This window comes from Barbus barbus, assembly GCF_936440315.1.
Source record: "Barbus barbus genome assembly, chromosome: 10".
In the NCBI taxonomy this organism is placed as follows: domain Eukaryota; kingdom Metazoa; phylum Chordata; class Actinopteri; order Cypriniformes; family Cyprinidae; genus Barbus; species Barbus barbus.
In genome coordinates this window covers 7,593,669-7,734,440 of record NC_136738.1, presented here as the reverse complement: position 1 = coordinate 7,734,440, position 140,772 = coordinate 7,593,669, and the positions used below count along the sequence as shown (strand labels likewise).

The following is a 140,772-nucleotide window of genomic DNA, read 5'->3' as shown; positions in this document are numbered from 1 at the left end:
AATTTTCACATACTTTTAAAAATTCACCATTTAGTTGATCCTGACAAGCGCTCATCGTCAGTTGTAAACATGACGACTTTCTTCTTTCGCAAGTTGGTTTGGCGCAATGGCATTTTTGTTTTGGAATCACTTCGAAACTCCTGAAGTGTTTCCAGATAAGTGTGCCATATGCATCCGACGTTCCGTGGACGTGACGTATGAGGGTGAGACTAATACTCGGTAAGCACAGACTTTCCAAGGCCCACCAAAACTGAATATTACACTGGTGGCAGGGCAAAAGGTTTGGAAATAATAATAAAAGAATAATAAAAGATAATAATGTCTTATTGAGAAACAAAACCAAAAATCAGAAGATAGAAAATCAAGAACAAAAACTGCAGCAAGTATACACAATAACAGGGCCAGACTGGAATATAGAGCAGCAACTCAGTAACTGTCTCTATGGCACAAGACCAACCCACAAAACACAAGAGGAAAAACAACAAAATATAAAGGGAGGAAAGTACACGAGGGCCAGGTGAGCACAGTTAAGGAAACGAGGACAAGACTAGGGCTAAACAAGTGGGTGTGACCAAGGGAAACAAGGAGGTGGGATCACAGGAACACATGGCAGACACAAACAAAGACAAAGCAATGTGTTAAGACTCAAGACAAACAAAGAAACCTTAAACATTCCAAAGATTCCAAGATGGCGCCAGTGTACCTGGCTTGGCTTTACCTCGTCTCTCGTTTGTCTCAGTTTGGTGTACCTGTGGTACCTGTTCATCTGATGTCTGTGCTGTTCGTTTTATGCATGATTTTGCACTGGTTCCATGCAGCCTCAGTGCTCACCTACGATCGCCAAGCTTTGCTTAATATCAAAAGTTGAATGGGAGTGTACCGTGGATTGTGCCCTGTCCAGCATCCTCATTCTCATTCCTCGTTCAACCAACCAGCTGAAGTGTGCTCACCGGTTACCATGCTGTGTTCCTCCCGTAAGGAAGTGCCGCAGGAAGAGAGGTAATCGTGGTGATGTTTGTGTGAGAATCAGAAGGGCAATTGCATCTTCCATACAGTCTTCGATGGAATTTCCTCTGGATAGTGTAAGCTTGGAGGGTCTTCACTTGTCACAACATTCATGGGATTATAGATATGGGTTTTTGATCTCCCGGTTTTCCCAGATTTTCACTCCTCTATTTTCTCTGCTCCTCCACGTCTACGGATTCGTCAAAGAGGAGTGAACTGTTCAAATCTCTGCCAGCTGGACTTTGTTCAACATCTGAATCTGGACTTGTCAACACATCCTCCTTTGAATATGGCCTTAGTGAACACGTATGCAATAAAACTTTCATTCTACTTTTTTACGCGTTGGGATCTGGACATTTTGTTTTTGACTGAGACTTGGGTCGGTGCTGGTGACTTGTCAGTTTTTGAAGAACTTTGTCCACCGAACTGCTGTTTTATTAGTACCCCAAGATCTGCTGGTAGGAGTGGTGGGGTTGCAATGGTTTTTAAACAATCACTTAAAATTCAATCAGTTCCTGTTCTGACTTTTTCATCGTTTGAAGTACAGTGTGTGGCATTTCAGTCTACTTCATCCACGCTGTTCTGTGCTATCATCTATAGGCCACCTAATTTTGGAAGTACTTTTACAAGTGAGTTTTCTGAATTTTTAACTTCTATGGTTCCGTTGTATGATCATATGTTGCTACTGGGTGATTTTAATATACATCTTTGCTGCCCGGGGTGTCTTTGGTTGCTGAGTTTTGTAATATCTTGGACTCGTTTGGTTTTTCTCAACATATAAATCAAGCGACTGATGTTCTTGGTCACACACTTGACCTTATTATGTCATATGGTTCTTTTGTAGTTGATGTTGTCATTGATGTTTCCTTCTCCGATCACAAACCCATTGTTTTTAAGGTTCCTGCTGTGAGCTCTGCTACTGTGAATAAGCCTGTTGGTTTTTATTCTCATTTTATAAACTCACTGACTGTTTCTCAGTTCAGTGAAGATTATCTAGCTAATGCTGTTGAAACATCTATCTTGCATGCTGCAAAGGTGTCCGATGGGCCTGACGATTTGATTTCTCTTCTTTTACACAGTTTGTTCTAATATCTTTGATTCGATTGCTCCTTTTAAAATGAAACAACCAAAGATAAAATCTTATTACTGGTTAGATGACAACCCTCGCTCTCTTAGACAGGCGTGCCCTAAAGCAGAGAGGAGATGGAAGCATGATCGTCTGTGTCTCTTGAGATTTTTAAAGAGTGTCTGGTTAAGTTTCAGAGCGCTGCTAAGTCAGCTAGATCAATATATTTTTCAGAATTGATTACTGCACACTGGGGCTAGGTGATAATTCGATAACGATAATCCTCGATAAAACGATATGAAGAGTTCGATAAATGTTCGATATAATGTTAATGCTCCAAATGCGGAACGAAACAACGTGACTCATTTGAATCGCGCCACACGGATATGTATTATGTATATCTCAATGTATTTACTCGGTCACGCGAACACTAAACAGCGCTGTGAGATCCAGCGTGAAGCGCTTGAATTCAGCGATGAACACAAATGACTCGTGATTTAAACTAGTTTATAGCCAAACAGGAGAAGCACTGTGTGCAACGAGACAGTCAGAAGGCTTTTCAATCTACACATCGCCGTCATTTACCATGGATTTACTGTAGCAACACTCACTGCACCATGGTATTGTGGCAGAAATGTGGGATATTCACATTGAATTTTATTACAGGAGTAATAGTATATAATTATAGTATGTATTTGTGATGAAGCTATAGAATGTGTGCATTTAAACAGAATGTTTTTAGACTACTGTTTTTCATACAAACAGGCTACCTAAAAAACAGTAATATTTTTACCATGGTATTGAGGTGCTATATGTGTGGTTTTATCATGATTTAAATGTATACTACTATGGGAGATCATAAGCTTAATTAAAAAAATTATTAATTAAATTTAACCATAAAAACTGAGGTTGGTACAATTTTTACAGATGTTACTGATTTTAAAAATGAACAAAAAATTACCTCTGCATCCTAACTCAAGCTACTATCAAATGTGCATTTCTAAGAGACAAAAAAAGTGATTTATTATTATTATTATTATTATTAATATTATCAGGCAACCCAAACCTGTGTCTTGATTTGAAACAATATCACTCATTAGAACATGCAGAAACTAAGAAATACATTTTTCTATTTAGATATTTATTTTAAGGAAAATTAGCAAATGGAGCAAAATTCTGGCTTTAAACTTGAAAGAAATAAAGATTTGACATTTATCGTGATAATTATCGATATCGACTGATATGAAAAAAACTATCGTGATAATGTTTTTGGCCATATCACCCAGCCCTACTGCACACTGTCATAGACCTAGTGTTTTATTCTCCACAATAAATTCAGTAATTAATCCGAATTCCCAGTTTTCTAGGGAGCCGTCAGCAGGGCTCTGTGATAAATGTTTAAATTTTTTGTTGATAAAGTGAGTGCCATTCGTTTATCTTTTACTTCACATCTCTCAGACCTTTGAACTCGCCTACTAGTCGCAGCATTTATCGTCTAGTTATAATTACCGTCTAGTTTTGAAGCACTGAAAAAAACTGTTCAAAGCAGCCCCATTGAAGTCAATGGACGCTAGGCTTCAACAGGGAAATACACTGTGACTCTACGGGAATGTATGAGAAGGAAATCAAGTCAGCCGATCTGCGATATGTAGCTGATTCTGAACTAACTCGTCTTCGAGATGAACGTGTTCTAATGCATTTTTAGTCAATAAAATGTTAAAACAATAGTACATATTTGACCATTAATTTTTTGACATTACAGGGGAAGCCGAGCTTCCCTTGCAGTCTTAAAGAAATCCCCACTGCTTTACATGCTAATGAGCTCTGCTCACCCTGCCCCTCTCTTCTGTGGAAGAGCAAAGGCGATTCGCAAATAATCATAAAAAATATAAAGTGTGAGACTTACTTCTTCTGGAGGTGCAGCTGGATCATGAACAATGGGTACTGCTCCATCCTTGAGTTTTAACTTTTTAACTAAACCTGCCTTGAATTGTCCCTCATTCAGAAAACAGTCTGGAGCAAAATGATTTGCGCAGCCAGACATAAACAAATTTAGTGAAAGTGAAGTGATGTGTGGCCAAGTATGGTGACCCATACTCGGAATTTGTGCTCTGCATTAACCCATCCAACGTGCACACACAGTAGTGAACATACACCCGGAGCAGTGGGTAGCCATATTGCTGCGGCACCTGAGGAGCAATTGAGGGTTCGGTTCTTGCTCAAGGGTCTCACCTCATGGTATTGAAGGTGGAAGAGAGCGCTGGTTATTCACTCCAAAATCAAAATGGCTTGATAATTGAGACTGTTTAGGTTTTTGGGGGATTAAAAAGGGGCTTTTTATCGTTTTAATTTTTTTATCATTGTAGGGTGGTTGTGTCCACACACTGCCAAGACACATTTATAAACAAATGAAGATATTTGGCATCCAATGTCTCCTTTAAAATTAAAATATTATAATCTTAATTCAAGTGATGAAGGATTTCGAAAGTCTGACAGTAATCTACTGTAAGGTTAACCCTGTCTGTTTTACATCTTTGAAAGTGATTAACAGTTGAAAACATTAGGAATTTAGAAAAGTAATCAAAAAGTACATTAGTTACATTGCTTTAATAAAGTCATTGAAAAGTTACACTACTTATTACAATAACTTGTAATCTGTAACCTATTACATTTCCAAAGTAACCTTCCCAACACTGACGATTGTTCAGCTCATATCTCAAATATTCTGGGACCGCTTCTTTTTAACTTATATATGCGCCCTCTGGGGGATATTATCAGGAACCACAATGTTTCTTTTCATTTATATCCTAATGATACACAGTTGTACCTCCCGCTTAAAGCTGGTGATTCCATTCAACCATTGCTGGAATGTATCTCAGATATTTAAAAAAAAATTATAAAATAACTTTCTCCAACTCCGTGAGAACAAAACAGAAATTATTGTGAAAAAGAAGCTGGGCAATCATTTCCCTTCCATTTCCTCAGGAATCTGGGCATTATCATAGACTCAGAATTATGTTTATCCAAACAAATCAATTATGTCGTTAGGAACAGGTTTTATCAACTACGGGTCATCTCCAAGCTTAAATTGTTTGTCTTTTCAAGATTTGGAGAAGGTTATTCATGCTTTTATTACCTCACTTTTAGATTACTGTAATTCACTACACTCAGGTTTTCCTCAGTCATTAGCCCCTTTCACACAGTAATACCAGTAAATTGTTTCCACGTCTCCAGTTGGTACAAAATGCAGCTGCAAGGCTGCTGACTGGGGCTTAATCCAAATTTAGCTTCGCTTCACTGGTTTCTGGTCCATTTTAGAGTTCAGTTTAAGATTCTGTTGTTTGTTTTTAAAGCTCTTAACAATCAAGCTCCATCTTTTCTTAAAGATCTTCATATCCCTTTGTCATCTACCAGACTTTTAAGATCCGTTGACAGGGCTCTTTTATCTGTCCCTCATGCACGTTTGAAAACTAAGGGTGACAGAGCCTTTTCAGTCACTGCCCCCGTCTATGGAACCAATTGCCTCTAGACTGCTGCCTTGCACCTTCCATTACCATTTTTATATCGAGGTTGAAAACGTATCTTTTCTCCTTAGCATTTTAATTTCACTTTATTGTTGTTTTATTGTCTGTCTTGTTTGCTTCTTTTGTGTTTTTCTTTTTCTCTTTTAATTTTTATTTTACATTGTTAAGCACTTAGCACATAGCTTTGCTATATGTTTAAATGTGCTAGATAAATATTTGCTTGCTTACACAGACAAAGCTGCCAGGGCAGAGCCCTGACACATTTTCTTGTGAGCATGCGTACACGCTGTTGCGCAACTTCACTCAATTACAGATACCGAACTTTATAAACACTTTTAATGTTCTTGGTCCTCGCTCCTCTTGCTCTCCCCCTCCCTTCTGCTCATACAACGGTCCACAGATTTTTCAGCCTTTTTCAAGTCTTAGGTGCAACCCGTCAAAGCAAACTAACTTGTTTTCTAATGTGAGGGCAGTCAGCAACAGCTGGCTTACATTGAGCACACAGACTAAAGCGAGATACATTAGAGTAGTTCAGAAGAAGTGGTTTTTAACAGCTTTGGACAACATGCATCTTCTGATTTGGAGAAGAAATGTTTTTGACTTATTCTTCGGTCTGTTTTTGATTGATCTCAAATGCAACAGCATAACAGGTAAGTTGCATTTCTTTATTTACTATATGCTAACTTAACTATGTATTATTTGAGTTTAGGATTTTGGGGTTTAATGATTTTAGAGTTAGTGAGTGATAACATAATATCATCTTTTCAGTAAGATTAAATCAAATTAATTTTGGTCATTTGTGTTTAACAAAACACAAATCAACCTTGATTCAGTTTTGAATCACAGCTCACTTATTTTCCAGAAGATATTTGTTTACTCACTTTTTTTCCTTTTGTGTATTTTGCAGGTGTTAAGATTATTGGTCATGATACATCAGTCAAAAAAGGAGGAAATATCACTTTGTTTTGTCATCTGACTGAGACAGAGGAGAATTTAACTCATATTGTCTGGCAGAAACAGACAAGAGAAAACCCTAAACAGGAAACCTTCTTAATCATTGACAAAGATGGTAAAACTGAACACAAAAATGATTTCAAGGTCAAATTTATTGGGAATATTAAAGAGAAGAATGGATCGGTTCAGCTGCTGGGAATGACACTGCTGGATGATGGGATCTATACTTGTATCTTCATATTTCCTAGTGGACAAAATCAGATGAACATCAATGTCATTGTACTTGGTAAGACTGTGAATGCTATTCTCTGATTTAAAGCTGCTTTAAAAGATGAACTTGCTTTGTAAATGCTTAAAGGATTCACCCAAAAATGACAGATTTGTCATTTACCCACCCATGTTCCAGCTCTGTGCAACTAAATTTCTTTTGCTGAACAAAGAAGACATTGTTTAACAGCACATAATGGACAGAATTTTCCGTTTTAAACGATTCATCATTATATTTCCTCTTACAGGCATGGTGTGTTTAAAGTAAAACTTGTGAACGTGAAATGGTAGTGCTTGTATGCACAATAAAAATAACATAATTATTTTCAATTTTGTTTTCAAACGGTCAATGTATTTGACATAAAAATTTAAATTGGAAAAACAAAAACTTAAAAAAACTTAAGTATTTCATTTTTATATACTGCAATTTATGAAAAATTATGAAATTATTTATTGTGACCCATACTCGGAATTCGTGCTCTGCATTTAACCCATCCAAAGTGCACACCACAGCAGTGAACACACACACACACACACACATACCGTGAACACACCAGGAGCAGTGGGCAGCCATTTATGCTCGGCAATTTATGCTTGCTCAAGGGCACCTCAGTCATGGTATTGAGGGTGGAGAGAGCGCTGTACATTCACTCCCCCCACCTACAATCCCTGGCGGCACGAGACTCGAATCCGCAACCTTTTGATTACGAGTCCGACTCTCTAACCATTAGGCCACGACTTCCCCATGTTTAAAACTCTACTTTTAGTAATAATCCAAACCAAAGCTGAAGTATTTCATCATGTTCACGTTGTTGACAATTCATCTATTGTCATTTTTTATTTCAAATGTAGTTCCTCCGGTGGGAAATGTTTCAAGGAAGACACATGTTTCAGGTCATGTCAGCATTATTTTGGCATCGTGTGTCGCTTTCAATGGCTGGCCTGCAGCAGAAATATTTTGGAGATTAGGAGCTCTGAATGACTCACTGAGGACAGAAACCAGCTACTCAGAGCACACAGATGGAAGCGTCACGGCTGTGTCCCACATACTTGGTGCACCATCTAAAGATTTAAATCAGAAGAAGATCCAGTGTGTGGTAAAACACAGCACACTGACAAAGGAGCTAGAACTTGACTACGTAATAAATATCCACTGTAAGTAACATATGCATTAACACTTTCAAACAAATTCAAACAAGTCATAAACTAGCTTAGTGCAAAAAGAATACAATGGCTACTGGAAAGGCTGAGTTGTGCTGGGCCTCTGTTTCTGGAATCTGTTGGTTGGTGGAGCTGGAATGCAATGGAAATTTCCTCCCTCTAGAAGAAGAAAGTTAAATTTGTCCTAGTCTACATAATGGTGGAAAATGACCAGATGTGAAACTTGATCGGCACAGATTCCCTCCTGTAAATGAAGCATGCCTAGATTCAAAACTACATGAACTATGTTTATGGTAAGTCACATATTATTACTATTAAAGTATTATTATTATTATATTTTGCAACTTAGATCCTCCAGAATTGGTGGTGATATCTCCTGATGATCCAACACAGACTCAAGAATATCTTTGTTCAGTGGATTGTAACCCAACACCAACCAGCTACCTCTGGGTCAAGTAATGAAATCATGTGCTTTTTAGTTTTTAATTCCTACACATTTCAGACACATTTAGATTTGTATGGCAGAGTTGCTTGTTAATTTTTAGGCATAGCTGTTTTGTTGTTGTACATATTTAATTTATAATATTATAATTATTTTTTTTACTCAGTTTGGATGATGGAAACTGATATGTAATAAGTGTAAGTGTAATATTTGGGAATATTGTATTACTCAAGACTTGGGAACATTTGGATTCAGAAACCAAGAAGTGTGGAATCGGACACGTAAAACAAGTAGGCTATAAACTATAAAAAGTATAAAATATAATATAAAATAAGATGACTAATTAATTATCATTATTCATCATTAAGTGTTATGTTATGCTGTTTAACGTTTTCAAGTTTGTGTTTTGCTTTTCTGTTTTACATTATCACTTGTATATGTGACCCTGGACCACAAAACCAGTCATAAGGGTACATTTTTTTAAATTAAGATTTATACTCAAAATCTGAAACAAAATCTGAAAGCTGAATACTGAATACTAAGCTTTCCGTTGATCGTCTCAGGCTACGCATGTAACCATGGTTCACTGAAGGGGACGAGACACTGTGTTAAAACGCTAGGGGAACGCCTGTGTTTGAGTGCTCGAAACACGGGCAGCATCTCTAGGCAGTTGATGTGCCACGTGAGATGGCGACCACTCCACAGACAGTGGGCAGAGTGGCCATCCATGACCGCTCCCCAACCGGTAAGGGATGCGTCCGTCGCTAGCATTACGCAGCGACAAGGAGCTCCCAGCACCTGGCCCTGAGACAAGAACCAAGGGTGTCTCCACATGTCTAAGGCACGTAGGCATCGCCGCGTGACTTTGATCATGCGAAGTGGGTTTTCCCTCGGGGAGAACCCCTTGGTTCTGAGCCACCACTGTAGGGGTCTCATGTGCAGCAGGCCAATAGGTATCACGTTGGACACAGCTGCCATCAGACCCAGCAGTTTCTGAAACTGATTGACAGTGAGTGACTGGCCTTCTCTCACTCTCTTGACTGACGTGAGGATCGACTCGATATGATCAGGGGACATGCGTGCCTGCATCGTGGTCGAATCCCACACCACGCCTAGATAAGTGGTTCTCTTATCTAGACAGACTTACCACATCAAGTTTACATTTACATTTACATTTATTCATTTAGCTGACGCTTTTATCCAAAGCGACTTACAATTGCTATATATGTCAGAGGTCGCACGCCTCTGGAGCAACTAGGGGTTAAGTGTCTTGCTCAGGGACACATTGGTGTCTCACAGTGGATTCGAACCCGGGTCTCTCACACCAAAGGCATGTGTCTTATCCACTGCGCCATCACCACCCAACTCAAGTCTGTCCTCCCCCCCTCACTTGACCCCTTCCAGTTTGCATATAGGTCCAACCGCTCGACCGATGATGCCATCGCCACTGCCCTCCACCCAGCCCTCACACATCTGGACAAAAAAGACTCATATGTCAGGATGCTGTTCATAGACTTCAGTTCAGCATTCAACACAATCATCCCTCAACAGCTCACACACAAACTGGTCCAGCTGGGGCTCAACACCTCTCTGTGCAACTGGCTGTTGGACTTCCTGACCAGGAGACCTCAAGCAGTACGGGTTGGCAGTAACACATCCAGCACCATTATACTGAACACTGGGGCCCCCCAAGGATGTGTGCTGAGCCCCCTCCTCTTCACTCTGCTGACCCACGACTGCACACCGTCACACAACTCTAACCTGATCATTAAGTTTGCGGATGACACGACTGTGGTGGGTCTCATTAGCAACAGAGATGAGACAAACTACAGGAGCGAGGTGAGCCGCCTGGCCGGGTGGTGCAGTGACAACAATCTCTCTTTGAATGTGGAGAAGACGAAGGAGATTGTTGTTGACTTCAGGAGAGTACACACTCAGCATGCCCCTCTGACCATCAACGGTGCGACTGTGGAGAGAGTGAGCAGCACCAAATTCCTGGGTGTGCACATCACAGAGGACCTCTCCTGGACTAACAACACTGTAGCACTGGCCAAGAAAGCACAGCAGCGTCTCTACTTCCTCCGCAAACTCAGAAGAGCCAGAGCCCCGACCCCCATCATGTGCACCTTCTACAGAGGCACCATCGAGAGCATCCTAACCAGCTGCATCACTGTGTGGTATGGCGCTTGCAACGCATCCTGCCGCAAGTCACTTCAGCGAATAGTGAGAGCAGCTGAGAAGATCATTGGTGTCTCTCTCCCCTCCCTCCAGGACATTTACAGCACCCGTCTCACCCGCAAAGCCCTCCGCATTGCAGGTGATCCCACCCACCGACACACAGCTTCTTCAGTCTGCTGCCATCAGGGAGGAGACTGCGGAGTCTCCAGGTGAGGACCAGCAGACTGAAGGACAGCTTCATACATCAGGCTGTCAGGAAGCTGAACTCCCTCCCGTCCCTGACCCCCCTCCCCTCTTTTTACCCCATACAACACTGAACTCTGACACTATGAGACCCCCCCCCCCCCCCCCCCCCCTCCGGCTCCCCACACCCCCAGGACCAGCCACCCCCACCTACTTACAAACTGTGACCAGACCTCTCACTTGTGCAGCATTGGACTGATCACTACCTCATCCAGCATTGACTGCAAACTACCTCCTCGGATAGTCTCATAAAAAGACTGCTCTCTTGTCAATTTAACAGACTGACAAGCTCTTTTTGCACTACACACATATCTGCACAGTTTTTGTTTTATTTAACTGGTTTGCACTCTATCTATTCTGCCATGTGCCTTATGTCACTTTATCTATCTTTTTTATTTTTCTACAATGTCCTCAGACTGACAAGCTCTTTTTGCACTACACATATATCTGCACAGTTTTGGTTTATTTAACTGGTTTGCACTATCTGCCATGCGCCTTATGCCACTTTATCTATTTCTTTATTTTTATTTTTTTTCTACAATGTCCTTACTTATATAGCTATAGAGTTGTATGTACATACGTTTAAACTGTATTATCTGTATTTGAACGTGTTTAATGTTAACTGTTTACACCAAGGGTCTGAGGGTAACGCAATTTCAATTCTCTGTATGTATGTGCTGTACATGTGGAAGAATTGACAATAAAGCAGACTTGACAACTTGAAAACTCTGTACTGGAGATAGCACACTTTTCTTGGCTTTAAGTCTCAACCCCAGCTCTTTCATGTGTGCGAGAACGACATCTCAATGTCGAATCTCCAGTTGCTACTATTGAGCTAGAATCAATCGTTGATATAGTTGAGTATGCCCTGGCATCGCAGAAGAGCCAGAGCAGCATCCACACAGTTCGTAAAAGTGCGGGGTGAGAGTGCTAGGCCAAAGGGAAGAACCCGATATTGGTAAGCTTTGCCCCCAAAAGCAAACCTCAGGAAGTTCCTGTGAGTGGGAAGTATGGAGACATGGAAGTATGCGTCCTTTAGATCGATCAAGACAAACCAGTACTCGGACCTGATTTGAGACACGACCTGCTTGATAGTGAGCATCTTGAACTTCAGTCGCATGGCTGAGCTGTTCAGTTGAATCAGATCTAAAATGGGACGCAACCCTCCATCCTTCTTTGGAACTATGAAGTACCGGCTGTAGAACCCAGACTCCCTTTCGTGAGGAGGGACCACCTCGATGGCCTCCTACCTCAAGAGAGTGTCTAGTTCCTGTTCCATAACCAGAGCCTGCTCAGGGCGCACCAGCGTGGGAATCACCCCGTTGAATGGCGGCAGCGGGGTGCCGAACTGAATGGGATAGCCTTTTTATACAGTGTGCAGCACCCATTGGCACACATTTGGCAGTAGTTTTCACGCTGCCAAATAGTCTACTAAGGGAACCAGTCCCTCGAGATTGGCTGCTGGTGTACTCAGAGCTGCTAGCTCAGTGCCCTGAAGCGGAGGACCAGCAGGAGATGGCCGAACTAGCTGCTCTAGAGGCCCCTGAAGGGGCGGCGAGCTCCTCAGCTCCGCTACGTTTCCAGGCGGAAATAACTGAGGGAAGCGCTCACTGGAGAACGCTGCGCCCTGGAACTCTGGCAGGGTTAGCAGACTGATCTCCTGAGAGCACTGAGGAAAGATGGACACCGTGTAATGCGGTGTAATCCGCTCTTCCCCAGAGGGGCCTGCCCTCATAAGCCCTGGACCACGCCTGTCAGGGCTTCTTGGTCGAGGACTTCTTAGACTGAAGTATGGTCCATAGATCTGGCTTAGCCTTAGAAGTCCCCGGTAACACTTTATAATAACGTCCAGTTATAAGTAATTTATAAGTGATTAGTTAAATATTAACTAATCATTTACAAAACATTCATAAGCAATTAATAAGTGATATGCTAACAGTTTGTGTATGTTTTGTTAATTCATTTAAAAGTCATTTACAAGTAATTAGCTAATGATGAACTAATCATTTACAAAACATGACTATGCATTCATAGATGATTAATAATTGATATGTTAATATTTTTATCTATGTTTTGTAGAATAAGTTTTGAGTCATTTACAAGTGATTAGATGATGATGAACTAATCATTTACAAAACATAACTATATATTCACAAATTATTAAGTATATGCTAACAATTTATAAATATGTCATAAGTTATCTTTAAATATAGCATCATGAAATAATCAAACAGATCCTTAATGGTTAATAGTTAATAGTTAATATATTATTAATCACTTATAAATCATTGAAATGTCAACATTGTACTATTATCTCAATAAACATTATAAATCATTTACAAAGCTTTCTGCATCCCCTAATCTAAAGTGTAAACTACTCATCAGTTGTAAATTTTTTACAAACTTTATGGTTTCCAGTCGTGTGTGCGTAAATATATATATATATATATATATATATATATATATATATATATATATATATATATATATATATATATATATATATATATATATTCACAAACAACCTGTAACCTGGAAGGTTTGTAAAACATTTACAACTGATGAGTAGTTTACACTTTAGATTAGGGGATGCAGAAAGCTTTGTAAATGATTCCCCCATCTCCATGATAATCTCATGGAGATGGGGGAAGAACGGCAGGCTCCAACGTGGAGGTGGCGACTTAACACGCAGAAAATGCTCTTTGAGTTTTATTCTTCTGCGGTTCAGCCTGTTTCTCGGTGGGCCAATCGATGTTTAAATTGGCCACAGCGTGAGTAACCACCTCCACGAGCTCCTCATATTGGGGCAACTGAGGGTGTGACTCCTCATCGACACTTTCCACATCAACCTCCTTGGAGGAAGATAGGCGACGTGTCGAGCCGGCTCCCCGGGGGAAAGAAACCTCAGAGTATGCTTCTGACCCCAGAGAGCGGCCGCTGGATCTAGCAGGTGAGGAAGAAGATAGGGACTCGCCCATTTCCATTCCCTCTGCTAGATCCATCTGCGAACCCCACGAGTGCAGTCGCCAACCAGCACCGCGGGGAACGCTGGCGAAGGGTCCCTCGCAAAAAAGAGAGCCTTCCGGGAGCGAAGAGCACGCAGTGAGAGGCTCCCTCGAGAGCCGACCACACACAGACTGTGAGTATGTCCCGCACTGATGTAACGTTTGCAAGGGGGAACACACAATCTGTAATGTGATCTGCTGTCGCCCAAGTGCTTAGTCTTCTCAGCACTCTTTGACATTATGGAGCTTATAGTGTGCTTGTGTAAGGACAGACAACACTAAATAAGACATGAAATGACAGACACACACACAGAGTGGTGGTTGCTGAATGACAAAAAACTGACGCTGGTTCCACCGCACGTGCTTTTATGATTCCCGGTTGGTGACGTCACCCGCCTATGACGTCTCGCCCATCCATTGGACAGATTACACACGTGATTCAGAGCGCGTTCACACTGGAGGCGTTCCCCTAGCGTTTCGACGCAGCTCGAGTTCCTGGAAGGGAAACTATAATAGGACACTATAATTGGAAAATATTTGAATATCTGGAATCTAAGGGTGCAAAAAAAAAAACTAAATATTGAGAAAATTACCTTCAAAGTTGTCCAAATGAAGACCTTAGCAATGCATATTACTAATCAAAAATTAAGTTTTATTATATTTATGGTAGGAAATGTACAAAATGTCTTCATGGAACATGATCTTTACATAAATGGCCCCTCCTCCTCAGACTTGATGCACATGCAGGTTGCCAAAAAAGAGAGCCTTCCGGGAGCGAAGAGCACGCAGTGAGAGGCTCCCTCGAGAGCCGACCACACACAGACTGTGAGTATGTCCCGCACTGATGTAACGTTTGCAAGGGGGAACACACAATCTGTAATGTGATCTGCTGTCGCCCAAGTGCTTAGTCTTCTCAGCACTCTTTGACATTATGGAGCTTATAGTGTGCTTGTGTAAGGACAGACAACACTAAATAAGACATGAAATGACAGACACACACACAGAGTGGTGGTTGCTGAATGACAAAAAACTGACGCTGGTTCCACCGCACGTGCTTTTATGCTTCCCGGTTGGTGACGTCACCCGCCTATGACGTCTCGCCCATCCATTGGACAGATTACACACGTGATTCAGAGCGCGTTCACACTGGAGGCGTTCCCCTAGCGTTTCGACGCAGCTCGAGTTCCTGGAAGGGAAACTATAATAGGACACTATAATTGGAAAATATTTGAATATCTGGAATCTAAGGGTGCAAAAAAAAAAAACTAAATATTGAGAAAATTACCTTCAAAGTTGTCCAAATGAAGTCCTTAGCAATGCATATTACTAATCAAAAATTAAGTTTTATTATATTTATGGTAGGAAATGTACAAAATGTCTTCATGGAACATGATCTTTACTTAAATGGCCCCTCCTCCTCAGACTTGATGCACATGCAGGTTGCCAAATTAACAACACCAACAGACACAAGACCACATGACGATGAATGAAATTAAATACACAGTTTTTTCTCCAACTGGCAACCTGGGGTGCCGAAATACATTTGGGTAAACTGGCAGTGGGCAGGTTTCACAAACCATAACAAACAGACATTCCGGGCCGGAATGCACATTTTCAAAGGTGAATAATTGACTGTAGCATTGTTTTTCAGATAAACAAGTATGTTAACCTAGCATATTTCTTAAATATCTGCAAACATATTATGGTATTTTATGCTTTAGTACAGTCAAAATCCTACATACAGCACCTTTAATATCCAAAGGATTTTTGGCATAAAAGAAAAATCTATAATTTTGACCCATACAATGTATTTACAAATATACCAATGCTACTTATAACTGGTTTTGTGCTCCAGGGTCACATATGTCCATGTATATTATATTTATCACATGTCGGATTCACTAGTCTCCCTAATGTGTCTTTATTAACAGAGTGAATGGAAGTACTCCTCGTTCTGACAGCAACAAGCTTTTCATCCCAAAATCATCCTCTGATTTTAATGGTGTATACATCTGTACGGCATCAAACCAGTATGGAAGTGCTTCAGGTGTCCTCTATGTAAATAACACTGGTGAGTCACTTAATCTTTATATTTTAAAATTATTTTCAATTGTTTTTATGCAGAGTTTATAGTGGTAAATGTTTGTAAAAGGGGTGTTTCTTTAGCTGCTTCTATGACGGAAACCATCATAAAGTAAAATGTGAGGATTAAGGCCTGATCAGACAGAGAACAATAGCTATAAAAATAACTTTAATGATATTAGCATCCACTCCAACACACAATAACTTTCTGTTTATTATAAGTGTGTGCTACAGTTATTTCATCTGATGCTTTAAATACTCAAGCTGACAGTTCAATACTTGAACATCTTGTTATCATGGAAGATGTAAGCAGACTGCTCTCCACTCTTGTTCTGTGTTTTGTAGGATCCACTGATGACTGTTGGCTTCTTCTTGGTTTGGTCTTCAGCTGTGCCGTCCTGTGGATTTCTCTGGCCTACATATTGAGCAGTGGTGGAAAAAATGCTTCATGTTCCACACTCAAGTAAAATTACAGTAAAAGTAAACACTTAATTAGGCATCATCATGTGTAAACTCATGGTAAATGTCAGTCACAGACTGAGGTGCCGAGCAGTGCTGGGGAAGTTTACTTTAATATTTATCCATTTAGCAAAGTTTTTATCCAAAGTGACTTACAAAAGAGAATATATATATATATATATATATATATATATATATATATATATATATTTATATATATATATTCATGGTACACAGGGCCAGGTGTACTATATTAGGAAACCAGCTAGAGAAGACTAGAGAAGAATGTATTTTTTGTTAGAGTAAGTGTGTAGGTGCTTTCGAAAAAGCTGTGTCTTCAGCTGCTTCTTGAAGGATGTGATGGTCTTAGCAGTTCAGGTGTATTCAGGTTCTCTTTGGCTAATTGAAGACCAGACATGCTGCCACATTCTGGATCATCTGCAGAGGTTTAGTCACCCTGGTTGGAAGACCTAGACTTGAAATGACAAAATTGCAAGTTGTGCTGCATATTTCTGACACTAGACCACAAAATTTGTATTTGTAGCAATAGCCAACAATACATTGTATGGGTCAAAATTATCGATTTTTCTTTTATGCCAAAAATCATCAGGACATTAAGTAAAGATCATATTCCATGGAGATATTTTGTAAAATTCCTTCTGTAAATATACCAAAACTTAATTTTTGATTAGTAATGTGCATTGCCAAGAACTTCAGTTGGACATCTTTATAGGCACCCTCAGATTCCAGATTTTCAAATAATTGTATCTCGGACAAATATTGTCCTATTGTCATTTGACAAAAAATTGACCCTTATGACTGGTTTTGTGCTGCAAATGTGAACCTGCACGATCAGGATGTTGTGATGCGGGTAGAAATGCAGAAGCTAATCATCAAACACTATGCTTAGGTTCCCAGCTGTCCTGGTTGGTGTTGTTATGGTCACTGCGATTGACCGCGATTACTGACAGCGATTACCAGAATCTGTTTTTTGCATGATTGGACTTGTAGATGAGCTGTAGAAATATAATTGACTGGAATTTCAGAATGGTTTGCAAGCTGAATATCTATAACCAGTTTAGAATGTTACCAATGAATGGGACACTGTCTTATTCAAAGGCTGTTGGCTTTAATTAGATTTCCCCAAGAAACAAGCAAGAATTAACTCATGAATGGACCATCCACCATGATTTCTGTTCTGTCTGACAACAAAGCACTTGAACAGGACTGGTGAATTCAAGCTTCAAAAATAGGAAATTTCTGATTAATACCATGGATAAACAGGGCCTGAGATGCAAGCCTCTTCTAGTCTGCATAAATGACTTGTTGAGCTTCTATTGGTGGAAAGTTCTGTAGTGCTTTATTAAAACACCATTTCTACACAACAAACAAGCATCCAAAACTAGATCAGTTTGATTCATAACAGCGATCCACATTTCTATAATTGCTGATTTATCGAGCAATTACATTTTTATTTAAAAACCTGGAAAATACAATCAATTTCAGCGCTGCATTGTCAGTTCAAATAGTAATATCTGGAGGGGCTCATTTGAGCGTGATGTTTATTGATTACTGTGATGTTCATGTATCGAAGTCAAGTGTAAATTATATGTTTTCTGATTATTTGTTTGGACCTAAGTACGTCAAAAAATAAGCTTAACGAATATGAACTTTACCTACTGATTGCACTGCATTATTTCATTCTGTACGTTTTCTTTCCTTTGTATTGATTTTAAATTAAACTTTGTCTTTTTCATTCCAGTAATTTTAAAAGACTTTTACATTTCTGTTTTTCTTTGCCTTTTTCCTTGCCTATGTAAAACACCTATCACTGCGCATTGTGCACTATATAAATAAACCTGTCTTGTCTTGATGAAAAAGTACAAAAATGGTTTGATTGGTGACCTCCAAAAGAATGGCAGACTGTTGTGCTCTGAACTATTTTATTTGCCAGTGATGTTGAGATCTAAACTTAAATTTGCATTGTCTGCATAAGTAGGCCTAGTTTTCTAACTGCTGTTGCTCCAGAGTTATTCTCTATTCACGCTTGCCAGAGAAAAAGTGGATAAGAATAAGTGTTATCATAAACAAGAGATCATGTAGGGCAATCAAACCATCTGCAGGGCTTCAGTTTCATAGTTGATTTTGAGGACAACCCAGGAAAAACAATGTACTGAACTGTACAAATAAATCACAACAGGAAGTGTCCAACACAAACACAAAAAAAAGCCCACAGTGCTCAACCAGTGAACCGTGGGAAGTGTGTGCCGTGGAACTGACCTTCCAACCTAAATACATTTATTCAATAGTTTAAGTACTGTATGTGTAGTACCAATTTTAACATCTTGTCACAGGTATAATTATAAAATTATAAAAAGTTTCATGTTTCTTGCCATAATAAGCCATTGGCTAAAGACTTTTTAGATCTTATTGAGTTATTTAATTTAACACAATGTGTGGATAGCCCCACACACCAGCATGGACATGTGTTAAATTTGGTTTTATCATGTGGTCTACCTGTCTCTAATGTTGAAGTATGTGTTGCCTCTTTTTCTGACCACATGCCTGTTTTATTTTAAATATGTCTCTCTCGCAACCCCAAACCGAATGTCCCAACACGTCATTGTCGGACAATTAGCCCTGTAACTGCTGAGTTTAATAGCATCGATGGGGATTATTCAGTGTCTTCCTGAGGTCTTAATACTGATGATTTAACCTCCTTGTTTTACTCGACCTGTCAGAATAGTTTGGATACAGTTGCTCCAGTCAGGACTGTCCAATTTAGACCTGAAGTTCAACCATGGCTGAATGATGTCACTCGTGCTGTCAGAATTGAGTGCCGGAGAGCTGAACACCAGTGGAAGAATGATAAGGTTGCAAATTTCTCTAAACATCTTAATAGACAGTTTGCATAAATATCAAAAAACTGTTAGACCTGAAAACTACCATACCATAAGCCTCGTGTTCTGTTCAGCACTATATTAATGCTGTTTTGAATATTCCCCAATCTACCTGCCTCCAGTCCTCAGCCGTGATGTGTGAAAACCTTTTACATTTTGTTATTGACAAGATCGAGGCTGTTAGAGCAAACATTTATTTTCTTTCCGCTGATCCATCCATTTCTACTGTGTGTCCTGCTGTCTTTGATCAGTTTGAGTTTGTATCCTTTGCCTCTTTGCGAGAGAGTATTGGTAAAATGAAGCCATCTTCCTGTAGCCTGGACATTATCCCTCCTCAAATGTAAAAAAAGGCTTTTGAAACTATTGGATCCAAAATTCAATCTATTTTAAATAGCAGTCTTGCCTTGGGAGTGGTACCTTGGTCGTTTAAACATGCAATCGTGGAACCAGTGATTAAAAAACATAACTTGGATTCATTGGTTCTTGAACATTTTAGGCCCATTTCAAAACTTCCGTTTCTCTCCAAGATACTGGAGAAAGTTGTATTCACACAACTGTACTCATTTTTAAATTGACATGGTCTCCATGAGGCATTTCAGTCTGGTTTTAAATCCCTACACAGAGACAGCCCTATTGAAAGTTTTTAATGATCTGTTTATTGCCACTGACTTGGGTGACTATGATGTTCTTATGCTCCTAGATCTCACGGTTGCATTTGACACTTTAGACCATAACATCTTGATCTCTCGTATGGAGCGTTGTGTCGGCATTAAGGGTACTGTGTTGGAGTGGTTTCAATCATATTTGTCTGGCAGAAGCTTTTCTGTTCGCCTTTATGTCCTCTTCTGCATGTCTCTCGTATGGGGTCCCCAGGGCTCCATTTTGGGGCCTATTCTATTTTCTTTATATATGCTTCCTCTAGGATCCATTTTCAGGAAGTACAATATTTTTTCACTGTTATGCAGTGTAATGATATGATATACAATTATATCTGCCATTGAAACAAAAACATCCAAACTCTATAGCGCCACTTTTGTGTTGCCTTGAGGAAATTAAAGCCTGGATGGCAGTAAATCTTTTCAAATTAAATGAGGATAAGACGGAAGTTATATATTGTTTACTCCAGGGGGTGCCTGTGGGTCTCCTGACCTGGATTTATGTGTTTTAAAACCATTTGTGAAGCCCTCTGTAAAAAACTTGTGTGTTGTAGTGGGTAATGATTTTAAAATGGATAAACAGATTCATTTGGTAATTAAATCTAGTTTTTTCCAGTTGAGGCAACTTTCTAAGATTAAATCCTCTCTGTCTTTTAAAGATTTTGAAAGAATTATACATGTTTTTATTTCATCCCATCTTGACTACTGTAATGGACTTTATGTAGGCATTAGTCAGGCCTCCCTCACCAGACTGCAGATGGTTCAGAATGGAACATGAGGAACGGAACATATACTTTGGCTTTCTGTTAATTTTTTAATTGATTTTAAGATTTTAATCTTAGTTTTTAAATCATTAAATGGTCTGGCACCGACATATCTCTCAGAACAAATGCAGTCATATGCTCCGTCGAGGGGATTTAGGTCCGCTGACTGTTTATTGTTAGTTGTCCCGCGTGTAAGGTTGAAGAGCAGGGGTGACCGTGTGTTTGCAGTGGCGGGCCCTAGAATCTGCCTTTACATATTAGAAAGCCCCAAACACTTACTCTTTTTAAGTCTAGCTTAAAAACCTACTTTCATAGTCTGGCGTTTAACAGTGTGAGAGCTGCTATTTTAATTTACTTTTTTATTGTATGTTACTTTATAATATTTCATAATATTTGTTTTTTTACTTTATTGTATTTGTGATATTGTCTTATTCATGCTTGTTCAGCACTTTGGCAAATACTTGTTTGTTTCTAAAAAAGCTTTATAAATAAACTTTGACTTTGACTTTTCCACAGGTGCATGTACAATAATTGTTCACGATTAACTGAGCAAGTATGAAAAACATTGTTTTAACCCTTTCCAATTTGGATTTGACAAAATCCTGAATCTAAAAGTAGCCTGAAATTGGTTTACTCCCAAACCCAAAGCATAACAAATCCATGTAGTCATGAAAAAAGTATATCTTTTAGTGAGATGATGACAATATGGAAAATAGGGGCTTGGATGTATGGTAGAAATTCCCCTACAGCCCCAAATTAAGTTAAACCGCTCTTGATTGGTTCTTCATATGTGCAATTCATTTCATATGTATCCATTATTGAAACACACTTACTAACTCAAGTGTTGGGGACATTTAATACTCAAAAGCATACAAATGTTAGTCATGATTAATAACTAATCCTTCACAGATTTTTTGCCTACACTAGGCTAGGCTGTAACTGTAGCCATTTGGTCTCTGCTGTCTTTTTTATTTCTCTGTGGGTTCTAAGAGTCAGATTCACATCCCCCAGTCGTCCTTTTTCCCAGCTCCACCCTGGCAGTCCCTCGGGTATTCAGCATGGCTCCGTTATGGTTTCGTCTGCTGCCGGTTTTTTTCCCCCATCCTTCCTTTGATGTTTGTTGTTCACTTTATAGTGCGAGGCGCCAACCGGGAGGGGAATGTAATGTCAGGTTTACACTTTTGTGGACATTGATGTTTTCTTATGTTTCCTTTGTTATTTCACATCCTCTAATGATCATGCCCTTGTTTGTTTCCTTTGTTACACATAATTTAGACCTTATCTCATTAAGTTCCCTATAGCTTGCCCTGTAAAGCCCAGTTGTTTTCAGTTCGGTTCTTATTACTTACAGTGCCTTGCGAAAGTATTTCTACCCCTTCATTTTTTCATGTTTTTTTTTTTTTAATGTTGCTGCCTTATGTTAAACTACTTTAAATTATTTTTTCCCCACATCAATCTACACTCCATACACCATTTTGACAAAGCAAAAACAGAATTGTCACAATTTTGTAAATTTATTAAAAATAAAAAACTGAAAAAAGTACACTGCATAAGTATCCATACCTTTAACTAAATACTTAGCTTAAGCACCTTTTTTTCAGCCTCAAGTTTTTTCGTTTGTATAATTATTTTGGTTTTGTATAATTCTTAATTACGTGCTGTTATTGTCATTAAGACTATATGAAGAATTTCAACTTTGTTGAGCACACCCTAAACGTAGTCCAATCTCAGCTAAATTTGGTTTGTTTCCATTTCTCATTAAGGAGAGTTGACTGGGAGGGTGGGAGCAGAATATTTCAAAAGTCCAAAAATAAGGGCCACCCTACTCCACATATAGTCATGGATCTCAACTAGATTGACCATCAGGTTCTTGGTCACCAGTCTAACCAAAGCCCTTCTCCATCGATTACTCAGTTTGGCCTGGAGGCAGCTCTAGGAAGATTCCTGGTTGTTTCATACTTCTTCCATTAAGGGTAACAGAGACTACATGCTTCTGTGACCCTTCAATGAAGCAGAATTTTTTTCTGAACTCTTCCCCAGATCTGTGGCTTGAGGTAAACCTGTTTCTGAGCTCTACAGGCCGTTCTTTTGACCTCAGGGCTTGGTTTTGATATGCATTATCAGCTGTTAGACCTTTTATTAAGACATGTGCCTTTCCAAATCATGTCCATTCAATGGAATTTGCCACAGGTTAACTTCACTCAAAGTGTGGTAACATCTGCAAGCAATATGAATGCTCCTGAGCTAAATTTCAACTGTCCCAGATAAGGGTATGAGTACTTATGCAATGGAATGTGATGATATTATATGATAGCAATATCATAGGTTAGATTATGGGTAACATATTCTAACGATGTCACATGGAGATATATTTGTCAAATATTATTATTTCCAAATAGGTTCATAACAATTCAATGATGTATCAACTTACAAGAGATGCTTTTACTGTGTGCATTCAAGATTTGTTTTGGGCCAGTCACTCAACAAACATGCAATACTGCAGTGCTGAAAAATTCAAGTCACATAACTCTTAATAAACGAACTTTAGCTGACCTTGCACCACGATTACAGTTCTGCTATAAAAATAAAACACATCTGGGCATTCATCTGGGTATTCATGAAAAATCTTAGTGCAAAGAGTTCTAAGAAAAGTCTTAGAAATGTGGGTGTTTGCTCTTAAAATTAAATAAAAGATCCTATGTGATTCAGAAAGCATCTTAAGTCTTTAAAGAGGTCTTAAGGTCCAAAATTGTTAGGAGTATGGACGAGGACTTTTAAGAGGCTTAAGAGTTTCTTTAGCAGTGGAAAAAATGGACAAAACTTGAAGAGGGAGAAGAAATGTGTTGCATACAATGCATGACAGTGAATTAAGACGCTAGATCATGCAGGGATCATGTTTGTGAACGATCTTAGAAGCTAACATTTCCAACACAGTGCAAAAATGCCATAGCGCCAGAAATGGAAGTAATCACTACATTAACTACATTGAATTTGGCAACTAGAAAAATGCAATGCAGCAGTGATGATTTGGGTCTGTCACAGTGATCACACAAACAAATACAGCACTTTCAGAACCTTATTGTGTCAGTGTTCATTTCCTATAAAATATGTTAAGTACGACAGCATGGTAAATACAAAATAAACAATATGCAGCTATATAATGTGTGTGTTTCTGAGTGAGTGTGGTAAAACAGGGCAAATTACACCTGTAATTGCAAAGTGAAGGCTTATAATAGACCCTACACTTAAAAGCACTCTTAAAAATTTGCGTTACACATTAAGCTTTTCTTGGTGCATTCAATGTTTTATATGCAACCTCTGTCATGCTAATTCAGATTAGCACAGGCCTCCATAGTCCAGGTGTTAGTAATCTGTACTTAATCTGTGTTTCAGAAAGCCATTTTAAACCATGATTAACTATTCTTTATTAAGGCCTACTCCTGGCTTAATTTAAACCCTGTCTGGGAAACCACCCCTGTAAATTTAACCCATCTTAACTATTTCCGAATAACTGCAGGGAACACACTCAAGCAAAGTGTTCTTGGCCTGAGATTGAAATGTTCCAAAATCAAGAGGCGACTGTGGGAGCTGTAATGAGCAATAGGCACATTGTTCTCACATTTCCAGGAAGATGAGGTCAAGCTAGCAGAGCTAGCCAAAGATCAGAGCAAGAGAGGGCTCCTCATGAGAAAACCAGAAATAAAGAGTCATTGCCGTCCAACTTGCCTCTAAAAAGTCAGGTTCCAGTTTATTATCCTCAATCTCATCGACAGTCTGAAAGCTCTTCCCTTTCAAAGGTGATTTTAGTTTTGGGAAAAGCCAGAAGTCGCAGGGTGCCAAATCTGGGCCGAGTCACCTGAGTGATTTGATGAACATATAAACAATAAATTGATAATGATGAACTGTTCATAAATATGCTGAAAATTCAAAGCCTTTTGCATTTTTGCTTTGCATTCTTGTGACTAAACAGCGGCCTTTTCTACACCCAAATCATCTCACTTTCCATGTCCATGTAAATCTGTGCAAATGTGTTTGATTCTGTGAGTTTTTGTAAATATGCTCTATTTGTTTCTGTTAAAAACTAGTCATAATAAAATAATTGCAAATTATCTGTTTTTCTGCTTTGAAATTAGAATAAAACAGTAATGTTATCAACATTTGTAATTGTTTTAATAATTAATTAGTATATTAAGTTTAAAAAAAAATCACAAAGTTTTTTTACCCACGCATGCACAATGTTGTATTTAAAGCGGTATCAAGTGGTGAAGTATCTCCTAAAATCTGCATACACGCTGTATAACTAGAAAGTGAAGTAGGTACAGGAACATTTGTTAATGCTACACCACTGCTCAAACTGAAAATGAAAACTGTATGCCTAACTAATGGATCAAACTAACATCAGGGCTGCGTTCAGCCCAGAAAAAAACAGCGCAAAACGTTTATTAAACGGAAACGGTGATGCGTTGAACACCCTGTTCTGATGACGTAAGTGTTGCAACTACAGGAGCTGAGAAGATCATTCTTTGTGTTCTTTTTTAATCATTTTCGGAGCCTGATGAAATCGGTATAAATACGTGTTTAATAGCCTACTGCAAAATACGCTCGATGTTACAGACACTGCCGTCCAGAATAAAAAAGAACATCCTAATCCAGTGAAGGGATTTGTGGATTATTTATTCAATTATTGTGATGCAATATTTGCCTTGCATTTCATGATGAAAATAAATTTCAGGTGAAGGACAATCTACTTCTTACCTCCAAAACTGTGTTATGATCTATATGACCTATATGATCTATATTATTTTTATTGTGAATATTAGGCTCATCATTATTGCTGATCATTATTGCTGATATTGCGATATTGTAATATTTACCATTATATAATCAGATAAGCATAGAAAAGTTTATGAACGTGTCACTCCACAATACAACAGTAAAATATATGTATAGTATTTGTATGCTATATTAATCAGTGTCTAGCACACCTTAGGAAAGGATATGGACCAGAAGACATTGCAATTACTACATATTTAGACAGACTTAAAGAAGTTCCAGATCTATACTTGTGCTCTTATTATTTCAGTTATTTTGCCTTTAATGTAAATAAACGTGCAAAAAATATACTTGCTCTTGTGAATTTATTTAGATGTTAATTACATTTACTTACAAATTCATCATCATCATGATATGTTACTATAAAACTCTTACGACACATATGCCTTCTAATATCTTCAATTGTTGTGTATACCGAGCTGCAGCGGACACATATTAAATGACTTCACTTGGACCCATTGTGCGAGCTGTCTCTTTAATACCACGTGGCTTATATATATATATTAAAACGTATCTCAAACCCCGTTGCACACTGTTTCCAGGAAATATGTGAGCAAAACGTTGGGCACCGGTGTGAGCCTGAACGTGCCCCAGGTTACCTTTAGCCTAGTCTCGCGTAGCCTGACCATAGATGTCTGCTTTCATTGGCCAAGGCCCGCCCATGAGGCCGTTTGACCGACATGTGAAGTGACGTGACATACTGCCAAGTATGGTGACCCATACTCGGAATTCGTGCTCTGCATTTAACCCATCCAACGTGCACACACACAGCAGTAAACACACACACCGTGAACACACACCCGGAGCAGTGGGTAGCCATTTATGCTGCGGCGCCCGGGGAGCAGTTGGGGGTTCGGTGCCTTGCTCAAGGGCACCTCAGTCGTGGTATTGAGGGTGGAGAGAGCGCTGGACATTCACTCCCCCCACCTACAATCCCTGCCGGCCCGAGACTCGAGCCCGACTCTCTAACCATTAGGCCACGACTTCCCCTAAAACAATGTCAAACAACCAATCGTAGTTTGTTTCGTTTAGCATCACGTTTCGCGTCAACTTGCTGCTGGCTTCTTTTGAGTCCCCTCAAATGTTTACACACCCCTAACTAATTTTTTCTGACTTCTGTAAAAAATAATAATAATAAATACAGGATGTGAAATTTGTAATCACCACCATGTTGTTCTTTTCAATTACAGTGTGCATAAAAGCGGCATCCTGCATTGTCAGTTTCTTTTTATGAATATTACCAATTTTAAGTTCTTCATTTTTTTTTTATTATTAATTGTATTAATTAACAAAAGTGCTTAAATCAAGAAAACATGAGATTCATTCAGCCTCAATTCTGTGAGTTTATGATGTCATTAATACATTATTAATGTGCTTAATGTGTTTGATTTTTCATATTTAAAATAAAAACAGGTTTATATTACATTAATGTAAACAAAGGGTGTTTATTTATAGTTTATATTGGCCATTGGCCACTTTCTGTAAACATTTGCGTTTAAAAAGTGTGTTTATTATCTCTAGAGCAGTGCTTCCCAAACCTGTCCTGGAGGCCCCCCTGTCCTGCACATTTTGTATGTCACCCAATTCATGTCTTGCAGCCTGTACTATCGAGCTGATGAGTTGAATCAGGTGTTAGATAAGGGAGACATACAGAATGCGCAGGACTATAGTTCTCCAGGACAGCTTTGGGAAGCACTGCTCTAGGAAAAGGTCTCACCAGAAAAACTTTTAGAATTTTTGTCAAATTTGGAGTTTTATTTATTTATTTAAGTGCTGTAAGAGTTTGGTTAATGCTTGTTTTTTTGGTTTTTGTTTTTTTTTATTAAACAAATAACATTCACAGGGGATACACTACAGTCAAAGCACAATCAGAATAAACAATCAGAATACAAAACAGTAATTACCTGAACAAAAGTAGTAACAAAGAAAAGAAATATAAGAAAAAGGAAATAAATAAATGAATAAACTAAAATGAAAAATTACACATAAAATGTCCACTTCAAGAAATACTCGAGGTAATCCTTACAACAAAGTAATTATTTTTTCCATCAATACAGTTGTTTTAACAGCTTTCTTATTAAGTGATGAGCAGAGGGATTCATAAAATAATTTCAAATCAATACAAAAAATCCTAAAATTGGGCATACAGTCAGTAACTTTAGATTTATGAAGATGAAATAGGCCACAAAGATTGAAGAATTTTAACATATCATCCAGCTCCTTTGATCCTGATTGGTTAATGCTTGTCATTAAAAATCGCACCATGCTGTTTCTTTCTTCTTCTTTTGTTCAATGGTTGTTTACATGTAATAATCCCCCCCCCCCCCCCCCCCCCCGTTTAATATTCAGTCCTTGAGAATATGACTTATATTTTTAGTTTGATGCTAATTATATATTAATTCATGTATTTTTATTAAAGAAATACATTATAGAAAATGCCAATCCATGTGTGAGATGATAATATAAAATGTAATAAGTATATATAATATAATGAATTAAACATTACCTTGTCATAGTGTTTTATAATTTATACAAATAACTGTTATATATGCCAATAAAATAACCATATTAGAATAATATATTACCTTATTTATTACTTATATTAGCGCTTTATATATAGGTATATATATATATATATATATATATATATATATATATATATATATATAAGGATATATTATAATGTTGTGCGCTATCTGTCAGGCCCACTGAAGGCTGGTCTATCTGGTTATCTTCAGAGAGCAAGTTACTATGGTTACTTACCCCGATAGTAACCTCCGATTTTGGAACCGAAAGCTGAGGTTATCCGCTCGTTTATCCTCAAACTTACCCAGTAATGTCACATAACCTGCTTTCTGGAATACACCCCTGATGTCCTGGAAAGATAGATTATTTATTTACAATTTTACAATAAAATGTATAAAGGATATACTTGATTCGAATGCATGGAAAGTCTCCAAGACGGTTGAATAATGAACAGAAATAAACCTGTTAATGTTTAATAAAAATAAACCGCGGCACGTGACAGTCTTCTGCAGTGACTTTTATTGTGAAAGGCGTTTCTTCGGTTGCTGTGTTGTTCACGTGATGTTGTTGTAGAGATATCAGGATGGTATTTTGAGTTTATGCGTCAATTTGTCAAAACGTTAGCTCCATACAGGTGCTAGCTGGCTAAACGCCTAATAGTTAATAAGATAAATTTGCTCTATCACTGTTATTATGGACGAATCTAACCGAGCCTCTTCTTATCTGGACGAGCCACCAAACAGTCGGCTGTTTCTCGTTACCAGTAAATCCATCACAGAGGAGATTATAAGGGACCGTTTCATAGCTTTTGGGGAGATTCAGGACATATGGGTGGTGAAAGACAAGCAGACGAAAGAGTCGAAAGGAGTGTCGTTTGTGAAATTCGCCAAATCCTCGCAAGCCTGCACTGCGATGGAAGAGATGCACGGGAGATCCCTGACTGAAGGAACCAAGCCTATAAAGGTAACGTTATTTTAATGCAACGCTGTGATCACAGTATTAGTTCTCAGCTCAGTGCTGGAGGTAACCTAAGCGTTTCTTGCTTGTCTAGGTCTTCATCGCTCAGTCCAGATCTTCTGGCAGTCACAGAGATGTGGAGGACGAGGAGCTCACCAGAATATTTGTCATGATCCCCAAATCCTTCACCGAGGAAGATTTAAAAGAGACATTTAAGGTGTTTTCTGATGGAAAAGCATGCGAATATGTAAACGTAAAATGTTTCCTCTAAAATGAAAAGGAAATACATTTTGTATAAAGGGGACGAAATGTATTTCTTGGACCAATATATGAATTGCTTTCCCCACAATAATACAATGTACTTGTATTAAAACGGCTAATATATGTAAATACAGTCTGGAGGTATTTGAGGCATTTTCTGATGGACAGTTTGAAAGCATGTTTTAAAAGGCCAATGTATAAAAACTTTACCCCAAAATTAAAAGGAAATAAATCGAGAAAATGTAAATATGCAATAATAACAGTAATGTAATATAAATAAAATAGCTCATTCACAATTTGAATGTTGAGGAAGCGGAGCTCACAGAACTTTCCCAAAATCCTTCACTAAGGAAGATTTTATTTGTTTTTTTTAACTTGTAGATATTTTCTGAGGAACAGCTTGAAAACACATTACATTTCACCCCAAAATCATATATTGCAAAATGCAAAGAAATGTGTTTGTAGCACCAATTTTTGCATTAATAGGCCTATAATTTAATAGAATCAGTAACTGGAGAGACAATTTGATTATCGTGTCATGAAATAACGCATGGTCCTAAAAACAGGTTAAGCCAGTGTTTCCCAATCCCAGACCCTTAAGGTGTGTTAACTGAGAGAGATATGCAAAATATGCAGGGGTGGAGCGAGGACTGGAATTGGGAACCGCTGGGTTAAGCAAAACATAATTTATTATTCAGTCTTTCATTTGACTTTTAGGTGATCTATGACCCTGATGTTTTTTGACAGGTTCTCTCTCTTTGCTGTCTTTTCCACAGGCATATGGCGATATAGAGTATGCTATTATTATAAGGAATAAGACCACAGGTGAAAGTAAAGGTCTGGGTTACGTCAGATTCCATAAACCTTCACAAGCCGCCAAAGCCATAGAAAAGTGTGACAAAAGTAAGTGTGTCATTTTCCTTACTTTTATTATTATTGTTGTTGTTTTCATGTGTATTTATTAGTATTATGAAGTTGTCTGTCTCTGCAGCTTTTAGAGCTATTTTAGCTGAGCCCAGAACCAAAAATGCATCAGCAGACAATGACTATTTTAGCAACCCCAGAACGGAGCACTCTAGTAATGATCCAGGCTCTAACTCATACACATTTGGTAAGTATCAAGCCACTTCAAGTTTGGTTTCGATCCATGCTTTTGTTTGAAAATGACAGTGCAGTTTTTGGATGCTTGAGGGTTTAGCTTGATCATGGCGTGGTTTCCTGCAGCACACGAGTCCAGCAGCTACACCACGGAGGACACGTGGAGCTCTGACATTATCACCCGGTGCCTGCTGGTGTCGTCACGGGTCGCGGTCACACAGGAGCAGATCTACGGTCTGTTTGACCTGATCCCGGGGATGGACTTCTGTGAGATGCAGAGAGATCAATACGGCTTCAGCAAAGGTTATACACCACACACTCCTCTATAAATGTTATCTCTCTATGCACAACCTTACTAAACTATTTTAAAGGTTTTTTTCCCAAAATTACAATTTTATCATTGTTTATGACGCATATGAATTATACCGTTGAAAAATTTGGGCTCAGTTTTGTTTAAAATGAATTAATATTCTTACTCGGTGGGGATGCATTAACGGTAAAGACGTTTGCAGTCTTTCAAAATATTACTGGCACAAATAGATGCTTTTTTGCACTTTCTAATCTAAGCAACCCTCTATAGTGACCCATTGGCAAAAGATTTCACATTAGCTAGTAAATCTTTTTATTTTACTCAGCAGCATTTTTTCATCTACATGCAAATATATCTATAGTTATATATTATATTTATTTTTTATATCATATATTGTAACCCTTGTGCTGTGCTGTGCTGAAAATCTTACTTAATTTGGTTTTCCTTGAAAGTGCTATATTATCTTGGATTCTGTTGGATTGAATCTTTTTTGGTTTTGTATTTCTTTTTGGAACTGATTGGTTGTAGCCCTCGTAGATCTGAGCTTATGTACGTCAAATTTCGAGTGAAACAAGAAAAACAAAATCATTATTTGTGGATTATTTTGCCAGTTTTCACAAAATAAACGAGGTGCATAAACTTGATCAATGAGGTCTACAATTAAATAGTTCAAAATATATATACAAAAACCTGTGCTATTTGTAAGAAAACAAGTTGACGATAAGATTGAACCCAAGATTTGTGATAATAAAGCATAATGAAAGTTTAACAATCCGTGTTCAAAAGCCTGGTCATTTTTGCTCATAGAACATCGAAACAAATATTTGGTAATAATATAGCATAATGAAAGATTTACAAGTAATTTTTAGTAGACTAGTCATTTTTGACCAGGAACACCTGAAATCTAATTTTTTGGGGTATTTTTTTTTATTATACCCCATGTGAGCAAAATAGTTTTTAGTACAGTGTGATAACATTAACAAGCAGTTTTGTGAAAAAAGATATTGTCTTCATGTCAAAATGACTGGAACTCAACATGAGGCTTAAGAAGATATTTTACATCTTGTTTTACTGCATTTTTCACACTTTCCCGTACTAGCTGCCGCAGGATGCTTTGTTTTCGGCGGGACAGTCACGACACTGCATACCCTCTATTGAGCGACTCGATCCACGCCCTGATTAATGAACATTCTCTGCTTTCAAGCACTCATTCAGAGTCTTCCAGCATAAAAAAAAAAAATGCGGTCAGAGGACATAACACGCAGCCAAAATGCACACATTTTTTTCCTTGGCCTCTAACTCAATCACTGGCAGCTGAAATCTAACAATTTAGTCAGTGGCTAATGACAGACATTTAGTCGCCTGGTGTAACATTTGATCACATATGTGAGTGATTTACTCCCAAAGTAGTGGGTTGTAAAAATACTCCTGAAAAAATGTATAAGCATATTAGAATGATTTCTGAAGGATGACACTGAAGACTGGAGTAATGATGCTGAAAATTCAGCTTTGCATCACAGTAATAAATTCTATTTTAAAATATATTTAAATAGAATTCAGTTATTTTAATTTGTAATAATATTTCACAATATTAGTTTTTTTTTCTGTCTATTTGATCAAATGCAGCCTTGGTGAGCATAAGAGAATTCTTTCAAAAGCATTAAAATCTTACTGACCCCAAACTTTTAAGCTGATGTGATTATATTATATATAGTATATATTGAAGCTAAGTTTGTACCTCAAACAAAGCCATCATATGACTTCAGAATGACTTCAGGCAGATGAAAGGGAGTCTTTTAAATGGCATGATCAAAAGCAGTAAATGAGTAAACTTTTAAAATGTTTGCTCAATGGTTTCCTTCGTTTGACAGTATGTGTGTGCTCTACAGGTCAGGTGGTTGTGCGGTATAATAACCTGGGCTCTGCGGTTTATGCTAAAGAGAAGCTGAATGGGTTTGAGTATCCACCTGGTAACCGTCTCTCGGTATCTTACATAGACGATGGGGAGGACAGGACGAGGTACAGTCTGCTTTACATTCAACTCGTTCTGTCTCAAAATTATGTTTGTTCTTCTGGAGATGAGAAAGTACATGCTGCTTCATTAAAAACAGCATTTTGATGCCACAGATCCTCAGTTAGCATTCACTTGTTATAATTATCTTTGATGAATTCATCATTTACTTAACCTGCTTCTTCTGTTGCATAAGGGGTTATGGGGAATATAGCCAAAAACGTCCAGAGGAAATAGTACACCTTCTGAGCACCTTTAGGTTGATGTTTTTAACATACTTTCATTTGGATTGAAGTATTATAGTGTTAGGGACTGTTATAGCTCAGAAGTATTAAATACTTCAGGTTTTGTGTGTTGTGTTTTCTGTGTTCAGTCCCGTGGGGAAGATGGCGATGCAGCTTGTGGCCGCTCAGATGATGTCTATGGTGTGGAACGGCCCTTCTGGTCCACAGCTAATGAAGACTAGCGCGGTGAGTAATGTGTTCATACAATGAGAAATTTCTCAAGACTTCTTAATCATTTTTGCCATGTCTCTAAATTAGTCATTTGTGCAGAAATTCTACTTTAGTTTTCCATGGGAGACAGAAAGTCGTACAGTTTTTGAAATAAGAAGAATTTTCATTGTTGGGTCAACTACTCTTTTATCAGCCATAGTTATCGCATTACAATTTTTCTACATGCTGTTCTAGTTACACGATCATCAGTGAAAACTCTTATTATATGTCAAACATACACTTCCTTTCAAACATTTGGGGTGAGTACTTTTTATTTTAAACAAAGTAATTATTTTATTCAGCAAGGATGTAAATTGATTAAAAATTGTTACAGTAAAGACTATCACCATCACAGGAATTAATTACATTTTAAGATATATTAAAATAAGTTTTCTCAAAAATATTAAGCTCTACAACACTGATAATGAGAAATGTTTTTTGAGCAGCAGATCAGTATATTAGAATGATTTCTGGAGGATCATGTGACACTGAAGACTGGAGTAATGCTGAAAAATCACAGCAATAAATTACGTTTTACAGTATATTCAAATAGAAAACAGTAACTTTAAATTGTAATAATATTTCACAATATTACTGTTTGTATTGCTTTTTTTTTTTGCAGGATGCAAAAAAAATTTTTTGCAAGGTACTGCAAATAAATGCAGTCTTAGTGAGCATAAGAGATTTCATTCAAAAAATTTATAAAAATCTTACTAACCCCAAACTTTCGAATGGTGGTGTACAGTTGCCTGCTTATTGCTAAAAAAAATCCTTTTTATAATACAAAGTTAGAGTTTCCCCCAAAATTTTGTCATAATTTACTTGACCTCATCTGTCCTTTTTTCTTCTTCTATGGTATACATTTTTAACACATTTTAGCTATTAATATGCTTATTTTGTGGGGGGTGATTGTCCAAACAAATGTTTTAAAATAAGAATGTCCCTCAACATAATACCCTGGGACAGTGATGACACGGTTTCCTGCAACATGATAACGTAGTGATACATTAAACAACATTGTTGCTTTACACTCCTTTTGGATTGATTTTTGTTTGTCATGCTTCTTTGCTTTTAAAAAGCACAGTAAATGTGCTTGTCTTCCATTTACATGGTCTGAGAGACATGATGTTGTTGAAGATCAGAAGTCATCAAACTGTTTATTGACAAGTGTTTATTGTGTCCTGTTCCTGTAGGGCTATACCGCGCCTCCTGTACCTCAGAAAGCACGTGTGCAGACAGATGTAACGCTGCCTCCTCTAAAGAAACTGGTGGCGTATGACAGCGTGGTGAAGGAGAGGCTGTTTGTCATCTTCAACCCCTCACCTCTGCCTGTGGATGTGCTGGAGGACGTGTTCTGGTGTGTGTGTGTCTTCATGATTGATTTACACACTGCTGCTGATAGTGTTGTAGTGTATTGTGTCTGAGTGACCGTCTGACTGAACTACTAACATTAACACATTTTATAGACTGGGTGATGAGATAGGTGTTGACACACAGGTCAAAAAGGTTTGAAATAATTATTTTTATTTTTTTTATGTTTCAGTCAAATTTTTTTGTTCTTAATGTCTCTTATTGAGGTTACATTTATTTTAACAAAATACAGTAAAATTGTGAAATATTACCATTGAACGTTTTTTTTGTTAATATATTTTAGAATGTAATTTATTCCTGTCATCAAAGCTGAATTTTCAGCATCATTACTCCAGTCCTCAGTGTCACATGATCCTTTAGAAATCATTCTAATATGCTGATGATTCTCTCTTTCTTGAAACTTACTTACCTTAATTTATTGAATCATAGTATATCATGGTTTCCACAAAAAAATTGAAAACAGCAAAAACTGTTTTCAACCTTGACATTGATTAGGAATTATTTCCTGTGACACTGAAAACTGGAGTACTGATGCTGAAAATTCAGCTTAGATCACAGGAATAAATTTAATTTGACAAGATATTTAAATAGAAAACAGTTTTAAATGGTACTGTATTGCTGATTTAACTGTATTCTCAAATAAAATGCCTTGGTGAGTATAAGAGATTTCTGTCAGAAACCTAAAAAAAAGATCATTAGGCTACTCCAAACTGTTGACCAGTTGTGTATTTGAAATTAATTTTTTAAATATAAAATTAGAGTACGTATCACAATTCTTCCTTGTCTCAAATCTGCAGTATTTTTTGAAGAGTTGATATAATCGCTAAGTTTGATTCATTTCTTGAACCAATTGAAAGCAATTCATTTGTGTCATTGCTCACAATGGTTTACAAACAGTTCAGACTTATTTTCTGTAATATTTAAGTGTGTGTGTCCATACAGTCGTTTCGGTTCCCTGATGGAGGTTTACTTGGTTCCCGGCCGGAATGTGGGATATATAAAGTATGCAGACCGGAAACCTGCTCACGATGCCATAGCACTGCTGCACGGTAAAGTGATTAACGGCATCAAGATGAAGGTCATGCTGGCAGACCCACCCAAAGAGGAATCACACAAACGCCAGAGAACTTACTGACCTTTGACCTTACGACAGACACAGGTAAGTAAGCTCAGTAGGTAAGGCAGACAAACTGTTGACATATTTGTAAATCCACTACAACATTGTTATTTCTGCTACGAGTACAAGAATAAAGAAAATCCCAAAACAAGGTGAAAGTCATTACAGAATCTTTTATACTCTAGATAATGTGTGATCCTGGACCACAAAACCAGTCATAAGGGTCAATTTTTCGACCTAATTTATTACTAATCAAAAATTAAGTTATAGTAGGAAAATTACAAAATATCTTCATGGAACATCATCTTTATTTAATGTCCCAATGATTTTTTGGCATAAAAGAAAAATCAATCATTTTGACCCATACTATGTAATTTTGGCTATTGCTACAAATATATATATATATGCAACTAAATATATATAGATGTATGATATAGTGTCGCAATTCTGAGAAAAAGAATAGTGAGTTTATATCTTGCAATTCTGACTTTATTTAATCACATTTGTGACTTTATTTCTCAGACTTGCGAGTTAAAATCTTGCAATACTGACTTTATAACTCAAAACTGCAAGCTTATATCTAAATTTGCAATTGCGATTAAAAAAAAAAAAAAGTCTGAATTGTGAGAGAAAGTCGAAATGACTTTTTTTATTTTTAATTCCGTGGTGGAAACGGGCTTCCATAGAAAACCAAAACTTATTTTCCTAATGCATATTAACTTACTGTGAAGGGTTCAGTCGGAATATATTTATCATTCATATATATTTTAGACATCCTAATCTTTTATAAAAATCTCATAAATTCCTCTTCTTCTGATATACTCACACTTGACGTTTATGCTTCAGTTAAGTTGCATTCAGATGAAAAATATTTGAAAAAAGACCCATACTTTCTTATGCGAATAGCCGTTTTAAGGTGTGATCACATTTACCATTATACAGGGAAATTTCACAGGCAAAAATTAGTCATTTCAATAGGAATCCACACAAGGCACATCTGAGTCAAATAATTTCATATCAGATTCAGCACGTTTACTGAGTTTATAAGTGACCTGTCAGTAAGTGCTGCTTCATGCTACTGTTGACAGTGGACAATGAAACCATTGTTTAAACTAGGGTTTTTTTGGGGGGGGGGTTTATCTCGTCAAAGTTTCTCTAATGTAGCTCCACCATTATTCTGAAATATGATAGAATACAGTAGTTAAGTTGGTTGCAAATTCCTTTTCATACCAACTTTTGGTTGTGAGACCTAAATGGACCCATCAATCAAAAGAATTTTCAGCGGTTACTCAAGATTGTGGACTTATATAACTGTGACTATGCTGTGTTTGTTCTTACAGAGGTTTAGATGACATGACGCATGACCCCGACATGACAGGACGGCTATTTATGATGACACGACCTCATAGCGACGGACACTGACTGCCATACTGCCGTTTCAGTTCTTTAATAACAAATAAAGTGTTTTTACGTTCTCTCTTTTTTCTTTCTTGTTTTCTGTTAGCCAACTGCCAGCAATTGAGCCACTTGAACACTTAATATTTTCATCTTATATAATTCTGTTGACAAATTGTAGGGACTTCTTTTGTGTTCCGCATAGTCATATATGTTTGGAACGACAAAAGGTTGAGTGAATGATGACAGAATCGTCACATGTGAACTATCCCAGTTAACAAAGGTGACAGACAAAGCTTCGGAAGAGTTTGAGCTCATGCATGGCCTCTGTATGTATCTGATGTGTATGGAATTGGCAAATAAAAAGAGTTTGACAAATGAAGCTGTCTTACATAGCCTGTTTATTTCTTATTGATAGTAAATTACTGGTGCTCTGTCAGCGTTCTAAGTGAGAGGATAGTTTAAACTGTCATGGAGTGTATTTATGTGTAGTATCTTATACAGGTACCTGCTCTTTCCATGCTCTCCTCAGACAGGCTATGTTTGCATGGGCTGCCTAATTTAAAGAAGTGGGACCCACTTTCTTCTTCCGGTTCTGACGTCATCAGGGATGTCAACAACAACATCGTCAGAAATTTGCTCGATGTGCACGGCATTGGTCTGGGCTGAGACATGAGGCTGGATCAAGGAGACCAAAGTGGTGATCAGACACAAGGGGGGAAAAATGACTACTAGTACTACTGATAAATGGATGCTTACTGAAAGAAACTCTTTAAGCTCAGTTTATTTGAATAAAATGTTCAAAAAATATTAAGAATACATTTTGCGTATAATGAGGTATCAACATGTCTTAAAGTTCTGAATTCATATTTATATTCTTGATCAGGCTTGTTGGCAAACCTAGGAGTATGAAATCCTATTAAACAGTCTGCCTATCAGTATTAATTAAAGTATTAATTTCTTAAAAAAAAACCTCTTGCTGACCCCATACTATTGAGCAGTATCCAGGCTGAACAACACCATATAGAATACAAGCAGAGAAAAGACTGAGCTGACAGAAAAATGAAATAACATTAAAAACTTGCCATCACCACGGCCATATCCTACATTATAGGGTGATTCCACCTCATCCTTAAAAACAAAAAATATTATGATGCTTTACAAATGACAAAATTGAGGTGTTATAATGCTGTAAATTTTATTTAAGTCCAAACAGAAAGAACATTTAAATGCAAGAATAATTGACACCTGGTTTACCAGTTCTACAGCATATAGAACAGTCTGACTTAACCGGTCAGTTTCAGATGACAGCTCAATACTACAGAAATTAAGAACAGAGTATACATTGCCATGAAAAAAAGAAAGAGTATGAACATGACTGAGAACAGACATTCTTGACAGACCTATTCACTGGCCTGAACAATTTGTCCTAAAGACTGAACATGAATGCGTGTGCCAACATTCAGCACTAGCAACATGTGGCAACACCCCTACAAAAATGAGAAACAAAATTATAAGGAAAAAACCTTTGCCCCTCCAAAACTACGAGAGCTTTCTTTTTAGCCTCAAGTTTCAAAAACTGGGCATTAACTGTCTTACACAACCTTACTACCAGAAGTCTTTGTTTTTTTTGGCTGCAAATTATGATGCACAAGGGTTTTAAAACCTTCCTGTTCAACAACACTTAGCGGGTGTATAGACCATGAATGACAAAGTTAACAATAGCTTCATCCATGCTGTGCTGTGAGAGACCCTCTTGGTTTCCCACAACTTAATTTGCTTTGATGAGGGGCCTTCATCTGATGATGATCTTTTCAGTGCAGTTGAAGTGAGCTGGGTATATCTCTCCGTATTTCTCTAGAATTGACAAGTACCTTCAAGAAACAGACAGACACATGACATAGAAAAGTAAATCAACTACCAGAATTACGTTATGGTTCCTTAAAAATAAACATGCACCCAGAGGTGATTTAGATTATGGTCGTCTTATGGTGCACTGATGGTAAATTAAGTTGATTTATTTTCCAATGAAAATGAGAGCTAGCTAACCTTACAAATGTATCTAGTTAGTAAGTTAACTAGCGTTCACTAATTAATGTTGGCAAACACATGTGCTGCACTATAGTTAATGTGATAGCAAAATGTGCACCTGTATGGTAACATTACTGACAAACAGAGAAAATAGACTATTATTACTGAAAGCATTGAATTGGCTCATGACAAGAAAGAGATAACAATAAAACATGCAATTTACCTGTACGTGCTTTCTGAAATGCGACGGCGAATTCTTGAAAGCCAGCACTTCGTGTTTTTTAGGTTGACACAATTCGTAGTGTCAGTCACTTTTTGATATTTTTATCTGTTGGTATTTGATAGAATCCATGATGCCATGTGTCTAAACAAGATGTCCAGGACCTCCAGCAGAAATATACAGCAGTATATTTCATTGTACACATGGGGTACTTTTTATCCCTGTGTTCACCAAACCCATCTTGAGTGTTTGCTGCTAAAAAGCTACATTTTTTGTTTCATCTGACCACAGAAGCCAGTCCCGTTTGAAGTTCCAGTCGTGTCTGACAACTGAATATGCTGGAGACTGTTTTTTGGTGAAAGAATTTTATTTTCTTGATTTTTTTCTTGAAGCCCTCCCAAACAACAAGTGGTGATGTAGGTGCTGTTTGATCATTTTTTAAAGATTTTCTAACCCCGAGACCTTTTTCTGCAATTCTCCAGCTTTTATCCTTGAAGAGTCTTTAGCCACTCAAACTCTTCTTCTCACCATGCATTAGGACGATATAGACACACGTTCTATTCCAGGCAGATTCATATAATTTTCTGTTGATTGGAATATCTTAATTATTGCATTGATGGTGGAAATGGGAATTTTCACTGCTCTAGCTCTTTTCTTAAAGCCACTTTCTAATTTGTGAAGCTCAGTTATCTTTTGATGCACATCAGAAATATATTCTTAGTTTTTTCTCATTGTGATGGGTGATTAATTTGGAATTTGACCTTTGTTTTGTTTTCCCTCCTATTTGTATTTCTGTGAAACAGGAAGCAATGGCTGGATAATTTCATGTTCATAATCACGCTGGTGTGCTCAAAATTGTCAATATGAATGGGAATATATTTCAGATATATTTTACTATATCTGAATGTCCAACATGTATTTGAGAAAGAAACATTTATTTCATAATGATATTTCCCCCCATTTTAAATTCTTATCCTCCAATGAAAGCTTAGATTTTTGTGATTTTTTTCAAATAAAAGATCAAAAGGATTAACAATGCACATTTATTTTCACAGCCTTCTTTGATCGTATTTACCAAGGGTACCAACAATTCTGATCACGTGTGTATATGCACACGCATACTACCGTGAATTACATAAGAATGTGTTTACACAAATTAATTTACAAAAGACAACTATGGAGTACGTGATTACAGAAGATTTAAAAGTGCATATTTTTGTTAAAACTAGTTATTTAAATAGTCTTTTATGTGTGGGACTGCTGTTCTAGGATGAACTTCTGATAATCTATGTTTGTAATTCCTGTCGTGGATGTTTTGGTTGCACTTTATTTTACAGTGTCCTTGTTAAAAGTATAACTGTACAATTAACTACTGAGTAATATTAGCAATATGTACTTGCTATAGGATTAGGGCTTTGATTTAGAGTTAGTTGCAAGCAGTTATACATTATTTACTGTTATTACACCATAGTGCACGTAACGTAAAAAGGACACTGTAAAATAAAGTGTTACCGAGTTTTCTCTATTTAAACAAACAGTCTGTTTCTAGTATCCACACAAGTCATGCAAAAATTACCGGACTTACATCGTCATCACACCAGTTAAAAATAAATATAATGTTGCTCATACGGTTAGTAACCATTTTATCATAATGTTTTATGTTAACACGTATAATGTATATGTTTTAGGTATACTTTAGAAATTGTGTTAATTGTAACGTTTATTCCAATGCAAAGTCTTGCCCCACACAGGCTTCCATTGTAAATGAATGAACACTCGTGTTTGTTTGTTCACAAATGTTTGTTTTCTCACAAACTGAGGTTTACATTATTTTCTTTAATAATCATCAGCATTTTTTACATTTTGTACTGAAGCATTTCTGTAAAGTGAGGATGTGTCCTTCCTTGTTAAGTCCTCCTGAGGCTTCAAGGCTAGAGTCCTTCTCAGCATTAAACGCTAGAATGAGACTATCTAGTAAGTGCAGGGGCGCCATAATGGGCGAGAAGTTTGAACGATTCCAAAGGTCCAGCGAGGGAAAGGGTGCCCGGAACGTGATCTTTACCGAGGGGTGCACCTCTATGCCTACTAAGGATCCTTCACATTGAGACGTCCTTTGATGGAGCTTGATGACATGGCAGCGTAAAAATGCAGCCTTATAAGGAAGCATCCTTTCATTTTGGAAGCACCCATTGTCTGGTCACCCTTATGGAACCTCTCCTTGTGCCTGTAAATGATCCTCAAGTGATTTTACTTTCATCAACGTCTTACCGGTTCCATTCCAAGTCTCCAACAACCTCTTATACTCACCTTCATGTCTCCAGCGATCTCCTCTACTCACCTCTGAGTCTCTAGAAATCTCCTACTCTCCTTTAAGTCTCCAGCAATCTCCTATATTCTCCTTTAAGTCTCGAGCGATCTCCTGTACTCACATCTGAGCCTCCAGCGATCTACTATATTCACTGCTGAGTCTCCAGTGATCTCTTACACTCACCTTTAATTCTCCAGTGATCTCCTGTACTCAACTGCTGAGTCTCCAGCGATCTCCTATACTCTCCTTCAAGTCTCCAATGATCTCCTTTACTCATCTTCAAGTCTCCAGCGATCTCATATCTCACATCTGAGTCTCCAGTGATCTCCTATACTCTCCTTCAAGTTTCCAACGATCTCCTATACTTTCATTTTAGTCTCCAGCGATCTCCTATACTTTCCTTCAAGCCTTCAGCGATCTCCTACACTCTCCTTCAAGTCTCCAGCGACTCCTCCTGTACTCACTGCTGAGTCTCTAGCGATCTCCTGTACTCACTGCTGAGTCTCCAGCGATCTCTTGTACTCACCACTGAGTCTCCAGCGATCTCCTGTACTCACTGCTGAGTCTCCAGTGATCTCTTGTACTCACCACTGAGTCTCCAGCGATCTCCTGTACTCACTGCTGAGTCTCCAGTGATCACTTCTACTCACCGCTGAGTCTCCAGTGATCTCCTGTACTCACCGCTGAGTCTCCAGTGATCACTTCTACTCACTGCTGAGTCTCCAGCGATCTCCTGTACTCACCGCTGAGTCTCCAGTGATCACTTCTACTCACTGCTGAGTCTCCAGCGATCTCCTGTACTCACCGCTGAGTCTCCAGTGATCACTTCTACTCACTGCTGAGTCTCCAGCGATCTCCTGTACTCACCGCTGAGTCTCCAGTGATCACTTCTACTCACTGCTGAGTCTCCAGCGATCTCCTGTACTCACCGCTGAGTCTCCAGTGATCACTTCTACTCACTGCTGAGTCTCCAGCGATCTCCTGTACTCACCGCTGAGTCTCCAGTGATCACTTCTACTCACTGCTGAGTCTCCAGTGATCACTTCTACTCACTGCTGAGTCTCCAGCGATCTCCTGTACTCACCGCTGAGTCTCCAGTGATCACTTCTACTCACTGCTGAGTCTCCAGCGATCTCCTGTACTCACCGCTGAGTCTCCAGCGATCTCCTGTACTCACCGCTGAGTCTCAGTGATCTCTGTCTCTCTTCTACTCACTACTGCACTGGACTGTTTATTTGAGCTCTTCACAGTCAGTTTGGTTTACCTGCCTCAGTTTTTATCAGCTTATTTACTTCCCTGTTCATCCCACCATCCTGCACACCTGCTGTGTTGTGTTTTCTTATCTAATTTATTTATCTGCTGTGCCTTCCAATGTACAAATTACGATATTTGCATATATCAAGCTAAATACATTTTGGGTTCAACTAAACTATTTTGTTGCAATGCTTTCAGTAAAAGAGTTTGTTATCGCTGGTGAACATTTAGTATATGAGAAGCTAAACAGCCACACTCTCAACATAAAAAAACACAAAGGTTTGTGCCTATTAATATTAATTAGTGCTGTCAAACGATTAATCGCATCCAAAATAAAAGTTTTTGTTTAAAGGTTCAATTGATTCGGACTTCCAAAACTTCATCACTATTCAAATCAGCGTGAGATGATCTTGATATGATGATTGTTTTGCTTGGTAGGGTTGAATGATGCTGCAACCAATTGTAGATTTTCTTTTATAAAAGCACAGTGACTTGTCATAGCTTATTATTGTTCTTTTGTTGGTTTTGATTGCTTCTATTGTCCTCATTTGTAAGTTACTTTGGATAAAAGTATCTGCTAAATGTAAATGTTTGGCTAGTGAGTTTTAGTATGTACAAACCTGAATACAACTAGCATAACATAGTTGTAGACTGCAATAAACACTAATTAGACAACTTATATATTTTATATTTACACATAAACCTGGTCACAGCAGTTAGGCCATTTTCTGGGCTTTCCATTTCAAACATCCATAAGGTGACAAGAACTACGCATGTTTCAGTAATAATAAAGATGCCAGACATTTTGAATCATTGATATTTTATTATGTTTCTCCTCAGAGGGTCAGTCAGGTAGGAATGAGAAATATTTTTTCATAGGTCAGATGTGTGAGAGATACACTGACATTTCTCTGTTTACCTGCTCTGTCTCACTGGTAGAATTGGATCTTGTCGTCCACACAGTCGAACAACTGATCCCCGAGCTCCTGGCCTTGTATCTCCCCCCTAAGCATGACCTCGATCTCCTCAAGACACTGAGACTCCAGGTATCTCGTATAGTCTCCTGTAGAGAGACTCCAGTATCCTGACACACACACAGGGTTGTTAAAGGAATATTGCAGATTCAGCATAAGTTAAGCCCAGTGAGAGCACTTGTGGCATAATATTTGATAACTACAAAAATAATTTCCAATTATTCCCCCTTTTTTGCAAAAATATGGGTTACAGCCAGGCACTTACAATGAAAGTGAAAATGGTCAATCCATTATTGTTAAAATACTCACTGTTTCAACAATATAGACATGAGATGTAATCGATATGCATGTAAACATGCAAAAACATTCTTATTATAAAACGGTTCGTTCCAGTCCTCACTTCTGATTGGTCATCAGTTGTGTTTTATTCACAATAAAGCATATGACCATTTCACAGAGGCTCTTATACGGAGCCATACAGCAACAGATCTGAGTGAGTAAAAGTACAGGGAATGTACACGTCCCTTGTGGGAGCAAAACTGAAAGTCAACCTGTTTTATTTCATAATGTGATTTATGTCAGTGGGAAATGAGACATTCAAACAAGCAAGGGGATAACGTCCAGTGGAACTTTATGGAGGTAACAAAAAGTTGACCCAAAAAATAAAGTCATTGCAGCAACATCTGCATTTTGTAAATCCTGCAGTGATCTTTACTGTCCAGCAGGTGGAGGCATTCTGATGGTTACAAAATGGTTAAAAACAGATCAAATGTGCTGTATTGTTGTTGTATTGTATTGTCTTGTTATTACTATTTTGGATTAAAATTTAATGATGATATTAGATTACAAATCACTCAAATTAGATTAAAATGTTATCATGTGTAATGAGTGTATATTAAACAACTTTGGCTATTCAAAATAGCTTATTATACTACCATATTGCTTGTAATAGTTTCACAGACTCCAGTATGAATCACTGCATTAGCTGAAGACCGCAGTGATGCAATTAATTTGCCAAGATGAACTGAACAAGAGAGCTCATACAGTAACCACAATGCAATTAATTTGAGATTCCATTTATTGACTTTTTGATTTGGTTGCACTGCTGAAAATTAACGTGTTATTACACACAAATGGACACAAAATAAAACATGGTATTTATTTCTGAAACTATAGTCGAGACCATGCACACTGTTGTTTGAAACTGAAATTGCATCCTGTTTCATATATCTTACTATTTTTAAAAATGTTGCATTGCACTGCAACATATGCAGGAAAATAATATTCAGCTCAAAGATGGCCACACATATTTATTTTAATCATTTATTAAGTTCAAATAGGCTATTCAGTTTCAGGTCTTATTAGATGTTTATAATAAGTTTATAACGCTTTGTTAACTTATTAACAGATTATTATTAAGGTCATTATTATTCATAACGTATTAAAATAAAATAAACTTTTTTTTTTTTTAAATAGACCCATTTAATCCCACTGGTCACAATAGTGACCGTAAAGAAGGTTTTCGTTTATAAAGCTCTAAAAATGTTACTGACTGGTGTTTTAGTACATTTTCTGCAAATATAGAAAAAAGGGTCTCAATTAAAATATGTGCAGTTTCACATGTTTAGTGCAAATTGTCACATGACCAGAGCAGTTTACTTCCTGTGTTAACCATGAGATGATGATGGCTGCATCAAAGCTCCAAAACAAAAGGCTAATGTATGTTAACATAAAGATATGACAAAGATTTTTGGTACACATTATGTTTAAGGTGTCTAGTATTAATATATGAATTCACAGTTATTTAGTTTTTTTGAGTGTGGACATGAGTAAACAAGTTGATGGCAACAATAGTGACCGGTGGGATAATAATTATTATTTTTTTTGTATCTTAGTATACCTATTCAGTTTTGTATAAGGGTTTTTAGTAACCATAATGTGATGAAACAGTTTAAAATGGGTTAATAACTGAGCTGTTATATATAAAAATTTATACACATTATCCCATCGTATAGGCTATAGGCCTATCCCAACTAATAAACACACTTTTCCATAAAATAAAAAAAAAAATATATATATATATAGGGGTTACTAATGACACGTCATTTTAATATTTTCATGTCTGAGAAAATGTGGTTAAATGTGTTAGCTTTTCGGTTTGCAGTCATTTGTAAAGAGATTCAAAATGGCAAATAAAATAAGGTCTGATTGTGCATTTATATTATAGAACAAACCAATCGAAATTCTAATCATTTCATATAAGAAACTCATACGGGCTCTCTTTTGGGCTCTCTCGCTCTCTCTCTCTCTCACACACACACACACACACATGTTGGTTTTTGTGGTTTATGGGGACTCTCCATAGGCGTAATGGTTTTTATACTGAACAAACTGTGTGTGCTATTGCCCTACACCAACCCTACACCTAAACTTAACCCTCACAGGAGACTTTGTGCATTTTTAGATTTTCAAAAAAACACCATTTAGTATGTTTTTTAAGCCTTTTGAATTACGGGGACATAGGCAGTGTCCTCATAAACCACCTTCATATTGTAATACCTCTGTCATACCCATGTCATTATACAAATGTGTGTCCTCATAAACCACATAAATATGCACACACACACACACACACACACACAGTGGTGTATTGTAACGAAGTAATAATACTTCGTTACAGTACTTAAGTATTTTTTGGGAGTATCTGTAGCCTACTTGAGTTTTTATATTTCAGCCAACTTTTACTTTTACTCCACTAGTGCTGCATGCTATTTCAGATGCAGATTCCAGAAATGTTTTCTTATGTTGGAATGAAGGAAAGTACCGGATGAAGTGCTTCTTATTCTTACCCGAAAATACAAAATGGAAGAAAGAGTTACAACTGAACACAATCTTGCTACTAAAGCTGTATGAATATTTATATATATATATATATATTTGCTTCTTTTCCATTTTGCATTTACTTGTACTTTTACTTTCAATACTTAAGCACATTTAAATATCATATACTTTAAGACTTTTACTCAAGTAATATTCTAAACGAAGACTTCAACTTAAACCAAAGTCATTTTTTGGTAAGATACCTGTACTTTTACTTGAGTATGGCTTTTGGGTACTTTATACACCACTGCACACACACACACACACACACACAGGATGCCTTCTTATGCTTTTAAAGGTTCATCCAAGGAGTTAACAAATTTGACTAAGTAAGTTTACAGTTTATTTAATGCTATACTATGGGAAACGGTGATCATCATTATCATGTCTGTTCCCTTTCTCCCTCAAACACACAGGCACACACACAGGATGTCATAACTATATAGGCCTATAGTTTTAGGATTCATCAGTGTGGATTATAGTTTTATTATATTAATAAATTACACTTTTTAGTAGTTTTTAATGTCAACTCTGACTCTTTCCTACCTATTATTATATGGCTTTAGTGCTTTCATGGAATAGGAGCTGGTATACATATTCAAGGGCGTGCAAAGATGGGTAGTATTTTGATCGTATGTAGTGGGCCGATCTGGGCCAAAATGCCAGGGCCGATTTTTGTCCCAGTCCAGCCCTGGGGCTCCATCAGAAAGTCCAAGCTCCTTGTTTTGCGTCTCACCAGCTTCAAGTTTTTCGGGAAGAGATCCAGTCCGGACTTTACCGCAGACCTCAGTCACCGTTACCGCAGCATCCGTCTAAACTGCCTTCAAATCCAGCCGTACACAGCACTTTTCATCACTTTCTTCACCTAACACACCAAACCTTGACATTCACCTGCTATATATCATTGATTATCTCCGGGGACCGACGGTATATGAACCCTTTAACCGCGACTAACAGCTTCGCTAATTCTCAGCATCGGGTTTCTGCGCCAAGAAATGATGTGGACACCCAACCGCTGGTACGTACCGCTTCCGTTTCGTGCTTTTTATGTTTTATTTTTCACCCTCAAACGGCTAATTTCCTTCGTTAACGAGAGATCCGTCACCGGTGTCCTTTGGATATTGATAAGCTGATTAAAATGGATGAATGGCAGCCACGCAAGTCTCCTCTAGAGTTATTCCACAGATTATTACTGTGTAACACAAATATACACGAAGCATTATGAAATATTTTGAGCCTCATATGCTGTGTTTCCTCAAGAACCGGAGCTCATTGATCCGAAACACAAAACCCTTGTTTATCTGATCGTGCTGCACTGAAATGCTGATAAACACCTGTCTGCTTGAGTTTGAACGATCAGGCTTTAGTGCAGGAGAACAGCGGGCTGGTAATGATACCTGATCAGGTGAGATGATGATGATGATGGGCGTCTGGGGGAAACCGGACCCTGCCGCCTTTTTTGGGGGATCAGAAAACAAAGGTCAGTCGGTGACATTGCGGTGTGTTGTCTTATGGCGGAACTAGTATTTCCTTAAATTAAGTTGTTGTAATAAAACTGACGTTTTGAGCAATTGTTAAGTTATTTCTAAGATGGCTGCTTTGACTGTATAGTCAGTATGGTTTGGTGAGTCCTCTAGTTTAACTCTGTGACCCACAGTACAGCCAAAACTCAACACACCTGCTCTTTTAGTCTCTGTTTGTTTATTCGGTAATTAGTACTTGTGTCCTGATATTTAAAAACTGTAATCATCACCCTCATGGATTTCCAAACCAGAATGTTTCTGTGCAACACAAAAGAAGACATTTAGTATAATGTCCAGGCTGCTCTACACATACATGGGTGCTGTCAGGCTCCAAAAATATCATAAAAGCACAATTAAACAGTTAATTAAGCACGTTAAACAGTATTTAATCTTCCCTTTCTTGTATTTTACATGCAGTGTCATTTTATTATTTATATACTATTGTAGTGCTCATATTTTGAATTAGCTCTTATTTTTATATTTTCATTTTAAATTTTGTATTTTGATGTGCTTTCTCATATTTCTATTTTCCTTCAGTTTTAGTTAATTAATTTGAGTACTTATTTTGTTTTATTATTTATTTTTAGTACTTATGTTAGTTCACAAGACAATGTTTATAATTTTCACTTTTTTTTTTCATATTTACATTTTATTTTAGCTTTATTTCAGTTACCGAAAATTATTTTTATATAATAGTTCATCTCGGTTTGATAAGTGTAAAACTTTGTGTGGTCAGGTTACGTTGTTAGTTGATAATATAAACTCTGTAATTTACTTTCTTTAAATCTTTTATTTCATAAGTGCATTATGTTCATATAATTATGTAATTAAGACTCATTTTGGACCTCACAGCTATAGTCATTGAGGAAACAGTGTTCCTCAGTCATCTGCACTAGTAGAGAGAGTTGTGCTGCTAGACAATTAAAAGACCCTCTAACGGTTGTAATCTGACCCAGTGGTTGATTCTGCCAATTACAGACTCCTTTAATTATGCAGGATAAGGAATGTTATCGCCATGGACACAGTCTGTGTGGCCAGTCACTACAAGAGTTTATTGGGTCAGAAGCACCTGTAATGGTGACGGTGCAAAGTGTGGAGAGCTGTAATTCTAATCTTTTGGATGATTTCAGGAATCATTTATAATCAATCAGTGCAGGATAAATTATGCACCAAAGATGCCATTCAGTGACTTCTTCCTTATGTTTAGTTTAATATTGTACCTGGTATAGTTTTATAGTTTTGCTTCATAACTTTCTCTCTTTCTCATCTAACCTTACAGTGTTTATCTTATAAATACACATTTCTTGTACATGTAAATCCATGGTATTTGGAAATAAATATGATTCTGATTCTGGAATACAAAAGAGGATATTTTGAAAAATGTGTGTATAATTAAAGTCAATGGGGTCCATTGAATTAGAACACACTGACTTAAAAAAAGGAACACTTTTTAGAAATATTTTCTTCTGTGTTCAACAATATTTTGAAACATTTGTATATGTTTATTTGACTTTTAGTGTAAGTTTTAGTATTTTTATGTGCTTTTGTCTTTTTAGTTTTAATACATTTTTATTTAAGTGTTAGTTGTATTAATTTTAGTACTTCAACTTAGACTTTGAATTGAAGTTAGTACAAGAGAGTAAACGACGTGCGATCACATTTAGCATTTTGTATGGAAATGTTCATGGGTGAAATTTTGTTTGTGTCAAGTTGGTCACGCCAGATCACTGGACTGTTTAATAGAAAGCTGCTTGGTTTGAAAGTTACTTCTGTGCGACCTGGGCTTCATTATGTTGTTGACAACAGACAGTGGACCTTTTTTTGTCTATGAATTTCACAAAAATTTCAGAATTGCAATTTTTGGCTAATGTAACTATTCATTCAGGGTTCGAACAAAACATTTTTGGGTCAACTTTGCCTTATGGTTAGGGGGTTTCGACACTCGCCTACACCTATATTAGCAATAATAACAGAAAGTGTTGTCTTAGCAAGCAGCACTAATTAGTGTGCTGTGTCGTGCATGTTTTTGAGCTGAGCAGCAGTGGTTTTTGTAAGTGGGCTACAGTATACTCTGGCCATCCCACACTCAATGTTGAGGTGGGGGTGTTCCACTTAAAAGAACAAAAGCTATATCCTGATCAATAAAGTAATGAGTTTTATCTCCGGTGCGCTGTGTGCTCGTCTGTGTGTGTGTGTCATGTGCTGCCTTGCTCTAATCCAGAGTTTTCATAGAAGCGCTTGATTCTTGCTGTATCTTGGTTGGTGTCTTTCACGGGACATTATCCTGCTTTACAGAGGGCTGGACTGAGCCGGGTTCAGCAGGTTGATTAGTGTGTCCATCTGTTCACTGTCTGCCTTTGTGTTTACTGGAGTTTTTACATGCTCTGCTGTGAACTCCTCAGACAGGTTGAAGCAGTACGATAAGAAAAGCTCTGCACTCTCTGCCCATTTGTTGTTTATTGGGAAAATATGGAAAGCAAAAAAAGATTTGTTTCACAGCAAATGCTGTTTGTTACTGTATTATTCTAGTATCCAGTGTCAAAACTTTCTTTTGCGTATCATATTTTGGGAAGTAGGTACGAAAGATGAAATATGAAAGATGGATTTCATGATGCGGGTTACACTGTCTGTGGTGCTTAAAATAATTAAAAACTCAAAAAATGATGCTCTGTAATTACAATTCTTTTTTTTTGTCAAATGGGGTTAGTAGGAATGGATCTGTTGACCTCTATTGTTCCTAATAACCCTGCTAAACTCAGAACCCAATGAACCTCAAATAAAACAGCATTAACTTCATTGTGTTCAGAACTTGTTCTTTTAATTAATGAACTTCACCCAATTTTTTGGGCATGTAAACTGGGCATGCTGAGCAATTAAAAAAAAAACTAAATTATGCAGTACAACAGATTACTGTATAGGTCTATAAATGAGAAGTCTCACTCGCTTGCTGCTTTGACATACATTTTTTTAGCATTAATTTCTTTTTACCAACTTTTTTCCCTTTCAATTTTGTTTATTTTCTTTTTTTTTTACCAACTTGTAATGTTTTTTTAGTCGAAGAAATTAGAACCTCATAATTTAGTTTTTCAAAATAATTTCCCATTGCCATCATCCATGGTAGGATGGTCCTTCCTGTTTAATCTGTTTCTGTTTGTTAATCTGCTCCTCAAGAGAACAACATCTAAACATTAGGTATAAAATGCCACCTGAAGCGTTTCCTAATCTGTCCCTGCCATGGGATTCAGTAGGCAACTTGATAAAGGGCACAACTGTTTCATTGCCAGCAGATGCAGATGAAGCAGCAGGAGATCGGTGGTCCTGCTGCACCTCTGGTGGTAGAGATTTTACACACCTCTCATGGGAATTTACCTCACAAATCTGTGCTCTTTGTGTAACAAACCGGATAAAATCCTGCTACTGATCCAAACAAGCAAGAACCTTTCCATTTCTTCTATCCTCATTTTCACAGAGGCTTAGTTGTGTGAAACAATTCCTAACAGTGTGCACCAGTTTCACAGGGTTAACTAGATTTTTATATTTTACATTTTGTTTTAAATGTCTTTTATTTATTATGTCTTTCATTCTGCCTGAAGCGTGTGTTGGAGAGGCTTGCTGAGCAGATCAGTGAATCCAAAGGCCTCCCAACTCATAATTATAGGAGATTATAAGAAAGTGAAAGCAATAATGTTCCACTAGAGAAGCCAAAACATAGACTGCATATATTCTCATGCATCCTTGTGGGACCCCACTGGGCCAGTGCATTTAATCTCATTCAGACATACAGAAATGAACGTGCTGAGCGAGATGCCAGTGAAACCACATCAGTACAAAAAACCTGCTACCACTTTACAGACTGATGTCGTGCGTTTTTGAGAGAACAACTGCATTCCCAAAAGAGAACCAGGTTGGATACAACATGATAAATCTTTCATCTGGCCTGGGACGAACACTCTTGAGCTCCAGGAATGACAAATGTATCTTAAAGGAGAAGTTCCCTTCCAGAATGAAAACTTCCTGATAATTTACTCACCCCCACGTCATCCAATATATTCATGTTTTTCTTTCTTCAGTCGCAAAGAAGTTAGGGTTTTTAAGGAAAACATTCCAGGATTTTTCTCCATAGTGGACTTTAACAGGGACCAGTGAGTTGAAGGTCCAAATTGCAGTTTCAATGCAACTTCAAAGTGCTCTACGCAATCCCAACCGAGGAATAAGGGTCTTTTAGCCAAATTATCAGTCATTTTCTAAAAAAAATCACGGACGCACATGGCAGAGCTAGTGCAAGTTGAGCATTTGTGAGCAATTAATTTTTTTAAAAAAATGACCAATGGTTTCGCTAGAAAAGTCCTTTATTTCTCGACTGGGAACACGTAGATACCTTTGAAGCTGCACTGAAACAGTAATTTGGACCTTCAACCCGTTGATCCCCATTGAAGTCCACTGAGAAAAAAACTGGAAGGTTTTCCTCAAAAAACTTAATTTCTTTGCAGCCGATGAAAGAAAGACATGAACATCTTGGATGACATGGGGATAAGTAAATAATCAGGAAAGGGAGGGAGATTGCTATATAGAGGGCTGCAGGCATTACATATTTTTGTAGGCCAAAATCTGACATTTTTATTTTTGTAGGCCAAAAACATTAGCATTTTAGCACTTCCGGTTCGATCAAGTCAATTTTTTTTCAAGTTTTTTTTTTTTGTATAATTAAATGCCTGAAATGAAGTCATGTGGCCATAGTGTACTTCATTTATAACCTATGTTTAGCTTTTTACTTTTTAGGCTACAAAAATGCTGAAGCTGCGGCTGAAATCGGTCACTTGTTTCACAGAAACATTGTTCACAAAACATATTAGACCAATTTTAATTCTACACAGAATGCCATATTATGTAGTGATATAGATAAGATTAGGAGAAGAAATTGTTAAACAAACAGCACTGATGAGTAGATAACATGATGCCATTCACCAGTATATTACACACTTTTCAAACTACACATCCTCAGCATAATTATGCTCACCGTTTTGCTTTAGTAAGTTTCATATTGAATCTATTAGACTGTATCTGTCATAAGCTATCAAATGCGGCTTTATCGAGCTCAATCGGGCTGATATAAATGAAATGCTATTTAAGAAAGGGGGCGGAGCTGCTCGATACATCCTGCGCTGTCTTCCTGTTTCATTTTAAAATTATGTCACCACATAGAATAAAGCTGTGCGTTTCAAGGCACTTAAGTGGACATTAAGTCACATGACAGCTATTTGTGAGAAACAGAATGAAATTTCTGTCAGAGCTATTACGCAGAGCATTATGAAGTTTTTTGGGCCTCTTTTATGACACTATTTTTCATATTTGGAGCTTGTGTGACTATATGAAGACAGAATTTTAATTTTAGGGTGAACTAACCCTTTAAACAACTTTGGAGGACCCCTAGCTCCTCAAGCAGTCAGCTATGTACAAACTGAAGATGGGAATCATAGCTGCCATGGGGGCTGTTATGAGAATCTAAAAAAAACAATTTTCAGCTAATGACCCTTAGAGGAACACAGAGCTCTCTACTGTTTGAGAACAGACTTCCTAACTGACAGGAAACCACGTGAGGCTGAGATGGCATACGCCAGCGCTGGAACTTCTTTATCTCTTGACATAAATGACTGCACCTCGGTTGACCCCTCTGTAAAGCTTGTGAAGTTTGCAGATGACACAATGCTGATTTGGACTCATAAGCTACGGTGACTAATCTGCTTGCAGACAGGAGGTGGAACAGCTGGTGAGCTAAAGCAAACATAACAGCCTGGAACTGATCAAAAGATGGTGGAGATAATAGACTTTAGAAGGTGCTTAAACTCACAGCTCCCTTCAACATCATCAACTTCTGTGGAAGTTCTTAGGAAACATTTCTTAGGAACACAAGTGGAAGGCACAATTAAAGAGGGCATAACACACAGTTTCACCCAATCTCATGTTAATCTTGAGTACTTATAGAGTAGTACTGCATCCTTCATATCTCCAAAAAGTTTTTAGTTTTATCATATTTATGAAAGAAAGATACAGCTTTACAATTCTCTCTGAAAAAAGCAGAGCTCCTGGAGGCAGAGAGCTAAAGAGCGACGAGCACTTGAGCACCGACTGAAAACAAAACACAGACATTTGAGTTCTGAATCATGACTGGGATCTTTTATAGCTGAGACTGCTCCCTCTTTCAGTATCAAACGATGTGCAAATCCAGCGTCGAACTCGGCCTTGTTTATAAAACGTTCGTTAACAAGCACACTTGTGAAACTCGATTGCTGCCCCGGAAAAACATACTGCATCCAGTGTTCACGTAATGCTGGGTTCTTTTGGGAAGCTGAACAACGTTATATTTCCCTCACAACCAAAAACACACTTCTTTAGAGACATTCTTCCCGAGCGAGTCCTGTGCAGCAGTGCAGCCGAATGAAGCGCGTTGATGGGCGGCTGCGCTCTTGCTCTAGCGCTGGCCGATGTGTGCACGGGCGCATCATTTACGTCAGCAAGAGCCATCATTGAAAAGAACTTTCCGAAACTTGTACGAACCTGGAAGTAAGATTTTTGGCACAGAAATACTCTGGCATACTTCCAAATCGGTTTTTGAAACTTTGGCCATGCTTAGCATGATAATCCAACTCTTTAACAGTGTAAACAACTCCGAATGCATGAAACAGCATTGTACCCCCCCTTTAAGAAATAATTGACCAAAAATGAAAATGTACTCACCCGCATGTCATTGCAATGACTATGACATTCTTTTATCTGAGGAACACAAAAGATGTTTACCAGAATTATCATACTGTTGTTTCCCATATGGTTGAAAGTACAAAGTGTCCTCAAACTGACAGATTTGTGAGGTAAGTTCCCATGAGAGGTGTGTAAAATCTCTACCACCAGAGGTGCAGCAGGACCACCGATCTCCTGCTGCTTCATCTGCATCTGCTAGCAATGAAACAGTTGTGCCCTTTATCAAGTTGCCTACTAAATTTATTCTAAATTTAAATGGTTAGTTCACCCAAAAATGAAAATGAGTTTTACTCACCCTTGAGGCATCCTAGGGGCATATTCAGACGAATCCAATCGGAGTTATATTAAAAATTGTCCTGGCCTTCGGCACCAATAGCCTCTTGACACATAGCGCAACTGCGCTCACGGCGACCCAAGTTCGATTCCCGTCTTGAGGTCCTTTGCCGCTCCCGCTCCCTGTAGATAAATAAATAGTCCTAGCTATTCCAAGCGTTATCATTGCAGTGGGTGGGTGTTTCTCTTTAACAGTCCAAAACACGTTAAATGAATAAAGGCCTCCTGTAGCGAATCCATGCATTCTTGTAAGAAAAATATCCATATTTCAAACGTAATAGACACTTGTTTTCTCTCACTTAGTTGACCCTGATAAGCGTTCAGCGTCACAGTTGTAAACACGAAGGCTTTCTTCTTTCGTGAGGGGTTTTGGCGCCACGGCATCTTTGTTTCCCGACGGACCGAAAATAAACGCGACACTCGCGTCTCCAGGAAATCCGGTTTAATTCAACCAGTCACATTACGACTTCGACATTCCTGAAGTGTTTCCAGAAAAGTGTGCCATATGCATCAGACGTTTAGCCAGCGTTCCGTGGGTGTGACGTCTGAGGCTGAGACTAGTAAGGTAGTTGTTAAGATTAGGTATATGGTCATAGAATAGCCTTTGGTCATGCAGAATAAGGCATTAATATGTGCTTTATGAGTACTAATAAACAACTAATATGCTAGGAATATATATGCTATAAGCAACTTGTTAATAGTGAGAATTGGTCCCCATGCTAAGGAGTTAACAAATATATTATTTTCATTTGCTAGTTGTTTATTAGCATGCATGTTACTAGCATAATAGCTGTTTATTAGTATTTATAAAGCACATATTAATGCCTTATTCTGCATAACCATTTTCTAGATCCCTTAACCGACCCAATACCTAAACTTAACAACTACAACAACTACCTTACTAGCAGTAAGCAGCAAATTAGAAGTTTATTGATGCATTGCACCATTGTTTTTGAATCTATTTCGTCAAATCAAGTTTTTCAGTCTGCACACAATCATTACATTTGCATAAAAGTCGTTGCATCTGTACCTTTTTGTATAATGTTGAAATAATGTTGGGATTCATCTTGGAGCTACTGGTTTTGATTTATGGTGTAGAATATTAATTAAAGAAGTTTAAATCCCATGGAAAAATTGCTGAAGAAGTACAGTCATTGTTGCACTTTATTGCATAATTATTTTTCCAGACCTTGGGAGATGATTTCTTGATTTGACAAATTCCTTATTGTTTCAAACTACTGAAGCCGTTTTGATTTAAAATATGCACATAAAATCTGTTTTTTATTTATTTTATTCCGTTGAACTGGAAATAGAAGATTGTGACTGGCAAGCGTATTGGGTCCTGTACTGTTGATTGTCGCCAGCGCTGACTCACAGTGACATTTATGAGGTCTTAAATGACTGGAACTCGCAGTGAAGCTGATCTATGCACCGTATGGGGGCACGTGGGCCCCTCACAGACTTCACACCAAATGTGACCTAGTCATTATGTGGAGGTTTGCTCAGTACAATAATCTAGCAGACACGGTTGAGTACAGCAGAATTCTCTAAAGGTCTTCATCAGTCTTCATTGTTGCTGAGGGATAGTTTACGGAAAACCCGTAGGCTAACATGTGCGATAAATGAAAGAATGAACCTATTTCCGTTAGCAGTGTCAGTCAGATGGGGGAAGGTTTTCCCGTTATTCCAAGCTGGGAGGATTGTGCTGAGTCAAGGGAAATCTATATCAGATACTCTGAAAGGCTTTATAAATGGTACTGATGCATTGAATGAAAAAGAGAATATTAAGACATTTTCATTTTTGGAATGGGTTGGAGATTGAGTAATTCTAGTAATTATTCCAATCAAAAATGTATACCAGTCCATTTATTTAAACATAAAATGTGTTTCATATCCATAAAGTAGGTTTATCATTAGATGTCACCCTTAAAAATGTGATTGCTGGACAAAAGGGATCTAATTTTACTTTAATGGCTCAGGATATGTTCTCTACGTGATTATGGGACTATAATATATTTATAAGATAAACTTTATTTTATTTGAATGAAATAAGTAGCCTGTATAGTCTGACACTTCTGCTTCTTTCAGAGACAAATGCAGTAAATTCACAGTAAACACCGTAAATGCAACAAACATAACTCCGAACATCATGTAGGGGATGTACTGGAAATTCGTCCCTGTGGGATTGAAAATGACAACAATAGTATTCATGACACTTTCAGTTCAAAGCTACCACTTGCTTTTACGTGTTTAAATTTATTCAGAACTAGTTCCTGTCCGATTCGCAAATTAATGTTGTGTGAGTTTATTCATTTTAGCAGATCAGTCCAAACCACTCAATCTCAAAGACTCATCAGTCACAAATGGCTCACAGTCGGAGCTCTCATTGAATTAACATCTGACTCCCTCAGTAAACTGTCATTACCTTCGATCATATCCGATCTGAAACCAAGAGCCATTACTGTGTAATGTTGTAAAGGATTGTGAAATTTAAATCCATCTCATTACAGACTGAGAAACGAGTGGAAATTAAACGCTTCTGCATGGCGTAGCTGATAAAAACCAAACTCACGAAGCAGCTCCTGAGGAGTGACCGAAGATGAAATGCTTCTGGAGTGCTTGCTGAGAGAAGCTCCTGAGGAGGATTTCATTTCAAAAGGCCCTGAAATCATAATCATTACTGCAGAACCTGGTTGGGCCGCAGGAATACTAACAGCGAATCTCACAGGATACGCTCCTGAATTACACCATTCCTAATTCACAATACAGTCCTGGGACATTAATATTTAACGTTTACTGTAAATCCAGTGTGAGCTACTTGTGGTACTCTTGGTAACTTATATTTAGATAAGTCACCAAATATTGAGGGTTTATCTTGGGTTAATTTCATAAAGACATGTTATAGACTTTTAATGGCTTCTGTTTAGTGATTAATTACCATTTTTGTTGCACTGTTGCATTAATTATAGGTTAGATGGCTGTCTGCTTGTGGAGAGGGGCTGTATCAGATGTAATTGAATACTTGTATGTTTAAGAAGGAGCTTTGTGTTGGATCAGTTGTATGGACAGGTCAGTTGGGCCTGTTTCTAAAAAAAACTATGTAAATGCCACATCCTCTTTCTAAAAAAGTACATGTAGAGGGCTGAGAGATCTTTTCCCCTTTTTATAAATGTAAGTGTGTGTGCAGTGTTGCAGGGTGGTGGGATCTGTGTGGTGGTGCTGAGCTCAGTTACTGTAGGGTCTGATAGGCTTGACTGTTTTGTCCCGGGCCTCAGGTAACGCATTGCAATGAGACACTATCACCTAAACACTTTCAAGCATTTATTTTAAACATTCATGAATAAAATACATGGACCTCAATCATATGGAAGCAGATAACTAACCGCAATAATTACTTCTGTAAGTTGTGTTGAATTTGGTGCTTGATTATGAATTAAACAAGTTTGCTTAGTGGTAAGTTTAGACTTAGGGCCAGTTTTACTAAACGGCAAATTAGCACGAGAACGCAATTCCAAAAGAGCGCCGATGGGCATGGAAATTTCTGCGGGTGATTTACTAACAACGCACAAATTAAAGAACGCAGACGCAAGATCTCATTTACATATCGACAAACGCAATATACCAAGTGCAGCGCAAATTAGCGTAGTTGCAAATAAAGAATAAAGAAACGAAGAAGCCACAGTATGTTGAAAAGAACCAGAGGCCAAATCTAGCCTGAAAATAAGCTTTTTAAAGCTATTTGAGCATTAGAAACAACATTCATGGGACAGTTCATTCCAGATTTTGTTGCTGATTTGAAATATGTAATTTAATTGCGAGTTCAGCGAGCAGTTTTTGAGATTTCAGGATTCCCCCATTCATTTAGATAGGACTTGGACTTGTTTGAGCTGCCTGGAGGATCTGCAAATATGGCCGCCGAGTGAACAGACTTTCCTTGAAAGGGACTTTGCTCACACCTATGGGGCAATGTAAGCCAGCCACAGCAGAAGCCAGGGCGATAGCATCTACTATCCAACGAGTCTCTGCTTCTGCTGCTTTTGAGCAGGCTCCAAAGCATACAAAGAGCTGCTCTGACTGTCTGAACAGATCAGAGTACTCAACGTACACCCTGAGTGTCCTAACGGGGTCACAGTTGGGACCCTGTTCACTATCCGTCAAGGGGACTGCTAACGGTAATGACCTGGGCTCTGAACGGAGTTGAGAGCTCCTTAGGTACATAACCGCATCTCAGTTTGAGAACGACTTTACAGTCGTTGGGCCCAAACTCCAGACGTGCTAACAGAGAGTGCTTGCAAGTCACCAACCCGTTTGACCGATGCTAAGGCCAACAAGAGGGCGGTCTTGACTCTTGAGTGACATGGGCTGTAGGTCAGCCGTTTGAAGCGGTTAGGTTAGGAACCAGAGTGTTTACCTGTTCAGCGTGATGTGATGTTTAATGTCCTCAACAACATCTGTAGTCCCATTTCATTTTTACTTTACCGAAGGAAAACCAGTCTCCTCTCAGCTTATATCGAAATCCTCCAACATTCTTCTTTACAAATCCTCATTTTGTGCCTCTAATTCATGGCCGGCATTTTGTTTTGCTGTCTCTCCTCCGTGCTTCCGTGTTCATCACTAATCACCGCCGTGTGCGCGACGCCTACATCCTATGTCATCCGCCCGGAGCGGCTTGCACATATGACAGTCAGTGGAAGTGAGAAAAAAAGTACTGTGTTGTTTATTTACATTTTTCTGGTTATCAAACGAAGGCAAGAACAATAAAAATGAAACAAATAAATTTTTTTTGCCAATAAATGGGATTTTCTAGTCAAATTGATGTAAGAAATATTGTGTGATTATTCCTTAAAAAATAAGGTTTTATTATTTTTTCAACAGTAGTAGTAGCCCAGCTGTATTACTTACATTCTACTGAATGATAGTAATATATTAATAATTAATAATAGTAATATATTTCTGCCACAATGTCTTCAAGTTAAACCAAACTTTTATTTTGACGGGTTGCCGTGCATACACATGACATGTGTATGCACGCATAAAATGCTCATTGATATAAATGCTCATTGATAGACTCTCAGTGCAGTTCTGGGGATGTTGTTCATGTAATTATGATATAATTTAGTGAGAAGGCAGACACTGAAATCACCGCGAGCGTCACGCACGCTTCAGTATGTGTGTAGTAAACAGCATCTGAGCCACACAAATATGCATACAGATGCATATTTTTTTATTTTTTTTTCAGGGTGTAAGACGTCTAGCCAATGGAAAACAGTGGTGAAGAAATGACACACTTCAAATATTTATTTCTGTAAGTGTACCAGATACCTAGTAAATTATAAATAATAAATGGACCACTTCTCTTTTTTCTCTTCCACTTTCCATACTACTGCCTACAGTATTCATCTTTTTTCTTCCTCTTTGTGTTTTTGTGTGGCTTTACCCTGTGAAGAGGATCTAAGTATTTTGTGCTTTGCTAATGTACAGTGACAGAGCTGGAGCTTTGTATGAGAGACTTCTTCATTTGTCATCGGCTGCTGGAAAGATGACATTGTTCTGGGATAATGCGCATTGTGTCCTTGTTTAGCATAATCTACTTCATAAAAAACATTCCTGCTGGCCTCCATCGCTCACTTCTCTTCTGATTCACAGTGGAATATTCCAGTGGTGCAGGCTGGTCCTCTCTGAGATAATGGTGCATTCTGGCCTTAGATCTAGTGTTTGCTGCTTTGACCTGCTTGACCTGCATATGCTACTCAGATCCAGAGCAACTAAATAGCACCAAAGTGTCAAATATTTGCTTTTTTATCTATTTTATTTAACATTTTTTAATAAAAAATGTTTGTTCATTATATTGACCGTTTTTTTTATTGGAATCAAAATTTGTACAGATGTGTGGTTAATCTAAAGTCTTGATGTTTCACATTTTAAATGGAGATAGTTGTTTACATTTTAATAGTTGAAATAAAAGTTTTGCACTGTTGATGATGAATAAACAAGCAAAACTGACATCACTGTGCTTTGAGTGAAAGAGATATACTTTGATATTATTTTGCTGGTTATTTAAAAAAAATCCAAAATTGTGAATAGCATTATGATTTTATTGACTTTTTTATTTGTTCATATAGTTCCCTGAACACCATACCTGTAGGCCCGTTTTTGTGCACTTCTCACGGCTCACGAGAACGAGACATTGATTCATTCGGTTCTTTCAAGCTATTTATTTCAGTGAAACAGTTTAAATCAAAAATCGAAACTCATTGACCAAGTGATGTTTAATTTTGTGACGCTCAGTGTCATTGTTTCTCCAATGGTGCATTTTGATTGTGCCACTGTCTATTTTGTGCTGACAACGTGGATAAATGTGGCATGACGGATCATTCAGTTCAGGCAGCACATGAACTGATCATCTTTTTGATCCTAGTTACAGCACAAAATAAACATGAATGAACATCAGAAGGCATATTAAAAGAAACAGAAACTTACTGAAATGAATCATGTCTCATGTAAACTCTCAATCAATGTCAAGACAAAGACATCAATATAACAGCATGTAAACAATGTTGCATTTCATAATGTCCATAAACTCATTAGTCAGCTAAAAAAGCAGTATTTTAAATAATTTTGTACTATATTAAATATTTTATGTATTTTTACTTAACGTGTCTTCATTATTTAATGTAGCCTATGTTTGAATAAAAACAAGTGATAGTTAATTTGCAAAAACAGATAACTCAGTTATTCAAAAGTCCAATTAATATCAATCAAACTGCATTTGGGTTGTTTTGATTAAATAATAATAGCTAAAAAAATACAGCTAACTAACACAATAAAACAAAAAAAAAACAAGCAAACATGAAAACACAATAAAAAAAAAAACATGATTTATGAAAATGAATAAAAACAGAGTTATCTGTTTTTGCAAATAAACTCTTCAAGTTTTTATTCATTTGTTTGCCAAGTGTATGTCATGTTTTGACTATAAAGAATAGTTTAAACCCACAATTAACTGGCCGGTTTCTACAGCTTTTACTCAGGAGCAAGAATCTGCCTTTAAACTTGAAAGAAATAAAGATTGTGACATTTATCATGATAATTATCGATGTTGACTGAACAATTTTATTGTGATCATTCCCAACCTTAGAACAATTTTGTTTTTGTGGTCACAATATATATTTTGTCTTCTGCATGTCATGTGTTGGACCTTGTGTATTTGAGAGCAAATAGATATCAATATTGATGCATTGTTTGTAAATCATAAATATAACTTTTTCACCTTCACTCTCAATCTTGAAGTGTAAGGTCTGACCGATACCGATTATTACAGATCAAGTAGACAAATAACCGATATTTTGAACCAGTATATATTTCTATATGTAAAAATGATAATTAATGTCAAAATTAAGAATAACAAAGGCTCTGACAAAAACGTTCTTTAAATGCTTTTAAATTATTTTATTGGGAAATCGGTTTCGAAAATGACTGATACAATAAGCATAAAAATGCTTAATATCTTTGCGGATAATCGGCCAGGCCGATAACATTCAACCCCTATAGAGGTGTTAGAGCTGAGAAGGTGAGTTAGGGTAAAAATAAACACTGAGACCTGCTTCATTAACTGCAGACAACCTTACTGGACCGTCTCCAGAGAGTCTGCTGCTGCTATTATATCAGCTGTGTTTCACACGTTCACGCTGACTGTGTGTGTTTGTGCGTCGCTGATGGAGAATTTTTTTCCTCACTTGTGTAATCTGTGACAAGACCTAAAAGCAGAGAGAAAAACAGATCAATAAACGAGTTTGTGCTTTCAATTCGGTATATCAGTCAACTCATTGAGATGTTAGTTGAGCTCAGTGCAGGTTTCATTTATCAGAGTGTGAAGCTGTTGTGGAGGGAAAATGGCGAATACGTTGCTGATGGAAACATTAGCACATCACGTGGCGATTCGAGCTTCTGATGCGTGTTTCCCTGCGTCTCCCCCGGGCTCCCACTGCTTGTTTAATGTGCTGGAGGAAGGGTGGAAGCCCTTCAATTATAGATGTGTGTGTTCATGCAGTGTTTGTGTTTTCTCCAGAGTGCTTGCTAAGCATGTTTGTGTTGGGAAGGCCAGTACAGATGTATCCTGTTATCTCACTTGTAACTGTGCCCACTCTTGAAACAGCTTTTCTTAAACTGTCTCACACATCTGTAGCGCCGGACCATCAGGATGAGTGTGTGTGTGTGTTCCTTTGGGTCTAATTAAGCTGGTCAGAGTCTCTTCATACTGCATGACTAATCAATACTGCTGCAGGAAGACACATGCAGAGACTGTAACACATACAGTAGGACACACATTCACATTCATGGTTACACTGTACTCACAGGGTGTCCAAAACAACATACATTTGAACAGTGCATTTCATGTATAGCACACACAAGCTTAGGGTTGCCAGTTCCAATTACAACAACTGAAACACTTCTTCCAGGAGCACTTGACTAACTATCCTTGTAACAAGAAGTATGCTTCATTGTATGTACACTTGTTGGGTACTTCAAATTCTAAATACATATTTAAGTAAAAAAAAAACTGTACTTACAGATAATATCAATGAAATAAAAGGCCACCTAAGTGTACTTAAAGACAGCACACTTTCAGGACCGTTTCTTAAAATATTTATGTAAACTTTTAAGTAATAATGTCAAATTAAAAGTTTTACTTGAAATTAAATGTTAAATTGATGTATTTTAATAACTTTTGTTGTGCTTTAAGGTACACTTATTTTGATGTGTTGACTAACACACTAAAGCACATGTAAAGTACTTGATTATAATTTTAATTATAGTGTGTTATTCAGAATGAAATTTAAAGTTAATTTACTTTAATTGCACTAAATTGCAACTTCATCATTACAAATGTGTAATTAATTACATTTAAATACATGACATACAAATCTCAGTAGAAATTATATTTTAGTTTACCGTAAATGTTTGTCAGTAGATCTGGCAGCACACTTTAACCAAAAGTGTGCCAACAAATCTCAAACAACTGCATTTAATATACATTTTAAGTGTAATACCTTTTCATTTCATTTTAACATTCAATTAAGTGTCCAAAATCATTACATTCAGTATGTTCTTAAAGTATGTTATTTCTGTAATGGGAATAATTAGTGTTCAGAGAAAATGCTTTGCACTTATATTCTGTCATTGGAATTTGGTCTGTTAAGAACACTCATATTTTTATTTATAAGTCACTTTGAACTACAGTATCTGATAAAATATTATTTCTGGCACATATTATTGCTTTTTAGAGATGACGCTATACTTTTATATTATGTTGCATCTTAATACTGAGTTTTACAGTTTGTCAATGAATTAAAAAAAACGTATAAATCTGTCTGGAACTCATGAATTAGTTGTTTATTATGCCACAATTTGTGTTTCATGGGATTTAAATGAGTGTAAACTGTTTTTTCAAGTGGATGTGTCAGTTAAAGATACAATTTGAAACAAAGTTTTGTTGTAATAAATTTAGATTTTTTAAAAAAGGGGAAAAAAAGAAAGAACATTCTACTAAACTATCATTTTTTGTTTTGTTTAGTATGTAGATTGGGCCCTGTTAAATCTATTTCATTTTAAATACATTTTACGATTGCATATTATAATTGTAGCTAAATAGAAATGTTAATTTTGACGGCAAATTTTGATTTAGTTTTAGTCATAGTCTTTTGACTAAAATACCATTTAGTTTTAGTCATATTTTAGTCATTTGAATTATTTTTCGTTTTAGTCTAGTTTTAGTCGACTAAATATCATCAGATCTTAGTCGACTAAATCTACAGTAAATTTAATCTGCTAAAATCTAATGGGTTTAGTTACAGTGCATTTATTAAGCATTTCTCAAAAATTTCCAAACTCATTATATAGGTTTGAAATTAAGGTTTTATCATGATAGACATCGATTTAACTAACATCAATGCCACAGACAATAGCAACTTAATTAGACTACTATCCTTTTAAAACCGAATGCTCAGCTGCAATGGATGCAATGTACTGATACACATTCTCTCTACTGTTTACGTGCACTTAAGATGTAATTGACTGTGTTTATGTGAATGCTCGTCAAAACGGACAATTCAACATCATTTTATGTGTAATTCTCTGTTCATGTGATGCGAGAGAGTACTCGCGTGCTGTGAAATGCCTTTCTGTGTGTGTGTGTGCTTCAGTGTCTGCAGTCAGAAAACCAGACCGAATCGAGTTCTCTCTTGCGTCGTCAGATTTAACCATATGTCTGCTCTTCTCTTACTCTCACATATTGACATTTTTTAATGTTTTATGAGACGTGCAGCAAGTGTTTTATAGCTTATGTCCTGCCGGTTCATATGCATGCATCTAACCTAACTATGCACTACAGGTCTCTAGGTCTTCAACCTAGAATTAAACGAGACGGCCTTCGTAGGACGGGAGGAAAAGGAAACAGGATGTATCACGTTGATTTGCCAACACATTTAGAGCATCCTTGCACTCTCACACTACTTAAATGAAGAAAAATTATTTCTAAATTTGGAAAAATAATGCTTTTACTTGTTTTATTTTGCTCAATGTTTGAGGAGCTGCAGCATTACAGACATCTGTTAGAGAAAAAAAGGAGGAGGATATTAAGAACAAAGTTTATCCGTTTTTACTGGAGGCATTTTAAGTTAAGTTGAAAATCTGCCAGCGCTGGCATTTTTCAAATTAACGACGGTTGTTTACGGCGACGCAAAGAACTGTAGGTTATCTGTAGCAGCGAAGGATACACCTGATGCATCCGCCGAATTCCTGTGAAAGAAGGACACATTCGAAGGTCACATTCGGAGTGTCCTACTTGCTTTTCTGAAACAGCCTCGATAACGTATGCACCCTTCGAATGAGACCTCCGGAGGACGCATCCTTCTAAATGAGGCACAGCTAAAGTTACATTAAATGTTTTCAATATTTACCTCATATTTCGTAATCATTCCATCAGTGATTGCAACATTAAGTCTTTAGTGAACTGAAACAGTGACCACAGAGCCAGTATGCAAACTGAACCGTGAGAAATTTGAAATCTTTACACTGCTAATGAACTCTATGACCTCTGTATCATCATGTTTCTAATTCTCACAATTTGTGTTTCAGGTGAAGGTGCTCAATAGTTTGGCTGCACAAGGATTCACTGGTCATGCTTTGCTTTGGAGGGACAACTAGAGACGCTAAATAAGAAAGGACGAGAGAGTCGAGAGAAGAAGTTAGACAGCAGCCGTTATCATGTCTCGCCATCAAAGCCGAGCCACCAGCCTGGAGGAGAAGGGAGCCACGCCCATCCACAAGAGCTCCACCCCCTCACACAAGATCTCCACCCCCACTCACAAGAGTGCATCCTCTTCTTCTTCATCTCAGAGAGACAGTCGACAGGTAAGACCCGACAGAGTTTGTGCTACATTGACTGTGAACATTTTCAGAGTCGTTCAAGAAATAATTTTCAGGTTATTTTCGTCCATGTGGATTAACAAAAAAAAAAAAACAAAGAGTTATAAGCTATGAAATCAAACCAACCAGCTCCAAGATGAATCAAGACATAAGCACTTTCAAGTGAGAGTTATCTATTCATCTAGGCAATGAAAATAGTTTGGTTCACATTGTTTTATACTATAGTGATTAATAATAAAATTCACAGAAAAAAAATCAGTATATATACAATATTTTGTGTGTGTGTGTGTGTGTGTGTGTGTGTGTGTGTGTGTATATATATATATATATATATATATATACACACACACACACAGTCATGGCCAAAAATATCGGCACCCTTGCAGTTCTGTCAGAAAATGCAGCCCTTCTCTCAGAAAATTGTTGCAGTTGCAAATGTTTTGGTAATCACATGCTTATTTTTTTGTTTGCATTGGAACAACACAAAAAAACTGAGAAGAAAAGTCAAATCTGATACAATTCCACACAGAACCCAAAAAATGCACTGGAAAAAATTATTGGCACCCTTAACTTTATATTTGGTAGCACCCCCTTAAAAAAAAAAACTGAAATCAATCGGAAGACATGACGTCTGGTGGAAACTCAGCTTTCTGACACTGGCCACTACGTTACGCCCCAAAATTATTTGGTAATCATCAGATTTCATGATATCGTTCACACAGTCAATCCAGTGCCAGAAGCACATCTTTGAACCTCCACCATGTTTGACTGTAGGAACAGTGTTCTTTTCTTTGAAGGCCTCATTTCTTTTTCTGTAAACAGTGCTATGATGTCCTTTAGCAAAAAGCTCTACTTTTGTCTCATCTGTCCACAGTACGTTCTCCCAGAAGGATTGTGGTTTTGTCACATACGTTTTGTCAAACTCCAGTCTTTTTTATGCCTTTGTGTCAGCAGTGGTGTCCTCCTGGGTCTTCTTCTTCTTCTTTATTTTATTTATTAAGCACTTTTACACAATTTGTCATTGAACAAAGTGCTGTACAAACACAAGCAATCATAACAACATACATCATTAACACCACATAAGATAACAATAAAATAAAATAAACCCCTCAGTTTGATAAACCTACAAAAGCAACTACTATACCCCATTAAATGCTAGAGCTAAGAGGTATTCTTTAAGCTTATATTTAAAAACAGTGAATGTGCGTTCCAATCTAATAGAAAGGGGTAGATCATTCCAGAGTTTTGGAGCTATCGCTACAAAAGCTCGATCTCCACTTCTCCGCTTTGTTCTTGGAGTCGTTAAAACCAGCTGGTCAGCTGACCTCAAGGACCGTTTTGGTTCGTATTTCTTAATAAGATTTACCAGATACAATGGCGCCATACCATGCAATGATTTATGAACAAAAATTAAAATTTTTAAATTTATTCTGTAGTCAATTGGTAGCTAATTTAAAGAGCTCAATACTGGGGTAATGTGGTCTCTCTTACGAGTACCCGTCAAAAGTCTCGCAGCGGAGTTTTGAACTAATTGTAAGCGATTAATCAGTGTTTTATTTATGACAATATATAACGCATTGCAATAATCCAGTCTTGTAAATATAAATGCATGAATGAGCTTATCGAGATCACGAGTGGACAGAAATGATTTCACTTTCGCTATTAATTTCAAATGATAGAAACAAGACTTAACGACAGAATAAATCTGTCTCTCAAACCTAAGATCACTGTCGAAAAGAACACCTAGATTTCGGACTAATGGCTTACAAAAAAAGCATTTTTAGTGCACAAGATATTGGTTTTGGTACAAAAAGTTATGCTAAAATAAAATATTAATCTCTCACATAAAAATATTTTATTTGATTTTAAACGACAAAAGAATTTTGATTAAGATATACATCATTAAATTCAAAAAGTCTGGCTGTGCTTAATGGGTACTTTTCTGTACCCTTTAAGCACAGCCCTTTTCCCATTAAGCTCACATCATGTTTTATTAAAAATTCTTATTTATTTTAAAAAACCTTTTTTAAAGAATAATTGAAAAATGTTTTATTTGAAGGTACAAAGTCAATAAAAAAGCACTAAACACTAAAATCAAGCAACAGGGCATTCAATTTGATCAGTTATATATTCATAGTCATTTAAGGACACTGCAACATCAAGACTAGTCCACGTTCAGCTAAATAACACATATTCAAAAATTAAATAAAACACAACAATAAAACAATGCGCACATTTCTGTGTGAGTTTGTTGTGATCGGAAGGAATTGAAAGTCTGCTAGTGTGTGATCCTCAGTCGTTTAGTGTATGATGGCCAGTTTTCCTTTGTGACTATTTACAAAGTGGTTAAGTATATGATGCCTGGTGTTTTAAAAATCTGCTCACATTTGAATAGTTGTGTAGTGTATTCCAGCCTTTAGTTGCTTTTTTCCTGGACATATACGACAGGTTTCTGATGGACGACATGCCTCTTTCATCTTTGGGCATAAACTACAGTTAAGTCTCGATTTTGTCATCTTAAAGCTGTTAAAATAAGTTATTACACATTTTAGAAAAATTTACTTTAAATGTTAACTGATGGTTTGTCAGACTTTGTTTCCCTGTGTCTTCCACGTGCTCCCTGTGTTTCCTTATGCCTTTATTTGGTTTTGTTCCTTTTTCTGTCCCCGTTTTCGTTGATTAGTTTATTAGTCCCCAGCCCTGTGTTATTAATTATCTAGTCAAGTCTCCCCTTCATAACCCCTGTGCTTCCCTGCCTCTATGTCCGGTCTTATCGTCATTCCATGTTCCAACTCGCCCCCAAGTGTCCGCGCTTTCAGAACGGCCCCAAGTATCTGCGCTTCCAGGGCACCCCCAAGTGTCCATGCTGCCCGAGCACCCCCAAGAGTTCCCACTTCCCGAGCGCCCCCAAGTGTCTGCGCTTCAAGAGCACCCCCAACTACCAGATCGAGCCCCTACTTCCCCCAAGGATTTTTTTTTGGGGGGGGGCTCCTGCCGAAGAGGCTGAGGTGGGGGCTGGGGCCGGCGTCTCAGAGGCGGACCCACCATGGCCACCCAAGCTCCCTGCTCCGCCATGGCAGCCCAAGCTCCTGGATCTGCCATGGCCTCCCGAGTCCCCTGTCCCGCCATGGCTCCCGGAACGGGCGCCGCTCTGGAGGCCGGTAGCCCTGACCCCTGGAGGCCTCCAGAGCGCCCACCCCCCCTCCCCGTTGGATGGGATATGGCGCGAGGACGCGCCTTCTGGAGGGGGGCGTGATGTCAGACCTTGTTTCCCTATGTCTTGTGTTTCTGCGTGCTCCCTGTGTTTCCTTATGCCCTTATTTGGCTTTGTTCCTGTTCTTGACCCCGTTTTGGTTGATTAGTTTATTAGTCCCCAGCCCTGTGTTATTAATTATCTAGTTAAGTCTCCCCTTCATAAGCCCTGTGTTTCCCTGCCTCTGTGTCCGGTCTTATCGTCATTCCATGTTCCTCTGTGTCTCCAGTGATCCATGAGTTTGGTAAATAAAGATCTGATGTAATTCAAGCAGTTCCTAGCCTCTGCTTTTCCCTTCTCCAGAGTGTGTCGTGACATAGTTATTATTTTAAGTCTGTTTATGACGTATTTAAATAGATGGTTAATGTGGAAGAGCTTAAAGAGAGCACACTGAGCTTAATTGGAGCAGTAACAATTTTTAATACATTTCATGCAATATTTATTTAAATGACAAGATTTTGCTGAATAAATAATCTAGTTCATGTATTAAGTTCATACATATTTTAATATGAACAACTATTATTAACAATATCTATGAAATTATACTTTTTCTTACTGATGTCACACTGAAGCTGTGTGATTTTCATAGTAGTGCACCCTTTAAGCTCATCTTAAAATAATATGAAATCTTTAAAAATCACAGCAGTGTAAAACCACAGACCAGCAATAAACTGTCAATTTATAATATTATGGATGTAAAAGTACAAGCCAGTATTGCCTGTGAAGTAATATATTAGCATAGCACACAAGCTAGTCAGCTAACTGTGTTCTGTAGCATCTGCACTGTGTTGCTAAAACTATCTTTTGGATCTAATGTAATTATTTCCCACATACAAGTTCCAGGTTATAATATGCAAAAGTCTAAACATTAATCTCTTAATTTTACAGTAAGTAGTGTACAAACGCACATTTATGGGGCTCCTCTTTCTAGACAGCTTTCAAAATGGCCGCCAGACAGTGTGCACACATGGAGACCCGTATCTCAGCGTGCAATGATCTGATTGACTTGAAATTATATAGTAACAAACATATCAATTGGTTAAAACATCAAGTAGGATAATAAATTATTTTTTTTCTTTTTATAATCTGAGCTCAAAAATGAAAGTGTGCTTAATGGGTATGTTTACCCTAAATTATATTAATATAAATATAGACATGTAAATATTTTCAAAATATATACTGTATTTACGTGTATTTATGTATACATAATAAATATACACAGAACACAAACATATATTATGCAAAAAAAAAACTTATTTTGGATGTGATTAATCACGATTAATTGTTTGACAGCACTAATATATATATATATATATATATATATATATATATATATGTATGATGTGTGTGTGTGTGTGTGTGTGTGTGTGTCTGACTATAAGACCACATTGTTGTTTTTTCTGCTTATATTTTGGTTGACAACTATTAGCATGTTGTGTGCTTACAATTGTACTTTTAAAATGTATTAATATTTATTTATATTTAATTATATATTTATATATAATAATATTTTAAATACAGTATTATATAGAGACCTGATTACTGCTTTGACAGTGTTTCTTGGGTTGGTGCTCTTTTCATTTCCTTGCTAACAAATTCTTTGATTGAGGATATTTCTAGCTGTGATTTTTAATGTCTTATTATTTAATTGGACTTTACAAGATTTTGGATAAAAATGCAAAACAAGTTTTAAATGCAAAGTAATGAGTGTGTTTGGCTCAAAAAACAAAAAAAAACTTTCTTTGTGACGGACAGAATATCAAATGGAATGTTTACTGTTGCATAATGTGTTATATTTCACATACCATTTAAAAATGTGTAATATTTGTATTTGGTGTGCAGTATGCTGTAAGCAGTAGGTTAGTACACCATTCAGTTTCAGGACCATGTGATGGTGCAGAGACAGAGAGATGGTCACATTCCTCTCAACTGACCTGGTTGATCAAAGCAAGGCATAATAATAAAGTCTGATCCACAGCCAATTACAGCTAAGACCTGTTCACTTAGGCAGGAAGGGACTGCTGGACATGTGCAACAACCACCCACAGTTGTTACAGGACGGCTAAATCAATAAAATTACTGCAATAGATTGATGTTCAATAAAGTGGGAGCTTATTCAAATGACACCGCACTCTCCATAAACTGTACAAGCGATACTGAAGAAATTACATATTTTTGTATAGATTTTGTGGTTTCCGTATAGACATATAGGTTGTATAGACTTTGTGGTATGTATACACTTCAATGAAGTGAAGTGTATACATACATTTTATATACATCTTGTATACATACACATTGTTTTAATTAAAAGTTTTATTCCTAAAGAAATGAAGAGTACTTGCATACTGATATGTTTATGATGATGATGGTGATGATGTCTTGTTAGTAGCCTAATAAGAGCTAGCCAACATCTTGAAATTACATAACTAGCTGAACAATACACAATTTATTCTATCTTACTCCCCTTATACCCAGTGTTTTCACTAACAGAATAAAGTATTTAATAATTTGTTTTGCATTAAATAAAAAGAGTTGTGGCTACAAAACATAACACAGCTAATGTGAGAGTGGTTCACCCACATTGACCGATCAGTACAGATGAATACTGATTAATACACTTCAGCAAGAGGGCAAATTAACCTCACCTCTCTGCCAGCTGTTACCATGGTGACAGTGGGAGCAGAATGTTAGTTGTCATTAATGTAAACTAATTAGCGATGCTTGCTAAGGCAGCTGTCGACATTCTGATTCATACTTCAAGTTCTCAAGTAACGTTGAGGCATATTTTTCTAAGTGTACTTTATGTTAATAAAAATCTGTGTATAAATCAATGTACTAACATGTAAATTGTCACATGTCTGTGAGTTTCTGTTTTTGCCTGTCTTGTTAAGTTCATTGTCACCACCTGTTGTTTCATTAATTATCCCATTAGCCCCTGGGTTTATAAATCCTGAGTTTTCCCCATTTCAGTGGCCAGTTATTGTCTATGTTACATGTTTTTGAGTAGACTGTTATTAAAGACTGTTATTTTGGATTATCTTTGCCTGATCTCGTCTTCCTCCTTGGAGCTCCGTAACAGAATAACTGGCCTAAACAGTTTGAGCGGCATTTTTCCCTTTTTGTTTTGTTTAAACTTTTCCGTGGACCTTCCCCCCAGAAAACTTCTCTGCCTGGAGCAGGGAGATCGCCCGCTGGAAGCTCACACCCCGGACTTCATTCAGCTTGCGTGCCTCACTCACTATCCGGACCGCTCGCTCTGTGTTTTTTATTACATCAGCCTGAGCGAGCGTTCCAGGCACGTGTTCAAAGGCACGCGTTCCAGCGGGCGGTCCTAAAGAGGATTTTGCCGTCTCTGTGGGGTGGGTGCTGGTACACAACGACTCGATGTTCACCGTTGGCCCTGTGGATGATGATTTCGCCACCAGCCCCACTCCACACCTGCCAGAGACCAGCCCACCACCAGCGAAAGATGTGACGGAGGTGTCGCACGAGCCCACCGCAGACCGAGGAGTTCGGCGCGCCGGGATGGAGGAACTTGGACCGAGGACAAGGTCGGAAGTTGCCATCGCCCCGAAGCCTACTACTCCGCAATTGTCTGACCAGGTGTGTGAGCCGGCTACACCGCTGAGCACTGAGGGAGTTTTATTGGAGTTCGGGGATATGGAGGATTGCCCCGCCCACACTCCTACCTCTATGAGTGAGTACGAACTGGCCTCTGGTGGATATTATGAGGAACTAAAGGACATTTTTTTCGGAGGACCTGATTTACTTTTTTGGAGAGGTGAACCCTAAGCTCCCTGTTCTTCCCAATACTCCTGTGTCTCCACTGGTCCCGTCCAGCCCTGAATCTCCTGTGTCTCAGCTGGTCCCGTCCAGCCCTGAATCTCTTGTGTTTCCTGAATCCCCGCCCAGCCTCCCTCTTCCGCCTCCTCACTCAACCAGTCCTTCAGCCCCACCATCGCTGATGTCCTTCAGCCACTCTGCACGTCCCACTGGTCAACTGGATATGCCGAGTGTCTTCGGACCATCAGCTCAATCCTACACAGAGGATCCCCTGTCTCCACCTCAGACCTCTGCGCCCCCTGCTCCACCTCGGTCCGTCGACACTTCGGCTCCACCTTTGCTCCTCCCTCCCTTGGCTCCACCGGAAACCATCGGGCTCCCTCGTCCATCTGGCTCTGCCTTGGTCAGTTGTCGACCTGCCTGCACCTACTACTTCGGCCTGCTCCTCCTTCCCTCCGACTCCGCCTTTGTCCTCTGTCCCACCGGCTCAGCCTCTGACCTCTGAATTTCTGGTTCCTCCTCGGACGCTCGTCGCCGCGGCTCCTCCTCGGTCTCCAGGACCATCGGCTGAGCATGGACTCATCAGCTCTTTGCCTCAATTTGGGTCTCCATCTGCGAGGGCTGCATCTCTGTCGGTCGTCCCCAGGGTGTTCACGACTGTCAAGACGTCATTCCCACCTTGGCTCCTCCCGCCTTCGACTCCACCCTGGGGCCTCGTCCTGGTTGGTCTCTGGCTCAACACATGGCTCCTCCTGCTCCTGGCTTCCCCTTGGCTCCTTCCACCTTCCACTCCCCCATGGACTTTTATTTTGTTCTGTGTTTGGTCTGCCCTCTCTCCTGCTCCACTCCCTCCTCCAGAGCCCCCACCCTCCCTCCTTAGTTTGAACTCTTTACGGCGTGAGGACACGCCTTCCCGGGAGGGGGCGATATGTCACATGTCTGTGAGTTTCTGTTTTTGCCTGTGTCTTAAGTTAATCGTCACCACCTGTTGTTTCATTAATTATCCCATTAGCCCCTGGGTTTATAAGTCCTGAGATTTCCCCATTTCAGTGGCCAGTTATTGTCTGTTACACATTTTTGAGTAGACTGTTATTAAAGACTTATTTTGGATTATCTTTGCCTGATCTCATCTTCCTCCTTGGAGCTCCGTAACATAAATTTACTTTTTCAATACTTCTTGAGACTAAATTGGCCCACTTTTTAGGTGTAATGGTAGTAAATTACAGTTTTCAGCTATATTTCTTTTGTATTGCAACTATACTGTGAACTACACTACAAGTGAACTTACAGGTAGACTATCTACTTCAATAGTATTTCTATGTTGCAAATTTTAATTTGGTCACAATTAATATAAACGGCAGCATATGTACAGTTAAATCGGATGGTAATGTAGCAATAATTTTACAGCATAGTAGCATGCAAGCAGAGACATAATAAACAAAGTCACTAATATTCCAATAACTGTAGAGTTTGTGCAAATCTTTTTCAGAATAAAAGGATAAACCAGAATATGCAACTTATTCTGCAGGTGTTGTGCATGTAAACATTATTAAATGGGCAAGCAGCACTCATGTTATCATCTAAAAGTGTGTAAATCTATTTATAGGAATAGTCCTCTCCCATCTCATGATTTGTGTGTTTCGCTCTGTAGAGCCTCACTGGTCTGATGTCTGTTTAATGATGTTTCTAATGAGTTTGGCATTTTGATCAGTTGGTGAAATTAGCCGTAAACGATTTCAAACTAAAATATTTTTTTTTTCTTTTTTTTTTATACAATGTGATGTCCCCACCCCCCCACCCCCACAAACTAATGTAGCTGCTACAACACTTCGCTATGTATATTCATTAATTCATATTCATACTAACTCTCTCACTGTTTTCATCTCGATTTTCCCTTTGTAGGAGACAGATAGTTGGGAAATCATCGAGGGGCTAAGGATTGGTCAAGCTCATATCCAGAGGCCAGAGAAACATGAAGGTTTTATGCTGAAGAAGAGGAAATGGCCTCTGAAGGGCTGGCACAAGGTTGGAAATGACTACCACCAGCTGGTTTCCACTGGTCAGGGGTGCGTTTCCCAAAAGCATCGTTAGCCAAGTATGGTTGCAAGTTCCATCGTTACCAACATAGTTCAACAATTCGGTGTTTCCTGAAACCATAGTTCAAACGAACATTCGCAAACAGTGTTGCAAACTTACGTGGCTGGAACTACAGCTCTCGACCTGTGGTTAGAAGCATAGTTTCTTGTTAGTAAGACATATGGTCTTAAATAAATTATGCTCTTGGGTGCAATAAGCAAGCTAACATGCAGAACAATCTATATATTCCATTCTGTCTAAATATAAATGCATTTTAATCTATGCATTTTAGCATGTTATTAATAAGCGCCATTTTTGAAGAGTGCGCATGTGCACAAATGCTTAAGGGGACGTATGACGTAAGAGGGAAGCCATGATAAATTTGGCTAAGATTTATCTGATTTATTAAAAAAATGTATCATTAAATAAGATTTATTAATCTGGCTCAACCTGGACAGAACTTCTTGTGGTTTCAACAAACCCATCACTTCATCACAATTTCACCTTCCAGTTAAGCTCATCAACCATAACTCCTTCAAAAACAGCCAGAAACCTTTTGAATTTCTCAAACCACATTGCTAAAACTGCCCGGTCCTGCAGATTTGCTTTATACAACATTAGGAAGATAAGGCCCTTTCTTTCGGAACATGCAACACAACTCCTTGTTCAAGCTCTTGTTCTGTCCAGGCTGGACTATTGCAATGTTCTCTTGGGAGGTCTTCCAGCCAGTTCCATGAAACCTCTACAATTAATCCAAAATGCCGCTGCAAAATTAATCTTCAATTTGCACTGGCTACCAATAGCTGCTCGCATAAAATTCAAGGCATTAATGTTACAAAACCACAACTGGCTCTGCACCCCTTTACCTAAATTCATTACTTTAGATCTATGTGCCCTCTAGAAGATTGCATTCTGCAAGTGAACGACGCATTATTGTACATCCCAAAGAGGCACAAAATCACTGTCATGGACTTTTTCATTAACTGTTCCCATCTGGTGGAATTACCGGTCGTGACTAGTTAGTTCGTTTCCACAACAATGCATTGTACTATGTTGGTTAATCAGCGAGTTACATCGTTGTATGGGAAACACACCCCAAAAAACAGCTTTTCCAGGCTAGGAAACCAGCAATCTTGATGTTTATTCTGGGTGTTGATGATGATGTACTCATATTTCATACTTTATTCCTTACAATTTGTATTTACAGTAAATATTAATTAGATACTGTTTTTCTCTTGTCTTCTACACAGCGATTTTTCGTTTTAGATAACGGGATCCTGAAGTACTCCAAATCTCCTGTAGATGTGAGTTTCTTTTAAATGGCTTCCTGTCGAGTGCTTGCAGTGCTGCTCTGTGAATAATAATGAGTTGTGTAGGTTGGTCAGAGAGAGACGGTGAGCCGTGATTGGCTGTCTGCTCTCGCTGTAGCATGACTCAGATGAGCTCAGACTCAGCAGCAGAAACATCACTAAGCACTGACGCAACAAGGACAGAGTGAATGTGTGTGTGTGGAAACCTTTTACTTTGAAATAGGCTTTAAAGGGATAGTTCACCCAAAAATTAACATTCTGTCATTTACCCTCAAGTTGTTCCAAACCTTTATGAGGGTTTTTTTTTTTCGTTTTTTTTCTGTTGAGCACAAAAGACGTTATTTTGAAGAATGTTGGTAACCAAACTGATCTGGTCCCCATTGACTTCAATAGTATTTTGCTCCATGCTATGGAATCAGTGAGGACCAACTGTTTGTTTCACAACATTCTTCAAAATATCTTCTTGTGTTCTCAACAGAAGGAAAAACTCATACAGGTTTGGAACAACTTGAGCAGGACATGAGTATTAAATGAGTGTGTGTTTGTTTCAGATTCAGAAAGGAAAGCTTCATGGCAGTATAGATGTGGGTCTGTCTGTGATGTCCATCAAGAAAAGAGCTCGCCGCATAGATCTGGACACAGAAGAGCACATTTACCATCTGAAGGTCTGTGATTTGCTTGATCAGTTTGTGCATTCATTGAAATATTGTGGAGAGGAGTGTTTTTCAGCTTCAGGGACTTATGTCTTTGGGGTTTATTTTTATTCCTTTTTTAATCTTTTTTTTTTTTTTTTTTTTTGTTATGTAAAGGTCACATTAAATCTGTCTTGGAAACTGTTTTCATGTCTCCATCATCCTAACTCTGTCTCCGTCTCCTTGAAGGTGAAGTCTCCAGATGTTTTTGACATCTGGGTGTGCAAGCTGCGTCACCATCGCTTGTTCCGTCAGAACGAGATTGTTCGCTCTCCTCGTGATGCTACGTTACGGACCTTCCCTCCGTCTGCCAGCGCAGTCTCACCCCAGAACACCCCTTCTAGCACACACCCAAACAAGGTCATTCTTGTCTTCTGTTTGTGTTTGTTTTTTGTCTGTAGTAAAAGTTAACATGAAATCAAATTTGACAGTGTTTATTTTTATGCTTTTTAAAATTTATTTTCCTCTTCATATTGTGCACATTTTATTCACATTCAGTTCTAGCTTCATTCGGGCATGTAACAGCCATTTTTCTAACTCCAGTTCCCAATGGAAACATTATGGGTCACAAATGCAGTTTCATGTTGACTATAACAACAGCATAAATCAAAGTTAAGCTTCATTCGGACAGCTGTGTAAACGTGTGTGCATGTATGTACCCTTTCAGCAGGGTAAACCCAGTAGTCTGCCCTGGCAGCTGCCGCCATCCTGTAGTAATGGACAGAGTAAAGTGGCAGCCTGGTTACAGGAGTCAGAGGAGATGGACAAGTGTGCAGAAGGTAACACAATTCAGTAATTAATATTTTATTTTATAGCTCACAAAACCTGTCAAGAAGATATCAGTGCCATGTGTTACCACAAAGAAACCATATGTGTGTGTGTACCTGTTATTCATCACGTTATGGGGACCAAATGTCCCCACAAGTATAGCAATACCAGTAAATTTTGACCTTGTGGTGACATTTATTTGGTCCCCATGAGGAAACACAGTGGAGTGTATTGAAAATCTGAAATGGTAGAAAGTTTCCTGTAAGGGGTAGGTTTAGGTGTAGGGTGTACAGTATAAAAACCATTATGCCTATGGAGACTCCTCACAAAAAATGGAAACCTGTGTGTGTGTGTGTATATAGGCATAATAAAAAAGAAAAAAATTATAATTATTATTATATTATTTTGGACAATTTAGGCATCATGATAGTACTTGTTCTTTATGATGATGTCAATGAAGGATAATCTAGTGTCTAGATCTAGAGTCTAGTGTTGTCATTGAAAGAAATGTGAATTACAAAATAATTAAATAATTCAGATGCAATGTGGTAATAAGAATTTAAGGGGAAAATATATAGTGATGTTATTTTCATGTTTAATTGAAATAATCAGAAACATCTTAACAGTACACTAAAATAAGTGTAAGTAATTTCTTTACAACATGATATTCAATTTTTTTTTGGGGGGGGGGCTTTTTGTATTTTTAAAAACTACATTTGAGTCTCACACAAACCTGCAGAAGTCAACATGTGTGTTTGTATTTCAGAACTTGCCTACTGCCAGTCTAGTCTTTTAGAATTGAGTCAACTGCTACAAAGTCTGGAGATCTTACAAAGGACACAGTCAGCTCCAAACTTCACCGACATGCAGGTATATCCACACACACACACACACACACACACACGCACACACAGAGCTTCTAGGTGTCTAGTATATTTGTACAGATTGTGTTGCAGACAGATTGTGTTTCCCTTTGGCTGCGCATACACTGCAAACCTATTCACAGGCTCTGACACCAACAGTATCTGATGTTTTGTCCCATCTGTTTACATACGCTTAACACACACGTGTGTATATATATATATATATATATATATATATATATATATATATATATATATATATATTTCATTGGGTTGTACAAGAAAAATAAATCATTTGAATTGGGAATTGGTTGAGTGTAATGCAGCTCTATATGATATATACAGCAGCTTTAAATAATTCAGATATCTCTAACCCTCAAACTAATTTCAACCCCTCCAACACAACAGCATAATTCTTCCTTAAGTATTTTTGATGATTTCTCATCACTTCTCATGAAATAAAATCTCATCTCATCGCACACAAAATCAAAATCTCATCACACATTTGCAACATCTTCTTTTGTCACTGCCAATGGCTTCAGTGCTTCAGTTTTCTGCTATTAACCATCTCACCCCTTTGCTTTGCTTGTGTGTATGTGTGCATGTAATTTAGAGTAACTGTGTAGATTTGACAAAGAAAGAAAAGCGAGTCAGCAGAAGATGGAGGACTAAAAGTGTCAGCAAAGATGCAAAATTGCAACAGCAGGTACATCTTCACAACACCAACAATCAACACAGAGGAATTTAGCTATAAATTATTTATTGCACTGTCTGCATCATTTTAGCATCCGATTCACTGAAATTATACAAATAAGGTAACAGTGCAAACCGTGCTGAATGCAGTTTGCATGCTGCAATTATTATTCTTTCATGCTGGTCCTGAGTTATAGAGTTATAGCTGACTACCACAATCTAGCATACTTTACTGAGACATTACAGCATTGTTCCAACATTGCAATTCAGGCATCTGCATCAGTTTAAAATGTCAAAAGTGTGCCTGCATGCACAAGTGTCTCAATTGTTTAGTGAATTTGCCACACGGTCTCAATGCAGCAGGGACTGCAGCTGAGAGAGTTTAGTGTGTCATTTTCCTTAACCTTCACGCACGCATGCATGACCACTTACCCTCTGAACAACCTCATTATTGCAGTCCTTAACCTCAGCCAAAGCATCAGAGGACACCGCCTGCTGCGGCCTAACATTCTGAAGGCCTGACATTTGACTCAGTGGAGCCATTATAAACCATTTAAACTGTTTCTGAACCTTTAACAGCATATCGGCCATGGTTTAAAGGACTTTTTCCATTTATAATGGATCGCTACAGACAAAAGAGTGTGAGCGAATTGGACTGGCCAATTCTGTTTTATTTCCTCAAATGTTTTGTTGTCATTTATTTGGATTATTAATTAAGAATGAAAAAACACAGCGCAGCACAACTCCAGAAACATATAAAGGTTATATGTAAGATACAAGACATTTGATACTAAAGTTGTGTAAAATTATGTTGTTTAAAAGAATGTCTGCCATATAGACTTTCATCGTAAGTGCATTACTGTAAAACCAAACCAAATTAGTGAAAAATAAATATACTAGAATGTAATTGAAATACATTTATTTCATGCTAAGTATATTACAAATACATTGTACTTAATAAAAATACCCTGCAATTGTACTGTTGGTATACTAAACTGGTATACTTAAAGTCTGCTAAATTGGAACAACTAATTTTGTTTAATTGTGTGGAAGTAGTGCTGAAGTCCAACTAAAGATGTATTTTTATATTTCTATCATGACAACTCTCGGAGGGATTGGCATGGTAATGTACATGACTATGTTAATGTATTTGGTCTTGGCGGAATAGATCTGCTATGCTGCTGTGAGCATGTAAGAAATACTGCTGCTGCAAATATAACATACTTGAAATAACCCCCCATAGCATACATGAATCACCTTGTAGCAGCTCTATACAGGTGGAGCTGGGGAAGGAGGAGGGTTTCTGAAGCACGCTGCGAACTGCTACAGCAAGCACTAGTCATATATTTGAATGTTGAGTAGAGAGCTCATTGGCTACTGATACAGGAGAGAACCAGTCAGCTGTGCCATGTGATAATGATGTCATTAGGTCAGATTGAGTTAGACGGAATGTGCCATCTAGTTTTGCATTTAAAGACCGATATTATTCAAAGATCATATAATCCTCATCAATAGTGACATTACCCTCTGGTTGTGTTCGGACTCCGGTCACGCCTTTTGTGTTACCGGTCAAAAATGACCGGACTCCGAACAACTGCTTATAAATCTGTCAATATGCTATATTATCACCAAATATTGGATTCAATCTTTTTGTCAACTTGTTTTCTTTCATTTAGGACTGGTTTTGTGTTTCTATTTGCTTCTGATTAATCATAAGCCTCATTTATCCGAGAGTAGGTACCTCATTTTTTGAGTGAAAAAAACATTTTTTATGAATAATTTTCACAATATTAAACAAAAAATTCTAAAAATTTGCACTGTTTCTCACACTAGTGTACTTTAATGTTTAATCAGGAAGTTTGCTTTTAAATGCTTTTATTTTGTACAAAATTGCAAAAAGTCACACTCGTGGTGTTCCCGGTCAAAAATGACCGGACTCCAAACAACTGCTTATAAATCTGTCAATATGCTATATTATCACCAAATATTGGATTCAATCTTTTTGTCAACTTGTTTTCTTTCATTTAGGACTGGTTTTGTGTTTCTATTTGCATCCGATTAATCGTAGGCCTCATTTATCTGAAAGTAGGTACCTCATTTTTTGAGTGAAAAAATTATTTTTTATGAATAATTTTCACAATATGAGAGAAAAAATTATGAAAATTTGCACTGTTTCTCACACTAGTGTGCTTTAATGTTTAATCAGGAAGTTTGCTTTTAAATGCTTTTATTTTGTACAAAATTGCACAAAGTAACACTTGTCAAAAATGGCCGGCCATTGAAAGTGAATGGGGAAGAATGAAAGAAACAACTAGTGTTCAGGAGCATGTTGTGCTTGCAAACATAAATGCCTTGGACCAGTGCGTGCATGTATACTCACGCTATCACACACACACACACACACACACATCTATGCATACAAACTATTGTATTACACCTATTTCATCCTACCCTGAACTGTATGCAATATGCTTTTATGAATCTCATATTATAACTCTCTCTCTCTCTCACACACACACACACAATGCACACAAATGCTCAAACTGCCTTGTCTTTGGCCTGCATTGACTTCAAAATAATCTTTTTTTTTTCCATCCCTCGACCAGAACGTTACATCAACTTCAGCTGGGTCCTCAAAATCAGAAGATTGCTTCTTTTCAGTTGTTGCAAGGTTTTCAGCTTGTCCAGTGATATTTTTATCTTCCAATATATCTTGCAATGCATCGTCACTGTAAAATTCTTCTTCAGTTGTCTCTTCCTCGTGTAAATGACAAGCAAGGCACTGTGAGGCATTTGTATGCTCTAGCATTTAATTGTAAACTTTTGTTTACTCTGAGAGAACACGAAAGCCTCTAAACATATTGTCATAATGTTTTGTCTAGTACGGAGCCGCTTAGAGCTCATGGTGGTGGAAAGATTTCGGGGTGGGTGAAAAAAAATCGGGGTGGGAGGAAAAAATATTTTTCAAATCTTTTGCGTTCCCTCGCAAAACTTTGCATTCTCTCGCAAAGATGTTTGCGTTCCCTCGCAAAACTTTGCATTCTCTCGCAAAGATGTTTGCGTTCCCTCGCAAAACTTTGCGTACATATTTGCAAGAGAACGCAAAGTTTTGCGAGAGAACGCAAACATCTTTGCGAGAGAACGCAAACATCTTTGCGAGAGAACGCAAACATTTTTGCGAGAGAACGCAAACATCTTTGCGAGAGAACACAAAGTTTTGCGAGAGAACGCAAACATCTTTGCGAGAGAACGCAAACATCTTTGCGAGAGAACACAAAGTTTTGCGAGAGAACGCAAACATCTTTGCGAGAGAACGCAAACATCTTTGCGAGAGAACGCAAACATCTTTGCGAGAGAACGCAAACATCTTTGCGAGAGAACACAAAGTTTTGCGAGAGAACGCAAACATTTGCGAGAGAACGCAAACATCTTTGCGAGAGAACACAAAGTTTTGCGAGAGAACGCAAACATCTTTGCGAGAACGCAAACATCTTTGCGAGAGAACGCAAACATCTTTGCGAGAGAACGCAAACATCTTTGCGAGAGAACGCAAACATCTTTGCGAGAGAACGCAAACATCTTTGCGAGAGAACACAAAGTTTTGCGAGAGAACGCAAACATCTTTGCGAGAGAACGCAAACATCTTTGCGAGAGAACGCAAACATCTTTGCGAGAGAACACAAAGTTTTGCGAGAGAAAGCAAACATCTTTGCGAGAGAACGCAAACATCTTTGCGAGAGAACGCAAACATCTTTGCGAGAGAACGCAAACATCTTTGCGAGAGAACACAAAGTTTTGCGAGAGAACGCAAACATCTTTGCGAGAGAACGCAAACATCTTTGCGAGAGAACACAAAGTTTTGCGAGAGAACGCAAAAGATTTGAAAAATATTTTTTCCTCCCACCCCAAATTTTTTTCACCCACCCCGAAATCTTTCCACCACCATGAGCTCTAAGGGGCTCCGTAGTCTAGAATATGTGGTGAAAGAAAAGATTATTTTTGAGGTCAATGCAGGCTAAAGACAAGGCAGTCTGAGCATATGTGTGTGTGTGTGAGAGAGAGAGAGAGAGATCCTTTTTTATTCATAAAAGGATATTGCATGCAGTTCAGGGTAGGATGAAATAGGTGTAATAAAATAGTTTGTATGCATGGATGGATGGGTGTGTGTGTGTGTGTGTGCGCGTGCGTGTGTGCGCATATGTGTGTGTGATAGCTTGAGTATAAATGCATCCACACATGCAAAGGTCCAAGGTCTTTGTTTGCAAGCACAACATGCTCCTGAACACTAGTTGTTTCTTTTATTCTTCCCCATTCACTTTCAATGGCCGGCAATTTTTGACAAGTGTTACTTTGTGCAATTTTGTACAAAATAAAAGCATTTAAAAGCAAACTTCTTGATTAAACATTAAAGTACACTAGTGTGAGAAACAGTGCAAATTTTCATAATTTTTTCTCTCATATTGTGAAAATTATTCATAAAAAATGTTTTTTTCACTCAAAAAATGAGGTACCTACTCTCGGATAAATGAGGCTTATGATTAATCAGAAGCAAATAGAAACACAAAACCAGTCCTAAATGAAAGAAAACAAGTTGACAAAAAGATTGAATCCAATATTTGGTGATAATATAGCATATTGACAGATTTATAAGCAGTTGTTTGGAGTCCGGTCATTTTTGACCGGGAACACCACGAGTGTGACTTTTTGCAATTTTGTACAAAATAAAAGCATTTAAAAGCAAACTTCCTGATTAAACATTAAAGTACACTAGTGTGAGAAACAGTGCAAATTTTTATAATTTTTTGTTTAATATTGTGAAAATTTTTCATAAAAAATGTTTTTTTCACTCAAAAAATTAGGTGCCTACTCTCGGATAAATGAGGCTTACGATTAATCAGAAGCAAATAGAAACACAAAACCAGTCCTAAATGAAAGAAAACAAGTTGACAAAAAGAATGAATCCAATATTTAGTGATAATATAGCATAATGACAGATTTATAAGCAGTTGTTTGGAGTCCGGTCATTTTTGACCGGGAACACAACGAGTGTGACTAGGTGAAATAAAACCCACAAAAAATTACGAAAATTCTAAAAAAATTTATGAGAAATACTTGTACCCTATGTGCGCAAAGTCAGTAAGTTTGAGTCCAATGCGATAACGTTAACTAGTATTTTCAGGAAAAAGAAAAAAAATTTCAGGTGAATTTGACCCGAACACAACCAGAGGGTTAAAACACATTTTAGGCTTTATATAAAGAAATGACCATTGTGCACAAGTGGTCCTCCAATTACAGTTTAATTATAATTTTTATATCAGTAAGTCTCAAGCAATATGTCAGTAAATATGTTAAAAGATTTGAACTATAATTAGCATGAAATAAATGTATTTAAAATATTGCGTTTTTACTTGGGCAATTTTTGCTTGTTTTTAAACCGAGTGACAAAAACAAAATTTTCTGTGGTACTGGACAGATCCACATATGCTGTTGATATTCCTTATTGTTTTCATTCCCTAATAAGGTCATCTGTAATCAATTTGGAAGGTTTTCTGTGATGTTGACAATAATAGGCTGTATGTATGAGTAACTCTTGAGGTGTGTTTGGTTAAATATGTTTCTGGCTCATGTGTTCACCCCCAGGTCCAGTCACTTCCCCAGTCACACAGTGCTAAAGTAAGCAGAACCTTCACTGTGATGTTATCTTGGTGTTACACCATGACATCACCATGCTGTAGTCTCTGAATCCCTTGCATGCAGTGCTGCTTTACATTCTTTCTGCAAAACATTGTCAGTGTGACCTTTTTAGAAATAGCTTTAGGTTACTGTTGTAACCCAAGTTCTCTGAGGGAGATGAGAGTGATATGGGGCTATGTAGACTCTCATTGTACACACATCTGTTTTGCAGTCCTTAAATCTCCATACCATCACACGTTCAGGCTCTTCCTTAGTAAACTGGGGTTACAATAACCAGTAGTTCTCTTATAGTCCACTTGCTTGACATCTCATTGTCGGATATGGCAAACATTTGTAAAGATCTTAAAATAAGGCCACCTGCACATGTCCAACCCCCAAAAATGTATTCAGTTTTGGAACAACAAGAGGGTGAGTAAATGGTGAAAAAACGCATTTCTCTTTTGATTGAACGATTTCTTCCCTTCAAGACCCTGCTTTTAGCACCGCATTGGCTTTGAGTTCTAGGCTATAAAATTTCACCAACAAAATGGTGAAATGGGAAGCCCAGTCTACCAGTAAACAGGTCTTCTGTTGAGATGCCTCTTAACAAGACTCAAGAGGTAGTCATTCCCCCAGTAGAATGAACTCTAACTCCTGGAGGCCTTTTAATAAATAATGCATCTTGATGGCATCTTGATAGCTTCCCTTAACTAGTGAGACAAGTGTTTTAGATTGCTGTACCTCTTGCTGGATTTGCAAAACAAACAAAGGACTGCTCACCGTCCACCAGATATAAACAGTACATCTCTTCTTTAGCGGTTTTTAAAACTGTGGTGAGAACTAACCAGTGCTGAAACGGGGGGTTTCATGACCCTTTAACACAAATATTTGGATTCACTGGTCATAGTGGAGCCAGTGTCACCGCTCTACTCCAGCCCAATCTGATTCTATTCAGAGTGGGAAGATTAGGGCTGACAGGTAGAAATGCATAAGCAGACTGTCAGGATACAGGTGTGCTGGTGTGTCTATGCCTAGCATGTCTGGTACACAGTAAAATGGACAGCAGACACTTATGAGGTGAACATATCAACATATACTGTATCTTTTCCATATCTACACTGCTACGTCAAAGTCTTCACTCCCTCAGGTGTGGGTTTTAACAAATCTATGCCTGTGCCTTTGACAGACCCATAAACTTGCATCTCTCTCTGGAAGAGCATTCAACCATTGGAGAAGCTCAACAAAAGTGAAAGTGAAAGTGAAAGTGAAGTGACATTCATCCAAGTATGGTGACCCATACTCGGAATTCGTGCTCTGCATTTAACCCATCCAACGTGCACACACATAGCAGTGAACACACACACACCGTGAACACACACCCGGAGCAGTGGGCAGCCATTTATGCTGCGGCGCCCGGGGAGCAGTTGGGGGTTCGGTGCCTTGCTCAAGGGCACCTCAGTCGTGGTATTGAGGGTGGAGAGAGCACTCCCCCCACCTACAATCCCTGCCGGCCCGAGACTCGAACCCTTAACCTTTGGATTACAAGTCCGACTCTCTAACCATTAGGCCACGACTTCCCCACACAAACAGTGCAAATTCCAACATTGTTGATATGCACACTTCAGTGAGAAAGATGCCATGTCCTGTTCACTGTCTGATCTTTAATCACAAATCCCCAGTCATGCATAAATGTGTCTGTCATGGTGAACCTTGTGGTTCATCCCGTCATTGAATCACCCTCCCAGAGACTATTGTTCCTCCAAATATACAGTGCTCCAGTCATCGAGCTGACACTCATACTTATCTGCATAAATGACTGGAGGGAGTCAACTTCAGAGATGTCACCCATCTCTTAAAGTCTCTCTCAAAAGTAGTCCTAACAGTACCACTGCTATGACCAATGCTTAACAGACTCAGACAAAGATGAAAGGACACCAGTGTCCTCAAACTGAACTGGTTCAGGCTATTCTGAAGTCTTTTCCTCTTCTGTTACAACATGAATGCTTGATCCTTGAAATGCACCCCCATGAACACAAATTTTGTCGAAGATAAATTTTTTTTGTAGGATTATGATCAACCTTAGTGCTTGTAATTATAAATTGATGTAGATGTGTTTTGTGTCAGAGATGAATGAGGATGTGTAAATATGCATCCTTGAGGTCTGTAGAGGTAAAGCTTTTTTTTTCTATGTACAGAATTCAGAGATTCAGAATATTGATACACAAATCCGTGATTTGAATTCTGAGATAATTGTTGAAAGCTTCAGATCCAGAACAGGGAAAATGCCTCATTCCTTCTTGATAGAGTTGCCACTCTGCCTGGAACAAACTTGGAATAGAGGACATTAATGGGCCTTGCATTCCAGACAATATTCCCCCCAACAATGACCCTGATTATTGGTCCTCAGACAAGGCTAACCCAGTCCTCTAAAGGAGTGAAGACCTCACTAACCATCAATGTGGGCACGCCTCCCTTTGTAAGGTGTTTTGCTGGAAATCCTGCATAAAGGTTGCTGTTCTGCGAAGCACCCTTGTAGAGAGTTTGTGGTAATGAGAGCAAGCAATTGACAGCAGTGCCTAAGCACACTGGACAGATGGTGAGATTCCTTCTTTATGGAAGCCATGAATGTTTGGCTGGTCAATGAAATAAAATCTTCCCTCTGTTCAGTGCTTTATCAAGACAGCACATTGTGAGTGGGCAACTCTGGTTCTTGAAGTCCTCTGTCCTGCAGAGTTTAGCTCCAACCATGATCAAACTCACCTATGTATAACTTTATAATGATCCTGAAGACCTTGGTTAGGTTATTCAGGTGTGTTTGATTAGGGGTGAAGCTAAACTCTGTAGGACAGTGGAACTCGAGGGCCCAGAGTTGCCCGCCCTTGTCTATGAGGTACACAGAATTTTGTAAACCTTGAAGAAAAAAAAAGCCGTAGAAAAAAAAAATCAACAAAAAGGTACATAAAGTTGTCAAACTTGATGGCCAAATATATGGTAACTTTACATTTTCTCTTTTTGGTTGGTTGAACAAAGTGTGCTGAGGATGTGTGTAGATGCCACAAGTGTGAAAAATGTTAAAGAGATAGTTCATCCAAAAATGAAATTTCTGTCATTAATTACTCACCCTCATGTTGTTCCAAATCTGTAAGACCTTTGTTCATCTTCGGGACACAAATAAAGATATTTTTGACGAAATCTGAGAGCTTTCTGAGCCTGCATAGAGAGCAGGGTCAGTTGTATTGTTGTCTATGCAGGGTCAATTAAATACTGAGCCTGTGCAGTTTGTTATGTACAGAAGGGGATGGGCTTCCCTAGTGCACAGGCTCCCAACCCTGGTCCTGGAGTACCCCCAGTGGGACTTATTTTGGATGACTTCCTAACGCACTGATGAGTTGATTCAGGTGTGCTTAATTAGCTAACCGTACAAAATACCATTAAAAGAACCATACAGCGTTTTAGGTACTCCAGGACCAGGGTTGGAAACTGATGCCCTAGTGCACTGACCAGTGGCCTAAAGGTGGTAGTGTATTAATGTCTACATAGTTACATGTACTGTACTATGATGAGATGTTGAGGGAGTTGACCAAATGAGAGCAGACTCTGATCTTATCTGCATCCTTAAATTCAAAGCATACAGTTGGTGCAGTAAAAAAGGGTTTGAACAATGTTTTAAAATAAACTGGATGTCAGCAGCTCTGAATGATAGGGTTTTGTTCTGACTCAAACCAACTCTACTTACAACTAAGCGCTGTAAACACATAGCCTGTGTTGACTTTGTATGACTATGTGATTGTTGTTTTGATTATTTGAGCTCATGATAACACATTAATGCATGCTGGTGGTTCACATGTCGTCATGTGCTAATGTATGAAGTAACTTCATTTCACCGTTGACCTGTGAGCTTAACTTTACACTGCTTGGCCTGATGTGGGTTTTTGCTTTTGTGTCTGTGAACTCTTTACTGAAATCTAACTAAACTATACTCATCCAATATAGACTTCAGATGTCCCCAGTTGGGTTTTTTCCTCAGTCAGTGGAATCACTCAACTCTGAGAGGGCTGTGTTCAGATCCCACGTTGCTGGTTATCCCTGGACTGTTTCTAGGATCACTTCTTTCTCACTGTAATTTGTCTGTGTGTTTCAGGTTCCCTTGAGTGCAAGTATGTCTCAAGTGCGTCTCCACTCCTCTAATCCTAACCTATGTGTGGAGTTGGCTGATTTTCAAACCCCGGTCACACGTCTGACTGACAGTATCGATAGCGCCAGTGACTACATCAAACTGCAGGAAGATTTCTGCATAATTGCACAAAAAGGTGAACAAAGCATTCATGCCATTGTTACTGGATCTACATTGCCATGACAAGAGAAATTTTGTGTTTTAAGTATTTCTTTTTAATTAGAGATTAAAAAAAAGATTTGTGTGTGTGTGTGTGTGTGTGTGTGTGTGTGTGTGTGTGTGAATTGCTTAAAAAGACTCGCAAACTCTGAAGACCAATTTTTAAAAAGTGAAAAAATTTGGAGGGGGGGACTTTCTGAGTCTGTGAGCTCATTGTTACTGTTACAATGTTGTGTACAAGTTTGTAAGACTAAAATTAGTGAAGTAGTGAGGATGCATTTTTTTTTTTATTGAAGGTTCACTGGCCATGTTGGAAACACTGCTTCAGGCAGTCAGTTATACACTGAAAAACAAAAGGTGCACAGCTGTTCTTGAGTGATATCAGGCGACAGGTCCAGGTCACAGGTTCTGACCCGGAGACACAGCCTGTACTCAGCATGAACCTGTGTGTGTGTCTGTTGCAGTGCACTCTCTTCTGAAGTCTGCCTTCAACACTGTGGCCATAGAGAAGGAGAAGATTAAACAGGTGTTGTTGGAACAGGAGCAGACCGGCCAATCAAATCAGATTATTACCCTCCGCCGCTCACTATCACAGGTCAGCTCCGCCCACCACATGCTGTTGCTGTTGTAATCAACAAAAATAGTTCACCTTTTATTTGTGTAGATTTACACAATATGCATATGACATGATTATTTGCTGTATGTTTTTTTTTAAAACAGTCTGTTTATTGAGATGTACATCTCATAAAATTAGAATATTGTGGAAAAGTTTTCTTGTGACATTTCAAAAAGTGAAACTTTCATATATTTTAGATTCATTACATGTAAAGTAAAACATTTCAAAAGTTTTTTTGTTTTAATTTTGATGATTAGACCTTACAGCTCATGAAAGTCAAAAATCCAGTATCTCAAAATATTCGAATATTTACATTTGAGTTTCAATTAATGACCATCCCTACAGTATAAATTACGGGTATCTCTTGTTCTTTGAAACCACAATAATGGAGAAGACTGCCGACTTGGCAATGGTCTAGAAGGCGATCATTGACACCTTCCACAAAGAGGGTAAGTCACAGAGGGTCATTACTGAAAGGTGTGGCTCTTCACAGAGTGCTGTATCAAAGCATATTAAATGCAAAGTTGACTGGAAGGAAGAATTTGGATAGGAAAAGGTGCACAAGCAACAGGGATGACCGCAAGCTTGAGAATACTGTCAAGCAAAGCTGATTCAAACACTTGGGAGAGCTTCACAAGGAGTGGACTGAAGCTGGAGTCAGTGCATCAAGAGTCACCACGCTCAGATGTCTTCAGGAAAAGGGCTACCAAGCCACTTCTGAACCAGAGACAACGTCAGATGCGTCTTACCTGGGCTAAAGAGAAAAAGAACTGGACTGTTGCTCAGTGGTCCAAAGTTCTCTTTTCAGATGAAAGTAAATTTTGCATTTCATTTGGAAATCAAGGTCCCAAAGTCTGGAGCAAGAGTGGAGAAGCACAGAATCCATGTTGCTTGAAGTCCAGTGTGCAGTTTCCACAGTCAGTGATGATTTGGGCTGCCATGTCATCTGCTGGTATTGGTCGACTGTGTTTTCTGAAATCCACAGTCAACAAAGCCATCTACCAGGAAATTTTAGAGCACTTCATGCTTCCTTCTGCTGACAAGCTTTATGGAGATGCTGATTTAATTTTCCAGCAGGACACACATTGCCAAAGGTACCAAAAGCTGGTTCAATGACCATGGTGTTACTGTGCTTGATTGGCCATAAAACTCGCCTGAACTGAACCACATAGAGAATCTATGGTGTATTGTCAAGAGGAAGATGAGAGACACCAGACCCAACAATGCAGATGACCTGAAGGCCGCTATCAAATCAACCTGGGCTTCCATTACACCTGAGCAGTGCCACAGGCTGATTGCCTCCATTGATGCAGTAATTCATGCAAAAGGAGGCCCAACCAAGTATTGAGTGCATAGAAATGAACATACTTTTCAGAAGCCTGACATTTCTGTTTAAAATATCCTTTTTTTAATTGATCTTATGTAATATTCTAATTTTCTGAGACACTGAATTTTGGGTTTTCATTATCTGTCAGCCATAATCATCAAAATTTCAAGAAATAAAGGCTTGAAATATTTCACTCTGTGTAATGAATCTATATAATATATGGGTTTCACTTTCTGAAATGAGTGACAAAAAATATTGACCTTTTTTGAGATTTACCTGTATTTTAATATAACAATGTAATACAACAATATTGTAATTGCATCTTTTCATATGAAATAAAACGGGTTATTTTAAATAGTAACACAAGTTATTCCAGATAGTAATACAATAGGAAGGAGAAATTGAAAATATAAAAATACATGCATAGAAGGCATACACCAAATTATCATTCAACAATTGTTCATTTAAATTAATCTATGAAAAGAGGAGATGGGGATATAAGTCAAGTGTCAAGTTATCTTGTCTTCTCCGGTCTCATTCAGTACATTGCCGAAATCCGAATTTGATATAAAAGATATAAAGGGTGTCCAAATTTTCTCAAAAGAAGAAAGTTTACCTTTCAACAATTAAGTTATCTTTTCCATCGCTAAACAGTGCTGTGTGTTTATCATGACATTTAACAGAGACTTTTACAGTACTGTTTAAAAGTTTGGGGTGAGTAAGATTTTTTTAAAGAAAATGAATCAGTAAGGATGCATTAAATTGAAAGTGAATTTTTTCAAAAGATATTTTTATTTCAAATAAATGCTGTTCTTTTGAATGTTCTATTCATCAAAGAATCCTGGAAAAAATCAGTTTCCACTAAAATATTAAGCAGCACAACTGAAACTTGTTGCATCACAAAAATCAATTCAACTTTAAAATAACCCCCATTTCCATTAAACATATTTTTTTGGACTGTTCCGGTATGTAACTCTTGTATTATTCCAACTCCGTTTTTGCCATGAAGATAGCCTTAGATGCTAACATGGCAATCAAAATAAATAGCTACATTTTCAAATATATTTAAATAGAAAACGGTTACTTTAAATTGTAATAGTACTACAATATTACTGTATATACTGTATTTTGATCAAATAAATGCTGCCTTGGGGTGAGCAGAAAATAATTATTTAAAAAAACATTAAAAGATCAGATTCCATCCTCTAGCCTAAGAACAATAAATTGATTATAAAAAACGTATTCAGGTCATTCCATGGAATCGGTGCCTTTTGCGTCCCTAATAATTAATCAAACATAGATTTAATATGGCAACGAATAAATTTGCAATTTAAAAACACAACAATACTATGTAATATTTCATCAATATTACATCAAAAAAAGGTCAAACCTGTTACTGTCAGCCCTGTTAATTTTCAGGGTAACAGGTTGGGTAACTGGAATGACATAGATTAGGTGTCACCCTGTTTTAAAAGATTGTCTGTGTAAAATGCAAACATGTTTAAAGCTCACCATGGGTATAATATTGAGCTAATGTCTATATCATTCAGTGGCATATGAGCATGAGTTACATTTTAGTTAGTGTTATTGATATTGTTACTGTTGTAACTATTGGTATTATTGTTAATGACCAGGATAGGGCGATCGGTCTCAATAAACTCAGTCTCCATAACTCATTGTCAATAGTGCATCCATGTAATTTCAATTACAAACAAGAGCAGCAAGGTGACTGCAGACCTTGCAAAGTCTTGCAATGTTCAAGAAAGTCAAGATCTTGGTCTGATTTCAGATGATCACAGAAAGACCAAGATCTGATCATCTTTCTTGTCTAATAAATTAACCAGATCAGTATATTTGAAGTTCTGTGTGGGTACACTAACCGATGGATGCATTATCTAATTACAATACCCTTAAAACATTAGATCTTTGAGAAATGTAATGTGCTAAATCAACAAAGACTTAAACTGAAAGATTGACTGTTTAGTATTGTCATACAGCTATGCCAAGTGCAAAATAATATGCCATTTTAAATTGTAAAACTGTACAGTATTATGTAAACAAATATGTGCAGTGTGCTGAAGAATGTGTGTCCTGTCATCCCTGTTACTCTGGACAGTCCTGTGACTATGACCTCAATCCTGTTACTGTCATTCATTTCATAAAAAGAGTAAAAAAATATATATTTGATACAGCCTTCCATTGTAATTTAACTATTTTATTTTGGACAAAGCCCTTTTTTAAATATCTCTCTTGTAAAAATATATTTTTTTTCTTAATTAACATGTGCTCACCCTCCAAAATTAGGATGTTCTTGGTCATCTGAATGACAAATATAAAAATATTTTAAAAAATTCAAAATTTAAAACAATCCCAGTGAAAAGAGGGACTAAAATGCTGCTCATATATGTGAAAACTATCACATAGTTCTAATTAAATTATACTATCTAGTAATGCTTTTGTCGGTAACAGGGTTGATAAAAATACCAAAACATGAGGTAGAACAATAGTCATAAAATAATAAATTACATGGCCTGAGATGGCACAATACAATTTCTTGTAATTTTAAGGTGTCTTCATTTCATGGATGTTTAAAAAATGCTGATTCAACTTATTTTTTTTAATATGTATTTAATATTTGTTGAGTGGAAAAGGCACCGATTTCATGGAACGACCCATTCATTGAATGTCTCTAGATCCTAATTTTTTTAACCCTTCATACACTCATCTGCTCACTTGTTCTGGATGATTGTGTTGTCTAGGCCTTGTCCCAGAATGTTGAGCTCAAGACCCGTCTGAACCGGATCCACTCTGAGTCGGTTCTGTCTGACCAGGTCGTCAGTGTGAACATCATCAGCAGTCCTGACGAGGTCTGATATTCTTCTGCTCCGAAACATTTGAGTTCTTACACTTGGGCTTTGAAATTATTTGGAAAATAGGCTGGTCAGGATATGTGGATCTAATTGTCCCTTTTTATGGTTGAGAAGAGCATAAAACCACCTGGAGCTACAGGGTTACAGTCACTGTTTAAGCTTGAAATCTCTTACGTTTGCTCTCGTTTGGATCTTTAAAGGATGAATCAGATAGAAAGTGACACTCAGTACTCTGGCCTCATACATTTTGGCTGCAGTAAAACCAAACAGAGCAATCATTAGACATAATGAGTCCCACGAGATGGCTGCTCGTACTGATCAACCATGTGGTTAACTAGACAGACATTGTGTTTCTAGGCTTTCACTTTCTACAAGACTTAAATCCTTCAGGCTTTTGTGCTCCTCACATCAGGTTGTATATCTTTGTGTGATGGCCTAGAGTATAAGTGGCTGCCTGTGACAAATTTTAGCTCTACAAACACAAATCTGCAACTGGCACACTGAAGTAACTCTGTGTATGTTTGTGTGGTTTTTTGTAGGCTGGCGATCCGCTCCGTGTGGGCATCCCTCTCTCTCAGCAGGTGTCCAATGAGAGCAGACTCTCCATGTCAGAGTCAGTGTCTGAGTTCTTCGATGCTCAAGAGGTGCTTCTGTCCGCCAGTTCATCAGAGAATGAGGTGAGAAGTCTGTGTGTGTGTGTGTGTTAACGTTAAAGTTATATATAGTTATATACACACACACACACACTCATACTCACACAAACCATGTTGGCTGTCATGTATGTTTTGTTGACCCTGGTTACTCTGTATCTGATTTGTCACCTGTAAATAGCATGTTTGTTTGCATAAAAAAAAAAAAAAAATTAAATATGACAAAATATTTTCAGAGGCATTTTCATGTTTTAAGATTAAAAGTATGGGACTGAGATGAGTAAAAAATAAATAAATAAAAGATGAAAAGAAAAAAAAAAATTATATATAGTGAATTTATTTTATGAAAATACAGCAAAAACATTACAATTGTGAAATATTACAATTTAAAAGCTGTTTTCTATTGGTATAAATTTAAAATATAATTTATTCATGTGATCAAAGCTGAATTTTTTTAGCATTATTTCTCCAGTCTTCAGTGTCACATGATCCTTCAGAAATCAGTCTAATATACTGATTTGTTGAAAACAGTTGTGCTACTTAATATTTTTGTAGAAACCATCACACCACATTTTTTTAGGGATTCTTTGATCATTAGATCAAAAGAACTTCATTTATTTAAAATATAATTTTTTTTCTACAATAGAAATTCTATAGTTGAGTTAATGAAGAATCAAGTACATAATTCCCATATTTCCATGAGTGACTTGTAGTAGTAGTAGTAGTAATAATAATAATAATTACTATTTTTATAAAGAGTGACTATATGTGTCCAGACTTTTACATATTCAAGCTCAAGTGAATCATTGCAATTACCAATTAGGATTTATCATCTGTCAGTCATCTTTGTAAACATGATCTGTTTAAGTGTGTTTATTTGTATACTTGGACACTGCACTGCAGTAGGTCATTACACACACATACACACATTTTGCAGTTAGTCAGCACTGCGCAAAATGAAAGACAGTGAGAAACATCATCTCTCTCTCTCTCTTTCTCAGGCCTCTGATGACGAATCTTACATCAGCGATGTGAGCGATAACATTTCAGAGGACAACGCCAGCGTCACAGATAATGTTTCCAGACATAGTAAGATCGCACTCACTCCTCTTCATTTTGTTCCGTTCATTAGAGCAGGACGCCGTCCTGATGGGACATATGACCTTTGCATTACACACACACACACACACACACACACACACACACACATGTTGGTTTTTGTGGTTTATGGGGACTCTCCATAGGCGTAATGGTTTTTATACTGAACAAACTGTGTGTGCTATTGCCCTACACCAACCCTACACCTAAACTTAGCCCTCACAGGAGACTTTGTGCATTTTTAGATTTTCAATAAAAAAAAACAATTTAGTATGTTGTTTAAGCCTTTTGAATTACGGGGACATAGGCAGTGTCCTCATAAACCACCTTCATATTGTAATACCGCTGTCATACCCATGTCATTATACAAATTTGTGTCCTCATAAACCTCATAAACATGCACACACACACACACACACACACACACATACACAGACACACATGCTCTCTCCCTCCAATAGATCCAAACACACACACACACACACACATGCTCTCTCCCTCCAATAGATCCAAACACACACACACACACACATGCACACATGAACTAAAAAAGACAAATCCTCTCACAAACACATATAATATATTATCTACAGAGTGTAATGTAAATCAAGTAAAATTATGACTATTGTAATGTGTATCAAAATATAAAATGCAAAGGGATTAATATCACAGGATCTGTCAAGAGCATGTTGGGGTCCTTTTTCACCCCAAAACCAAAAGAAAAGACAAAATTAGTTTAAATATTAAAAAATGTAAACATTGTTTTAGGACATTTTTGAATTAAGTGTTTTGTTTTATTTTTGTTTACATTTTGCATTTTGATTTTATTTTCAGGAAAATTAATCACATTTATATATATTCACATTACAATAGTTACTTTTTATTTAATTTATAATTCAGTATACTGTAGAATTATGGGTGTTATGAAAATAGTGCTATCATTTCCTATTACAAAATTTAAGTTTTTTTTTTCCTTTGATGTTGGGAAGACATGCGACTTAGTTTTGAATGAATGAAAGTATAACTATCATTATATTGCAGACATTGTCACTGTAGAGTTATTGAGATGCTAATATAGTTTTGTATTAATATTTAGAATTTTTTTTTTCATTTTTAGATTAGTTTTAGTAGTTTTGTTGTGTGTTTTCGTTTTAATATACTGTATATGTAGGTTTTTTATCAATTTTTATATCAGTTTTAGTTATTTTTAGTACATTAAGTTTTCAGAGTAAATTAAAATGAGAAATGTTGCCATGGCAATCTGCTGAAATAAAAATAAGTATGTTTTAATATTTTATTTCAGTTAATGTGTATTTTATTTCAAGTAATGAAAATGTTTTTATGGTTTTACTTTTTTTATGGTTTACAGTTTTTTTTTTTTTCAGCAAACTATAAAAACCCTGATTGTTGATACTCAATATATCCTGCAACCATGGTATCCCATGAGTAACCTTGTGTTTCTCCCTCAGTGCCTAATGGTGATCTGGCCAGTGGTGCGTTTCGTAACGGTAGACGTACGTGTCTCCCTGCTCCTGCCCCTGACACTTCCAACATTAACCTGTGGAACATCCTAAAGAACAACATCGGGAAAGACCTGTCTAAAGTGTCCATGCCAGTGGAGCTGAATGAGCCCCTGAACACACTGCAGCACATGTGTGAGGAGCTGGAGTACACAGAGCTGCTGGATAAAGCGGCTCAAACTGAAGACCCCTATGAACGCATGGTACGCTTCAGCTCGTAAAGGGACAGTTCACTCTAAAATACAAATTCTGTCATCAGTTACTCACTTTCATGTCGTTCCAAACCCATTAGACTTTTGTTTAAAACACAAATAAACCTCCATTAAAAAACCAATTCCACCAAAATCATAAAGACATCATAATCCATATGAGCCAAGCGGTTTAATCCATGTCTTCTCAAGAGACACAATCACTTTATATGATGAACAGATTTAAGCTTTTATTCACATGTAAACATTTATCAATGTACATCAGTTATGGTCAGCGGAAGGTGAAATGTGCCTGCTTGATGCGCAAGAGTGAACCTCATCCATATGGATTACTTTTACAATGTCTGGACTGTTTATGCTTATGAAGCATCAAAGTTTTAGTTACATGGACTTTCAAATTTAGGGACTGGAATCTCTCAGGTTTCACAAAAAATGGGTGGAACGGCATAAAGTTGATTAAATGAAGACAGAATTTCCATTATTAGGTGAGCTGCCCCTTTAAGAGAGTTAATGGATCTGAATTTTCAAAAGACATACACCTAACAAGCATTTCTAACAGGTTTTTTATTGGCGTCAGTGTCTCCATGAATAATCTTTAACATCTATGGAATCTTTCCATTCCACAAAACACACTAAAACACTTGAAAGATCAGTTCTTTCAAGAACTAATCACTGAAAGGTTTGAAAGGTTTCTTTGGTTCTTCCATGGCATCACTACAAAAATACCCTTTTAAGACCTTTATTTTTAAGAGTGTAGGTATAGTTGCTGGTCTAGTTGCTCTAACAAACTTAACCATAATGTTCCACCAAATCAAAATCAAGTTCAACTGTCAGTAGTCTATCTTATCAACCATCAAGACCAGACTTTTGTTTCGAAACAACCTAAATAACCAGTGTAGTCTAGCAAAGTAAAACCAGCTACATATAGTTTTATCTCTATTTTCCAGCAGGGAAAGGTAGTCCAGAGTGTCCGAGGACAGACTTGCGCTCACACAGAAACGTGCCCACACATGAATGTTCACACACTCACCTTCACACGTAGCGATATAACAGGAGCTGTTAGGTGGCTGGTGGAAGGGTGAACAGGGCCTGAGGCAGGAATACATGTCCCTTGTGGATAGGCAGGTGGGTATTTACCCCTGGCCTCATTAAATCCCTTTACTGTAGCCTAGTTTTAGCATCCACACACAGTGACGCATACTCTGACACATTCAGTCACTCGTTCTCCACACTGCAGCGCTACTGATACTGTAGTAATGATGCTGCAGTGTAGGCGGCTGACTGCTGGGCTGCTTTAGACTTAGTGCTGCAGATGTATTGTTGCAGACTTTTAATAAATCTCAAGAAAATATTTCTTCACAAAACTTACAAAAAATAGATATGAGAAATTGTATTTTATATAAAGATGCTGAATGAGCTTAAGTGCCTTTTGACAGTTTTTACAGTAGTTTTTTTTTTTTAAGAACCCCCATTTCCATTACTGCGTAGAATTTTAAGTTTAAGTTTGTATCTAATTTTAATTAGATTCTTCTTACTGTAGTGTAATACCATTTTTCTTCAGTAATTTTAAAGTTTAAACTTTAAATAAGATTTACTATTATTATTAATAATAATAATAATAATTCTTATGTCATGAAAATATGAATAGATTATTAATTATTATTGTTGTTGTTATTCTTATCATAAATGATTACAGTAATGAGATTTCTTCAGGGTAATATGATTTATCCATTTCCAGAAAAAGTCCTTCTATAATTTTTTTTAAAAAAGTATAAAAAAGTTTTCTATAAAATATAATGTTTTATCAGCTCTAACAGCAAATGCTGTCATGATGTATAACTATTTTGCAATTTAAATAATATTTAATATTATTAATAATTCTTAGCTGTCATGAAAATAGTCACAAAGCAGTAAAAAATTGAGTATTATTATTATAAATGGTTACAGTAATGAGTTTTTCGGGGTGATGTGATTTATTTTCCAAAAGAAAAAAAAAAATTTTTTTTTGTAATAATTCATGTTTTTAATCAGCATAAACAGCAAATACTACAATGACACATACTGTAAGTACATTGCCATTTAAATAGGATGTTTTAATAATCATGATCATCATAAAACTACTTTTATTATTATGAAAATAATGTCACAATGTACACACAAAAAAGATTTAGATTTGGCCTGAAACCTTGCAGTGTGTTTGTGTGGATGTAATGCTCTCTTAACACATTTATCCCATTATCATGTTTCAGTGAGCACTGCTCGGTCTGTATAAAGAGCACACAGTCTATCTCCATGTTTTCAGTAGTAATGAGTGTATTGACAGTTTGCTTTGTTTGTGTGTGCAGGCAGTCGTTGCAGCGTTTGCAGTTTCAGGATATTCCTCCACCTATTATAGAGCGGGCAGTAAACCCTTTAACCCCCTTCTGGGGGAAACATATGAATGTATCCGTGAAGACAAAGGATTCTGCTTCTTCTCTGAACAGGTACACATTAATGTATCTCACACACACACACACACACACACACACACACACACACACACACTATAGCTGCAGTACCTGTTCCAGGTGAGTTCCTGTCCTTCACTGTAGCACTGCACCACTTTCACTGTGTGTGTGTGTGTATGTGTGTGTGTTTGCTGGAGGCAAGACCATCAATAGTCCTCTGGCGAAGGTTCTTCCTGCGTGACTTGAAAAGGGTCTTTGTCAGCAGTGAACTTTCCCACAGGCTGTGTGTGCCTGACATAATGCAGTGTGTTCATAGAGGCCCGTGATGAGAGAGAAACACTTGCACAGGCTCAGCGTAGTGTAATTCATCTTGGTTACATTCACACACTCTGGAATAAACTGACCGACATGTATCTCTCTCCACTTAGAGTCTGTTGATCTGTGAGAATGAAACCGATTCCCAGCCCTTCATTTTACCATTCAAACTTTTGTTATTTTCAAACTGAATCAGCTGAACAATTACATTTTAATTTACTATTGGCCTTTACAAAGGAAAGCAACCGTTTCAGAGGAACATTTTAGAGGCAATTTTTTATGACTCAAAGAGGGATCGTTCACCCAAAAATGAAAATTGTCTGTTAATTTACTCACCTTCAGGCCATCCAAGATGACTTACTTTCTTGAGTAGAACAATAAAGAAGATTTTTAGCCGAAAATGTCGCTGGGTGCCGTTACTCCGAGTGGCAACACAAAATCAATATCCATGGCTTGTGATGATATATTGAGGTCTTATGATGCGAAACAATCAGTGTGTGCGAGAAAATAATTTTATTTAAAACATTATTACTAGTGCTGTCAAACGATTAATCGCGATTAATCGCATTCAAAATAAAAGTTTTTGTTTACATAATATATGTGTGTGCGCTGTATGTTTATTATGTAGATATAAATACACACGCATGTATATATGTAAGAAAAATGTTATATTTGTTTAACAGGTTGCTTAATAAATAAATATGTGCAAATATTTTCAAAATATATACTGTATTTGTGTGTATTTATATATACGTAATAAATATACATAATGCACACACATATATTATGTAAACAAAATATTTTATTTTGGTTGTGATTAATCATTTGACTGCACTACTTATTACCTGTAAACCATACCTTCAGCCCTCAAACAGTCGCATTTGAATAATTCTTTTGAACCGGTTCTTTTTGGTGAACCAGACTGAACCATCTGAAGCAGTTTCTTCAAACAGTCACTGAATGGAGGAAACAGTTCCAACTTAAATGAAGGGGTAAAATGAAAGTTTTTATGGTTTCTCGTGTGAAAAGGTGAGTTGATTAAGTAGTTATATGCTGATTAAGTAATGGTTTATATGCTTTAGACATGTAAAACATCTATGTTTCACATCATTATTTGGTGCTTTAATATAATTCTGTATATGTGACAAACTGATGAATCAGTTATTTGAACCAGTTCATTGAAGCAATTCGCAGAAAAGTCATTTTCCCATCCCTGAGGCTCTGAATTACAGATAATAATGTTGTAAATAATGTTCAGTTTTCTGCATAGAATGATTGTTTTGCATCATAAGACCTCAGTATATCATCGGGAGCCACGGGTATTAATTTTGTGTTGCCTGATATGCTCTGTTTGACTTTTTCTTTACTTTTTTTACTGAAGAAAAAAGCCTGAGGTTGAGTAAATTTAGTGCAAATGCTCATTTTGGGATGAACTATCCCTTTAATTGAGTTTTTGATGAATGAATTGATGTTTTTTTTAAATACCATCTTTTTCTTAAATGTTTCCCTTAAAACAGTGGTGTCAAGTTCAGTTTCTGGAGGGCCTCTGTCCTGCAGAGTTTAGCTCCAACCATAATTAAACACCTGAACCAGCTAATCAAGGTCTTAAGGCTCACTAGAAATTTCTATGAAGGTTTTGGAGCAGGTTGAAGCTCAACTCTGCAGAACAGTGGCCCCGGAGTTCGACACGTCTTAAAAAAATTATAAAAACAAATGAGAAATACTGTATGAAATGAATGTGAGAGCAGGTCAGATCACTAAATCTTGGATAATTTGAAGGGAAATTTTTGACTTTTGGTGTTTGGCAAATCTGAGCACAGTTTGAGACACTATTGGGATCTCATGAGGAGTTATTTATAAAGCACAAAGTATGCTTCAGTTTTAACATGAAAGCATAGCGTATGCATAGAGCCAAACGCACTTCATTAGATATTGTGTGCAAACACAGGTGCCCAAAACATGCGCCCTAGTAAGTTTCGTCCTTTTTCCTGTGTCTGCACCATTTCCTCTAAATGTTATGAGTGATAAAAATGTATCTGTATTTGCTTGAACTACAGTTGTGAATATCTCTTAACCCCCATCACGTCTATTGTTGTTCAGTCTCCAGTAGTTTGTTGTTGTTCTTTCTTACCGGTTTAATTCTCAACTGTGAAATTACTAGTGTTACTACCTTGTGGAATAACTCATTTAAGGCACATGTGTGAATGCGTTACTAGAAAAATCTGGCTGTGCTCAAAGTGCAAATCCAAAGTTCTGGCAGTCCGGTAGGTAGGGATAGGTATTGTTAAGGTTTTAACGGTATTACTAATCTTACCAATAAAATAAATATAATTTAATGAAGTTAATATAAAACATCAATTTGTAAATGCACCAATGTGAAGGCATTTCTAGTGTTTTTTATACATAAGATAAGGTACAGTAAGAAAATGAACAAAGAAACAAAGTAAAACAAACTGACAAATACAATAAAACAAAAGATACAAATGAAATAAACGGTGCTTTCATTTTTTTTGTTTCATGGAGGTCCTCAAACATGCTTGTTCAGGTACGTAATATAGCCTACAAAAGAAATCTAATAAAATAACCAAATGTAAAATAACACTGCATAGTTTTCACTGTATAATTTGATAGATTAATGCTAACGTTATTGTTGTTTAACTAACATTGATGGCTCAATCGTGAGAAATTGACTGCATATATATTGACACACATCGGATTTTCTCCCAGCTGTTCAAGTCCACTTAAGACATAAACTGTGTTTAAGTAAATACTCTCCAAGCCAGCCATTCTGACATATTTTTGTGTGTATTTGATCATTTTGACACACACTCAAAGGCCAAAGTGTAATTTGCTTATCCATTTTGGAGCACGCACACACAATTTAGTCTAGGGAACAGCGTCTCTTGCATGCATTATTGTGCTTTCAACTTTTTATCATACATGTCCTGCAATTTAGCAACAGTAAAGACTGCATTTTACAACAATCGCCGATTGTGCTGATTCTGATGTTAAGTCTGGGTTTTAGGGAGGAACGAAAGTGCACTGATGTGAAGGGAAAGAAGTTGCGCTAGCCGAAACGTGGCTAGTTTTTAATAGTTTTACCTCGTATCATCTTTTTTTATGATCCTTGGAAGCCAACATCGAAATCAACAATAAAATTGGCTTAATATCACAGCCACAGGCCTAAAGTGTAAGCAGACTACAGAATGTGTAGTTCTGTCCTCTATGATCACAATTAAACTTTCATGTTGTGCGCTCTGTAGCTCCTCCGCATTTGAAACAGAAACTCGTGGTATTGATACACACTTTCAGAATTTATGATATAAAACAGCATAGATTTTTTATTTTAATACAATCTCATAGTGTTGTCACGATACTGGAATTTCTAACTTCGATACGATACCTTGAAAAATATCGATACTCGATACCATTTTCGATACCACGGAGAAAAAAACTGCCACAATATTAAGGGGGTAATTTTTTTAATTTAAAGATAAATGTAACAAGTCGAGAACATGCGGTATACTTTACATGAACAAAAAAATGTCTTGAGGTACTGCATTTGTTGATTTATTTATTAATCTTTTATTAATCTTAGTTAAATGTTAATTGAAACTAACGTTTACTAATACAGGTACTAATTAAAATCCAAAGTTCTATTTGTTGATATTCTCATTTGCTTCATAACCAAAATATTTCCAGATATAGGGCCCTATGAAATCCGTTTTATTTTTTCCCAAATTCCGTTAAATTTTTTTCTATATTCAATTATTTCGTTTGAATTTTTCTGGACTCTTTTTTTTTTAATGGTCAAATTAAATGCTATTAATCTAAAAGCATGTCTAATTCATTAAAATCATGAAAATTATACAATTTAACATTTAATTTATTAAAAGTGTAACAAAAATGACACGTTTAGGGCCGTATGAAATGTTTTATTTTTTTCTCACCTTATGTTTTATTGTTACCAAATTCTGTGTTTTAGCATGTCTATTAGGCTATTTGAATGCATACAAACTATTTTTATTTATTCTTACAGTAGCCTTATGAAATTTCTTATTATTGCATATAAAAACAACTGGCGACTCTGGCAAGGTAATATCCATATAGCAATAATAAATGCATGTGTATTTTCTTAATTTCTCCAGTACCGACAGCAGAACTTTTAACGTGAGAGCTTATTGATACTCCGGTCTTTCATAATTTAGCCCCGGGGCCCATTTAATACCGGGTTACTGTACCCATTCCTACCGATAGGTCTAACTCAATCTGACATAATGGCATCTTTATCACATGGTGCAGCTGATTGCTTCTTTTTGTATCAGCAGCCAATGAGCGCTGTTCAACATTTCAGAAACCCTCCTCCTTCCCCAGCTCCACCTGTATAGATCTGCTAGGGGTGATTCATGTATGCTATATGGGGGTTATTCATATATATGTGCAGCAGCAGTATTTCTTACATGCTTACAGCAACATGTTGTGGATGTGTTGGCAGTAACAAATCTCGATACTTAATCTGCCGCAGCAGCAGCGTAGCAGATAAATTCTGCCAAGACCAAACACATTATCATTGTCATGTATATTACCATGCCAAACCCTCCGATTGTTGTCATGACAGAAATCTAGTTAATATTAATTTATTAATTATTTGCTGTAGAAATGCTTCTTGCTGTGCTTTATTAATAAACTTGTGTGGGTGATTACACCTTTCTGTCTGTGTACAGGTGAGCCATCATCCACCCATCTCCGCTTGTCACTGTGAGTCACAGAACTTCACTTTCTGGCAAGGTAAGACTGATACCACTACTATATTTAACTCTCATAAACTTTTTATTATCACACTCAAGTGTGTGTGTGTGTGTGTGTGTGTGTGTTTGTGTGTCAGACGTCAGATGGAAGAATAAGTTTTGGGGAAAGTCTATGGAGATTCTTCCCATCGGAACAGTGAATGTCATGCTACCCAGGTACTGTCCTGTCTGTTTCTCTGCACCATTTGTTCACCTTGCATCTGTCCCTTCGTCTGCCTGACACTGTGTCATATTTTTTGCATTTGTTTGCAGTTATGGTGATCACTATGAGTGGAACAAGGTGACGACATGCATCCACAACATTCTGAGCGGGAGGCGATGGATCGAACATTACGGCGAGGTCACGATCAGAAACACCCGCAACGCTACCTGCATCTGCAAACTCACCTTTGTTAAGGTACATGCTCATCTGCAACAGCATATATATCACAAATGGGTAAATCCGTGGTTCTCGGCCACTAGGGGGCCACTAGTCTTACATTTTTTAAATGTAGTTATATTAAAATAATTGTAATTAAAATTATTAAAAACCCCACCAAAAATAAAGATGTACATTATAACATTATACTGGTATCATATTTTAGAGTTTATTTTTATTAAAAGACAAGTACAGGGCCAACATGATATAATTATTTAATGTCTTTCCACACATCATATTTAAAGAAAACAACCAACCAGTGCAATGAACTCTACACTAAATGTACACTACCATTTAAAAGTTTGGGGTTGGTAATATTTTTCTTGATGTTTTTAAAAGAAGATTCTTACAGAATATTCACATATGATCAAAAATTCTGTGAAAACAGTAATATTGTGGAATATTAATACAATTTAAAAGAACTGTTTTTGATTTGAATATATTTAAAATAGTAATTTATTCCTGTGATGGAATTACAAATCATTTAAAATGATTTAGGAATTATTAAATATTTTTATTATCAGTGTTCAAAACAGTGGTCATGTTTTTGTGGAAACCATGATACTTTTTTCCAGATTCTTTAGTGAATAATAAGTTCAAAAGAACACATTTACTTAATGTCTTTACTGTCACTTTTGCATAGGTAAAATCATATCCGCTCTATATGTGCAACAGAAGGCCATGCGCACATTCTTTCATAATCGTGTCATGAATCAGAATCTAAATGTGGGGTGTCTAGAGATTCCCAGCCCTAATCTGTGTGTGTGTGTGTGTGCAGGGAAACTACTGGAGCTCGAATGTGAATGAGGTGCAAGGATCAGTGATGGACCAGGAGGGAAAAGTCATTCACAGACTGTTTGGGAAATGGCATGAGGGTCTGTACTGTGGAGTCCCACCGTCAGCCAAATGCATCTGGAGACCAGGTATATACATTCACAGGGTCCAGAATGAACATCCGCAATGTGCAAATTGCAAGTAGAAAGTGGACTGGCACAATATAAATGCATGTAATATAAAATGTACCTAAAGTAATTCCCCCACTTAAAGGGGTCATGAACTGCCTCAGTTTTCTATTTTGTACAGTTCTCTGATGTAAAGCCAACTTTAGGTCTAGCTGCACGCATAAATGGTCAAATACATGCAAAAATGTGTAATGCGGCACTTAGTGATTATTCGTGTAAACCTTCATCGGTCATGTAATACTTGAACGTAAAGAGTTGAGAATGAAAAAACACGTGTAACAGTAAATTGCATCCGTGCGGCTCTTAAAGTGACAGTTGGCTATATTCCTGCTGTGACTGTGCTTAATATATATCAAACAACAAAAGACAAATTTAAAATCACACTGCTCTTGAGTGATGGAATTGTGTAGCTTTAATAAGAAACAAAGAAAGTTTAATTCCTTACAGTGAAGACTGTGCTTTTTTATTTTACATTTGATTATTCATTGGCTGTTAACTACTTGAGACTTAACCTTAAAGCACATTTTGTTTCATATGCATCTTTTTATTCTATTGTATTTGTCCTTTGCTTTTTTTTATTACTGACAGTTTTAATTATTTTCAATAATTTTGAGAACATTTTGTTTGTTACTAATATTAATTACCCTAATACTCTGCTGTGGTGTTGAGAATTGTGAAATTTCGCTGGTCTCTACAATGTAGATGTTATAGCAACTTTTTAACAGGAAATATATATTTGATATGTATCACTATATATATAAATAAATCACTCATATAAAGTTTTGGTCATATGGCACACTCATAATCATGTTAAAGAATCGTGATTACAATATTGACCAAAATAATCGTGATTATGATTTTTGCCATAATCGAGCAGCCCCTAGTTTCTCAGTTCTTGACCCCTTTAAGTGAGGTGAGTGGATCAAACCAAAGAGATCCTAAGCAGTCTACTAATGAAAAGATCAGTATCTTTTGTGTTTTTGGACCTACATCTCATCACTTACCAAAAGTTTTTAGCAAAACCAATTTCTTTTTTTAATTAACTAAGTTTTATTCAGAAAGGACATGTTAAGTTTATCAAAAGTGACAGTAAAGACTCCACTATTACTATTTCTGTTTTCAACATTGATAATATTAAGAAATGTTTATTGAGAAGCAAAATCAGCATATCAGAATGATTTCTGAAGGATCATGTGACACTGAAGACTGGAGTAATGATGGTGACAATACAGCCCTTTTATATTCCAATGTTATTTCACTTAATTACTATTTTACTGTAAAAAAACAAACTTAGTGACCCCAAACTTTCGAACAGTAACGTACAATTTTTGTCTGGTGTAGAAGAAAAGGGAAGTAGCCGACTTGGGCCAACAAGCAACTACTCAAACACTGTGGTAGAACTGTAGAAAGTACATGGGTAAATTTAATAAAGCACACTTTAATGGCAAGTAGGCAATATCCATGATAATAAATGCTCTCAATATAGCAGTCATTTGCAGTTATGACCCTACACAACACAACAGAGAGCAGATCTAATGCTGTGTAGGCAGTCGGATGTTTGAGAGTGATGCTAATGCTAATTCTAATGTTCCACATACATTGATGATTCTCTTGTGTTTGTGTCTTCAGGGTCTATGCCTACAGATTATGAGCTGTACTACGGCTTCAGCAGGTTTGCTATAGAGCTCAATGAGCTCTGCCCTGAGCTGAAGGAGCTGCTGCCACCAACAGATGCTCGATTCAGGCCGGACCAGAGGTACATGCAATTTCCTCAGCTCATATTACACTCTTACTGTAAAAACATACTGTGGTTTAGTGACAGAGGAGAGTGATCCACAGCCTCACAACAACAACAAAAATCACTCTAGAAATGATTTCGACCTTGTTTTGAAGGTTTCTGTAAAGCCTTGCTTATCTTTGGAAGGCTTTGACAGCTGTGGCTTTTCATGTGTTTGTGTTGTAGGAAAACGTCAGCTTATAAAGACTCAATGAAATGGTGGGACACATGCGGTATTGGCGTATTTACTAGTGAAACCGCAAAGTGAAAGTAACATAGACGAGAACAATGAAGACGTTCACGAAAAGGAATAATTCCAGTCAGTTCCTTTGTAACAAACTGACCAGAAAACCACTTGCTTATAAGACTATTTGCTATTTCTAGTGGCTGGAAGGTGGTATTAGGTAAAGGGACATTGTGATTTTAGAGTGCATTGTTTAGACGGACATTTCTATGCACCATTTTGTTTCAATATTTTAGGCCTATTTTTCCAGAGAATTTTAAATGTGTTACCTGTTAAAAGTTTAATATGTGAATTAAATTTTGCATGCCAGAACAGGTAAAAATTGTTGTTTAAAGGTGCAGTATGTAATATTGACTGCTAGTGGTTGAAATGGGTACTGCAGTCCAGTGTCAAGATATTGGAGAGTCGTTTCTCCCGCCACCATCTCCTCAGACTCAGCACTCATAGGGTTGCCAGATTGATGACACATGGCAAGAATGAACGCAATTGGCAATGGAAGGTGATGAGCCTTACACTGTAATCTGATGAGTTGATTTATCCACATTTGTATATCCTTCTGGTTATAAAGCTTTTTAGATTTATGCAGAGGTGTTTTATGTGGGGTAGAATCTGTGATCTCTTACCCATTTTGTTTGCTTGCTTCCATGGCTACAATATGCAGAGTTTTCCACAATCTGGCAACCAATGTAGATGTGTTGAAATACTATTGGGTAAACTGGCAGGGGGTGGAGTCACACAGAGCAAAACAAAAACAGATACTCCGACATGGAACGCACATTTCAATGTAGAATAACTGGCTGCAGCTTTTTTTATCTCAAAGAAATAAGTATGTGAGCATGTTTTCTACATATCTGCAAACATATCATGGTATTTTTATTACCATAAATACTTCTTTATAATTTTAGTTATAATTATTTAGTAATAATAACACTAAATGAGATGTTAAAGGTGCTATATGTAATTTTAGGACTGCTATAAATTACATACAGCCCCTTTAAAATTTATTTTAGTGTTATTATTACTAAATTATTATAACTAAAACTATAAAAAAGTATTTTAATGCTAAAATTATAAATTACTATAAATTTTAGATGGAAAAACCTCAGCTTCCAAAACTTGAAAATTTGATAAAAAATTGAAATGAGAAAAGTTGCCTTTGAGTTGAAGTACTAAAATTACTAAAAATTAAAATAAAAATATAGTGGGAAAAAAGTAATAAATAATGATATAAATAATAATGACTATTATTGAAAATTATTATAAAAAATAAGAATATTAATTAATAATATAATAGTATGTAAATAATCCTGGTTGTATGGATATTAAGTGATGATATTATGTTATATTTCAACTAAATTAACTGTAATGTGTGTTAACATTCTTTCAATCATACAGTATGTGATACAGAGTAGCCATTTCAACACTAGTCAGATAAAACTGTGCTGTGCATCTCTTAAGAATCAGAGCCTGTTTTTACTTGATATTTTGAGTAAAAATACTTGAACTAATGAAATGCTTAGTCTCTCATGTCACTTTGTAATTAAACTCCATTTTAAATTGAATCAAATGTATTTTCCTGCTCGCTGAGAGAATTTCCTGCTTAGTTCAGCTCTTTTAGCACTTCTAGAAACCAGTGGAACAAAGTTTGCGCTGAGTAATCATCTGTGGTGAAGCTCTGGTTTAATGCGTTTCACAGGTATCTGGAGGAAGGAAATGTCCAGATGGCATCAGCTGAGAAACAAAGAATCGAAGAGCAGCAGAGAAACAGGAGGAAGTGGCTGGAGGAGAACAACATCAAATACCAGCCGCGATTCTTTAAGTGAGTGCACTTCATCTGCCTGTCTCTTCTTCTTCTGCTATTGAACTCCTGTCATGTAGACAGGACCTTCTCTCTGTATTGATCTCTTCCTGCTCTCGGGTTTTAATGAGGATTCACCCGTTTCACAGGCTTTGGGCAAAATTCATCATTTAAACAAACAAAAAAACTCCTTTCAGTTTATAAGTTTTGAAATTTGGATTGAATTAACCACATGTCTTCAAAGTGGAATTGCAATTCAGAGAAATTAAACAGTCAAAATAAAGTTAGCATTTAATTTTGACTAATTTTAATGATTAATATGACAAATTATACTTAATTTTTAGTCCCTAATATGTAATCACCCAGCACCCTAGGTTCTATAGAATACAATTACGTCTATAATTATTTAAAATTTTAAATTAAAAGAACATGAACATGACATGTTCAGTTTCTGCAAAAAAATATTTTCTGCTAAATTGAAGAAATGTCTTCTGTTTATTCTCGTTCTGGCTCCATCAGTGTCTTTTTGACCAATTATGGTTACACTTATATTATATACTTATATTGACCTTATAAAGCTCAGTAGTTATTTGCACAAAATACTGATAGCAGTATTTGCTAACTAACGCTGTTGGGTATTGTTGGGCATTCTTTCAGTGACCCATAACATTCAACTGCAAATGTATTTTGGAGTCTAACGGGACTGAATGTCTGTTGTACAAAGCCAGGATATTCCTATTCAGATTATAAACAACCAAATTGTAAACTTACTGTGACAGGGTCGAAATTGTTATGCTTTCTTCAGTGAATGATGAGGAGAATTATTGGAATTAGGGGCCTGAGGTGAGAAATGTTGATATGATTCTTTAGGGTCTTAATGAAAAGTCTGTAACATACTTTGGTTAATGGTAGTGTAAAACAACACCCTTTTTACCCTGTCAAAATCAGCTCTGTAGACATCAACCTCTTCCGTTGAATGTTGCTTTAAATGCTAATTAGCTCTGCTCACCCCGCCCCTCTCAGACGAGAGACTGATTACTTTTACCTTGTTTGCATTTAGCCGTGAAACTTGCTAACTAGCACGTTATTAGGAAAGATGATTGCAAAGATTCATAAAAAAACCCTGCTGTAAGTCACGAATCAAGACTGATTTGCGCGAACATAGATGCATTTAACTTAGGTAGATCGGGGGACGCATTCCCTTAACAAACACAAGTAATCCACTGCGTCTTCAGTGGCTCAGATTTCGAGAGTAAATGACAACTGCTATGTTCATTATTATGTTCTACAACAAAACACCTCAATCGCTATGGAGCCATTCTTGTCTACATCCCTTGCTCTAGCGTCGAAACAATGACGGACTGATCACAGCTCACTCAGGGCGAGTCTAAGGTAAAACGCTAGTGTCAATCAACAATCGTGGGAGCGGCCTGGGTCCGTGTGACATCACACAGACAAGAAACTGAGAACGGCCTTCGCTTTTGACAAAAACGCGAGAAATAGCACATTTTTCATTGACATACTACCGACATTACAACAAAATCTGGTTTAAAATCGATTAAGGTACTCTTCCTATGTGTATTCCTTCTTAAAGATCTTCGTAAATAAGCTCTTGAAGTTAGGATAGCATCCGATTTGTCTTACATTGACAAAGCTATTGTTTAATCAGTTTGAGTTGTTTCAAATATTAGACATTACAATGTAAAACTAACCAGATATAATGCATAGCAATATTATTAGGATATACACAAGTGTTGTTCATCTTGATAGCACTTGATGGCACTGCATAGACCAATCGGCGAACATAACGATGACGTGTTTCATTTATATTCTGACGTATTTGGTTTTGCTAATGCTTACAAATGTGTTTTTATTATGACAAAAACTCTTTTCATGTAATCTTAATGTGACTGTATCATGTTTATCAAAATAATAGTGTTCATATGTTCATCTTCATTCTTTTCCATACAGGCACTATATTAAGCAGTGCATAAAATGAAAACCTGATACTGTGTATTTGACAAATGTTGCCTCTAATCCACTTCATCTGTGGTAAAGCTTTTTCAACTCCCCCGACTGCTAACGGGAAATCTCGCTGATTGGTTAAATCCAGCCGCAGCGAAGTTGAACACACCAGACTTTGAAGTGTTTCTCATTGAGTTGATCACAAATCTTTAGTAAGAACTGCCTTACAGTTTGATAACACCAAAGCCTGTAATTTTCTGTTAAAGACAAAAAAGATGCTTTTAACCCTCATGTTTTGACCCAGAGAGGATTTTATTTTTCCTGAAAGCGCTTGTAATGGTTATCGCATTAGACTAAAACCTACTGTCTGTGCTCACACGGTATAATAACAACCCAACCCAACGTTTTTAGGACTTTTTCCCACCTTGTTACGCTACAAAAATTAGCTTATAAATGTATTGTTACCCTATATTATTACCAAATATTGGATTCAAACTTTTTTTTTTAATCGACTTTTCTTAAAAGTTATCAAATGATGAGTTGAAAAAAAGTTTTTTTTTATCATTGTCCTAGATCAAACCATACATCAAAGGAAAGCTTATTTATTCAGATTTCAGATTATGTATAAATCTCAGTTTCAAAAAATTGACCCTTATGGCTGGTTTTGTGGTCCAGGGTCACATTTGAGAATTTAACCAAATGTGAGTTTAACCTGTGCTTCCTCTGTGTAACAGGAAGGTCATGGACAGTAACCAGAGGGAGAGATGGGTGTCTAACAACACGTACTGGGAACTGCGCAAGGACCCTGGCTTCCTCAAACTAGAAAACCCTGAGCTGTGGTAGATCCAGATACCTGTGCTGATGACGCCTTCACTGCTGACTGCAGATGCTTACTATGCAGAACAGGAGCAGCCTGGGACTTCCCTCTAGATTTGGATTTGATCTCCAGAAACGGACTGAAAAAAAAAAAAAACCCACTCTCTCCTCATCACTTCGGCAGGCTCCGCCTCCATAGTCTCCCTCTCCATAGTAACAGAGACAGCGCTGTTGTCAGGGCAAAAGTGAGAGCTGTAGAGCTGTCCACATGAAGCCGGTTGTGCTTCCTGTTAAGTCCTTGCCTTAAGAAGTCGCTTCTCAACAACAACGTTTTACGCTTTTAGTGAAATTCCCTCAACTTCTTGGTTTAGACGGACTGAATTTACTCTTGGTGACATTCTGCATGTGTAGATGGCAGCTTTCATCGGCAATATGCTACACAAACTCATCAAAACTACATTTAGACAATTTTAGTGGTATTTTTGTAAACAACCAAAAGAAGGGAATTGCTTTGGCAGTTAAAGCTGTGCCGTGACTCAATCTGTCCCTCCTCATAATCGACGGCAGCCATCAGAGGGCTCAGTGTGCTGAACATTTGATGGTTTTATGATTGTGCGCGTCCACCTTTCAAACCCTTCCAAAGAATCAAGGCTAAAAGAGAGTTCCTGGACCCAACCTGCAACACTGTGCAGCAAGACCACAAAAGACACCCCAGGACTCAGACTCCTGAATCTCTGTAGCTGCAACTGTACATTAGCGCTCTTAATTTAAAGCGGAAGTGTGACATTTATGCACCTCTAATTGCACCAAATCAAACTCAAGAGATAATTTTTTCCAAACAGGTTTTACCAGCACTCGCCACCTTCAGAAAAACTAGTCAGTGCCCTGCGGAACAGATTATTACAGGTAGTTTTCGCCCTGAAGTCACACCATTGGTTGAGCACGCTGATTTAAAGGGATAATTCACCCAAAATTAAAAACCTGTTATTTTCTTCCCCTCATGTCATTCCAAATGCATAAGACTTTTCGTTTAGTTTGAAACATTATTAGTGGTTTGCGTGCTTCCATTGACAATTTCAGGTAACCAAAACTTGTAAAAGCTGTAAGTCGTTGTAAAACAAGCTTCCATGTTTACCATATTTGATGTGCTCTATGTACGTGTGTCGATCACTGTTTAGATGTAAATAAAAGTTAAAAAAAATTGCAGTTCATCATATCAAATGGCCATATCTCTTCAGAAGATTTAGATTAAAATGCTTGATAGCTTTATGATGCCCTTTTTTGGGGGGGAATCTTTTAAGTTTTGGTTACCTTGACTTTCAGTATAAAGAAGAACACCTCACGGATTTCATAAAAAATATCTTCATTTGTGTTTCAATGAAGTCTTCATTGAGTCTTATGGGTTTGGAATGAGCAGACATGTACACTGCAAACGTGTACAATGTGTTTTTCTTTGACTAGTTGTTCTGAACATGAACTTCACAACAAGAGTGACAGCGGCCTCTGTTGGCCTCTCAGTGCTACTGCATACTACATACTTCAGTGCCCCACATCTCTGCTTACAACATACTGTACAGGAGACGGATGTCAGCAAAGACCTGAGCAGTGTGTGGAATGGAAAGCTATCGTTCTGCATACTACACAGTATGCTGTAACATTTCATGTAGTGTACTACATTTTCACATGACCTCACCATGCGTTTAATTCAGCAAAGTGCAGATTTCATCTTGGATATAAATTGTTAAAAAACTGTTTTTAAAAAACAAAAGTTAACCATTTGACTTTTGGAAGTCTGAGTAAATACTAATTCAAAAAGATGTTTAAAAATCTGTCACGGAAATGGACGGTGAAGTCAAACATGATGCATTGTGGGATACATCATTCGGCATACTCGGATTGTATACTGCATTGCAAATTTGGAACCGCACCTTGCCATACTAGTATTCTAGTATGCGGTTCCGAGTTAAAAACTATCGTCCAGATATCCAGTGCATTCTGAAAACTTCTCTGTGCAAACTACAGAAATATGTTGCTGAAGTATGCTACATATTCTGCTCTATAACAAACTCACAGTATATACATAAACACCAAAAAGTTCAGATATTTCTACAGATTGCATTAAAAAAGGCCATTTTTATTTCCTAGATGATAACTGGATATGACTTCTTGAATTAAACATGCTGAGATAAATCATGTGACAACAATGTAGCAGAATACATTTGCGTAATGCATGCTGTTTTCCATACTATATTTTAAAGCAAGCAGTATCCAGCATAGTATGCAGTATGTAGTACACTAGTATTCTAGTGCGAACAGACATCTAGTTTCTAACATTTGATCTCATTCATCAAACACTAAATCATTCGTAAAATCATTCTTGTGTATTTTGTTGAATTCAATTCGCCTGCGCAGTGTGAATGTTTTATTTTCTTTAAATTTAGTTTTTTAGATCATTTTAAAGATTTTTATTTTATGTGAAAAGAAACCGTAGAATGTCAGTAGATGTAAAAAAAAGAAAAAGCCAAAAACAGTGTAGTCACAGTGACAGAGACGATCTCTGCCATTAGTAGACCCGTACGTCACTGTTTGAGTCCTTCACTGTGCCTTAACGCATACAAAACCATATCAACACACTCTACTGAGCACAGTCCATCCTCAGCACCTCACATTCCTCCAGTAAGACCCTGCAGAGCCCAACCACACTATAAAACACAGGCTGCTGGATATGAACGGCGGCCGAAACAAACAAGGAGACCTGAAACTCTGTCTTCACACAGGTGTGCATCTACTAAACTACGTATTGAGTTCTTATATTGCAGATACTTCGTGATCGTTGTTTTTTCTGTTAGGTTTGACGTTGAGATGCTTCTTGAAACCGTCTTTATCCACACATCAAGAGCTGATCCGACTGAATGTTTCTGAAGCTTATAGAGAAAATGATTTTAGATTTATCTAGCCTAAGATGAGAAGAAATACCAGATCCTGTTGAGTTCCTCGTAGGGAAAGGCGCTGTAGTGAGTGCATCTGCTGTTAGTTTCTCACCATTGCATGAAAACATGTCACAGCCTGCCAATGATCTCTGATGCCTTATTAAAATGCCCGTTTAATTTCTATCTCGTTAGATCCTCACTGAGACGTCCTGCACTGTGTGTGGGGGTTTTATTCATGTGTTCAGCTTTCCTCTGAAGAAGTGCAATTGTACGATGACATCTCTCTCTGTTCGCAGCTGCTCCAGTGATTTACCGCTGTTCAACTCCTGATCCGCTGTTTCACATTTAAATTCATAGTAAGAAATACATATTTATGTTCTAAGTCATTATCTGTATCCTGTGTCTGTTGATTATTATCGGTCTCGTTATTCGACTAGAATTTAGAACCTCATTGTAAAGAGATGAGGAGATGGCCATTAGTCCAGAGTTTTAGGATTTATTCATTATTGATTGGACAATGTCAATTCTTTTTTATTATTATTTTAAAGTGTAATTGTAATAGTATCTAAAAATACTTACAGAACTCATTCTACATTTAAGGAGCAATTTTATTTTTTATTTTTGCCCAGGAAAGCTTAGAAATGTGGAATGATACATGGTTCTTTATCTCAGCTTTAAATTCACTCAAAAATAATAGGCATTAAAAAGGTAATTCATGCAATAACTTACACCTCTTCTATGGCGATGGGGGTGTCAGTAATCAAGTTTCCATCCAGATTTTGCGCTGTTTTGTTATCGACAAAGAGAATATGCGTAAAAAAAAAAACTTTGCGAAATTTGCTGTCTACAGCCTCTTTCCATCCAACTGGCCTTTTCCCGATAAAATGGTGTGCGTGATGACCTCATCCCTAAAAAAAACTAATTCTCACATAAGTTTTGGTGTATCGCAAAAAAATTGCCCTTGAGCTGTTTCCATACATAATTTCTCTTATTGCGTAAATTATAGGTTTTAGTTGATTTTTTTTTGTACTTTGTTATAGACTAGATAGGTAGGCCACTGTTGATAATCAAGCAATGATCATAAACAGGTACAGTTGTGTTATTATTATTTTTCTGATTAGCGTTTATAGGAAATAGGAATGTTCATTCCGGTTATTTTATTTCTCCTAACCGATCGTCGTTAAGCCATATTAACCGTTACCGATAAATTCATGTAAGAATACATTTAAATTGATAGGTGGCTTTGACCCATTAAAAATACCCAAATTTGTTTTCCACGGATTAATTTTATACACGCAAAAAGCAGCATAAACAAAACGAACGTGAGGATTCACGCACCTGCAGCGCTTCTGCGAACGGAGAAAAACATAAGCTATTATGCATAAAAGAAACACGCCCATATGTAAAATGTATTTTTTCTAAATTAATAAATTAACAAAACGAAAGAAAAAACTGTAACAGTTAGCAGCCTATATGCAGAATTTCAGTTCATTTTTGTGATGCACTCGAGAAAGCGGCAGTTTTTTTCCTTTATTTCACAAAAGTAGCCTACGTTTTGTTTTGTTTTCATTGTGAATGTACACAAATAAAATAAATATTTTGAATAGTTTTGAATAATGTCTTACTCTTGACCACAAATGAAGGATTAGGTCAGTGTAAGTTTGTTTCCACTTTTACAAGGGGGAGAAAAAAACTAGCGATCGTGCCGCAGTTAAGCATAGCCTAGCCTAGCCTACTGACTCGACAAGCCTGTTCATAACAGTCAGCCAAAAACATTGAAGAAACGTGAAAAAATATATTTTATTTCCCCTCACTCCACAACAAATCCTTTAAATTTAACGGTAGAAAGAACTCAGAGCAAAACAAGAATACAAATATAAGACGCTAGCAAGCCAAAACTAAATAATTTAAACTTTTGTAGCTACTTCACATTCCAATATGTAAAACAAAATGTGCTTGGCATAATATCACGGGGGTATGTGGTCAAGCCGAAAAGCACGAACTGCAGGCTATTTAAACTGAACAGTGCACTGTAAAACAATAATAATAATAATGTAAACGTAGGCTAGCCTAACATCACATTAAGATAAGTATGTTTGAGAGGTGAATCGTCTTTTTCTTACATGTATAAAATAATTTTAGATGCAAATGAATAATATGAATATGATTTAATGCACTTTTGAACTACAGGGAAACGTGCTTTAGTGAGCAACACCATGAACATGGACTCTGCCTATAGGCTAATTCTGTCATGTGACACTACATTTATTTGCGTTAAAGCCCCTTTTCTCTACAAAACGTTTTTAAGTATCGATATAGAATTTATGCGCTAAAGTTAAACGGAAAAAGATTTTGTCGACACATGAGAAATTTAATCGATAATTGGCATTTCCATCGGCTATATCGTAAATATCTTAAAGCGCTAAATATTTTTTCGCAAAACAAAACCTTGGATGGAAACCTGGTTAGTGTTGGGTGTAACGCAAGAAATGCGAGTTACGTAATCGGATTACTTTTTTCAAGTAACTTGTAAAGTATTGCATTACTTTTTAATTTACAAGAAAATATATAATTTTCAAATAAGTAACTCCAGTTACTTTGTTTCCCATGTCTTGACTGACAGCTCTGGTGTTGCTATGTTGAGAGAAATCGGGAGTGAGTGCAGAGGCGTTGTGTGAACGTAGTTCTAGACTAAATATGAACATGTATTTACTCATCTCACCTGCACAAAAACAGATTCAGTATTCCTCGAAATGAATAAAAACAGTCAAATGCAAACTCAGAATATGACACAAACTTGCAAAAATTACAGTGGGGAAAAAATTATGATCCCCTGCTGATTTTGTACATTTGCCCATTGACAAAGAAATGATCACTTTATAATTTTAATGGTAGGTTTATTTTAACAGTGAGAGACAGAATAACGACAAAAAAATCCAGAAAAACACATTTCAAAAAAGTGATTTGCATTTTAATGAGTGAAATAAGTATTTGACCCCTTCGCAAAACATGACTTAGTACTTTGTAGCAAAACCCTTGTTGGCAATCACAGAGGTCAAATGTTTCTTGTAGTTGGCCACCAGGTTTGCACACATATCAGGAGGGATTCTGAATCCACTCCTCTTTGCAGATCCTCTCCAAGTCATTAAGGTGTCGAGGCTGACGTTTGGCAACTCGAACCTTCAGCTCCCTCCACAGATTTTCTATGGGATTAAGGTCTGGAGACTGGCTAGGCCACTCCAGGACCTCAATGTGCTTCTTGAGCCACTCCTTTGTTGCCTTGGCCAAGTGTTTTGGGTCACTGCATGCTGGAATACCCATCCACGACCCATTTTCAATGCCCTGGCCCTGATGGTACATGACCCCGTCCATTGTCCCTTTGATGTGGTAAAGTTGTCCTGTCCCCTTAGCAGAAAAACACCCCCAAACCACCTGGGGTTTCCACCTCCATGTTTGACAGTGGGGATGGTGTTCCTCCTCCAAACACGGCAAATTGAGTTGATGCTAAAGAGCTCGATTTTGGTCTCATCTGACCACAACACTTTCACCCAGTTCTCCTCTGAAACATTGGCAAATTTGAGACGGGCCTGTACATGTGCTTTCTTGAGCAGGGGGACCTTGCGGGCACTGCAGGATTTCAGTCCTTCACGGCGTAGTGTTACCAATTGTTTTCTTGGTGACTATGGTCCCAGCTGCCTTGAGATCATTGACAAGATCCTCCCGTGGAGTTCTGGGATGAATCCTCACCGTTCTCATGATTATTGAAACTCCGTGAGATGAGACCTTGCATGGAGCCCCAGACCGATGGAGACTGACAGTTATTTTGTGTTTCTTCCCTTTGCGAATAATCGCACCAACTGTTGTCACCTTCTCACGAAGCTGCTTGGCAATGGTCATGTAGCCCATTCCAGCCTTGTGTAGGTCCACAATCTTGTCCCTGACATCCTTGGACAGCTCTTTGGTCTTGGCCATGGTGGAGAGTTTGGAATCTGATTGATTGCTTCTGTGGACAGGTGTCTTTTATACATGTAACAAACTGAGATTAGGAGAGAGCTCCTAATCTCAGCTCCTTACCTGTATAAAATACACCTGGGAGCCAGAATTCTTGCCGATTGATAGGGGATCAAATACTTTATAACTTTTTCTGGATTTTGTTGTTGTTGTTCTGTCTCTCTCTGTTTAAATAATCCTACTATTAAAATGATAGACTGATAATTTCTTTGTCAGTGGGCAAATGTACAAAAATTAGCAGGGGATCAAATAATTTTTTCCCCACTGTAAATACTTTAAATAACACAAATATCCATGTATTTAATCCCATTTTATTCCTATTTTAATGCAGACCTTCGATGATCGTATTCAACCATGCTAAGAAAAAATGACTTTAGAATTGTTTTATTTTTTGGTGATTGAGGAGAAAGTGTTGAACTTTCTTCTTATGTCCTATTCTTCATGCAATCCAGAATGGCAGCACAGCTGAAAGGTTTGTTTGAGTTGCACCCTTTACTGTACAAACGTGGATTTGCATTTGCCAAAAATATAACTTTTTGGATTAAAAACAAGCAAGCCGAGATGAGAAAAAGTAACACTGAAGTAACGTAACGCATTACTTTTCATAAAAAGTAACCAACGCAATTAGTTACTTTTTTAGGGATTTATGAAATATTGTAACAAGAAACAGCTGATTTATGAGTAAACGTATCATATTCATTTTCTAAAATAGAAATAATACCTCAATATTGCAATCAATGCAACAGGGTCTTAAACATCTGCAAAAAATCTGAAGTCTGTTAAATCAATATCCCTCAAAAAGTTCTCGTAATATAACGGATAAATAAAATAATATTCAGTAAAATTAATAGTCAAAGCCTACTTGCACTAGATATGTTGGTTTTGGTCTCATCACTTCCTGCAGCCATGTCAATCAATTCTGAAAATTTAATATTAAGTGACTTAATAATAAGTGACACAATATTGGCTTTTTGATATTGGCTTTTGTAACTCATTTTAAGGTGCTTCAGTTCTGCTTACTGCTCAGCCGAAACAGAGGTGGCACTACTTCTAATTTACGATAGTTTCACTTCAGCTTTTTCACATGTAGCATATGCTTGTTTGGAGGCGATAAGAGCAGAAGGCAAGGTGTGCAAATAAAAGATTGATGTGCCATCAAAGCAGTTAATTATCGTACAGGTAAGTGCCATTTATGCTATTTTGATTCCGAATGAATTTCCAGCTCCCTTCAACATATGTAGTTCAATGCTTTTAAACAACCAAGCAAAATGTGACATTAATTGGCCTATAGTAGAGTTTTTGTCTCTTTGGTTTAACTTTAAAATATAGACATTAAAATTAATTCATTTTCTATAACTGCTGTGAGCAAACAAAAGGGTGAAATTAAATTTGTTACCAATAAATAAAAATTACAATGATATATGGTTTCTCAAGGACATTGAACTCATGATGCATTATAGTTCAATGTGTCAAAAAAGTAAATGTCAAGAAAAATCGGTTTGTGACATGACCCCTCGACACTGTAACTAGTCAATCAACAGGTATATCTGTAGCAATAGCCAATAATATATTGTATGGGTCAAAATTACCCATTTTTTCTTTTAAGCCAAAAATCATTAGAATATTAAGTAAAGATTGTTCCTTGAAGACATTTTGTAAATTTCCTACCGTAAATATATTAAAATAATTTTTGATTAGTAATATGCATTGCTAAGGACTTCATTTGGACAACTTTATAGGCAATTTTCTCAATATTTAGATTTTTTTTGCACCCTCAGATTCCAGATTTTAAAATAGTTGTAGCCTATCTCGGACAAATATTGTCCTATCATAACAAACCATACATCAATGGAAAGCTTATTTATTCAGCTTTATATATAATATAATATAAAATTAATCTTGTAAAATTTTGTGGTGCAAGGTCACATATGTGGTCCTTGCCGTGACGCACGCTGAAATCTTTTGAAACTCTTTTAAAGATTAAGAAATTTAATTTAAATCAAATGTTAGTTTATCGGATGATGTTGGAGATGCAGGCTATTCATGCAAGAAAATATGGAAAATAATAATTGCATGTTGTTACAATGTTATCCTTTGGCTTCAGTGTCTTTAACATTTAATCAATCATATAACATTTTATATATAACCAATGTTAACAGATGCGTGTACTTGATAAATAAATGCACGTTTATTTTTACTATTCATGCATTCATATAAAACATTAACAAACACAATACAAATATTAAATATTGAGTTTGATTGTTGTTGTTTTTTTTGCCAAAAGCACTTAATCCATGACGTGTGATGTTTGGATCACCCCGAAAACCTCGTAACTGCTTCAGTATGCATACTTCATCACGGTTTTCTTTAGTAGCCTACATTGTTCTTCTCCAATATATTAAGCCCAATTGAACTTTGCGTATGAAAAACTGTTATAGGCAAAGCAATAAAATAACTAAAATAATCACTTCTGCAGTTTCAAAACTAATCAAATAAAATGAATCCATTTCTGAAAATGTGAAACCAGCGAGTGTAATGGTTTGTTGTGTGCTACAGCTACATTGTTGTGACCACTAGATGGCCACCCCATACACTGCACTGAAAAGCTTCGAGTAGCCTGCTGAAAAAAACAGCTAAAACCAGCCTAAGCTGGTTGGCTGGTTTTAGCTGGTCAGCAGGCTGGTTTTAAAGGGGTTGTGGCCACTTCCTTAGCTGGTCAGGCTGGGAGACCAGCTGGAACAACCAGCAGTCGTGGCCTAATGGATAGAGTAACCCGAAGGTCGTAGGTTTGAGTCTCAGGTTCGGCAGGGATGGTAGGTGGGGGGAGTGAATAACCAACACTCTCTCCACCCTCAATACCACAACTGAGGTGAGACCCTTGAGCAAGGCACCGAACCTCCAACTGCTCCCCGGGCGCCGCAGCATTGGCTGCTCACTGCTCCGGGTGTATGTTCACTACTGTGTGTGTACACTTGGATGGGTTAAATGCAGAGCACAAATTCCGAGTATGGGTCACCATACTTGGCCGCACACCGCTTCCCCTTTCCCCTAAAACCAGCTTAAAGCAGTCAACTTTGTGATAGTTAAGAAGAAAAACCTTGATGCTAAGCTTTGTAAACCTGAAGGCATTGTAAACCTGACAGCTTATTTATTTTTTGCTTACACATAACTTCTGAAACTATGGCTGTTTTTTTTTTTTCAAACTATACACACAAAACATGCAAAACATTGAGCATATCTCGTAAAATCAAACGCTTCTCTCAAAACTTTCAACTTTTAAAAATTGGTGTTTTTGCATAGCAACTCTTAGTAAAGGTACTATCTTGTGTCTTTTGCTTGTTCATTGGAGTTTGGCATAGAACTCACACATGTATGTGACTGTGAAAAATGTTTGTGAAAAATACACTGTATATACAGTGTGTGTGCGCAATTGATGAACGTTACAGTTATTGAACTGAATCAACACTGAACTGACTTGATCTGTATAACGACTGGTTTGTTAGAGCTGCTTTACAGCTGAATTTGAATTTGTTACTACTGCTTTGAAACAATCTGCACTGTATAAAGCGTTATCGAAATAAAGGTGACTTGCTTGACTTTATGCATATTCAGAATATATTGACAAAGTACTGTAATACTGCAACTTATGATATATGTAAACTCATTTATTAGAAATCAAAACTGGTTTGAGAAACAAAGTGATCAAATTAAGTATATTTATAATATTTACACTATGAAAAGAAATGCAAGCAGGTCAAAATAATTTACTTCTTAAATCATTGAGTTTTGATTTCTAAGTGAACAAATTGTGTATAAATGTTTTCATGATCAATGGGTGTAAGTGATCAGTAAATAAATGTAGCATTTTACAAGCAATGTTTCTCAAATTAAACAAGAGCTGTTAGTTTTGATTATCGTATCTAATGTAGAGAATTGTTTAGTTTAATTTCAAGCAGATAATGTACTTGCAGTTTTGCAGACTTGGTCTAAATATTCGGTATATGAGGGAATGGTTTCAGTGAGTGTGCCTCAAGTACATCTTTTAGTATGCAAGCAATTTTAAAAAACCTATGAAATATGAATATGTTTACAATGGATTTATGAAGCAAAAAAAAAAAAGACACTGATCAGGTTTCTGTGACAAACACAAAAACATCTGACTGATTCCAGTTAAAGGTTCACTGTAAATATGGATGTAAATATAGCACTTTGCAACATCCAAGAATAAACTCAGTGTCGTAACACAGAAATTGATTTATTTTCTGCATAGAGTTGGGTCTCTTACAGCGGAATGTGTCCATTGGTTGCAATGCTAGTGTGGGATCAGGACATGCAGGTCAGAATTCATACGCACACTGATCCCAGACCTGCTGTTAGTGTTTACTAGCAACCATCTTGATATACTGCAGGGCGTTATGTGCTGCGGTGTTGTGGGCGTTACTGCTGGTCATCCCTGTACCGTGGCACACCGTCACTGGCCGGGTGGACAGTTCCACCAAACACTGGTACTGACCGTTGACTGTCAGCTCATCTGGAAAACACACACACACACATATGTGACCCTGGACCACAAAACCAGTCATAAGGGTCAATTTTTTGAAATTGAGATTTATACATCATCTGAATGCAAAATAAATCAGCTTTCTATTGATGTATATTTAACCATACAACTATTTGAAAATCTGGAATCTGAGGGTGCAAAAAAACTCAATATTGAGAAAATCACCTTTAAAGTTGTCCAAATGAAGTCCTTAGCAATGCATATTACTGATCAAAAATTAAGGTTTGATATATTTATCATAGGAAATTTACAAAATATCTTCATGGAACATGATATTAACTTAATAGCCTAATGATTTTTGGCATAAAAGAAAAATCGGTCATTTTGACCCATACAATGTATTGTTGGCTATTACTACAAATTTACACGTGCGACTTGAGACTGGTTTTGTGGTCCAGGGTCACATACATCAAACATATCCAGCTCTGATGACACCAAATGCCACAAAGTGAGAAACGAGAACCAACCGATGTCTATGTATGTGACCTGAAAGCCCAGCTCCAGTGAGATCTCCAGCAGCATCTGAATGTAGTCTGTGTTTGGGATGCTGAGCGGCGTCCTCCTCAGGAGGGAAATCTTCTCCCCCGTGGACTGCCGTAAGCTTTCCACATACACACGAGACGGTGGGCTCTGGGGACCACAAGGGACAAGGGGTCAAAATATGAGCACATCTGATCTGATCTGATTTAAATCCTGACCCTGCTGCTCATTTTGTGTTTGTGAGTGGAAGGACCTCATGATTTGATGGTGACTCATTCAGCGAGAAGGGTATAACTGCAGCCTGGAGATCTCCAAATGGGGGTGGGAACTCGAAAATGGGGTGGGAGCTCCAAAATAGGGTGTGGCTTCCTCCCATTGACAGACAGGCACATGCCACGCATGCGCAAGATTTTATTGGTTGTGTCACTCACACTGTTGATTTCCTACACTACGCTAAAAAAATGCTAACCCCTAAACCTACCCCACACCTGACCCTAACCTTAACCAGTGAATTTGGCTGCACGGCGGGATTTGTGCTGAAAAGAAAGTTGCAGTTCAGGAGATAAGCAGTTAATAAGATTATGTGATATGAGATCGCCGAGCCGGGCTGTTCTGTAACTCCCCAACCGGACAATGGCACCTTTTTAGTTACACTTATTTAAGATCAACTAGAAACAATGTTTAATTTATAAAGTTTTATTTTAAAATGTAAGTCAATAACAATTGGCTGAAGCCAGAGCCAATGGTGAAAGTCTTTGCGAGAAGAGACCCTGCCCAATTTTGGAGGTTCTGCCCACTTTTGGAGTTCACGCCCCATTTTGGAGATCTCCGGTCTGCAGTTATAGCTACTTGGATTCAGCCGTGATTCAATTCCAAAACAATTCCTCATGCTGAAATATTGATGCAATGGCTTAAGAGCACAAATAATTTATGAGTCAAGGTGACACGGTTTTTCTTCAACTTCAGGCTCTTTTATTTTTCAGGGGATGATTTTTATTTTTGTTACATGAAGGTCATATTAAAACTGCATTGGAAACCATGGCTTTAATGCTTACTTTTGCTACTTAAATGTGCAGATTTTATTAGGTGTAGGTTTTGCCCTTGTCCCATGCCCAGACTTTTAATCTTAAACTATGAAAATTCATCATAAATATGTATTAAGCTTAATATATGATCTGTGTGCAACGATAATCATCTAAACCAGGGTTTACCAAATGGGGGTTTGCGACGGTAATGAAAAGCTAATATGCAAATGTAAAAATTACAATAAACAGGACTGCTAAATTCATCTAAATGAAATAAAATTAAATTTCAGAGGGTACTTTAAGAAAGTATTTTATGTCAAAGAGCTTCGGCTGACAAGTGGAGTCCCGAACCTAAACAACGAGTGAAATTAACAAACCATTTTAATTTTCATTGTGAGACAATTATGTCTATTTTTAGGGCTGAGAAAAGTAATATACCAATTTCACTCGCACTTAATATTAGCTGTGTAACATGTTTTTACTTCCTGAAGTAGCTATGCAAATATCTTTTCCCAAAATCTGTTGGCTAACATTACAGTATATGTATACATTTACATTACAGTATATATTGAAAAATAAACTTTACTGAGAAAAAAAACATGACAGCTTTCAATCAAACAGAGACATCAGACAGATTATTGACACAGACAGAAACATCACCAACATTATATAAAAGGCACAGCTAACTGTGACATGTATTATAATGGGTTTATGTGACTGATGTTTTAAGTTCACCTAAATTATTATAGTATAATTAAGTTATTATAATACATTTAATGCTCTGTAATTGTTAATAAATAATAAATAACACCAATCTGGTATTATACTGTAATGTTGCATGGCTATAACTACTCATATTATTCACAAAAATACATTTACTAAAGGCATTAGTATCAGTGATATTATAGACTACTATAGACGCCATTAAACAAATATTTAAAATAACATATACATAAAATATTGTCTTTATATTGTTCCCACATTCATTTGGAGATACAATGTGAAAATATATTTATGATTACAAGCTTTAATGTTAGGTGCGATTCATAATTAATTGAAAACTGTTAACCCCTAATAATGTTTTCTTATTTATTATATATCATTTATCATTAAATAAAGAGTTTACGACGCAGAAACACTGTCTAGCTGTTTCTATCAATGTCTAGCTGTTCATGGAAGGTGCACCTTCGACAAACTTCTAATTATGAACTTTTATGGATCAATCCAGAATATTTAGTGAAAGAATCCCAGCGCAAGAGTGAACAGATGAGTGTCACTAACCCATGTGATCTCAGGAGATCCGGACAGACTCTGCAGTTTCCCCAGCATGCGTTCAGCTGCTGCGCGTCTGGCCAGCTTTTTAGAGCTCCCGGAGCCTGAGGAGCAAAAGCACATCACAAAACATCAGTAGCTGAGCGCTCAGAGTGCAGCGAGATGTCAAGGTACGAGAGAGCAGCTAACGGCACCTGACTCCTCCAGTCCTTCCAGGCGGCAGGTAACGGTGAACTCCTTCATGTGATCAGGTCCTGTCTCCATACACACCATATACTCCGGCAGACACCACACCCTCTGCATGGCCAGCTCCTGACACAACACACAGCACCATTCAGACACACACGCAGGCTCTCAGACAGACCCACATATTGTTCAGTGGTAGCTAGGGTATTCTGGACTGTTGCTAGGGTATTCAGGGCAGTTTCCAAATACGTTAGATATACTAAGATGGTGCACTTATATGTGACCCCGGACCACAAAACCAGTCATAGGTATCACGCGTATATTCGTAGCAATAGCCAACAATACACTGTGTGGGTCAAAATTACCGATTTTTCTTTTATGCCAAAAATCATTAGGATATTAAGTAAAGATCATGTTCCATGAAGATATTTTATCAATTTCCTCCCCGTAAATATATCAAAACTTAATTTTTGACTAGTAATATGCATTGTTAAGAACTTTATAGGCAGTTTTCTCAATATTTAGATTTTTTTGCACCCTCAGATTCCAGATTTGTAAATAGTTGTATCTCGGCCAAATATTGTCCTATCCTAACAAACCATACATCAATGGAAAGTTATTTATTCATCTTTCAGATGTATAAATCTCAATTTAAAAAAGTTTACGCTTATGACTGGTTTTGTGTTCCAGGGTCACAAATGTATTGCAGATACAGATAAAGGGATTGCCAGTGCAAAAGGCAATATGGCAGAATAGCCCAGCCTCCTGAATAAAAGAGCCAATCACTAATTAGCAAAATCATTGTGTCACTGTAGCTGCCAATAAAAGCGCAGAGTATTATTGAAACAGTCAAGAGTCCGAAATTGCATACGGAGTACTAAATTGAATTTGACTTACTTTGCGACCATTACAAAAAAAGTATGTTCTATATAGTATGAATATGGGTAATATGAATGAAGTTCAGATGTACTACATCCGTCATGTTGACATGGTCATGTGACCTACAGCATCAGTTTTGTCACTTCAATACCATTCACAAATCTTCTCCCGTGGCTTCATGGGATAGTAAAGTGTCCATCGTAAGCACACTTCAGACTCTCACTGGAAGTAGTAGATCATCTGTACTTGTCACCTATTGTTTTTCAAATACTATAGCGGTGTCCCAAATGACGCACTATACACTACACTACCAGTCAAAGGTTGAACAGTAAGATATTGAAAGAATTCTCTTCTGCTCACCAAACCTGCATTTATTTGATCCAAAGTACAGCAAAAACAGTATATTTTGAAATATTTTTACTATTTAAAATAACTGTCTTCTATTTTAATACATTTTCAAATGTAATTTATTATTGTGATTTCAAACCTGAATTTTTAGCATCATTCCTCCAGTCACATGATCCTTCAGAACGCAATCTAATATTCTGATTTGCTGCTCAAGAAACATTTATTATTATTATTACTTTGACAACAGCCGAGTAGAATTTTTCAGGTTTCTTTGATGAATATAAAGTTCAGAAGAACAGCATCTATCTGAAATAGATATAATTTGTAACATTATAAATGTCTTTATCATCACTTTTAATCAATTTACAGCATCCTTGCTAAATAAGAGTATTAATTTCTATAACACTTATGCACTATGTACTCAACTGTGTGGTGAAAGATGCATTTTTTTACTTTGTCATTCAATGACAATCCCTCCCCCTCCATGATGTATTTAAAGTTGCAACCGCTGAGTGCATGAAGTGTCCAACATTCAGTTTTTTTCCGGTTATTTAAGTGCATCATACGGTATTTATAGTACACTTTGTCTTTTTGGAATTTTCAGTGTGAACAAAATACCTCTCACACTATTTATACTACAAAACATCACAGAATAGTGCATAAGTACGCACCATATGAATTCGGACATACTACTCTTTTGGCATACTATTTTGCAAGTAGGGAAGTACTTGATCTCAGACGCAGCATCAGGGTTCTGAGACGCACACTTAGGACTGCAAATGCACATTGGCTGGTCTAGCCTGAAAAATAAGCTTTTTAACACTATTTGTGCAAAAGGAACAAAATGAATGGGTCAGTTGCTTGTCAGATACCTGCAGTACTCCTACAGGATTGGATGTGTCACCGGCTTCAGGAGAAAGACCATCTCTCTGATCACTGCGAAAGATTCAGAAAACATGAATAACTGTAGTAAATGATCTATAATAATTAATATCACATCTACAGTGTGGATTTTACTTTAGCTGGGTGTCTCGTTTCAATAATTTCAAAGCGGCTTCTGCAGCTTCGTGTTTAGCAGCCTTTTTAGTGGATCCTTGACCTTTAATAACAAAATATCATCTATTAGAATACTAGTGTGCACTATGTATTATTAATACTCTTACTAGGTGTTATTTAAATAAATCAATATGCATATAAACATCAGACCATTGCATTTGATGTCTCCTATAGTAACATTGAACATGAAGGAAGGTTGGTGCGTGTCTCCATCAGCCTGTATGAGCTCGTACACAGGCGCACTGCTGATTTTAATGCCATATTCGTGCAGGATCTGGATGGGTGTTTTATCCTGACAGCGTTGATGAGCCATGGTGACTCTGAGACGAGAACAATATGTTAAAACCTGGTCAGAATAATGATGGAACATAATACAAACATGCTAGATAAGAGCGAACTACATAAACTACAGTCCGCAAGGACAAATACAGCCCTAAACACATCAAAATATATAAGAGACACTCCATTGTAACAATACATCCTTCATGTCTATAAGTGTATTCAATAAACAGTCCACCTCAGTCGGAATCGCTGCAGATGTTACATTAAACAGACACGTACGTGTTTAGATACAACAATTATTAAATGTGTGTGTGTGAAAGTAAAGAAGAAGAGCTTGTATGTCAAAATATAAAGAGCCTCTTACTGTGAATCGGCCATTATTGCTGGAGTGTGCCGCTTCTGCGTGGATTGGCAAGAGCACTGGCCAATAGTGTTCCAGTATACTGACCATAAGCCCCGCCTTCCGTGCAGTACAGCGCCAGAGCCCCTCCTACAGGGGAAGCCCTCTGTAATGTGTAACGTTGCGGAATCCCGAGGAGGAGATTATAATGTGTTTTTCTTGAATGAATGTCAATAAAGGAGACACTTCAGCACGCGGAATGCACTGCTTTTGTGTGGGAACAACTCGCCACAGTATATAATCGGTTTTTGGCAGGGGGAGGCTGCAGACCTCTTGGCAGACCTGGAGCAGGCAGTTTTATGCCCCTGTTGTTCCTGATGCGTCCACTGTACAATATGAGCTGTCAGATCAGACTAAGGCCATTGCACACTGAGTCCGAAATTTTCGCATGCGTTTTTCCGTATTCCCCATCCTTTCCTATTAAAATGCAAGCTACGGATGCGAAAACGCAAAAAAATCGAACCTTATGTAGGCTACAGTACCTTATGTAACCGCATTTACATAAAGTACTGTAAGGATACTATAAAGGAAAACGTGGTCAAACAAGACATCCTGCCATTATTCACAAATAAACATTTCTTTCTACAACTATCAAACTTTTGTTTTGTTTTTACCAGTGAGTGGGAGCATTTTGAAAGGAGGACTGAACAACAATTAAAAGAGAGTCATCAACGGGAGTCATCCTAGTTCATGTTTTTAATAAGTTAATAAGATAGTTGTACACAAAAAATGTTGTGTCTTTCTTCTAAGATGGCTAAATGGATCTTGGAATTTTTAGAAAAGGGTGAATTGTGTTTGTCTTTATAAAATGCTTTGTAGGACACTGTTCTGTAGCTGTATGACAACCAGTAGTGAATACTAAAGCATAAATAAATATTAAATATTTAATTGATGGTCCATATGATTACACTGTATGTCTGATTAGCTGAATATGGTTCATATCTGAATGTAACTTTATATACTGTATAAATTCACAACAACATATACAGTATATCACTCTGTCTCCTGTATATATGAAAACCTGAATATATATGCTACAATAGATCATGTATCATTACATTGTCCATTTGATCCAAATATGTGTATTATTAATTTTTTTATTCACTAATTAATTGTGTAATGATAATTAATAATTTTTTCAAAAACACTAATTCAGGCTCCACCATTTGTACGCTTTTGGGATTGGTTGTGCCCTTTTTTAACAGTCAGTGTATGGTTGCAACCAATCGAATTCAGATTTAAGCTTTATTTTGGCACAATAAAAGGAAGATTCACATTGCACGAGCAGGCTAACATCATACAGACTGTCACACCTAAACATTAAATTAAACAAAATATCACAAATGGTCTTTGGTAAGTTGTCTTTGAGTGGTCGCTGGCGAACGTCTTTGAAGTAAATATCCTGTGTAACGTTGTAGTAAATGGTAAAAATAAAAAAACACAAGTTAGTAACATAATCCACACATTTAAGTAGGCTAATATAATCAGACTACTTTTTGATTTTAGATTACTTTTGACCTAACTCTTGATACCATATTGATATAAAAATACAAAGAGTAAGAAAATACATTCTATTTGTTCTAATTAACAACATGAAGTGCATTAAACAGGACATTGCATCATCAAGTTCATAAATGAACTGCAGGGGGAGTTTAATGAAAATTCAATTAAATCATAAAAAATGTAAACCTAAAATAAACCATTTTAAAATGACAACAATCAAAATAAAACGTTTCTAAAAAAGTTGAAATATTTTATGTTACCTACATGTAATGTGATCCATGAACCATGAACATGCAAATGTGATTATTACAACAATTATTTTACTTCAAGTAAGTATATTAGGTGAAAGAATTGCAATGACAAAAAAGTTTGGGAATCCATGCATTACATGAGGGGAAAAAGGTAAATTTATGTTTTTGAAAGACAAGCCTTCCAAAGACTGTAATACGGTTAAATAACATATAATTCAAATATGAATGTGTTTATCAGTATGATGCAACATTGAAACACTTCTTAAACCTGAAATGATTTTTTGTCAGATCCAGATGTGTAGCCACTTGACTGGTCTTAGTGTGAATGTCGACAAAACTGGAAGACTATATAAATGGTAGGCTATTTTAGAAAGGAAAATTTAAAAGATGAAAATGAGGAATCAGGACGAATCAATAAAAGATGAATAATTTATTGCTATTGTGTGAATAATATGTAATCATGTAATCAATAAAAAAGTAACTAGTCTGATGTAAATGTAATTAAATGTAATTGAATCAAATTGGAATCTGATTATTTAATCCTGATTACATCACCCAGCTCTGGTCACTCAAATTAAATATCTCATGAATTTTAGTTAGGCCTAGCTCACCATACAACTTTTATTTCATTTATTTAGAGAGCCGAGGGCAATAAACAGCAGTAGCAGGCTTTCCCTGTACCTTAAAATGTCACTATTTGATTAATAAACTGCTAGTTGCAACAGTCCCTTCTTGTGTGGAAACTATGCAGAGCAACAAACAAAAGTGCTTTATCGTCAAAAATAAGAGCATCATGCCTCTTGGACAGACACACACAAGTGCAATCATAGTGTCTACCCCAGCAGAAACATAAACAGCATTGTTTTGGGCGAATTTTAAAATGTAATATTCTATTTATACTTCAGGACTGTGTTGTGCAGGACTGTCCTGTATTAAACAATAAGACTTCAGACTTCTGTATAATCTCTGTGACCAGTAACACGTTACCGAAAACAGTTCCTTATGAAAGAAAGTCAACAAAAACAAGTCATTTATCCTACATTTATACGTACAGTAGCTGGTAGATCTATGCATCCCCATGTGTGCAATACGTGCTCATGTCCTGCCTGAGGACAGCATGAAAAATCCATTCAAGTTTCATGTAAATTGCATAGATTGTATCGTGCTCATCTGAGGCTTGTTGATTACATAAAATATCTCAAATGTTCCAATTGTTTTCTTAGGGAAGTGGAAATTACCGTATGTGAACATCGCATACAGTATTTCATCATATTTATAATCCACACAATTAGATCATGATGAACATCTGTGTGTCTGTGCATGCTGATGTGTTTGATAGGTATCATGGACTGCAGTAGGACATTATGGAAGGGGCGGGCAAGTTTTGGGTGGAGGGAAAACCACTCTCTTGGTGAGGGTGAACTCTGGCTGTGGCATCTGCTTCTTCGAACCGCTTTTGTCCGTCTTTTTGCTCACATCGCTATTCACCTGTGTCAGAATGGAGAGTAGATCGAAACCCCTACATGCACATAAGACAGAGAGACACACGATCAGAGATCCAACCAACGTCTAGAGTCAAATCAGGACACACAGTTGCAGACAGTGGGGGAACCCCATCTACCCAGTCCCTCCTTTGTGTGATTCATTAAAAGAACCAGCTCATAAGAGTCATTATATTTTCGAATTATGGCAGAAATTATAAGAGTAGTATGCTAGTGTGCCAAATTCAGCCAATGAGTCAAGAAAAAATAAATGTGTTCATAAATGTGGCTGATAATAATTTCAGTTCATCTATCCAACTGGAAGGTCTAGTTGAGTGCCACACGGTGTGCTCTGCACTTTTTGGCAAATTTAGTAGAGTATATCCTCATCCATGCATAGAGAAACATGGAAATATGTAGAGCTTCATTTTGCAGAGAGCGCCAAAACTCATGCAACCCTGAAGTCATGGACCGTCCGCTTCAGTGATGGGGAACAGTCTTTGCTTGCTTTCTGTATAAATTTATTCCTAGTTTATTTTTAATTCTACTAAAATAGCCAATATGAAGTCTTGATTTATGTGTAAAAAAACAAGAAAATAGTTCATAAACAGTTCTCTGTTGAGTAGGATGGCACACTTTCTCCAAACACAGTACAGTGTGTTCAATGGATTGTATGGTTGTTTAACAACATACCTATAGTTCAGCTGACAAAATTTTCTTTCTGAAAAACTTTTATAGGGCTGCATTATGACGCAGCGCTGCCCTGGGCATGGACCGAACTCTATAAAACAGCTGTAAATGGATCTAGGTCGTTTAGATCCACTTTAGACTGTAAGGGGAAGTTCACAAAGAATGCCTTTGTCCATTCCAATGTGCTACTTTCACATTGTTTTCTATGTACAGTCAATATTTTTGTCACTCATTTCAGAAAGTGAAACCCATATATTATATAGATTCATTACACATAGCGTGAAATATTTCAAGCCTTTATTTCTTGAAATTTTGATGATTATGGCTGACAGATAATGAAAACCCAAAATTCAATGTCTCAGAAAATTTGAATATTACATAAGATCAATAAAAAAAAGGAAATGTCAGGCTTCTGAGAAGTATGTTCATTTCTATGCACTCAATACTTGGTTGGGCCTCCTTTTGCATGAATTACTGCATCAATGCGGCGTGGCATGGAGGCAATCAGCCTGTGGCACTGCTCAGGTGTAATGGAAGACCAGGCTGCTTTGATAGCGGCCTTCAGGTCATCTGCATTGTTGGGTCATCTTCCTCTTGACAATACCCCATAGATTCTCTATGGGGTTAAGGTCAGGCGAGTTTGCTGACCAATCAAGCACAGTAACACCATGGTCATTGAACCAGTTTTTGGTACCTTTGGCAATGTGGGTAGGTGCCAAGTCCTGCTGCAAAATGAAATCAGCATCTCCATAAAGCTTGTCAGCAGAAGGAAGCATGAAGTGCTCTAAAATTTCCTGGTAGATGGCTTCGTTGACTGTGGATTTCAGAAAACACAGTCGACCAATACCAGCAGATGACATGGCAGCCCAAATCATCACTGACTGTGGAAACTTCACACTGGACTTCAAGCAACATGGATTCTGTGCCTCTCCACTCTTCCCCCAGACTCTGGGACCTTGATTTCCAAATGAAATGCAAAATTTACTTTCATCTGAAAACTTTGGACCACTGAGCAACAGTCGAGTTCTTTTTCTCCACAGCCCAGGTAAGACGCTTCTGACATTGTCTCTGGTTCAGAAGTGGCTTGGTAGCCCTTTTCCTGAAGACATCTGAGCGTGGTGACTCTTGATGCACTGACTCCAGCTTCAGTCCACTCCTTGTGAAGCTCTCCCAAGTGTTTGAATCAGCTTTGCTTGACAGTATTCTCAAGCTTGCGGTCATCCCTGTTGCTTGTGCACCTTTTCCTATCCAAATTCTTCCTTCCAGTCAACTCTGCATTTAATATGCTTTGATACAGCACTCTGTGAACAGCCACACCTTTCAGTAATGACCCTCTGTGACTTACCCTCTTTGTGGAAGGTGTCAATGATCGCCTTCTAGACCATTGCCAAGTCGGCAGTCTTCTCCATTATTGTGGTTTCAAAGAACAAGAGATACCCGTAATTTATACTGTAGGGATGGTCATTAATTGAATCTCAAATGTAAATATTCTAATATTTTGAGATACTGGATTTTTGACTTTCATGAGCTGTAAGCTCCAATCATCAAAATTAAAACAAAAAAACTTTTGAAATGTTTTACTTTACATGTAATGAATCTAAAATATATGAAAGTTTCACTTTTTTGAAATAACTTTTTCACGATATTCAAATTTTTTGATTTGTACCTGTAAACACGCCATAGCCATATATGCCTGTTACATGCGTGTCTCACATCTTTTGTAGAATTGTACCCATTATTAGCACCATATTTTTAAGATGCCGCGTCAAGTTAAAAGAATTTCAACTTTTACAAACAGCGCCACTCATCAATGTCAGTTCCAAAACAGTGGGCCAATCAGAAAACCCTGGAGGCAGGGCAAGTGTTGCAAGCTTTTGTTTACAGTAGCAAGTTGGTATGCAAACAGTTTTTTTTTATGGCAACATGACGGAGGAGGCACTCATAGTGGCTGTGTCTGGATACCCTGAATTATATAACATTTCTTCAAGCGATCATCATGTTTCTTAAACATGACAAAAGCGTCTGCTAAATGACAAAAGTAAAAAAGTAAAGAGTGTAAAGACCATCGACTCTACCGTGCGACTCCACCGGGCAGGGACACCGGCAAGGGATAGTAGTAGCTTTTTATTTAATTTTTTCATTGATATGTTTATTATTGAAATGTTGTTGTTATATGCATGTGTTAATTTTATTTAATTTCTTTATTTTCTTAAATATGTGGGTAGATAGTATTTATAGAGTTGTAACTTTTTAGTTTTAGTTACTTTTTCTTATTTGTAAGTCGCTTTGGACAAAAGCGTCTGCTAAATGACAAAAGTAAAGTAAAGTAAAGTAAAGTTAAAAAAAGAGCCTGGAGAGATTATTTCCATTACTGCATCATGACTCAAAAGCGCGTCTCGAGACCCATTCCCGAGTGTTTAATGTAAAAGCTAGGGCTGCCCTCTACTAAAGATTTTTCTGATCGACTAATAGTCCTTCATTTGAAGCGATTAGTCGACTAATTGCACATTTATATTAATAAGCCATATTATTCATAAAGCTTGCCACAGTGCACCGGCAGAAGTAATGATTATGAATGCTTCAGGGAAAAAAACAGCAAGACTGCCTTAACATCATAATAATTCATTGATAAACTAGTGTTTTCTGTATTTTCAGCTGCAGTGACGAAGTCAATGACACTGACTTGTCATCTCCACAGTGCACATGCACATTTCATATGGATTACATAATCTGAAAATTTGTTTTCCATTTGAATTGGTTAATTTAAAAGTAGACATTTCACTTTCTATAGATATATTTTTCGTGTCTGTGAGGCAAGCACGGAGTCTCAGTTCATTTGTTTTTTAATTTACGCACTCAAGTTCACAGAGACCTAGACAGCAGAAAATGCACCCTGTTTGTTTTCATTATTTTACAAAAGCACAAAATTTTGTTGTTCTTGTTAGTGCACACAAATTAAAGGAGACCTTTTAAGATTCAAAAGATGTATTACTCTGATCTTTATGATCAAAAAGACCAGAGTATTTAAGTCAAATCCAAATGATCGCACTGTCGCTAGGGGAGTGCGATATTGAAAAAAAAATGATATCTCAATATTATTTTGGATTTTTTTGCTAACGATAATTAGACGATATATTGCAGAGTGTGTTATTGTGCTGATATCTGACTACCGTGGACAGCTGCAGTTTTTGTTATTCTTCATATTCTGTGTGGTCAGTTCACATCAGTGATTAATTAATCTTTTCATTTAACTTTAAATTGATTTTTACCTTTAATAAAGCATTTTTTTTCTAAAAGTGTACATCTTTTGAGTCAAATTGTTACATTTAATCAGTTAATTAAGATAATACACATTTAGGCTGTTACCAAACAAATTAAACCAGTATCATCAAAATTAATCTTTGATTAATCAAGATTAATCAAAATTAATCTCAAAATTAAGAAGTTGCATCTGAAGTGGCATTTAGATGTATTTACACACAATGCAGCTCAGAGGGACATGGAGTGTTTTAACCAGTTAGAAATGCATAATTATTTGACATTTTAAACATAAAACATTGAATACTTATATTTAAAATTATTAAAAAAATGAAAATAGACTTTAAATGTGAAATTAAAACCACCAGTAGGTGGCAGAAAGTCACTGTTAATAAGTGAGTCAATATTGCGACTGAACCGAATAATTTAACGGTTGATTCATTCAGGAACAATGTTGCTCAGAGATGCAAAACAGTGCTGTAGCTGTTTGGAATTATTGTCTGCGAAATGGAGCAAAAACAGGCAATATGGTGTCTAAAACGTAAGTCTCTTAATATTAACTAGTTTATTGAACTGTTGTATAAAATCAATATCACATTTGTAATCATACTTATTTTTGAAGAAAAAACGGCATGAAACGTAAATATATAAATTTTCTGCCCCCATATCTTGAATTTTGCGATCATTCTTAATGCATTTTAATGGACTGAATCATGCGGTGAAAGAACACACTCTAAATGCACGCGCACTGTTTAACCCGCTTCATCACCATGTAGGCTAATGGAAGCGTGCACTCCGTAGGTGTTTTGTTTGGTTTTTGCAAAATACTTGATATTGTCAAATTGCACATCGTTACAACAACAATTACGATATTAATCGCAGACGATATATGTCGCACACCCCTAACTGGCGCCTCCAAGTTAACTATCGTACAGTGAGCGCGCTACTCCGCACAAACACTTCAATAGCGCACATTTTTCTAGGTTAATGTTAGAGCAAGCGGCCATGTAATGATGCTACTACTTACATGTTTCAGATGATAAGCCACATTTGAGGTCGATGAACGACAAAGGAACGTTTGCATGTCCTGACTGATGTACTGTATTTACCACACAGACCAGCTGTTAATAGTCTGGCCATCACAGACTACGTAACTTCGCCACTTCCTGTGTACTTTTTTCCTCCAATTAAGTATCTAATAAAATTTTGATCGACTAAGCCTCTTCTCATCGACTAATGGTTAGCCAACTATTAGGGGGCAGCCCTAGTAAAAACGCAAGACATGTTCTGTGTGAACAGTTCCTCAAAGTCTCATTTTCACCCCCCCCAGTGAGGACAACTTGATAGAAAGACTTGCTCACCTTGGCACCAGCAGTTTCAAGTTGTGGCAGAGGGACTGTATAAACCAGGATCCATTGTCTTTTTCCCTGTATGAGACGTAGTGCGGTACAGTGGACATAGCTAACAGGTAGTCTGCCATCTCAGGTATGGAGTCTCTGGGTACAGCTGCATCGCTGACTGGCATGACTTCATCATCTGGGAAAATTTGAGGAAATGCTGCTGGTTGATCGTTGGTACCCCTGCAGGCTTGGATGAAGAACAGTTTGGGTTTTTTGAAGAGAGAGGGACACTGATTTGGACTCAGGGTCTCTATCAGCTCCCTATAGGTGACAGTCTGTCCTTCAACCCCGATAATGCCTTTTATATTTCCGTGGCTCAGCACGCAGCACACCACGCAATCTGTTGACGCGTGGTCACGAGCGGCCAGGTCCCTCAGCGCCTGCAGAATCTGATGGCGATCACAGTTCTGTTTGGTCAGGACCTCAAAGCCCAACCACTGGAACACAACCTCCAGACTTTCTGTGTGGACAAAAATGGACATAAGTATTATGTAACAGCAACAGTTTTGTGCACATGACCAAACACATGACTCTGGTTGGGCAGATTTCTCTGCAGTGCAAAAGAGTGCATTTTTTCTCCTTAGTGAGGTGGTTTTGGATGTGTTTTTTTCATAAATTTTCCCAATTAGGAATTTACAAAAAGATTTTGTTGAACAGTTACAAGCCATGAACCAAACCAACCAGCTCCAG

The 140,772-nt window shown here is 37.3% G+C and overlaps 5 protein-coding genes across 10 annotated transcripts in view; 3 read left to right on the top strand and 2 right to left on the bottom strand.

Moving 5' to 3' along the window:
• Positions 1 to 6,095: 6,095 nt before the first annotated feature.
• On the top strand, positions 6,096 to 16,394 carry LOC306876319 (nectin-3-like; the record flags this gene model as incomplete). Its single annotated transcript, XM_079427402.1, has 6 exons — positions 6,096 to 6,245; positions 6,503 to 6,835; positions 7,669 to 7,971; positions 8,327 to 8,432; positions 15,777 to 15,916; positions 16,273 to 16,394. Exons 1-6 carry the CDS (start codon positions 6,161 to 6,163, stop codon positions 16,392 to 16,394), a joined length of 1,089 nt encoding a protein of 362 aa, XP_079283528.1. The 5' UTR covers positions 6,096 to 6,160.
• Positions 16,395 to 28,589: 12,195 nt separating this feature from the next.
• LOC306875901 (RNA-binding protein 45-like) lies at positions 28,590 to 37,459 on the top strand. 2 transcript variants are annotated; one of them, XM_079426698.1, is made up of 10 exons: positions 28,590 to 29,028; positions 29,117 to 29,239; positions 30,060 to 30,186; positions 30,275 to 30,394; positions 30,508 to 30,684; positions 32,581 to 32,710; positions 33,076 to 33,172; positions 34,390 to 34,553; positions 35,510 to 35,726; positions 37,025 to 37,459. In XM_079426698.1, the coding sequence occupies exons 1-9, from the start codon at positions 28,759 to 28,761 to the stop codon at positions 35,700 to 35,702; spliced, it is 1,401 nt and encodes a 466-aa protein (XP_079282824.1). In that variant the 5' UTR covers positions 28,590 to 28,758; the 3' UTR covers positions 35,703 to 35,726; positions 37,025 to 37,459. The 2 variants fall into 2 exon arrangements, with proteins under 2 accessions (XP_079282824.1, XP_079282823.1); XM_079426697.1 differs by having other exon boundaries at positions 29,117 to 29,257.
• A 10,051-nt stretch (positions 37,460 to 47,510) lies between these two features.
• LOC306875796 (oxysterol-binding protein-related protein 6-like) lies at positions 47,511 to 117,386 on the top strand. Of its 5 annotated transcripts, XM_079426535.1 has the most exons (24): positions 47,511 to 47,764; positions 66,495 to 66,770; positions 75,724 to 75,846; positions 77,148 to 77,201; positions 77,759 to 77,872; positions 78,089 to 78,259; positions 78,567 to 78,678; positions 79,434 to 79,537; positions 80,144 to 80,236; positions 85,864 to 85,896; positions 90,038 to 90,206; positions 90,694 to 90,824; positions 94,932 to 95,039; positions 95,582 to 95,719; positions 96,694 to 96,781; positions 98,260 to 98,513; positions 100,865 to 101,002; positions 106,006 to 106,069; positions 106,167 to 106,245; positions 106,342 to 106,486; positions 107,286 to 107,430; positions 109,099 to 109,225; positions 111,187 to 111,309; positions 113,988 to 117,386. In XM_079426535.1, exons 2-24 carry the CDS (start codon positions 66,624 to 66,626, stop codon positions 114,094 to 114,096), a joined length of 2,769 nt encoding a protein of 922 aa, XP_079282661.1. In that variant the 5' UTR covers positions 47,511 to 47,764; positions 66,495 to 66,623; the 3' UTR covers positions 114,097 to 117,386. The 5 variants fall into 5 exon arrangements, with proteins under 5 accessions (XP_079282661.1, XP_079282663.1, XP_079282665.1 ...); XM_079426537.1 differs by lacking the exon at positions 80,144 to 80,236; XM_079426536.1 differs by lacking the exon at positions 85,864 to 85,896 and having other exon boundaries at positions 47,523 to 47,764.
• A 5,791-nt stretch (positions 117,387 to 123,177) lies between these two features.
• Positions 123,178 to 131,503, bottom strand: LOC306876231 (interferon-inducible double-stranded RNA-dependent protein kinase activator A homolog). Its single transcript, XM_079427240.1, has 8 exons — positions 131,464 to 131,503; positions 130,968 to 131,137; positions 130,779 to 130,860; positions 130,634 to 130,697; positions 128,543 to 128,660; positions 128,358 to 128,452; positions 126,039 to 126,201; positions 123,178 to 125,541 (listed from the first exon to the last, which is right to left on the bottom strand). The coding sequence occupies exons 1-8, from the start codon at positions 131,475 to 131,477 to the stop codon at positions 125,384 to 125,386; spliced, it is 864 nt and encodes a 287-aa protein (XP_079283366.1). The 5' UTR covers positions 131,478 to 131,503; the 3' UTR covers positions 123,178 to 125,383.
• Positions 131,504 to 132,726: 1,223 nt separating this feature from the next.
• The window catches only part of LOC306875843 (caspase-8-like), a 21,837-nt gene continuing 13,791 nt past the window's right edge, over positions 132,727 to 140,772 (bottom strand). Inside the window, exons 10-11 of the mRNA XM_079426588.1 lie at positions 140,044 to 140,542; positions 132,727 to 134,772 (exon numbers count right to left, since the gene is read on the bottom strand). Coding sequence (XP_079282714.1) covers positions 134,616 to 134,772; positions 140,044 to 140,542 — 656 coding nt within the window. The 3' untranslated portion in view covers positions 132,727 to 134,615. The remainder of the gene's footprint in view (positions 134,773 to 140,043; positions 140,543 to 140,772) is intronic.

Coding starts and splice junctions, on each gene's coding strand:
- LOC306876231 (XM_079427240.1), bottom strand. Junction 128,453..128,542: donor GGAAGGACTGGAGGAGTCAG/GTGCCGTTAGCT, acceptor TTTGCTCCTCAG/GCTCCGGGAGCTCTAAAAAG. Junction 126,202..128,357: donor GATCTCCTGAGATCACATGG/GTTAGTGACACT, acceptor TGTGGTCCCCAG/AGCCCACCGTCTCGTGTGTA.
- LOC306875796 (XM_079426535.1), top strand. CDS start 66,624: ATGTCTCGCCATCAAAGCCGAGCCACCAGCCTGGAGGAGAAGGGAGCC. Junction 95,040..95,581: donor TCATCAGCAGTCCTGACGAG/GTCTGATATTCT, acceptor GGTTTTTTGTAG/GCTGGCGATCCGCTCCGTGT. Junction 109,226..111,186: donor CGATTCAGGCCGGACCAGAG/GTACATGCAATT, acceptor TGCGTTTCACAG/GTATCTGGAGGAAGGAAATG.
- LOC306875901 (XM_079426697.1), top strand. CDS start 28,759: ATGGACGAATCTAACCGAGCCTCTTCTTATCTGGACGAGCCACCAAAC. Junction 30,685..32,580: donor TCAATACGGCTTCAGCAAAG/GTTATACACCAC, acceptor TGTGCTCTACAG/GTCAGGTGGTTGTGCGGTAT. Junction 33,173..34,389: donor AGCTAATGAAGACTAGCGCG/GTGAGTAATGTG, acceptor CTGTTCCTGTAG/GGCTATACCGCGCCTCCTGT.